The following is a 130,238-nucleotide window of genomic DNA, read 5'->3' on the forward strand; positions in this document are numbered from 1 at the left end:
GGAAACAAGATATTGTCTGACTGTAGGGGCTTTAGCTTTTAAAAAGAACTTACTAGAGGAGTGAAATATAGCCATGGAAGATGAAAATAATAGAGTCAAGTTCCCTGCCCTGAGTAGATTCAACCCAAACAAGAATTCCTGGACTTGATGCTGAACTCAGAGTAAGCTATCTGATCATGTTTGCAAGATGTTCAGATGATCACAGTGATTTCTATGCTCAAAGCTATGGGATGATACAATATAAACCAAGGTAAACATTTCTTTGAATGTTCTTGGCCTATTTCTGTTTTCTTTCTACTTGCTTGTTCCCTTTATCACTGCTGTATTTTTTCTTTGAATGAAATGTTCTCCAGCTCATGAAAGAAATACCTCTACTGCAAGATTGACTACTAATTTCTAGCAGAACTCCTTGGTGGATTATGATTATTAATCAAATTTGACATTGATTTTCAGTTTTGATACTTGTAGCAACCTGATCTCAGCAGAAACAGGCACCTTTACATTGTCTTCCGATATGGAGTGTGGTTACAATCAGTCTTAAGACACTGTAAACCAAGATCCTTATCCCACAAGAGGGGCTTACACAGAGCTTTGACTGCAAGTTTGAATTAGTTATATTAAAAGTGAACATTTTTCAAGCAGTCAGACAAGTTCAAATTCCACTGGAGCCAAAACATTTTCAGCTATATAACAAAGAGCTTTTAGCACTAATAAATGTCATTTTCCTCCTGTCTACAGTATGTCACTAGATTCCCCCAGTCTGAAATGAAACTGCTCCTAAAGAATGCTAACAGAGTCCTACAGTGCATTTTACCTCCTTGGACTTCTGAAGATATTTAGCGAGGGTAATTCAGGAGTACATTCCATTCTCTAGTGCTTATAGGGTCATTTTTCTTTGTCCTCAAGACCACATTTGCCTCCTTAATGAGGTGAAAGAGATGGCTGAGATGGAGGGGATCCTGAGCACATATCTCATTTCTACCACAGATGAGGCTAGTAAATTAGGCTCACCAGGCTTCACAGGGCCAAAATCAAAGAAGGAGGCTACAATGTGGTAACTTCTATTTTCAGTGGCTCCTTTCACCTCCTTCTGTCATTCCAAACACAGTTCCTCTACCTTAGGCTTGCTGCTACCACATAAACATGCAACTCACCTTTACAGAACCAATGTGGTTAAACCAGGCAGGCACAGATTCAGCTGCCTTGAGCCATCTGCTTGTAGGCCTCCCTCTGCACATGTATAGTGTCACACATACCAATAGCTTCCACCAACCACTGTGCAGAAACAAAGTATGGAAAGCTGTAAATCACAACTGCGTTGGGTTGGGATACACACATCTAAGAAAATGAACTGATCAGAATCTAAATCAAAAAGTGCACAACCCATCTTAATGTAGCAAAATATAATTCCCAATCTACCATCATCTACAGCCTGAACTAGTAAGAGCGTATTACCTCACAGAGAATTAATTAACTTGTCTGAGTTTAAGCCCATGCCTCACAGAGCCTTTTGGTGAGCTGTCAGGAGCGTTGCCCCAGGCATATTATTCAGTGTAACCCTGTTAGCGGAGAGTAAAATATAACATACCAGAAAGCAGCTCTAAATGAAGATGAAAAATCTGCTTGTATCCACAAAATGCATGCAAGTGAATTCTTGTGATAAGACTGTTTAAGCATGCTGGTATAAATATCTGGTATGAAGATATTACTGTTTCTGAAACATTCATTTTAATGATTGAAATCTTCCAGGCTCAGCCACTTTCTCAAAATTGCTTGAAAGTTTGACCAAAGTATTCAGCAGCTTCCAGAGTACAGGAGAAACAAAAGCCTTCTCCAAACTTACTTTAATAATAAAAATCTCCTTCCTCTTTTATTTTAGTATCATTAAATGCAAATATGGTACAAGCTTGAACCAAAATAACAAAAAGAAGAGATTTAAAATTATTATTCTCTTCTATTGAAATTGGGTCATAGATGGGTTGTAAGATGTTTTCTTCTACACTAGAAAAGACAAGCAAGAGCAAGTTCAGAGAATACAATTTAAGGAAAAGAAATGCCTTCCTAGAAATATGGATTACAGATTCTACGTTCTCTGTCTTATCCCCCAGCCACAACCATGAGACGAAAACAAACCCAAAGCAGTCACGACGTCAGTCAAAAAAGTCACGACGAAGAATTATTTATGGGCACAAATTCGGCGTCAACCTGCCATCTACTGGAACTGCACAGTGCTCCCAGATAGGAACCTGAACTGTAATCAGACACAACAGAGACCACAGGCAACTTTGGAATAAAGGGCATCCAGCATTTTTGCACCTGTTTCTAACTTCAAATAAAAGAGGATAGCTCCAAGTTAGGGTGGTGGCTCTTTGAACTGGTGGCTTAAATGTTGGTCAAGGTCGCTATGGAATTCAAGATCATCTGAAGGTAATATGCAGCATGAAAAATGCTGGGACTCCAGCTGGATACAAATATTGACTTATCTTTTGGCAATGGCTGCAGCAGGGAAGCAGAGGAAGAAATACATGGAGGATTATGAAATGCTCAAATACTCTACAGAGCTAGCCTGAGGATGTGAATTATATTGATCCTGTGTTATTATGTTCTGATGAGACCTTTCACGTGTCACAGGGAGAATAGTGAATTCAGGCAGACACATACAGCAATATTTTATTACACATTTTATGATTTTTTCCCCGAGGGGAAGGGGAGTTTAGTTCTATTTCAGATCATGCTGCGCACATAAAAGGCATGAAGTTGCCTTTGTGTCATCTCCTGATACAGCTGTATCACCTTCCTACTGAGAGGGGGAAGTTCCTTTGAGGAATCACAGCAGTCACACAAATGTGAGTTGAAACGACTATGTGCTGGGGCCAATTGCACAGCACATCCAAGAATGGCTCTTATAAATAGTTAATGGGCCATTTTAGCCCATAATGAAGTATTTCTTAGCACGAGGAAATCTCAGACCTACCATTTTCTACTGAATTTATCCATGAGATTCTTCCAAGTGCTTTACTCATCCTGTTCCTGGTAGGACTGAACAAGAGAGAGGCTGAATTCCAATCTATATTTAGATATACCAAGTGTGACTTTTGCAGCGTTGGATGTAGAAAGATCTTTAGTTCAAGATTTGTGTCCCAGTCCACCAAGCCAGTCTCACTTTCTTTCTAACATTTCTTGCAGAAACAAGCTGCAAATGAGTATAGCAGCACAACTGCTTTTGTGGAAAATGTGTCATCTTTTACTATTTACTCTTCAAAAGCTTGCAATTTAACTTTAAATTTTAAATTTAAAATGTTCAACAGTACTTATTGCATGGAAAGGCTGGTAGAGGCAGATGTGAATAAGGCAGGTAGTAATTGGTAGTATCTGGTGATGAGAAGCTATTTTCTGTTTAAAAAAAAAAAAAAGTTCACCTTTCCGGAAAAAGTAAAATTATGTTTTCAGAATTTGAAGCAGATTCCTGAAAACAAATCAAACTAATGGTGGGAAAAGACCGTTTTTTTCACTAGTTCTACATGATTCATCAGGAATTGTTTGACCAGAATGCCCACTAATCACTGCTGAGTCAACTGCATATTAGGATTTCAATGAGAAATGCATTGCAGTTGGGTCTGCAGTAGAACTTGAACTGAGTAAGAAAAGTTAGGATTGGAACCTGAACTAGATCCTCTGAGATCCTATGAGAAAATTTCTGTTCTCAAGAATAAAGAATTTCTAATCAAGCTTCATTTTAGCTTTTCTGCATTGAGAAATAATGGCTTTCCTGCAGGAAAATTGGAAAATTGGGCAGGGGGAAGGTTGAGAAAACAAAGACTTACTTTGTTCCCCATCCTCTAGCTGTCTTTCTGCCTTTGTCAGTCAAAAACCAGTAATTTATTATTTTTTTTATATTCTAACCTTTGCCAGCTGGAAAAGAGCAGTGGAACTATGCAGTTGCATTACTTTCTGAGTAGAAATAACACTTCCACATGGAAATAAAATGATTTCAAAAGAAGCTGTTCAAGAGAAACAAAATCTGCAGTTGCCTACTATTTCAGTTTTGGTGAAAATCTTCACTTTTCACAAAAAGCTTTTCCTTTTCTCTATAAGGTATTATAACCAGCTGTACTTGTAGGAGAGGAGTGTTAAAATCCTATTTGACAAGTCAGCACTGGCCTTTGTAGGGCCCATCACTACAGCAAGCATTACTTTTTCCAAAGCTGTTACTCCAACCAAAGCTTTCTGCCTCAGATCTTCAGCTGATCAGCTACTAACTGCCTTGTTTCATACTTGACTGCCTCATTTACACCGCTGAAAACATCTGAGAGCCATTTGTGTTGGCTCAGAGTGTACTCTGCTCAGCACAAAAAAACTGAGGGCAATTGCATTTTAGGCAGAGCATGTTAACAGTGCAGCAGTGGCCATTGTGACTGCTAAACCTATTGCAGCTCTAGTGTCAGCCCCACACGCAGCAGCAGCTCTGGCTAGAAAGCTCAGGCTTCCTGTGGGCTGCTTTGCTCACTGTGTTTGGTCTTTCCAGCAGGACACCAGATCCAGATCAAATACGCAGGACCCTCCTGCTGAACAGAGAGAGAGCCAGGAATCACCAGCAAGTCACTCTTCTGTTATGATTTGGGTGGGAAACAGACTTAGGGTATTTTCTCTGCAGTTATAAAAAGTTGGAGGCACAAAATGTAAAGATATAAATGGAGCTGTTCACGTGACAGCTGTTGGAGTTGGGGTTAAGTGCTAAGTTCTCAGTACAGCAAAAATGCCACTTTATGAGGAATATCTGCCGTAACCTAGGAGCAGATGTTACCCAGTGCAAACCATGGCAGTGCTCTACCAATGTAACACTGGCTGTGAACATGAAGGGAAATTCCTTCATGGAATAGGCTGCCCAGAGAGGTGCTGGAGTTTCTCTCTGGAGATATTCAAGACCCAGCTGGATGCCTGCTTGTGCAACCTGCTGTAGAGATCCTGCTTTAGCAGGGGAGTTGGACTCTGTGATCTTCAAGGGTTACTTCCAAACCCTGAAATTCTATGAGTCTTTCTGAAGAGTCACAATAGGGCTTGGAGATTCTACCTTGGAACCCTGAATCAATCCAGGCATACCTACAGGCTTAGCTTTAAAGAGTTAATTTCCATTTGTGTTGGAGATGAGGCTCAAAGTAGAGGTTAAGAATCTCAAATTAAGTAGAGCCTTCTAAAAGATCTGCTCCCTGTGCCTATGGTTGGATGGACAGATCTGTGTCCTTTTTGTTCAGTGGTGAAAACTGTCATTCCTCAATCAAGACAGGGATTGTAAACTTTGCCTAATTTGTCTCCTGTGTAAGGTCATGCTACCATTCCTACATTCCTCCCCCCTCTGCTTCTAAGTTTGCAAGCCCTCAAGCCTTCCTGTATGACAGGAATGGAGAGGGATACACTGCACTGCATCCGGGTACAGATTCACATGTCAGCCTTTGTCCTGCTTGGGCTGCCCTTTGGCACAAGAAGCCACACTACAATCACCTCCGAGCTGGGAGAAATCTGCAGGAAACACTTAAGACAAAATATCTTGTTCTTCTTTTTCTACTTCTTTCCCACCCACCCTGCACAGTACATGGAAGAGGAAGGCTGTTAAATTACCCAATAGCAGACAATACTTTCTAAAATGTCCAATTTAAAATTCCTCTCCTTTCTTGGTTGATTTGTCAGGTAACTCTCTCAGGAATATAAATTCCTGTACTCCAGAATCTGCCACATCGGTCTGTGCTTGTTGCCTATGCTAAGACTTATTTATGAGGGAAGTTAAAAGATAGGAAGGTCCTGGATGAATGTGCCAGTGATCTGATTTCATTTCTTCATGGTGGAGTAATTCTCATTACCAAACATATCATTATCCTTTGGAATTCATTTCCACAGTATCCCTAAGAGTGAGAGTCAGAAGATAACTACACATGCACACAAAAAAATGGGAACAACCATATTCAGACTAGCTGGGAATCACTATAAAAAGCAGAAGATTTATAGGTCCATCTCTACTTCAGGGCATTAGGAAAGGATCATCTAACGGAAAATTAATATTTCCAGCTTACCTCTGGTAATGTTCTTCCACTATTCACCAATAATTTTCGATGATTTCTTAGTACTTTTTTAAAAGCATTACATACTGATCGCTAGTGGAAAGAAGAGATGGGACAAAACACAACTTATGAGCAATTGCTATTTCCTATCTGTTTGAATAAAAGCCAGCAGCCCCTAAAAAACACATGGACACCTAGATGATATTAGTGGGAATTCAGTTCTGTATGTCACCAAAGAAACAAAGTTTAAATGGCTTTAGCCTCAATTCAAGCATGAGAAAGACCTCCATGTCTCTGTTTCCCAGTTTAACAACAATTGTAGACTTACCACTTTGCAGAAACAAGGAGAAATACATTAGTTCCCACGGGGTGAGAGAGACCTCTCCAGCTGCACCTTTACATCCTTACAAGGAAGCACATTCATCCCACTACATTTCAATGTAAATTTTGGAGAACACGTGCCCCAAGATCCATGCACTGTGACAATCCGTTTGAAAGATGACCTGAAAATTGTGCCTGAGTTTCCCATGTTATAGGGTGGCCTGAGAGAAATACCAGACTAATTCTGAGCTTGATCCTCTTTTGTAGATTAGATCCCTTAGGGAAAACCAGGGGTTCAGCCTAGCTGTTTATCCCAACATCTGTACTTTGCACAGTGAACCAGAAACCGCAGCAAGCCTGGCTCCCCCCTGGCACTGCAAGATTTCTGCTACAGTTAACACTGGAAAGCAACCAGAAGTAGCCACAAATCAAAACCACAAAGGGCCTGCTGCAAGTCTCACAAACCTTGGTTTTATACCAAGCTAATAGCAGCAACATCACCAGAGTTATGCATGATTTGTAGTCTGAAAGTGAGAACAGAAGCTGGCCGTCTGTGTAGAGAAGCTAAATCCCTTTAATTATTAAAACATATCCTATTGCTGTTGAAAATCCCATTGCCATTGGAAAAAAATACACTTGTAATAAATGTGTGCTATACATCAAAGACCTCTTTTGTAAATAAAGCATTCCTTTTTTTCACTTTTAATAGAAAAAAATTGGCCCAGGGACTAAATTGATGTTTTATCTGTTATCTTTGAAACATTTTAGAGTGGCAGATTTATCTGCTGTTTATATTTTTCCTCCCAATACAGCAATTAATTATTTTTGTTGATGAGGGGAAATGATTTAATATAAATGGTTGGAGGGTCCTCTTCTGAAGCCAGTGGGAGATTTGGCTGGGCAGAAAAGGCAGCACTGGTGAAGGAGTGGCAAAACTCAGGGAAGCATTCCAACAATCCTAAAGGCATTTCACAGAAAAAGCAAACCTGCTCCTGGCCCCTAGAACTGAGCAAACCTCAGTTTCACACCATGTTTTGGTTGTGAAATGGAAACTGTGCAGTTACCTCTTACTATTTATGTGCTACCAATTCCTGGCTTGTTTCCAAAGGAGCCAATATCCCATACTAGCATAAATACCAGAGCTGAGAATTCACTCTTACTATGGTAAAAAATTGCCCTGGCTTTGAAATGCACCAGAAGCAGACTTAGCCCAAGGAGCTGGGTGCCCTGGAACCCTCCTAGCCAGCAATGTAGAATTACTGACATGTGGATCACAGTTAGCTGCTGGCCCCAGCATCAGGCTTTGCCTTCCATCTCCTGACTGGGCACAGTCTGGCCTCAGGGGTGAGCTATGGAGTGCTCAGCCTGCAGAAATCAGAATGGAAACCAAGGTCTTTGCCATCCAAACTGCACCAATGATCTGGATTTCACAGGGAAATCCAATGTGAAAAGTGCCAATTGTGCTGCATCTATGCCCTTACCTTCTCTGTGCCTGTGACCCACTCTGGGTTCATGCATTCCCTGCCATCACTTCCTGAGTCAAGCAAATGCTTTCCATCCTGCAGCACACCACAGAGACCCGAGCAGCACTGCATTTATGAAATGCTTCATGAGCACAGCTATCTAAACAAGCACTGCATGAGCAACATCTGTTACCCAGCCCTACCCACTGTTTTTATGGTGAGCTTCAATCAGCAGTCCCCCCACCAAAAGTCAGATTAAGGATATTGACTGCACATTCCTGCTTGGATTATGTTTTACACTGCAGCGTTTCAAAGTTGAAATCGTAGGCCCTCAGAGAGTGCTAGGAGAAATATGTTCCTGGAAGTCCTATGGGCCATAAGATCTGGGTCTCTTTGCCAATCCAGCTCCTCTGATCACAGAGGAAAGAGCCTACCATGGTCCTGTTCCATGTCTAAGGGGCAGGAACCTGCCCCATCCTCTCCACCCCAGTGATGAAGTCTGCAGGGCATCATCAGCTACCTGTGTACCATGGTCTGAATTTTGATCAGATATATGCTGCTTCCTAAACCGTCCCTGTACAAGTTCCTGAAACACCCTTTCAGCAAGGGCTGCTGGGGTGATCTCTAGCCATTATAAAATGCTTGGTTCTGTCCTTATAGTCTGCTCCATCCCTTTGTAGTACTGGACTGGCACAAAGGAAGCAGATCCAAGCTGAGTATTCACCTTCCTGTGCTGCTGTATGGGAACTGCTGAGTCACAGCCTGAACCTCTGATTGATCACCTGAGGCGAGCCATGAGTCAGCCAGAGGAGCACAGGTGAAGGCAATTCTAGACCTATTTAAGAGCTGGCTACCAGTGGGGAAGGTTCTCTTCTGGAGATCACCTCTCTTGGTGTTTTGTGGTGAGCTCAGCCAATGGGTAAGCTCTTCCACTTATTCTCTTTTTGTTTTGGTTATCTACTTTGCCTAATTCTCTTGGTTCTATTGTGATTATAATATCTTGATATCTATTGATTATACAATTATATTGTGATTATAACATCTTGATATCTATTGATTATACAGCTGCCTAACCTAAGCTGGAGGAACTTAAAAGATATAGGCTATTAATGACAAGAGAAAGTTGATAAATTAGCTACCTAAGCAGTGTCTCTCCCATCTAGTTATACCAGGCACTGCTGGGAATTTAAGCCATGTAGGATAGAAATTCTTCTGAAGTAGAACACTTAAAATCAAAGTCCAATCTGGAACTAGTATCGTGGGTCTCCAGACAGTCAGAGGAGGATATCTCCAGAATGTATTCAGATTACTGATCACTGGGTGGCTCCAACAGGAACTTTCTAGAAATGCCAGTCTCTCCCTTGACCTATGCCTCAAAGATTGTACTAGACTTGATGCTATTTTATAGGGCTGAATCTGGCAAAAAAAAATAAATCAAAAAACATTGCAGTGTGAGACCGGCTAGCTAAGGAGCCCAGCTTTGGAAGAGGGAAGCCTGGAAAGAAACCCTATTGCAACTTTCAAGCGCTGTGAATACATCCCCTCAAAGCAACCCCAGACAGAAATGTTCCCTATGTAGGCCTTCCCTCTCCACACTAATTCTTGGAATTGTTATTTATAAAACACTGTCACTCAGTGCCTGATCTTACGGGAAGATGAGGAGACCCTCCTGTGAGCTTTGCCAAGTGTTCATAAAGTTCATGTCCTTGAAGTTTCAAGTCATTCAAACAATTCTTAATTTGATCTATAATAAATCTGGCTTTGGTTGGCAGGACACAGCAAGTATTCCCCGAGCTTTCCTGTTACCCATCGGTCTGAATTGAAAGAAAATCTACCATCTGAGGAGTAGAAAAAATACAAAGCTTGGTTTTGGGCAGTTGAGAGAGCAGGATCTATTTTGGGAGTAACTCAATGTGAAATTTGTTTACAGGACTCAGGGGAGAAACAAAAGTTATATGCTATAAACCAAAATAAGTCCTTTACTCCCTTCCTGAGTAGTAAGTACTTGAAAGCTCCCTTAGTGTGGAAACATACTTGGAGACAAACCTAGAAGATAAACCATAATAATGAGGATAAAAAGAAAAATAACAGCTCTCCCACCCACTCCCTTAGTGGTCTCCCTCTATGAGAATCCCAGTGCCCCAGGGTAGTGGTCAGGAAATTGACCAGATGGATATTAGTCAAGGGAAGAACCTTGGCAATTTAAACCCCTGCTGTAGGTTGAAATCCAGACCTACAGGGTTGAGTTTGATCAAGAGGCAGATGGTGTCTTGCAATCCTGGTTTCCATGATTACTGGGATGGCGAGGGTCAGCTCCCATTCTACCAGAGTTTGCATATTCTCTCTTCTGAAGATCTGGCTATCAGCTATTTTGACCAGCAGATTGTGTTCTGACATATGTTGTCAAATAATGACTACAGAGAATAGAGTGAGATCTTCCTGAGGGAACTGGAGACTGAGAGTTTCATGGAGGTTTTTATAAAAACTGGGCTTTTAGCTTCCTTATTGCATTTGTATCTCCCTGAAACCTCATAAAGTAAAAAGCTGGCAAGTATACATCCACAGCAAGTCTACACACATCAACATGTCCTTCCCTATATTATTTAGGATATAGAGGCCCCAGTGCTAAGCTATATATATAATGTCCTTCTTATACTGTAGACTGGATCATATCCTCAAAGGAACTCACCATTATTAGCAAGAATAGGCTAAAAACCTGACTCCCTCCTCACCCAATAAGTAAATAAATAAATAGCTTCTAATGACTTTTTTTTTTTTAATGAAGGATCTCATTCTGAAAATACTGAAATATTTCATGTTGACTTTTTAAAAGTTGTGTTTAGATAAGATCTTGTTTTCAAAATAGAATTTTTCATTTAAAATAATCTGGACTTTAAAAAAAAAAAGTGAAAAAGTTTTAGCATGAGCAAACTAATTTAAGAGTGACTTTGTCACAGTTAGACCTGAAGATTGATTGAAATTAGGTTTCCTTTACATTTCCCACTGTATCTGTTTATGACTCTCACAATGTCTTAGTTCAGTCCCTGCATCAAGAAAGCCACCTGCTGCTCCAACCCTAAGTGATGTTCATCTTCCAGCTATCAGTGAGATTGGTTCTGAAATGAGACCACAGAATTTCAGGGAGTGAGGTCACAGCTAACCCACGTGAAGATTTAAGGATGCCATAGCTCAGTGATCTCATGATATGCCATACCCAATCCTCTTTCACCACAATGTGCCATGGGTGGGAAATATTAGAAAGATCTTGATGAGTTTCATTTTTCATTGGGTGGTCTCTAATGAAAGCCAATCCCAGAGTCACTGTTGACTCCTTTGTCTGATTCTTGAAGTGTTGCAGAAGGAGCCACATCACTTGCTTCCTGCCCAAATTATATTCAAGAGACCATAGAAAAACAACTCTTTAGCAGGAAGCTGAACAGCATTATCATAAAAAAAACCTGTGTTGGCCTTTTTATACTCCTTACCCAGTACAATCCAGAGAGCCTGCGCACACGGCTTTAAATAAAGTTCCCTTCCCTTGCTCTTGTTATAGCCTGTCATTGGCAATGGCTCAGGAAAAGCAGGAGCTGGACACCCTCCAACTCTGCTCAACAGAGCACCAAAACATTGATTACAAGAGAGATGACTCCTCATAGCCTTTCCTTAGAAAGGACAGAGGAATCTGTGTGAAGAATCACACGGAAGAGTCTTAGAGTCCCCAAACTGGAAGAGCTTGCACTCTGAGGTCCCTTTTCCACCCCATAAATTACCCTTCATTTACAGTGGCGATGATTCCCTACAAAATCTGATCTGCCTCTTGTGGAACCAGAGCTGTAGCAGTTCACTCCAGAAGAAATTTCCTCTTTATGAAGTTTCACTTAGCCCTGCAGAACCAAACACATAATGGTAATCATGCTGGTGTGTGAGCTAGACCCAGAGCTTATGCACTGGCATAAGAACATATCCATCAAGTTTCAGTCAGGAAGAATGAGGAAAAACTACCTCAGGAAACTGGCACAGGGGAGTATAACTTGCCTGTGCTCCTTTTTGCACTTTGTGCAAGGCACCAAACAGTCTGACATTCAGAGTCCAGCTGGATGTGCAGGGAGGTGGCTGTAGAGGACTGTATTTGCTCCTGATAGAGGGGATGCAGGTGATATGGGCCTTCTGTGCCACAGTAACCAAAGCACTGTCGAGACTTTTGTAGGCAGAACCTCATTCAACCAGTAGATACAACAGCTAAGGACTAGGAAACTGGAAGCAGCCTTGATATCATAACCTCTCCAAAATGGAAAAGCTATAGAACGCCCTGCAGGAAAAGCAGCTGCCCCACACAGAGGGAGCTCATCCTTAAGGGCTAGCAAGCCCCAGGACCTGCCATTCCTACTGTCACTCCCTGGTTGTATTAAAGCAGGCAGTGTCTGTCTGCTCCTCCACATGCACTCAGCACTTGGCTGCTGGCAAGTTACCAGTTGAAGCTGTGGTGGGAAAGCCTGAAATTCTTCCTTTCCATCTCCATTTCCCCTTCAGTTTCTCATGCTCTCCAGACAGTCACTCCTACGGCTTTCCTTCCCTTTTGCCCCGACCCGCTCAGCGCCCTGCGAGGTGGTGACGGCACTCAGCCAGATGCACCCAACCTGGGAGCTCCCCCCTCCTGCCCAGCAATCACACGGGGAGGGAGGCTGTATTTATCACCATTCCATCGGCCTCTGCCAGACACTCTTGCCATTAAGATGTCAAAACAGGTTTCTCTCTGGAAAACCAACAGCCCTGCAGACTTACCCTTGCAGGCAGCAGCCCCAGTTGGACATCTGTTCCCTTTCAACCTCACGTGTGCACTTAAAATGCCGGTACTGTCCACTTCTTCAGGGCTTAGGCTCCTATTAAAGCTGCCTTCAGCATGATTCATTGTTATCTCCCGGTGTTGATCTGATTTATGGATTGGTCTGTGTTAATTAAGGTCATAAAATTGGGAGCAGGAAAAGGCTTCCAGCACTGCAATGCTACTTAACATTGGGTTATTTTCCAGCCCCTGTGTTATTTTGTTAGGGATGAGGTGATTGGTAGTCAGCAATGAGACCTCACTGCAATAAGCTGTCCTGCCATTTCAACATGTATCTACCTACCTATGTATGTATCTACCTTCACACTAAACTCCCAGGTTTGGGTTTGGGATTGGGTTTGGGGGTTTAGGGATTTTTTGGCAAAAAGTCTTCAAAGTCTAGAGACTATTGTCAAGATAAAAATCACCCATGGGACTCATCTCTGACACAGATATGGCTAATTCACATTTGGCCTCCCTCTACCTATAAAAAGGTAGTGCAACATATTTCTGTAATTTTCCCTAATTTGTTACAATTTGTGCTTATTACAGTTTCATGAAAGTTTCTTAAATTTTTTTAAGCATACTTAAGTCATTGATAGTGCTGGTTTATCCTTGGCATGTGAGCCTGACTTACCCAGAAAGGGTGATGTATCTGTTTTACCTTCCTCTTCCAGCCAATTTCATCATAGGATTCCCATGAAGTGGCTGAGAAATTGGTATTGTGGCTCTGTTACCCAATACAGAGTTCCCAAGTATATTCTTCATACACTTTTACTTTGAGATCAAACTTTGAGACTACTGTAAATCTGCTATGACTCCAGGATGTATCCAGATGATACAGTCATATATATTTCTAGCACTAGATCCCAAAACGTCCCAAAATGTCACTAAATATTTCTATTTGTAATTTGTGAAATTGATTTTGCTTTTTAAATCAAGAGTAGCGTATAAATAAAATTAATTCTTCTGATAAGAATTTCCTGACTTACTCAGAGGAATAACCAAGCAGGAAAGCTAAACATGATAAATTCTTCTTCACATGAAGTCTTTATTTAAAGAGTGCATATCTTAAAAAATATCCAATTTATAGATTAGTTGAAGGAATTTGTGGTTGAGTTACTGTGACCTTTGTTATGCACGAGGTCAGATCAATTATCATAATGGTCCCTTCTGGCCATGAGTTGTGAATATGTTAATTTTAGCTCAATGTCCTCTTTCTCTGAGGGCGAAGCTGGCTGAAATGATATCACATTTTCCACTTTAGGAATAAAGGCACAGACACAGTCACTACCACTGAACTGGTGTGCAGTGCAGTATTATCACAAACTTACTGCTGTGTATATCCAAACCTTTAATCAACCAGTTGGTAAGTCAGTTTCCCATAGGGTCATGAATTATTACTGATATCCCAGATGATCCCAGCCTTGAAAAACTTCAACATCTAGAAACAATTGAAAATGCACCTTCCTTTTGGTACAAATGTTTAAATGCCTGTTCAGGAGTTCCTCTTGCATTCTACTCTTGCTTATTTTTGTATTTTAGGAGGACTTGAAATACTCTCACTCACCCCATTCCCATAGGTGGAGCTTTAAAGAAGAGTAAGCAGATACCCTGACACTTAGCAGTGCTGCAAAAGGCATTACAATTGTAGATTATCAGAAAACAGACAGAACTGTTTTGCAATTAAGTACTGAAATGCATTTCATGGCAGCAAAGCTTCTCTGTGGTTCAAGTAAAAGCCACAAATTTCATTTCCAGATCCAGCTGTTCATATGATACAATGTTAAAGAAAGTTTCTTTTTCAGCACAGATAATCCACCAGCAGTTAGCTGAGAGCCTACTATTCCATTTCAGGTTTGTTCAGCTGACATCAAAACATTTTATCTTGACCGGCTGAACAGAAGCATTCTGCAACAAGTCAGCTTAATATTCCTTTCCTTTTGCTCCTGGTGTTTTCCCAGTTGGTTTACTGGTTGTCCCAGTTGCACAAAGTTGGGTGCAGCAAACTGCAGTGCTTTGCAGACCGCCCCTATCATACACTTGGGGATTCTTGACTCAATATGTTCCCTACCAGTACTTTCTGTGGTAAACAAATTAATTTTGAGGTCTCTTTCTCCCAACCTGGAATGAAAACTAATGCTGATATATAAGGATTTCCCTTAAGAGAAAGCATCCAATTCTTGCACAGCAAACCTAGATATGAAAAAGCTTTGGTGAAAGCAGAGAGGAGGTTTTTAACCCAGGAAAGAATTACCTAATATTTAATTCCGATCAGTTCCCCAGTTTAGTTTTCTGCAGGGACAACTGTAGAGCTGTGCTGGTACAGGGGAAGGAAGAAGGAGGACACGTAGGGGGCACAAAATAGTGGCTGGATGCTGGTGTGACTTAATTAGTACTCATGATACTACAGCAGCAGAGAGGGAAGGTCAAAATGGGGTTTACCACAGAAATGCAGACACAACATGATGACGGGGAGACAATCTGTTCTCCATAATATTCCTATTATCCTAAGCAAACAGTGGACAAGAATGAAATGTACCATGGGGCTGTTCTGTTGTGTTTGTGTAAGAATGCCATTTTTATTCACTTTCACTGGTTGCTTTAAGTCAATACTTTTTAATAGATAAATTCTCATGTGAAATCTATATCCTGGCAATTTGAATCAAGATTGCCCCAGGTCAGACACCTGTAAAGCTGAACAGCAACAGAAAAGAATGGCACTTTTGTATTAACAGGCAAGAGACATTTCAAAGTCATTGTTTTTCCTGTTGCACCTTCAGAAGGCATAAAGAAGTACTTGTCGTGCCCATATAATGCAGTTTCTCATGGAATATCCCTCTTTACTCATGTCCATTCCCACTCACAGAGACATCTCGAGGAGACAGATTCTAGGGCAATTAGGCATAAAACAGACTCATGGTAAATCTGTCTACAAACAAACACTTCTGAAGATTTAATCAGTTTTTAAAGACTTAGGCTCCAGGTTCTTTGCCTTTCCCAGACTTTGGTCTGGTGAGATTCCTGTGGCTTAGTCACTGAAAGCTACAGTCAGGCAGGGGTTTGAGGGAGGGAGGGGTCTGGTCATCTGAAGTTTATGCCAACATAAAACTATTGCGGATGTCCACAACACTTAGCAAAATCTGTCTTTATCTTTAAAAATCCCTGTGCTTTGGTTTAATGGTGCACAATGTAAAACATGTGCTGTGGGTTCCTAACCACCTTCACCCCAAGCAGTGAAAGGAGGGAGAGAACCTCCTGAGCATCAGCAGAAGCAGATGGGGTGGCTGTTGGTTATCCTTTCCCACCTTTCCACCCCCTTACTGTCTCAAAGCTTGCTGCCGGTGCTGCAGGAGTGGCTTAACAGCTCATTAAATTCTTCCTGATCTACTATAGTTGATTGTCAGGTGCCAGGGAGACCCTCCTGCATCACTCAGTGAACATCTAATTCTAGCACTCTGAAGAAGGCAGTTCCAGGAGAGAGAGATGTTGTTGTATGTCTCTGCTGCAGCTGTGAGGATGCCTTCCTTTGCAACCAGCTGCTATGATTCCCTGAGCAATTCCACTATTTGCAGTAGAGCTACCAATTGTCTGGAAACACTAAAGAATTATAGATCCCAGGGCATAAAATATCTATCAACCTTAAATAAAATTGCTGTATATTATTACATAAGCTGAAGCCCTATTATTTTCCCCATGTTAATTGGCTCTTAATTGAAATCCCTGATTGTTTTTTCCAGGCTTCTCTCCAGCTCACCACCCAAAGATTAGCAATGCATGTAGTTACATGTTGTTGCATGCAGCAGTGTGAGGCAGGGATTTATTGTGACTATTTCACCAACCCCCTCTGCGGTTGGGTCTTCTTATTGAGGCAGAGGATCTTGCCAGACGTAATTAAAATTAAATGAGAAGAAATTTTTCCAGGGGCCTCCTTCCACAAATTACAAGTCTTATATACAGAACTCCATTTTGCAGCCCATAATCGCATTAGTAACGCCACTGAAGAGAACAGAGATCCTTGGGTGAGTAGGAGATACTCACACAAAAAAGCATTTCAGATTTGGTTACAGCCTAGGTTGGACACAGTCCAAATGGAACATTTCATACACCCTGGTCCTATTCATAATTTTGGGCAAAGTTCAAAAGGCAAAGTTTATCCTTTTAAGAAGTGATACCAACTACATATCTGATGAGCAAATTGTTTTCTATTTAAATATACACGGAGTGTTTCTAGCAACTTTATTCCACTAATGCCTTATGATTACAATCCTAAAATGAGCACTGTTTTTGCAGCTGACTGGTTAGAAATGAAATAAAGCCAAAGTATCTCTGTAAGGATGAGCCTTTTGAGTTGCACTGGTTGGTATGCATGCACATCCCCACAAGAAACAGAGACATATCTGCTGAACAGAACAGGATAGAGTCAGTTCTGGCACCAAGTCCTATTAAATGTAGTTCAAGTCCATGGAAATCTGGGATGTTCAAAATGAAAGCAGTACTGAGTACCTTGTTTCCAGTGCAACTTTCAGACAGGAGTGTCCTGAAACTATGGGTACAATGTTTGAAGCAAAGCTGTAACATCTGTAGGCAGTATGCCTGTGACATGTTTGGGGCTGACACAGAGGGATCATTCATACTACCAGAAGACATTACACAGAATTTCAGTAGAAAATGGGGCTCTCATCTGAATGTGATGACACACTGAAGCCCCTTCTTTGGCTCTGGCAGGAATCCCAGTAGTTCTATACCATACACTGCATACAGAGATTCATAAAAAATGCAGATGAGGTAGACTGGGGTACTGTGATATAAGTGCAAACCCCAGAGAGAAGCTTTCTTTCTCCTGAAGACCTCAATTCCCATCCCAGTTATCTGGCCCTGTTGCCCTCTGGCAGGGCTGACTAGAAGGCACAATTGTCAACAGCTGCTGAAATAGGCCAGAAAGAACACTTGACTGTGTTTTAAGACGTTTTGTAGGAAGGGACTGGAGTCATACAGACAAGATAGTTCAAAGTGGTATTAAAAGCTGAAGGTAGTACAAAATTCTACAATAAATCCTCTGAAGTGAGATTTTCAAGAGAGCATAAAGAAGTTAAGTACCAAAGTCACAAGTGGTTCTTGGGGAGCTAATATCTAGTTCCCTTGGGATCCTTTTGTTCACAGACAATACTGAAACAGCTGCAACCATTGTGGCCAAAATAGAGACTGTATAGCTCTCCAGAAAGAAAACCACAAGGTTTCAAACTGACTTGAGCCACAGAGTTATTCAGTACCATAAATGTATCTGCCTATATCAGTGTATGGAAACCACTATGTCACAGCCTGAATCAGTGATTTAGCACCTGGTGAAAGGGCATGGCCAGCCCTGGGAGCACAGGCGTGAGCAATTCCCTTGTGTGACCAGAAGGGGTGGACCCAGAGTCCTTCTTAACCAGATTTAAGGGCTGGCAATGAAAAGGAACAGATTTGTTAGGGGGGGATGGGGGGGATTGCCTTCTTTTGGAGTTTCCAGTAAGCCTTGATCCTCAGAAAGGGTAAGCTTTTCCTTTGTTACTAAATTGTGACCACTATCTTTCTTAGGTGATCTGAAGCTGGTTAAAGGTAATTGTATCAATGGTTTCTCTTCTTACAGCCACACACACCCATGAATGGTTGGAGCTGAAGGGCCCTGAAGAGTCATGATGCACTCTTCTGCTCAAATGGTTGACTTTTGGTCTTAACTTCTCTTGGGCAAGAAACCCATCCTTGGCTTGCTCTGAAGGGAACCAGGTCTCTGCAGCATGCTCTTCCTTTCAGAATGAATTACACCTAATTCTACAGTTCTGGCATTTTTTAGTGGTTTGTCATACTGACATCTTATGAGTGGTACCCAAAGTTTCATAAGAGAAGGGCTTTCCCCATCAAAAAGACAGCTGGAATGGCCAGATACAGCTTCTAGAAAATCTACCAGCCAAGTCCTTCCCAAACCCCCAAAATTATGTGATATTGCTACTTCCAGCAGAGCAAATTGACCAGAAAACCATAAGTAAAAGTTTACTTCCTATGAAGCCCTCTGGGACTACAGTACCGATCAGGACAACGTAAGTTCTTAGGACTGCAAGTGCAGAAAACAATGGAACAATGTTCAATCTTTAGTATTATTTTATTACAATGAATTCCCTATTGTATTGCAATATTTCCATGAGACTACTCTTCAGCCACTCATAGCCCTTAGCACACCCTCTTCACCTTCCCTTGGGACACCTGACATTTTTAACATCAGCAAATTTGAACGCGATTTATTCAGTTTCTTAAATATAGCACTTAAGTAGTTATAAAATACTGCCCCAATTCTTTTATATACAATAACCATTGTGCTTACGATGACTTAAGCCATGCATATTATTTTTTAAAAGAATTATATTTACATGGAATCTTTAAGAAAAGAATTTCCCAGATTCCGGAAGTAGACCTTCCTTTAGAACAGGAAGGAAATCGTTAATTTTTACCTTAAAACACAACAGGCGTAATGGCTTATTACCCACTGGGAAAACAGTGAAAGAGTTTGTTTGAAACTTGATGAGGTAGGTGTTTATATTAAGAGATTGTTCTGAAACTCTGTGCCACCAGAGAGTAGCTACACTAAGATCTTACCTCAAGCCCAAAGCATTTTAGTGATGAAGTCAGTAGTATCTAGGGTAGGAGGAACACCTGAGACACAGTGAACAACAACAATTTACTCAAAGACAGCAAGTTCACCTCAGAAGTCAGCAGCGATGCTGAGCACTGAAGTTGAGGCTCCTGATCCTCCTACTGGTCTAGCCATTATTCTTTCCTCACTTTTAAAGCAATAGGCACAAAGCCTTTTCTTGTAGTGATTAATCTCTCTTTAATGAACTGGGCTGTAGGGGTTCACTCCCTTACATTGTGAGGTTCTAGTATACATTATCATTGGACATTGAACTCAAGGAGATTTGAGAAGATTGCCTGTATCTCAGAACTTGATTACATTTTGGAAAGTCGATTTAGAAATCAGGAGAAGATAATTAAAAACATGTATAGCATTGCTGCCATGAGACCACTGTGTTCACATCTATTCATGTCTCTGAAGTGACTCTATTTCTGGAAATGCCAACAAAGATATGCAGGAATCTGAGGGAATAGGGAGTGTGTTTTCTAAAATTGTGTCTGGATTAGTTACTGAGGAGGTGAACCAACCAAACTCCAACATAAATGGCAAAGAAAAGCCGTTCGTCTTTAGCCCTGAAGGATTCAGCCCACTGTCAGAAGACTTGTGCCACTGCAAATGCTATTTTGTCCAGTGAAGTCTTAGGTGATCTTTGTTATCAGTGATCATTTGACTCACGTGACGAGGATGAAACCTACACTAATATCCTGGCCACGTAATGATTAGGGAAGTGCTGTCTAGTCCCTTTTACATTCCTGCTGGTGATTCAGTTCCCTTTGTGCCCTACTTTGCTGTGCAACCTTACTGATAAATAGGCAGCCTGCTGTGTTGCAGAGGTGGGTCTGTATTTCTACAATGGCGAAAGTAACTCTTGAATGTTATTGGTTTCTTTCATATGCAAGCTTCAAAGCAATTTGATCTCCCTCAGAAGCTGGGGAGAGATTAGTTCTATAAAATATTACTTCTGCTGTAGATGTACATCTATCTCCAGTGCCCAAAGGCAAACATGAGGGGAACTTCAGTCCTAGAACTGAACTCCAGCTATGTTCAGCTATGTTCCAGTGTGGAGTTTTGCACTTGGGCTGGAGGAATCCCAGGCATCCATACAGACTGGAAGGAGAAGTCCTTGAGAGCAGCCTTCGGAGGAGGACCTGGGAGTCTTGATAGATGAAAAACTTAACATGAGCCAGCAGTGTGCCCTTGCAGCTCAGAAGGCAAATGGGAGGGGAGATTTAGGTTGGATGTCAGGGGGAAATTTTTTTCAGAGAGAGTGGAGAGGTGTTGGAACAGGCTGCCCAGAGGGGTTGTGGATGTCCTGTCCCTGGAGATGTTCAAAGCCAGATTGTACGGGGCCCTGCGCAGCCTGGTCTAGTATTGAATGTGGAGGTTGGTGGCCCTGCATGTGGCAGGGGGGTTGGAGACTCATGATCCTTGAAGTCCCTTCCTACTCTGGTGATTCTGTGATTCTATGTTCATCACCTCATCTGTCATTTGATGGACTCTTGCCAATGGGCATTGACAACACACGCGCAAAGAGGAAGACAAAAACAAAAAAAAAACAACTTTCCAGCTAGTATTTTAAGGCTGTGAATAACGTGCCATTCCCAAGAAAGGACAAATATGGAAATTCTGAGCATGTGTTTTGTCTTTAGATTGATGTGGGGAAGGTGTGCCCCTGTGTGAATGGTCTGCCAGTATGAACGTTGCATTCCTCAGTCAGGAGGGTGGGAAAGAGGGAGCTACAGCTGGTGAATCACATCCTCTCCCTTGGTAGATCTGGCCACTTTGAGAGAACGCAGCAAAATGATTAGCAGTGGGGAAGAAAATTTGATGTTATGGTCTTCTCTGCATTGAGATATCTCAATGACTTTAAAGGATCTCTAGCTATATGTATGAAAACAAGCTCTGTGCTGGCAGTGATGACTCTGTGAGGTTTCGTATACCTCCATGAAGATCCACTGGGTAGGGAAATGGGCTGCACAGCACCTGATCTCTACACTTAGATTCTCACTTCTAGAGAAGTATCCACCTGTCTTAAGGATGAACCTGGACAGAAAGGCCAAATGGTAGTCAGGAAGCTGGTGTTCACTGAAAGCAGCACCTTCACACTTTTCATCGTGAACATGCTTCAATGCTTGTCACTTCAGAGCAATGAGTGAGCTGTCTTGAATTTGGTATTGAATATGTGAGTATGGAATAAAAGAGAAGTGCCTGCACCCTGAGCTAGATGAGTTCAGAACTGCTGGACCTCTGTGTTTCCTGGTTCTTCTGTCTTGCAAAGGACAAACAATTTGCCTAGCATGTGTAAGGCTCTCAGACCTGAGATTCTGGAGCAATGGATTTTTTTTCCTGATTTCTCTGGTATAAGATGTAGCTACTGCTACATTTTATGCTACTGCCCAGAAGTTGTGGATGCCCCATCCCTGGAGGCATTCAAGACCAGACTGGGTGTGGCTCTGGGCAGCCTGGTCTAGTGGTTAGTGACCTGCACATAGCAAGGGGTTGAAACTGGGTGATCTTTGAGGTTCTTTCCAACCCAAGCCATTCCATGATACTGGTTGCGTAGCCTCATCAGATCTTGGTTGGCACACACTTATTATAATCTCCTCTCTGGGATTTGTAGTTCTGAGAACTGGATACCATACCACAGGTCAGCAGCTTGGAGGGGTCAACACATCTGCACCCTTTGCATTTTTAACATCTGTGATTCAACACTTGTAAGAGTCATGTTTCATAAGAAACAGACAAAAATCACAAATTTGCTGCTGTTTGGTGTTGAGCTTCAAGAGGCAGAGCACCTATGGCATCTGCTTTGCTAGGGTTGGAGCTGCAGATCCTCTTACAGTGACTCACTGCAATCTCAGTTGTATCAGGCTAAAGTTTTGCAGAACATTAGAGTTAGACATACCAGTGTATGACTGGACACTGATTCAGAGTTTGTCTGACCTTGTTGTCAGGACTTGGAAAGCAAGTGGTTTAGGGAAAAGGGAGAATTGGATTGAAGTCAAAGTCATTAATATCCTTCTACTTGAAGAAAGAGCCCTGAGAGCAGGGGAGCAAGTAAGTTCAAGCATACATTAATGTACTGAGATATAATAGCCACCAGGCAGAGCTAAAGTCACAGAGCAATATCTGCCTTCTTTTTTTCCGCAGTCCCAACTGAGGAATTCTCATATAAGCAGAACTCTGTTTCTGGGCAAAGACTAATCCATATTTATGACCCTCTGAGGCAGAGTGAAGCAAGCTGCCAGATGCTGGGTGGAGGCAGCTGAAAATGAACTACTCTGGGCCTCAGGGGTATCAGGTATCCCCACCACTGTGCCACAGAGGTGTGTGCTACACCAGAGCTACGTAAGGGGTGGCTGTGAGCATGAGTACTGCTGGGCTTCTGGGGGTTCACAGTGCCGATGGAGTACCCTCCTCTCCGAGCTGCAGGGTTTTGGGGCTCTGAACCATTCTGTTGTACTTTTTCCCTGTGGGGGAGCAGGGGCACTTGGTAAATGGAGAAGGTTTCAAATGGGTAGTCCTTTTAAATGTCACTCCCATACTCTGTTATCAAACCAAGAAACCTCTTCCCTTGCCACTGTGCAATGCTAACTCCTTTTGAAACCATTGGTGAGAATGTCAGTGCTTTTACTGGCAGATCCTTGAGAAACCACAGGGAAATATATTTTCTTAAATACATGAGTTTTTTCACAAATCTGATAGGAACGTCTCCATCTAGTGGTCTGGCCAGGGCAGTCTGTCTTCGCACTGAAGCTTGCCATTCTACCCAGCATGAGTCCATTCTCTCTCATGCGCTTTGTCTTTTCCAGCTGTACATCGATATTACAACATTTCCCAAACTTCCAGGGGGTCCTGTTAATGTCAGGGAAAGGCCTGGAGATTCTTGGCTGGACATTCAGCCATGAGCTGCAGCCCAGATTTCCACCCACTTGGCTTAGCCAGAGCAGAAGGGGATCAAATTGTCATCTCAACATCTGGTTTGAATCCACCAAGAAGGATGCGTAGTGTGACACACAAATACATGCATACACAAGCACAGACATTGTGCTTAAAATATTGGGCTGTTGTTTCAGAAGGCAGAGGCGTCAGTGACGGGAAAATTTGGCTGTCCATGAATTTCTAACTACTACCTATTTGGCAGCCCAGTTAGCCCAGCAGAAGGGAGGCAGAATGAGGAGGTAAATGCAGGTCCTCTGTGCCCCAGCCCGGCCTGTTCACTGAACTCATGTTTACTGACTCTCCCTGGAGCCTGGCAGTGGGTCCAGAGCAAAGCTGCAGCTCGCTATAAACAGAATAATGTAGCTTAATTTCCCAGAGTTTGTGTGAAGTAGCATCTCAGCCAGAGGACACAATCGGATACCTCAACAGTTGTCACCAAGTGTAATGATGAATTGCCTGCTAGAAGGTAGATTTTATCCCATGTGGCAGATAGGGAACAAGTCATAAAGATAGCTCACAGGAGTGCAGAGGGGAGAGGGGTCAGGTCCTCTTGGTAACCAGGCAAAGTGCATCTCCTGCTGCAACATCTTTGCCACAAATGGAGCAATTTGAGGGGCAGCCAAAAGGGGAGAGCGGAAATAGACAGGAACGTACAGAAAATGGCAGGAGCTTTGTACAATGTAAGCAGAGACTTTAAAGACGGAAAAAGCAGCTCCAGTCAAACAGAGCTCTGAATTTCCCTCTAGACATAGGGTATTAAAAATAATCCCAGCTGAACTTTGCCCACCTCTCTCACAGCATCTCCCAGCAGCTACAAAAATAAACGGCTCTGTCTGGGTGGAGCTGCAGCCACACACGATTGGGAGTGCTGGACTAACCCAACTGATTGCAGAGACAGCGAGCAGTGCTCCCCCAAACCAGCTGTCTGGAGTCTGCCACGTGCATCTTGTGGCTGTGGAATCAGCTGTCCCAAGGATAAGACATGGTAAAATGTAGCATGGGACCTGCTGCTTCTTGCAGTCTGCAGCCTGGGCTCACTCCTGCCCCAACCCCAGTGCAATATACAGCCACAGCTATTCCCCTCTACCTGCATTCTCCTTCTCATTATGTCACTTTGCCCTGAAGCCACAGACAGCCCCACTTGCACACAGCTATTTCATAGACATAGAATCATTAAGGTTGGAAAAGACCACTAAGTCCAACTATCAATTCATCCCCACCATGCTCACTTACCAATTCACTCAGTGCCATACCTATGCGTTTCTTGGGATGGTGACTGTGCCACCTCACTGGGCAGACTATTTCAATATATTACCACTCCTTCTGAGAAGTTATTTTTCCTTATATCCAACCTGAACCTTTCCTTATCTCTCCTCTCACTAGATGTGGGCATCTTGTGAGGACATTCTTTAAGGTAATCCTGTGTTCTTTCAACAGTGGTGCTTTCCCTCATCTCACCTAGAACCCACATGGAGCAGCACCTTTCCAGGTGCCCCAAAATACAACCTCCACACCACAAGTTGCCAGAAAGCACAGACAGAATCGTATAATTGTTAGAGTTGGAAGGGTTCTCTAAAGGTCATCTAAGTCCAACTCCTCTGCAATGGACAAGAATACCTAGAGCTAGATGAGGTTGCTCAGAACCCCACCCAGCCTGACCTTGAATGTTTCCAAGGATGGGACATCCACTGCATCTCTTGAAATCACATTTTAAGAGGTTTTAGCAGGAGTTACCGAAGTCCCAGTGGCCCTGGCACTGCTTTACTCACAGGCTTGCCAAGCCTGGGATGAACATCTCACCAGGAGGGCTGTGGTGCAGTGACATCAGGAGGACAGGGGTGCCTGTTGCAATCAGGTCCAGGATGGGGTGTAGGCTCACTGGAAGACCCAGGGCCTCACGTTTAACCACATACAGTTGTCACAGGCTTTGCATCTCTCCTCTGGAGTTGGCCCAGTGGCATGTACTGGTTGCCTGTCTGGATGGGAGATGTGAACGCAAAATGGTGGCTGTATCAGTGCCAGGGAAAAGGACATCATTTGGGGTGTGAAACAGTTTATGCCTGGCTCTTGAGTGCTTAGTGGTTCATGCCTCAATCTCTACTCTTTAAGTTATCTGAGGCTACTCAGGTATATGCTATTTCCTGCATCAGGCTCCACTGGTCTTTACACACCAGAAAGCTTTTCACTTCTGAACAAATTCTCTCCCAGGGATTGCGAGATCTAATAATACCTGGTAGATGACAAATTAGCCCATCCCAGGCTAGCGTGCTGCTCTCCATCAGCTGTCTTTCTGTTCCCCTCACTGCCTAAAGACTAGCATCCCTGACATCTCCAAGCCCTGCCAACTCCTAACACTGCACAGAGAAAGGCTGGAGGAGGTGGGAAGTGCTATCTCCAGCAGACTCCCAGTCTCTAGCAAGTTCCGAATTTTTGGAGGTGTTAACCGTTTTTGAAAAGGGAAGCAAGTAACAGGGCTAGGTCACAGCAGAAAGAATCAAACTGGGTGGGAATTGCAGCTCCTTTTGGCTGGGCCACACAATCCACTCAGCAACAAAACCTTTGTTAATCTCCACATATTTCCTGCAGTAACACTAATTGTTGGGTATTATCCAGAGGAGGCAGCAGGCATTTGGTAGGAATTCTATTCTGATCTAGCCATGGCCAACACTCACTCATTGTGCACAAACAATGCCTTTTTTGAAAGCTCCTTTCAAAGGGATGTGGCCAGAAGATTGTTCTCTGAACAGCTCTCCAGGCCAATTTTGACCACTCTAATTCAGGCAAAACTGGGACATTCATGTACTCAACAAGATTTCATCTTATACTTCTTACAGATTCTGTTCAGGAGTCACCATCCCTGGAGGCATTCGAGAAAAAGGGTAGATGTGGCACTGAGGGACATGGTTAGTGGGCATGGTGGTGTTGGGCTGATCACTGGACTAGAGATCTTAGTGGTCTTTTTCAACCTCAGTGATTCTATGATTCTGTCCTCTGTTACATCCTTACCACTTCTCAGAAAGGAAATTCAAGCTTGCTGATGCTCTCAGCTGTGTCAAAGCAGCCTACGCCTTCTTGAACACAAGCTGCCCAGCAGCAATCTTCAAGGAAGCATCAGGCAGACGTGAGGCAACATGCACCCACTCAGCACTGCCCTGGCTTTGCAGAAGGAGGTTCTTTGCTGGAGAATCCCCCCTATGAAGCTGCAGCCACTGCTCCTTCCATGCTGCCCAAGTGCTCAGGGAAAGGAACAAGTCCAGGCACCTTTCTCTTCCCAGACAGGTTTCTTCATCTGGGCATGGTGAGAACTCAACCATGCTAGCAAAACTGACCCAGCATGAGCACACGTGAGTGTGCCAGAACTGGCAGTGTTTTCCCTTGGTATTTTTAGAAATGTCTTTCTATGAGTGAGGAGCTTTTGGGTGGGGGAAGGAGGGAAGGGAGGGCATGGGAAAAAGCAGGGTAGTAAATAAGAGAGCCCTCAGGCAGAATCTGGCGTGTGGATGGAGAATGTGACAGAGCATGGAAATCTAACACTGGTGAGTTCATGAAGCGACAGAACCACCACTCACTAATGATCCATTTCTTCAAGTCCAAGGCCTTGCAGATGTTCCTGAGCCTGTCAGCCCTGCCAGCTGTATTTTATGTGACACATCCAAATTTTTAACATACCAGTGTGCTTTCCCCACCTTTCCTTTATGGATTGCTCATTGTTATTTCGTTCCTTGTGGCAGGCAATTGCTCCTTGCCAGGCAATGTTGGCTGCAAGTTAAAGAGTCACAGGTTTCCTGAAACTGTAGCACAGACCATGAAGCTAAACAACACGTGCTGCACAATAAGTCATAAAGCATGTGTGAAAAATAGTTGACAGAGAAGCTGTCATGGAAACCAGTGCTACCAGGGAACACACACTCACAGAGCTCTCATTAAAGGCTGCAACACCGAACTCAGACTCCAACACTAAGGCAGAATATATTAAATTTACACTCATGCCCCATTCAGTCTTCGCAGCAGGTTAGCTGAAAAGTGTAACCGTTTCGGCTAGCAACACTGGATGCTAGTTTGCAGTGATTGTATTACCAGAAATCTTCCCATAGAAAAGCTCTTCTCATTTTGTGTACCCTGGAAACTGCTTTTTACTGATAGGCAACAACTCTTCTCCCAGAAATAAGTCTGCTTAGAACAGATTACATGCATTTCCCAGGTTTGGGTCATATTCTACTTGATTGACTCCCAGCTGCTCCCTGCAACAATAACCTGTAAGTGAGAAGAGCACAAGGTAGAATAAAAACCATGGTGAAACAAGATGAAGTTGGTCAGGCACACACACCACTGAAAGTTTTACGGGCATATCTCATGCCATAATCAAACCTGTGGTCAGTAGACATTAGTAGACGGAAGCAGATGACCTAAAAATGTTTGCATCTAGTCATAACCCTTAACATCCAGCAGGCAGAGAAAAGTGTGGGAAGCTTTTGGCTGACACAGTTCTCCGTAGCGGAGAAAAAGCCATATAGACTTTCCTCATTCCTGAGCCTGGAAGACTTCTCAGCTGGCCTCTCTGGCTGGGCTTTGGATATGACTGCTGCATATTCTGAAGTGCTGGGGATACACCAGAATTTATCACCTAGGGCAGCAATTACAGATGAGAACAATGCTGAGCTATTTGGTGTGGTCTGGATCTAGACACAGGATTCTATTTATTCCCTCTGCCATTTGCTTCAAAAGATTCTGATGTAACCAAGGGCCAGAGCTGTATATTTAGTGTGTTTTTGTGCGCTCTCTCAGGGCCTGGTCTTTATCTCAGTGACTTCAGAGAGCTTCAGGGCTGCACTGGTTCAGACTATGAGGAAAGCCAGCTATTTTTGCTGACTCTACAAACATACCGCAAGGCTTTTACTGACCCATAAAGGAATCATCTGGGCTGGAGCTGTCAAAAATAGGGCACCAGCAAACTTATTTCACTTTATTTTTAATCCACCTTAATACCATAGGTTGGAAAGTTCGTCTTTTACTCAGATGTTTATAGGGATCTTATTTTGCTCAGAAGGTTATAGAAATACAAATTGTGGAGGGGAAAATAAAATCCCTATGAACAAAAGTTAGGATTGACTAAAAACCCCTGATGAAGAAAAATGAAGGCTAGATGAAGAATCTGTCAAAATTATTTTTCTGGATGGAAGTAACAAAATGAAATTTTCTGAGTATGTGAAAAAATTGTGTTTTCTGTAGAAAAAAAGTGTTTGTCATAACCTTTTGACTGAGAAGAAAGTTGGTCTGCCAGATGATTCTAGCTAGCTCTGATTTATAGGTGAAAAGCACATTTGTTCCAGAGGGAGAAGCAAAAGAAAGAGGCAGGATCACATGGAGAGGAGACCTATGACAGCTCTACAAGAAAAGATTTTAGAATAGCCTACAGAATGCCCCACTACAATATGAGAAAACATGAAGTATCCTGAAAATGGGGTGAAATAAGAAAACGTAAAGTTAAAGCAAAGGTTCAGATTCAATGAGGGTCTTAAGAACGACAAAGTCAGAGCTCTTTTAAGGTAGGAGTCAGAACAAGGAGAATGGTCAAGGTTAAGGCCTTTTCAGCACAGTCATATTACAATCTGTTTCTCCTACAGTGCTGTTTATGGTACATACCTTGTTATAATGCTTCAGCATATCAAGCTACAATATGTACAGTTTGCAATGACATGTAGAAGGTGAAAGCCTATCTAACACTGACAGTTGCATGACAGTTGTAGTGGCAAAAGAGCAGTATTCTCCATTAAACAAGAAGCCCTTTATACATAAATATTGAAGTGTGACTTGACTGCAGCTCATCAGTTTGGGTAGAATCATTCATATAGCTTTCTCTTAGAACCTGAAATCCAAAGTACCCTGCTGACTAATTTGTTTCTTCAAACGAGAAGAATGAGAAGATGGGGAAGTAGCTCTGTTTCTGACACCTCCCATTTCATGTTAAAATGACAGAACCCAAATAGAGCAAAATATGTCAGGTCTACCAGTGTTAAAGAGGTAGAGTAACTTCATTCATATGGAACTTGTGACCCAAGCTGACTCAGATTTCAGCATTTTTTCTTACAAGATGAACCTCAGAAATGCTAGTTTCATCTTCCAAACTTGACAAAAGCAGCTTAAAGGCTTTTCCATTACACTCAAAGTGAGAGCTGATAAGGCTCAAAATCCAGAAATTGCTTACTTTACAACTCTAAGTCCCTTTCAAGCTGACCTTCTGCCCTGAAAGCCTAAAACTCCTCACCAACCGCTATATTCAGGCAACTAAGGAATTGTAACATCTGGTAATAATAACAGCAGTCTCACTTGAAAATTACATTTATATACTATTGTCTAGGAAGCATCACCATGCCACAAAAACTTTGAAAAATCCTCCTTGTAGATTTTCAGGCTGGAAAATTACCTGCTAGACAACTTGTGAGTCACCAGAGGTGCAAAGTGACAATTACACGCAGGAATAATCCAGATATTAAATATGTATATATATTAAAACAAGGCTCAGCAATGTGATCTGGTAAAAATAATAATAAAAAAAAAATCTTAAAAAAAAAAAAAAAAAAAAAAAGGATTTTAAAAAAAGCATCCAAAACTTTTTGTTTTAACAATAATGTATCTCATGGTCTTTTAAAATATATTTCAGCATTACTGAAAACACAAAACATCAATAATTATCCAGTGCCTGAGAAAGAGAAAATAAAACTGATGGGTATTTCACCTCCCAAGCTCAGCAGCTTGAAAAAACAAACAAGCATCCCTTAGGAACTTAAGGTACTTTCTTCTGATTGCTTCCCTTTAAAGGGGTTGCAAAGCTAAATGAATCGCTGGGTCAATACTAGCAGCATTTATTGTTTGTCTTGCCTGCTCTTCAACACAGATTGCCTAGGGCTATGCAAGTTCAATACAAAGTAAGCAAACTAACTGATCTCAGCTATACGTTTAGTGTAGATATCCAGAATTCTGTTGGTCTGTGCTTTGATTCTTTGAGAATCTTCACAGTGTTTTGGTAATGTTGAAAGATAATAATTTAAAAGTCTACTTTGTACAGCCATGAGAGCAGAAGAAAAGGTAAGATCTAGCTTAACATAACACCAGATGCTCAAGTATATAAGCTACTTGCAGGCATTAGCTGCTGAAGTCTAGTCTTCCTTGATAAAGACATTTTTGCTAGCTGTCCTGTATCAGCAGTAGGTGATGATTTGCTGCTGCTCTGCAGAGGACATCGTATCAGTTGATAATGACATCCTTCTTCAGGTGTAGAATAATGGCTCTATTGGAGATATTCACCTTTACATCTCTTGGCTCAGCTTGTGTTACCCCATGTGGTAGTTAAATGCCTCTTACACTAGTGCACTAGTACTCATGTAGTGGAAATGATACGTCACAGGTTGAAGCAGTGATTGAGCACTTGGCAGGAAGGCAGAGCCAACCCAGGGAAACTCAGGTGCATGCAATAATCCTGAGTGACTAGAAGGGGTGGAGCCAGGATCCACTTCTTCCCAGACTTCATTTAAGGGTTGGCAGTGGAGGTTAGAGCATCTTATAGGGAGATCCCTATCTACCTGGGGATCTTCTAGGTCTTTTGAAGGTAAGTAGTTTCTTTTTCTTATAGCTGAGCAGATCCTCTATTGCTGTAGCCTGAGAGCTTGCTGTTCTGCCGTCTTGTTATGCTTTCTGTTGCGTTTCAGCTCCTTGCCATGTAGGTAGGAATATCTTAACTTCAGCAGTGTAGGTAGCAAAGAGAGTAGGACTGCAGGACTAGCTAACCTCTGCCGAAGCCGGTACAAAGGCACTTATATGCACCAGCACCTCCCACATCTGAAAATAAAAATGGGGCTCTTAGGTCCTACAGCATAGCCATAGTAGTAATTGAGATCAACCACATAGTTACTATTAAACTATAAGCCTGTGACCAGTTGAGTTAGGAGCTGCTATCCTTAGTATTTGTCGCTGCTTTCCAGTGCAGTTACGGGAATCTCGCTGAACTCCCATGTGTGAAGTCAGTACCCTCCCCAGTCTTGGCTTTCTTTTCTGTATGTTTAGAACTTAGTGAGAATTGTTAGATGTCGGCCAAAGAAGATTCCTTGTAACTCCAGTGTTCCTGGCTCTTAATCCAGTTCCCCCTGCATCCCCACAAGTAGCCGCAAGTCTTAGGGGGTAAGTTGTTTTTTTTTTTTTTAAAAAAAAAAAAAAAATTGCTTCCTAGAGAGAACTCTGAAAGGAATCAGAAATGCACATTTCTTGCATGAAGCTTGAAAAACTAGGAAAAAGCATCAGTGTATGCGCAGCTCTGGTATGCTCTGCAGGGCACAAAGCGTGCAGGGGAACAGCAGCTCGCACGCTATGTTGTTGGTGAATTCTGATTCATTTAGGAACCTCTGCTCCATGCTTCATCTTGTGCTCACCTTGGCAACTGTGCAGTGTCTATGTGCCTGTTATGTGTCTGGCAAGTGCTGAGGTCACACTCAGTTCCCACTGACTCTCTGATTTCAGCTTTCAGCTCACTTAAAGCCCCAAAGCTGTATCATGTAGCATGTGTTCTTTAATTTGAAAATTAACTTCTGGGGGACAGAAGGTGAAATGAAGTAGGGAAGCAGGACAGGGAAAGGCAAAGGAAATTGCTTTGTTTGACCACATTTTATTAATTTTGGTACAGTCTCTCTTTGGACTGGCCAAATAATTGTCAAGGCTGTTTCAAATCCTGCAGAGGGGCTTGGGGAGACTGGAATGATATGCACTTGTCACAATTCAACCAGTCATCTCAAGGTTCCCAAGCACTGGACTCTGAGCCAGCAAGCGCTTCATGACTTCACTAACAAAGCCCATAATTAGAATTACAGAGTGACAGCTATGAAAAAATAAACAGCAACAAAGATTAAAGACTCCAAAGCAGCCCAACCAATAGGAGGTAAAGCTCATTTGTACTCAGGCCTCTTAGAGCTCCCCTGTGGTCTTTTGGCAATTTGATTTAATTCAGTCTGTCCCTCCAACAAATAATTTTCAAATTAAAGGAAAAAAAAAAACCTGTTGAAACAACCGAAACACTGCATTGTATTTGTCCAGTATTCAGGTTTAAATGATTACAACTCTCCAGTTTCCAGGAAATCTTGGAAAGCTTGAAAAGCTGAGCAACTGTTATAGGATCCATGCATTCCTTTCTCTTTTGTGGCAGAGTTTTCCTTCATTTATAACACAATAGGGCTTGCTTTCACCAGCTAGGAAGGTGGGAGTCCCCTCTCCCTTAGGAAATAAACATACGCATATGCATGGTCAGTGCGTAAACCTAATGGGGTTTCACATGTGTAAGGGAGGGCAGCTCTTCCTGGTCCTTATTCTTTCACTACTGAAGAAGTCAGAGGAGGATGTAAACAGACAATTTCATCCCAAACAGAAGAAATCAGTGTTTTTATTAACTGCTATGCACAGGTCAGCTGACAACACAGTTCTGTTCTGGCACTCTTTTTTTAGGCAATTAGGGCTCACCATTCTTTTTCTATACACACTCAAATTAGACAAACCACTTGGCTATTCAACAGATTCCTCTTTTGCCATTTTTTGTAGCCTCTCTTTGGCCTGCCATTTGTCACTTCGCTCCTGCAGATGTGTCCCCTCCCAAGTGGAAACTTATATCCATCTGTCTTGATCATGCCACTGAGAATTCAGAAAGCTAGGCATGGAAGCATCAGCTTCCCTCTGCTGCTCTTCATGGTTAGAGCCCTAACTCACTTTTCTCCATGCCAAGTCTGCAACAATTTTAGCATGGAGGTAGGCAGTGTGTAAGCGCTCTGTGCCTGCCAGAGCACTGACCTCCACAGCACCAACAGTACTGGCACACTGTTACTCACAGATAAGAGCCTCAACTGAAAGCAGTCTTTAAGTCAGTGCTACATAATGCTTTTGAATTACCAAATTTCCTTTTCAGATGTGTTCTCCTGTACTCTCTGAAGTCACATGAAGGTTAGCAGGTGCAGATCCAGACACCAGTGCTGCAGCACTTGCTTTACGTTTTCATGGAGCAAAGTGCCTGCAGACTTTTACCTTTCCAGACACATTTTACAGAAAAACACCAGAAAAACATCATTCAAAGTTGGACTGAAAAGTTTCTTCTATCTGCACTGCCTCAGATCCTCCTACTTTAGGTTTTGAAACATCTGTCAGTGTGCCATCCTCCATTGATATCAGAAATTCCTGGCCTATTTTGAGAACAGTGTCAGAGGCTACTTTTTTTTTTTTTTTTTTTTTTTATTAGTAGTTTGAGGAAAGAGACTTCCCATGCAGTGAAGGTGAAGAAGGAACTACAGGAAACGAAAAGCCTGAATGATTTATTTTCTGTGTTACTTTCTAGCAAAATGGTAGCATTTAAATATTTGTCAGTTTTATTCTAGAAATTGCATTGACCTGGCTTGGTGATATACTAAAAGAATCCCAGTCTCTTGGATAATGGGTCATTGTACTACATACAAAGGGCAGAAATCAAGAAGAAAACTTCTGAGGAAAAATTATAAAATCTTGCTTTGTGATGGCATCCAAGCAAACAAGGCTATGCTTTAAAAAGTGTGGTTTTCTTTTTTTTTACCAGAAAAATAGGAGTTAGGTGTTTATAGATCTACCAAAGCAATTCCAGTAGCACAGTGACTGTAGTGGTATGCTGGGACATAAATTTAATATATAAAGTAACTCAATAAACCAACTCCATTTCCTGAAACACCTGCTATTGGCTGCTTCCCATCCAAGTCTTGGCAGGATTAACTCTTGCCTAGAATTGAGATCTAGTGAGATAATAGCCCAAAGCAGTATGCTGAGAATTAAAGGGAAAAATCAACCAACGTCATATTAAAAGTGCACATTTCATTCAAGTCAACACCGGTGGGCTGCATGCCCTTTGGAAATAATTACTGTATAGTTATTGGCAAGGCAGTAAAGAAAACACCTGATGTCCTTCAATTCATTTTTATCAGGAAAACCTCGAAGAGGAATGAGTTTCAGTTGTTTCAAGTCAAGTTTCTTCTTTTAGATTAAAATGCAACAAAAGTGAGACAAGTCATTTCTTTCAGCTCTCTGAAAGCTGCTCTGTGCAGCAGGAAACAGCACCGATGTTTTGAGGCAACATTGCAACCAACAAGTCCCTCACTGTAGTAACAAGTTGCATGCAAGTATCATTTTACATTCCTCTTTTTATATTATCTCCCTAACACCTAATAAATTCCATTGTCATCTCAATGTGATTTGTAGAATCTCCTACTATTTACTGGTGGGTGGGAGGTCCATAATCTTTTGGAATGGCTTCATAGGCCAGTAGAGCACACATCAATTGGTAGCATTTAGAGACTACTGCAATCGTTCTTTATAAATTCCATGCTAATTGCTGGGCTGTCATAGACCACGCTACATGCCAACAATTCCCTGTAATAGGCTTCTTCACATGAGAAGTGAAAGAAATCTGGCATTAAGTGGTAGTAGTGTCAGTGGCTTTCCTGAGTAATTTCCTGAGTTCCTACAGAAAATGAACCTGTAAGATGGCTGCTTTAAAGTTCAAGAGATGTAATCAGGCACAGATGTGAAACAAGGGCAGCTCTTTGTGCTCAGTGAAATGAATATATGATTTTGAGGACACTCCTCCAATGACAGCTAATTAGTTCAAATAAAGTGGGAAATTGGATGCGTGCTGTTTGTCAGGGCTCTGAAGTCATTGATTCCCTAGAACACAGATAAGAAAGCCCTCTGCTTGACCCACCGTGCTATTACAGAGGCGAAACTGCATAATTTGAAATTATTATTTTAAAGATATTCTATCAAAAATATTTATTTAATTACAAGCTTTATGTGGAGCAGCTGAAGGAGCAGGGCTTGTTTCCTCTGGAGAAGAGATGGCTAGGGGGAACGTTATCACTCTCTACAACTACCTGGAGGAAGGTTGTGGTGAGGGCCTTTTCTCCCATGTAACTGTCAATAGAACTAGAGCATATGGCCTCAAGCTGTGCATGGGAGTTTCAGATTGGATGTTAGGAAATACTTCTCAGAAAGCGTAGTCAAAGCATAGTCAAGCATTCGAACAGGCAGCCCAGGGAGGTGGTGGAGTCACCATCCCTGGAGGTATTCAAGAAATGTTTAGGTGTTGTACTGAGAAATAGTTTAATGGGAAATATTGGTGATAGGTGGACAGTTGGACTGGATGATCTTAGACATCTTTTCTAACCTTGGTGGTTCTATGAATATTTGCTGAAACTATTTCCACCACCCTTTTCTGGCCATCATATGCAGCCCAGTCCTGCTGATACTTCCTGTATGGTTTTTCTAAGGTCAACATAACTGAGAGAAAGTTCAGTGCAGAGTTTACTGAAAAGCCACCTCCATCTCTCCCGGAGTAAAAATAAATAAATAAAATCCTCCAATGGTTGAGTGCCAGGTTCAGCAATACCACTCTAACATGGTCAAGCAGGCTGCTGCAAGGTGTTCCACAAGGGTCAGCTGAGAACTGCTGCTTCCCTTAAGAAAATCTTCTATCTAGCATTCAATCCAGAAAATCAAGGGTTTGGAGTAGAAAAGTGAAAGCATAAGCTAAGACTCCTTGGTGTTTTATAGTGGAATTATTCTGTAGAGAAGACCAACAACATTCTCCCTCCAGTTACGTATGTAGAGTTTCTATTCATCTTTTCAACCAACCTGAAAATGATACTGTAAAGCAAAATGAGAGCTAAGACACACAGAACAGGGAGTTGAACAGCTATGAGAAGACTTTCACATCACACATTTGAACGTGCATTCCACGAGCATGCACTAAGAAAGGCCAGGAATTAATAATCTTCATTCAAGCTGGCTGTTCTCCAATGAAAGCCACCTGGAAGAATAGTAAAGGAGCAGCCCAGAAAGAATATGCAGCATCATACTTGGGAGACCCCTGCTGTCACAAAATGCTGCTTATGGCCTCAGAGTATCTGCAAGAAATTCAAGTATTGAATACAAACAGAATTTGATTTCTGATTCACTATATGTGGTTTTGTATGCCATGCTAATACATACTGGAAAAACTTCTTCCCAGAAAGAGTGGTAGTGCATTGGAAAGGGCTACCCATGGCTAGTGGAGTCACCATCCCTGGACGTGTTTAAAGAAAAGGATGCACTGAGGGACACATTTTAGATCAGTGCCAGACATGGGTTGATGGTTGGACAGCACGATCTTAGTGGTCTTTTTAACCTTAATGAATATATAATTCTGTAAATGTAGCAGTAAGACTCATGATGGTTGTGGCTTTGAGCTCCTCTATCTGGGGACTTGAGAAAAGCATTGCTTTTGAAGAGTAGGTGGGCAAGAGGATGCCCAGAAGAATGGGGTCTCTTAAGCTGTTCTGATACTGCATCAGTATAGAAGGGAGATTTTTTTCCCCACCAATTTGATCTGAGTAGAAATCCAGTAATCTGAAAGGAAATCACTGAAGATACATGGTTACTGAATGACAGTGGCTGGTAACAGATACAGAGCATCCTTCTGCATCCAAGTAACTACAGTTAAAGGTAATAAGATTCAATAAAAGGTTCTTGTAAAAAAAAAGGCTATTGATTGTTCTGCATAACCACCATGTGTAGAACAGAAAGAAAAAATAAAAAAAACTGCAACAGAAAGGCTTTGAGGAAATGTCTGGGAAAAGCATATAGAAATACATATTTTAAAAAATGAATTTGTACTTGGAGAATAAACTTACATGTTTTGCTCTTGTTCAGCAAGTTATTTTTCTGCAGCATTCCCTCCCCTGCTCTTCACACGAGCCTGTAATTGCAGGGTAGGAATTTTTTTTGCTGGGTTTTCTATTCACCAAGGCAAGATACTGTTCAAGCACAGCACCCTGACAGACAAATCTTTTCACTGAAGAGATGAGGAAGAGCAGAAACTGCTGGTCTTTCCTTTACTCAGTGCTGCACTTTCTGGGGAGGCCAGGAGCAAGCCAGGATCAGAAGAGAGGAGGTGCGGTCATTGCAGGTCACGGGCGTGCTTGGTTTCTGGCTTCCTCCCAAAGTAATACCTTTTCTTGGACGAGAGTTTATTTTGCATTCTGAAAATATCCTCAACAACACCATTTCCTTTTTAGAGTTATTTTTTGCACAGCCCTTTGGGAAATACTGTAGCATGCTGGCCAGCATGTGTGCGTGAGCGCGTGCATGGCTGGTTCTCACTCCACTGCCAGGACAGCCGCAGAGCTTTCCCAACAGCTTCTGATCTCTGCAACCACTGTTAAGTCTTGAATGGTTGCCCAGTGTCTAGGCAGCTGCAGGCATTACAAGTGGTAACAGAGATAACTCCTGGCTTAGCAGGCCTAGGGCTAAACTCTCTTGCCCTCTCACTCAAAACCGTGTTGTTTGTTGGTTTGTTTTTTTTCAAACGCTGCATGCAGTTCATTACACTGTAAATTTAAATCAAGCATAATGATGGAAAGAAGAGGAGCCACACTGCCAGTACCCTGCTGAAGGCCTGCCTTGCTTCTCTGCTTTGCTGTGTGATCATGGAGACCACATACATGAAGAGAAACAGTCCTACTGCAGGAGGCCACAAATATCATGCAGGGAGAGGTGCAGAGCTATGTTCCCATCTGACATCTTTGATAGAGAAGCTGCAGCTCTAATGTCATAACTCCACTCATGCTTAAGCAGATTCAGTTTGCACCAGATGTGATAATTGGATCCAATATCTTTCCATTCCAGTTCAGACACCAGACTTATTAAATAGTTTCAAATCTTCCAGATGACAATAATGTTAGGTCACAAGTGACCACTCCTCCAATTTAGGAAACAGTAGATTGGATAGATGAAGTGGGAAAAATACAATTTCAGAAAACCAGCCTTCAAGGACCACTGCAGAATCCATGATCCAGTGAGCTTTCTGAACTGAAACCATTCCACAACACGATGCATGTTTTACAGAAAAAGATTCCACCACCCAGCAGCCTGTAAATGCTGTGATTCATTCAGTTCCTATCCTACCTATTTGCATCCACACTGCTGCACAAGGAGCCAGGGAATGGCCATTACATGAAAGTAAGGGTCACGCTTCTACTCATGGACCCTCCTGAAATGGCTGGTGTTTCTAAATATCTGAGGAACAGTGAATTCTTCCTTCTTGATACCTATTTCTTTAGCAATTACTTTACTCATATGCTCAAGTGTACAGTAGAAGGTGGCTTTCATTTAATACTTTCTCACAGCACTCTCAAAGTTTTTCTGTCCAGATTTATGTTTCTTCTATTAAATAAGTGCAACCCACACCTCTAGCCATTGCTTTGTGTTTCAGTAAAGGTTTAGTTCTCCACAAATGTAGATAATCAGACTATTACATATCTGGTATGATCCAGAGAGCAATGCAATGCTAAATGGCTTAATGATCTGGCAGAAAGCAAGCTTTGCTTAACCATTGTTTTTGCAGGTCTGCTAAAACTATAATTCACCCAAATAACTGGCAGATAAAGTATAGCAGCCAAGTAATTCTGCCCAATCCCACCAGAGTAGTAAAAAAAGCCAAAAATCTGTATGTATTTGTAGATAGCAATGAATTTATCTTCTGTGTTGATACAGGATCTGAATCATGGAGATCAAGGACACTCTACACTGGGTAGATCTCACTCGGGCAATCTGTGGTTGGGCTGGCAGGTGAAGTAGTTACAACCCAACCCTCAGGAAAGAGTAGGTGGCAGAAAATAAAACAGCCTTAAAGAGATTGTCTCACACCCTTGCTTTTACACAGTTGTAATCAAGGTAGGGTTGTGTAGGTTCCTCATACTGACTGTGTACACTATCATGTGAAGTTCTGTCAAAATTGAACTTTATGGAAAGAAGGACATGCCCCACAGCCAGCTTTCAGTGTCAGAAGCTTTTACACTCCTTTGAATAATGTATGAGAAAGAAATATGCCAGAGAAAAATAAAACCGCCCTCAGTTTAGTGAAGCTTTTTTCTTACAACTACCACCCACTCAGCTTCAAAGAAATAAACACTGCAAAGTGGACACACAGCCTCCAGTGCCCAGAGACTGATGGGGTGCTCTGGGATGCATAAAACTTCCTGACAAAGAACAGCAGCACTAGCAAACGAGCAAGGTAACAGCAAAAATACACAGAGCTAAGCACTTGTTGTATGTGCTGTTAAGAGAACCAGGGCTGGGGGTTCCCTTGCTGGCACTGATCCAATACTTAAAAAAATGCTGTTGTTAGATGCAACCCCAAGACAGCTGTTAACACCGTCCAGCTTCTGGACTTACACGCTGTTGCTAACATCTGCCTCTGAACAGATGACTCTGGTGAATCTACATACTGACCAACTTTCTGTCTCAGACCAATCTGCAGTTACAGTTAACAGAAGCATTAATGTGTCTACTGTGCTAAGAGCAAAGTTTGCCATAACCAAGGCTCCATACTTCAGATTCTTTCAGGACAGATGATTGATGTTTCCTACCGTGGAAATCACAACAGGAACAAGGCATAACACTGAAGAGAACTTCTCCTCAATTATCTTGTACTCTTGATCTTTGAATAATTCCAATTACCTCTAGGATATCACTAGGGAACTTGGAGTAAGTGAACCTTTTGGGCAGGTAAACAGGTAAACCAACATCCTGGAGAAATGGGAGAAGAGAAATGAAGAAGAGAATCAATTTTATTTCAGTGTGATCTATTACATCTACAAGCAAATGGAAACTGGACTATTCATCTGTGTTCTTCTTCTGAGCTTTTCAGTTCACATAGATTATAAGAAGAAGAAACAAAACCTTGTACAGCTCAAGATATCCTTGATAAGCATTTTTCTTATCAGCCATTGAGAAAAAAAAAAAAGAAGAAAAAAAAAAAGTGCAACCTTATAACACTCTCTAGAGAAGCCTATTCCAGAGAAATAATGGTGCAACTCAGCCATCTTTATTTGCTCCCACGCTTGTTAATCAAAGCAATGCTGCTCCCTGTTCTCAGCAGCTTTCACACTGGAAGGACAAAGCATCAAGGATTTGATGCACACTCTCACAGAATCATAGAACGGCCAGGGTTGGAAGGGACCTCAAGGATCATGAATCTCCAACCCCCCCTGCCAGGTGCAGGGCCACCAACCTCCACATTCAGTACTAGACCAGGCTGCGCAGGGCCCCGTACAATCTGGCCTTGAACATCTCCAGGGAAGGGGCATCCACAACCTCTCTGGGCAGCCTGTTCCAACACCTCACCACTCTCTCTGAAAAGAATTTTCCTCTGACATCCAACCTAAATCTCCCCTCTCTCAAATTAAAACCATTTTCCCTTGTCTTGCAGTTATCAACCCTTTTCAAAAAGTTGATTCCCCTCCTGTTTGTAGGCTCCCTTTAGGTACTGAAATGCTGCAATGAGGTCACCCCACAGCCTTCTTTTCTCCAGGCTGAACAAGCCCAGCTCCCTCAGCCTGTCTTCATAGGGGAGGTGCTCCAGTCCTGTGATCATCAACTTATTATTACTTGTTTTGAAGGAAAATTTCCAAATGAAACTTCAGACACTTCCTAAATAAGTTGCAATTCTTTTCTCTCGCATCTGGTTTACACCTGCTTTCATTCCAATAGATTTCAAGCTAAGCCTCCTGGTTATTAACTGAAACAAATTGCTCTCATTACTTTCAGTTTGGTAATCAGAGGAAGATTTCATACCTATAAAAATGCATTAGATTGTGGTGATAATAGTTTGGGGGGTGGGGAGGGAAGTGAAGTTAACAAGAAATTCCTGCTAGCTTTAACATGGACACTTTCTCTTGAGCTAATGTGGGAGGATGTGCTCCTCACCTCCATTAGAGTGACTCAAGCCAGCGCTGTCCACGTAAACCACTGATACAGCCCGAGAAAACCTCCTGTCATACTTCCTAGCTTTGCATTAAACAGGTCCTTCTGACAAGGAAAAGTAAAGGAAGGAAGTTTCAGCTCACATACCCTTGATCATAAGTAAATCAAGAGGCAGCTGGGAAGTTATTCTCAGCTGTAGCATTTGCAAAGTATTGTCTTTGATGCAGCACATCCCTCTCTGTGATATACTGCCTTCCTGTAAGCAGCTGTGAGTCCTGCCTTCCTAAGGGTGAAGTACACAGACAACAGGTAGCTATTCGAAGCACATATTTCTATGTTTAACTCTGAGGAGGCAACAAAACTTGTGCCTGTGTTGTATTACATAACCACATGTACAAGTGGAGACCAGAGATTGCTCCTGTGGCAGTCAGGTAGAACTTTGCTGTCAAATTCAGGATGAGCACAATAGGGTTCCTGGAGGCTCCAGCTGCTGTTCCCTGAGCAGCTTAATTGAGCTCCAGGCTCACTGATGCTAAAGGAGTTAAAGGGTCTTGCTGGCCCTCTCTCAGGTAATTTTCACATACTTCAGTGAACTGAATGTTGATGCTAATGGACCCAGTAAACATCCGTGTTAGTAGTACAAGGAGGACAGGATGATGCAACCGGGCACAGAGACAGGAGATGCACAATAGCTCTCAGCAAAAAGATGTTAACCAAAATACTTCCATAGAGCACTTCACAAAATCTGTCAAAGTGAGGAACAGTTGCATAGCAGCCAGTATAATCTCAGACTGCTGAATCAAAATTAAAAAAAAATTAAAAAAAGAAAAAAAGGCACATACTGTAAAAAGTACTCTTTGTATTCATCCTTAGGCCAGACAGCTGGGTGGCTGTGGGACAGAACAGATCAGCTTGCTGATCTAGCAAGTCTGCATCTAGCTGACCCACCTCAGCCACAGCTCCCTTAAGGAGGGGAAACCTCTATCTCAGATGCAAGGACCAAAGTGCAAGGAAGGGACTATTTCTGTTTTGATTTACCTACCACCTGTTGTGTGAGTGAGTCACAATCTGATAATCTAAAGCCTTCAGTAAGTTTAAGAGCATGCTTTGTTCTTTGGCACTATATTTAAGAATGTGCTCTGTTCCTGTTTGGTAGTGTTATGCCATTGGGTTATCATTTAAGCTTTACATGTTGTCAGGCTGCCAGCAGTATGCTGTATGTGGGGGATGGTGTTTTCTGCTTAACTGCCATTTGAATAAAATCTTAATTGCAATTGGAAAAAGGTCTGCCTAATTTATCAGGCCAGGTCTGCCCTAAATAACTTCTGAAGCCTGTTTGGAGTTCTGTAATTGGGTAGTTCAACCCAGTTCAGAAACAAAATTACCGCAGTCAAATACATGAAAGCATTTATTTCCAACCGTTCCCAAACTTCTAATTCAAGCCAGAAAATCAGGTGGAGAGCACCATCTATTGGCCTGAAAAGTTGCTGTAATGCCATTTTCCTTTGCAAAACTCAGAGCTAAAGGTACCTCCGCCATCTGAAGCCCTGGTCTGCCTCATGCAGTTCCCCAGTTTGGCACTGCTATGTGATGCAGCCCTGCAGGCAGCAAGCAGGCAGAAGTGTCATCACACCTATAGGCTTGCACAGAGTAGCTCATTTGCAGTCAGGGAAGAGATTTTGGCTTCCATGTATTTGACCCCAAAGGCCTGTGAGGAGAACAGTTCAAATGGTGTGGTCCTAGTGGTTCATTTCTATGTTACTTTTAGGTTCTGCTGATGATATAAGCTTTAATTGGCTTTGTGGCACAACCAATCCGCTGTTTTCTGGCATTAGACAGCTGCTGAGCACTCACCAAGGGGCCTATCCCAGCAAGCATCACAGACCAGTATAGCAATGACAAACTGCCACCTGGACACCATCTCCATATGGCACTGAGCCAGTTCATCAGCCCTCTGTGTCCTTCTCCACCATGCACACAACAGCATTTTCCTACTAATCTCAGTACAGAACAGGGAAGTGCAAGCTGTTACATATCAGTATCCATATTTTTGTGACACTCTATGAAAGCTCCATAGGACAGGTTGCTTTTCCAGAAAGTTTATTTTTGATCCCAGACTTCTGTTTCTAAGAATTCCTACTCCAAACTGTTCATGTCTTAAGACTACCTCTATTTAGATGCCTAATTTTAGATTGCAAGCGTTGGCCTACGAATCTTACTTTTAACTGTGAAACACAATACCCTCCGGAACACTTTTATTAACGCAGGCTAACACTGTTAGCCATGAAAACAGGAAATAAATATGAATTAGTCTTTCACTACATTTTGTCTAATTGCAAATTGAGTTTATTAGATGTGCCATAAAGGCACTAAAATGAAACTAATACTGTCTTGCACCCAGGGAGGCTGTCCCAGGCAAACTGGTGCCATACTCAGCAGCACTGGCACTTTCCCTGCAATAGCTCCATAGAAGTCAAATAGGACAAAAGGACTCCTTCAGCCTCCAGCTCCAGCAAGATTAGAAGGACCTGGCTGAGGTACAAACACAACAGGGGTGCCGAGCCCTGCAGCAAAAAGGCATGGCAGGCAGCTTGAGTTCAATGCAACAGCCCAGGTTCAGATGCAGAACACTTCCAGCAGGGCTCGTAACTCCCAAGGCAGTGAGTCAGAGGGATGCTCCATACCACATGCATGTCTCTTTGGAGCACATCCAGCTCCAGTAGTTTTCCAGAGACTTTTTGCAGAAGTTGTACGGAATAAAGTAGGATAAATAAAACGTAAGAGTTATTTTAAAAGCCAATCCATGCTTTGTTTCGGTCAAAACTAAATGTTTCATACATACATTTTAGAGAAAGAAAATCTATTAGGGCTTTTATTTTTATTTATTTTATTTTTTTTAAGTGGGGAGATAAATCATGGCTTAATTCTGAGTGGATACAAACATTTAACTTCAGAGCAACAAAAATCTGAAGTAAAACGCTTCAGCTCAAACCACACAGCAGCTCAGAAAGTCAACTGAACAGTGGCAATGGCAACAGCTACAGCCTCATCTCAGGAAAGATCTGCCCAGTAGAGCAAATTTCCTGATCTAAAAATGTAGGGTGGAACAGTACAAAACTAACTGGATTCCAGGATTGGGCTCCTCTTCTCTCACAGCTTATCTTCATGGTCAAAGAATGTATAGTATTCATTCAAAGAGTGTATAGAAAGAGGTGCAGCAGTGCAGACATGGAGAGAAGGTTGGCAGTAAACTGAAACAAGTGCTTAAATAAGTTCCAGCTTATAAGCTCAACTCTACTACTACACATTTCTGTAGTAGGAGATGAATCAGAAACAAAATTTATGGCTGACAAATAGCTTGATCCAATTAAAAGAAACATAAATCAACCTGTCTGTTAATCCCGAAGAGGCAGTTGAGGGGATGTTGGGCAGAAAGCACCCTGTTTCAGCTGCTTAAGTGGAGTTCTCCTGAGAGAAGACAGGCAGATCTGAGGTCTTAGATTCCAGTGCACAGATTGGAAAATAATGAAGCTGGAACACTGCGATTGCTTGGGAGGTGACAGCACTGAAAAACAAAGAGATCTTAGAGCCTGAATTAGGGCAGTGGGAAAGATCAGCTTGCACATACGGCAAGGGGTTGGGTTACATGTAATTGCTCCTGTGAAGAGTGGGTGGTTTGCAAGTGTTATGACAGCTGCAGAGCAGAGGATGTCTCAAATATGAGACAACACAAAGCTGGACCAGAAAGCAGGGAGGCACAAGTCACTGAACTTGCTAATGCAGGGCAAGTACTTGGTCCCAAGGCACTTGTGCTGTGCTGGGACTCCAGAAGCAGTTATTTTTATCAGCACTTAGGCTCGTCCATTCATTCCCTCCTCACAGGGAGGGAATACGTCCATTCACTGCATTGATCTGTGCATTAGCCATATCAGTGGGACCTTCTCACATCTAGCAGCTCTAGACTAGAGGATGGTGGTTTCTGAATATCTATATTTATTGTTTTAACAGTTTTCATCCTCATCACCTGAAGGCAGAAAAGCTTTGATTGCATGTTCTTAACATGACAGGCTGTTTCGACAATATAATCAGTGTTCAAAGTTTCCTGCAAGTGCACAGTTCATTACAGTATGATTTTAACCTTTAAGTGACTGATACACAACCTCACCTTTAATTTCATCTTTACATTGTTTATCTAGCAATGTATTTGTCAACCAGTTCTGTCCTTAACTTGTCCACATTTTGTATCCCCTCTCAGTTTAGCTCAGGCTGGACAGGCATAATTGCTTTCAGTACAGGAGGCCTCTCATTTTAGTCCTGGGGGAACCTGATTCTAAGCAGATGTATGGTAACTGTTGAGTTGTAGCCTGAATCACTGATTGAGCACCTGAGGAAAGAACTGAGTCAGCCTGTGAGCACAGGTGGAGGCAGTTCTGTTGTGTGATCAGAAGCCTGGCTGCACTCCCTCCTAGACCCCATTTAAGGGCTTACTACCACTGGGGTGACTTTTTCTGGAGATCTCTTTCTTGTGGAGTTTCCCTTACTAGCCTGGATTTTCAGAGTTTGGTAAGCAGTCCTTTTTTTCTTCCCTTATAATATCTCTCTATTGCCCCTTTGTCATTGCACCTCCTGTATCACTATTTCATCATGTTTATGTTTCTGATTGTTACAGCAGGATTCTAGAACCATTACCACAAAATGAAAAGAGCTAGATTGTGCCTTTAAGATTTGGAACCATTTGGAGCATCAGTATGCTACCTGTCCTGAGCAGAAGTTCAAAATGTGATTCTCCAAAGTGAGAGAAGATACTGCCCTTCCATCAACTAAGAGGTAAAGGTTCTGTGTATCTGCCCTGCTCTAACACATGTTTCCTTACAAAACTAAGGTTAGATATCTCTGCCCCCACATCCTGAAACAACAGCTTCTGGTTCTGCTGATGTTCCTTCTCCTGGACTCTGCAGAGAGCCATCTTTGATGCAAAGCAAAGCTGTGCCCAATGCATCATAAACTTCCAACTATATCGAGAGATCTAGAGCTGATGTCACAAAAACCCAGCATCTCTCACTCCATGCCTCTCTGCCTTTGTGGAATGGGCAAGCAGCTGGCACAGTGATTTTCTGCAAAGGGAGGCAAAGAAGTGTACAGTAAGCCATCACTGCTCACTGCTTTGACAGATCTAGCACTTTCAGCACAGACATTCAGGCTATTTGTCCACCTTACCTTTCCATTTAGTTCTCTAAGAGTTTACCTGACTGGAGACTGAGAAATTAAGTCCTTCCACTGTAACTTCATGAGTACAAACCTGACTCCACTAAGAGCCATGGGAGCATTGTTACTGATTTTTCTCAGGCCATCATTCCACACTTTTCTACTGACAGAATAAAGCCCTCACTTTGTACCCTGCCTCCATTCTTACTAGCGCTCACACATTCTCCAAATCTACAGCACAATTTGCACGAGAAATTCTTTGGTTTTTTTCTCCTTTCCCATAGTAGCACAAAATTGGCATTTGACAATCTTGGTGTTTTTGATGTCAGATATAACTCATGAGATAGACACTGGCTTTACTGATTAATCTTACTTATGCACATGTCTTATTTCTCCCTTATGACTTGCCAAGAGCATTTATTTCTGCTGCAAGAAGAACAAAATCTCATCTATGTCTCTGGAGCATTACATATTGCAGACTCTGTCTCTTTGGCCCTCTGCATTAATTTTCTTCAAATGACACCAAGGGGCCAATATGTTAAGTTTGCACTATTGGTCTGACAAAATTTTGGCTTCTATTTATAATCATTTGTGTAACATGCATCAGTTTGGGTTAGCTTAGACCTATTGTGGAGGGAATTGCTCTAGCACAGATCATTCCAAAACTGCTTTCACTTTCTGTACTTGCTGAGGCTTGTATTTTTGATAGAGTGTAAATTGTATCAGGGATACTGACAACTCTGTAATGTAAAATTAGAGGTGTATGCTGGAAGGCTCTATTTTAACACAAGCTTTTTTCTCTTATTCTTCTTAAGAAGATTTCTTTGTAGAATTAGGTATTGATCCCACCCTATTTGTTGGACTTCATTCACATTTGCATGATACCGTGGCCTACTGGCATAAGCAGTCTAAAATCATATGAATATTATGAGCAACAGTACAAAAGATGCAACAGGGGCAATTCTAATTACATAGCAGGAGAAAAAAATTATGTTCAGTAGAGTCAAACACTGTGGCAGGGCTCTTCAAGATGTTCAGGAGTCTCTGTCCCTGGGGATATTCAGTGTTTGACTGGACACAGCCCTGATATAATCATCTGCTTTAAGTGCAGATAACTTTCAGAAGTCCCTTCCAGCCTTGACTATTCTATGCTATGAGAAAGGTCCCTTAGTTGAATACAGACATGAGTGCATTAGATGCTGTGTAACATCTCTGTTTCTCAAGCATGCTCACTCATCTCACAGGAAGGTCCATCAGATGTCCAATCTTTATAAACATGTCCTGTAATACAGAACAGGGAAGATCCAGCCTCCTATATCTGCAAGTTGCATGCCAATATATACAGCAATTCCCATTCCTGAGAGCCACAGGACATGCACTACACAGAGGTGAGAGAAGAGCATTAGCTCATCTGCAGCGAAAGGCAACATCCAATCAAGTATACTTCTCCATCAGTGCTAGATAATGCTGGGCTGAGTGACCAGTGAATACAAAAGCACCCTTCTGCATTATGAGTCCCTACTGCTTCCCTTCCTTCAGCAGACAAAGTCTTTAGGTACCAGAACAGCCCTGTATCTAGTCACCCAACACTAACCCCAGCACAGGAGCCAGGCTTGGAGTACTGGCACACTGCACAGGGTCTGGTATTCCCCACCACACAATTGTTCTGGAGTAAAAAAAAGTATCAGGATTTATTCAAATTGTACAAAACATGGGATAAAAAAACAGATTTGGCAAATATATTGTATTTAAAGATAATTTTTTTTTTTTTTTTTTTTTTTTTGCTTTATCATCTGGACACAAAAGTCTAACATTGCTCCTTATGCAGTATGCTCCAGGATTTAGGAATATTATAGTTGTATGCGACCCATGCAACAGGGCTTCTGATGTTTCTTTAGGCTGACTAAACTAATGAATTTATCTGTCATAAAGTTCTTTGATATTTAGTCTAAAATTTGATGGGTTTTGTTTAATTTTATCATAACATTTCTGGTTATAAATGAATGCTGTCCCAAGATACTCTACAGGGAAAAGGACTGTAAAACAATGTATCTTTATTCAAAACATTTGAAAAACACCAAGCTTCCATAGCAGAGAACCAAGGTCACTCCTATTCAATAAAAGTAAAAATTCCCTTCTCCCTACATGGTTGACTGTGGATATGCTGAAATAACACAAGATTCCTCTAGCTGCAGGAGCTGGGAGGATGTGCAATCTAACAGATCAGGCTGCTCATCTTGGGGGCTCTTCCAGGAGAATTTACTTGAACATTCCTGGGAGTAACTTGGAAGCAACAAGATGCAGGAATGTGAAAGAGTTGTGCCACAGTCCTGAATGGACTGAATATAGACTTATATTTTATTACAGGGCTTAATAGTTCAGTTCAATATGCACAGAAGGAACAGTAATACCTTTTGTATATACCTAATCAAAGGTGTTGCTCTACTTTGCTATACCTAAGCAAATGTCAAAATACAAATCAAAGTTCCTACCTCCTAGATATATAATATTGTATCAGGAATTAAAGTACATCTAAGTTGAAAACACAGGACTCTTCAGTAAGGAATCTAGATCTACAGTTCCAGGAGTTGATTACAAGCAACTAAGAAAATAAACTGAAGAGGTAACTGATTAATCCATGCTTGAAAAAGCCCAATAAATTTTTGTAATCTTAACTGCCATAATGAAAAACTCCTCAGCAGAGGCTCTATAGAACCTGGATCTGCTCCAGTGAAATCTATGGAAGGTTGCTTATGGATTTTAACCAACCAGGATCGAATCTAAAAAGATTCATTCACACAAAGAGCCTCACTGAAGCCAAATAACTGGGCTTAATCTAGGCTGCCTGAGATATTTCATTACAGATGTAACTGATGCCCTTTGAAGATAAGGGGATACTTAAGTCATTGGACTCTTTTTTGCTTTTGACTGTATCTGCATAAATCTGGAGTAATGGCATTGACTTCATAACAATCTCAACCCAGATTTACAGTGATGTCAGCAGGAGTAGCACACAGGACCTGCTTGATTGCAAATGAGTACTGAACCATTTAATTGAAATGGAATCGTAAAGTAACAAATGGGAAGATATTTTCTCAATTGCACTTGAGATTATTTTTAATTTGTGGTTACTTATTAATGTAGCCACTACAGTTTAGGAATTCATATAAATCAGCATAACTTATGTGAGGAACTGACCATGCGTAATTAAATCCAATTGTTGCTTTGTTGTTTTTTTGTTTTTTTCTTTCTGGGAAACCAAGGCCCCTAATTCTATAGGGTGAGCCAGAAAGTCCAGTCTGCTTTGAGAATGTATAGATATCCAGGATTTATAGCACACTGAAATTTTCTTCATCATAAATCCTTCCAACTCAAACAGATCAAAAAATGAAGTGTAAGGAAAATTATGTTTTTTCTTAGGTAGATTCTCAATGCTTTATTTCAAAAATATTAGAATTTATGAACAACAACAAAAAAAGCCAAAATATATATGGGAAGAGAAAATCCTAGGTGTAAAACCTCAATGTACTTGATAAGTCCTTTCTTCTGAAAAGGAGCATTTTTGAGATACCTTTTTTCCATCAGATTCGTAATACCAAAGCATAAGCTAACAGCAAATATGTTAGGGTTATGCCATACTTTTAAAAGTTATTTAATATAACATTAAGAAATCACTTGAGTTCCTGGCAAACTCTACTCATTTCTTTATAAATGTTTAAGGCCTTGAGGGCCCATTATCATCATCTAGTCTGATCTTCCACTAAACAGCCAGCCAAGAATTGACTCTCATTAGCAGTGAGTCTCTGTATACCCAGGCTGGACACTGAAGGGGGGGGGGTTGTGCTGTTCTTCTATTCCAACTCTACCAAACTAAATTGGTGGAAATTCTTAAAATAAATTTATTTGCTCAGTCATCTTAGGGAATTACACAATATAGAGCTAGGATTATACAACAGAATAGCCACTTACCTCATAGACAATCTTCACCTTTTTCACCCCACTCCAACTTGCATCTAATACTGTCTACCATTATAACTCTGCCTCCAGGGGCACGTGATGGAGGTATGGTACCTTTTAAACCTCCCAACACATGCAGTTAAATCTCTAGACTAAGGTCCCTCACTGAGGCTCACGTTGGGTCATTATATCACAGAAGACAGAATGCAGGGGCATTATTTCATCAGTGATGTCAGTAGCAAGGACAACTAGCCAGATCCTATTTCATCCTCCAACAGACTCTTTGCCTCAGATGTTATGGTGTTAGGAGATCCAGGGAAAAATCCAGAATGCCAGCCTTAGATCAGATCACATAGAGGTAGTATCAAATATGTTCTACCACAAGCAAAAACATTAACAAGCCACTGTAATGCAGCAAGATGGAAAATGCTTCCCTATTCTTCCTACAACTGATACTCTGGGCCTAAACTGCAGTCTTGAGCTTCACAATAGTTTGATGAGCCTTTTGGCCTCAAGTTTCTAATTCCAAATTCAGGACCTCGAATCAATATAAAACAGTCCAGCTGAAATTATTTTCTTGGCCTGTTATTTGACCATGTCACATACATTAAATCTGAGCCAAAGACAAATCAAGTTCAAGCTGTGGTTCAGGTTTAGTTTTAGGTCCAAAGGATGCCTGTGCTTTGATTAGATAGAACATTAACAAGTAATAACAATATAATAATTTGTAATAACTTTGTAAAAAATACAGTCACAGATGAGTCAAAAGAAGAAATGAATCCTCTTGCTGATATTGACTTAGAATAAAAATGGTATGAAAACTTTTGGATCTTCAGAGACATGGAAAGTGATCCAAAATGCAGCAGGATTTGTTTGGCATCAAGCTTCCAACTCTGACTTCTTCCTAATGAAAATCAGCATTGTATATACTTCAGCATCTTTCCCTAACTTACATAAACTGATTTCAACCAATTTAAAAAACAAAACCCTCCCAAACTACCCAAGTTGAGGGGCCTCTGTTTTTGCAGTTCCAATATTTTTGCTAAGACATCTACTTCGTGACATTTTAATTATTCACAGCGCCAGGGCTTTGCAAGTGGAACACGCAGTGTATTCTCCATTCACTCATTCATTAGTTTTAATTAAAGCTTTAATTTTATTTATGCTGTCATGGACTGATTAACAATTTGCAGCACAAACCAGGAAGTCTTAAACAGCACCTTGAGAAATCTTCCTTGGTCTAAACAGAGATCTGCTATAATAAATACAGATCTGCAGTATTATGTTTGCAAGGCAAAAGGAACCACATCAGCAGCTTTCCCAATGCAATTTTCTTGTAGCTCTCTAACAAAACATATCTTAAGGCCTTAGGTGAGAATCACAAATGATGAGGTGCCCAAGGGATACAGCAGAATGAAACTGCAGGCAGACACTGTGCAAGTTCCTTTCTTAGAAGCAGCATATGGCTGAGCTGGCACAGCATGATGCATTAGGAACAGGGGATAAAGTCTCACTTCAGCAGAGACTCAGGACATTTTAAGTGCTGCCAAAAGGACAAAAAGCACTGCCTGGAACTTGTTAAAGAATAAATTCAGACAACAGCACAAATGACTCTAAACAGGCCATGATAGCCGTAACTTACACATTTTATTATTCTTTTAAATTCTTGCCATCCATTTGAAGTGTCTGTAACTTGCACCTTCTGACAGCAGACCTTCTGTCTCTTAAAACCTTAATCATAGTGATCTGAGAGCACCTGGGGCCATCAGCCTGTATGTTATCGCACACTAAAATTCAAAGATTTGAATCTAATGAAAAGAGCCACCTCTGTACCCCTGCATCACCTTGCTCAGCAAAAAATTCTGCTCCCCAGATCTTGCAATAGCCCTTCTCCCAGTCTTCTAATCTGTTCTTTCTTCTCTGCCTCCTGCCCTACTTTTCCTTCATACATCTATTTCTATTCTCAGCTGCTCCCCTCATCTCTGCCTCTCTTGATTCCTCAGCAGTGTTTCACCTCTGCTACATGCATGAAAAAGATAATTTTGCAGCACTTCCTTTCTCCTTTCTCTGCAATGTGTGGCTGTGTTCTTCAGCTGAGGCAAAGGGCATGTGAGTGCAGGAGAAGTAAAAGCATCTCCACTGAACAGCACGGTATGGACAGATTAGCTCCTGGGATCTTCTTATGACACTGCTTCCCTTCTCCATGTGCTACCTTTACTCCTGAGAATAAGGAGCAGGGGCAAAAATATACAATCACAACCATAATCCCTCCCCACTTTAGTGTAATTAACTTGCAGGATTCTTAGCTAGCTGGTCTGTTACTTTAGAAATGTATCTTTCAACTCTATGCTCAAAAAAATACATGCATTATAGCCACCTACGTTAAATTCCACTGCTATGGAGTTCTCAGAAAAGTATTCAAATTTTTGCAGTCCTTTCATGGAACTTGCAAAATGCAGTTTGCAGGTATAGAAACAGTCCCACTATGAGTCAGGGAGCTGTGCATTAACTACTCTTTGTACAGCACAGGATCCATGCTGTAACTAGTGAAGGTAAAGGGATAGGAGGTTAGAAGGAAACCCCCTGAGGGACCACAATGTTTCCCACCTACCCACCTTCATTAAGTCAGTCACTGTGATTTTGCTTATAGGTTTGCAATTATGCAGAAGTAAATACAGAGTGAGGCACTGACATTTTATCCTCATGGTCTCTGCTTTGAATGCAAACCAAAGGCAGCCAGGTAAACCTGTATGAGTGTGTCAGTGTCAAGTGAAGTGAAACAACACAAACCCTCTATCCTTTGGAGCAGCCTTTACGCAGGAATTCAGCAAGGATCTATTTATAGAGGCACAGCTACTTCCAGGCTGTCTGCATGCAGCTCTCTCAGGAGAGCCCTGCTAAGACAAAGCAGAGCAGTGCAAGCCGAATCTGCCCGCCTCATCATGAAGGTTGAATTTCACTCCGGTCAAGAGCATTCTGGGCAACAAATGAGGCCTCCCATAATGTATTCCAATAAAAACAGAGGCTTTAAAAAGAAATCAGTGTTTTGTTCCCTTCCAAGACACATAAATCGTTGTAAATTGTGCTATTTCAGGAGTCTTGCTGATTTCTTTTAGGCCATGACTCCCTCTAGTGTCAAAGCAGGCACGGTCTCTTTTGGGTCTATTGAAGAGGTGAAAGACTACAGAGCAGTTTACATCTACATGCTTCTCTTCCTGACACCATCTGACAGCTTAAACATGGACTCAGCACGTACTTAAAACTAATATATATGGGTTTGCTTTTTCAAAAAGTGCTGAGAGCTATAAAAGATAGATAGTAAAGATAAAATGTGAACCGGTGATCCAGCCGCAAGCTCAGGAACATTCTTCTACAGAGCTTGTTATGGTAGGATGTCACTTGTCATCTTCCTTTGGACAAACATGCTGCCCAGATAAGAAAAAACATGGAGTGTTCCTAAAAATTGGGTATTCTTAAGAACTTTCATTATACATGAGCCTTAGACCAGTGATGTTTGTTGGTAACATACACACGAAGAAATATATGTAAAAGATGAACAATCTACCTTAGAGTAGTGGGAGAAACCTTGACTTCTGGAATTTGTTCCCATTTGACTTTTCCAACCTAACAATCAACTAGGAGTAGATTTCTGCATTTAATTTCTTAAATGTACCATATCAGGGAGAGCAGGGAGGGGAGAATAAAAATATTTTATTTCTTTGTAATATAAGAAGTACTGCTGCTTGCCAACTACACAATTATTTTCAAAGGGCATAAGTTGATATATTGGCTTTATTACACTGGCATGGCTCTGAGAGAGATACTTGCCACTCAACTTTCTGGTACAAAGACACACAGATGCTTTATGACTGTGGATGGAATTCCCATTTCTGCCAGTGCTGCCAGCAATTCTGTACCCTCCTGAGAAGTAATGTAGGCCTTAAATCACTTATTATCCATTTTCACCACAACTCTACAGTGTTAACGTTCTGTTTTAAAAACGTGCTTGTGCCTCTGTATAGCATTTTCACCATTAGTGCAGAAACCTCGTAGGATGTTGGCTCAGACCCACAGCTGATAGTTTATCAAGAAAGGAAAGCAAACTGAAGATAAACATATATACACTAAAATCTGCTGCTGCCGTATGTTTGTTCTCTTTTTCAGAATAGTGCTGCCTTTTGGCAGTAGGAAATTCTATACCTGCCTAACTAATCCCTATAGCATTGTGTTGGGATTTTTATCTTCTAAAAGCAGCCTTGGGCAGAATGAGCATACCCAGCTGATCAGCTTGGTCACAGTGGCAGCATTTCTAGGAACACCCATGGCACAATTAACAGCTCAGCAATGTTTCAGCTGGAAAATGCAGATGTCTGAAGAGGTACAGGAAAATTAGTTCCCCAGAAATTCAGTCAGGATTTTACAAATATGCATTTTAGGCTTATTTTAAAATCCCATTAGAGTTTTTCCTTCGCTGTTTTTAAAGGCCAGGCCCTTATTTAAGTACATGTATATGGTTGGGTTTTTTTTTTTCAAAGTATCTTTCAGGCTATTTGAAATGTGGTTTTCATTGCAAAGGGAATTACCCTTTAGACACCTTACCAAGTCAAGTTGTGGATTTTCTATTGTACATTGTATTTAAATCAAAATGTGATGTCTTGCTAAGCCATCTGTGCTACCTTCTCTCCAAGACACCGGCTTGATATTGGAATTACTGAGTGAGAATGTTCGCTGTGTGTCACACAAGAGGTCAGAAAAAGTGATCTAATGATCCCGTCTGGCCTTAAGCTCTATGAATGTATGAATAAATGAAAATATCAGATCTAAGCACTTTGTGACAAGGGATGTCTTTAAATATTTAGCAAAGCTCCACATCCATAGGGATTCCTCTATAAATAAGAGTAGCAGTCGCATGCCTGTGGCTCAGAAATCTCAGATCACCTTAATGCTTGTGATGACAGCTCAAAGATGTTCAAATGCTAGGGTCACATAATTCTGAATATGTAGTGGTTCAAATTACCCTTTTCTTGGCTGGTCAGTCAAGCCTTTCTGCATGATAGCTGTTTTGTAATCAGTTGCACTCCATGTACAGGATTTTCTGAGAACAAAATCCATAAATGTGTCCTACCACTGTGTCCTTCTTTAATCTTCAATTTGGCAAAATACTTACTGAAATCTGTGAAGGAAAGGTTTAATTAAAAAATCAAGAATGGTGATTTGGCCAAGTATGAGCAGATCACACCCTTAGCAGCACAACCAGGTCACTAAGGAGCCTGAGAAAATCATCTCCTAAGAGCCAAGGGCTTACACATGGTAGGTTATTACTGGGTGCGTTGGGTATACAGGCTGGGTGATGAAGGGATGGAGAGCAGTCCTGTGGAGAAGGACTTGGGATACTGGTGGATGGAAAGTTCAACATAAGCTGGCAACATGCACTTGCAGCCCAGAAAGCCAACAGAATCCTGGAGTACAACAAGAGAAGCAGAACAAGAAGGCCAAGGAAGGTGATTCTGCTCTTCCGGTCCACTCTCATGAGACCCCACCTGCAGTATTGTGTTCATCTCCGGGACTCCCAGCACGGGAATAACATGGAACTGTGTGGATCCAAAAGAGGCTATAGGTTGATCAGAGAATTGGAGTACCTCTCTGTGTTGAGAGGCTGAGAGGGTTGGGGTTGTTCAGCCTGGGTCCAAGGAGACCCAGCAGACTTACAGTACTGAAAGGGAAAAGCTCAGGAGAGATTCTTTATCAGAGTGTGTAGCGATAGGATAAGGGGTAATGGTTTAAAAATAAAAAGTGTAGATTTAAGTTAGATACAAGGAAGAAACTCTTCACAATGAGGATGGTGAGGGCCTAGCACAGGCTGCCCGCAGGAGCTGTGGATGCACTATTCTTGGAGGTTCTGGTTCAAGTCCAGGCTGACTGGGGCCCTGGGCAGCCTGATCTAGGGGGCGGTGTCCCTGCCCATTGCAGAGAAGTTGGAACTGGATAGTCCTTAATGTTCTCTCCAACCAAAATTGTTCTTTCATACTGTAATTCCATGTTTCACGTAGAATTCCTATGCCATGACTCTCCAGGTAAGATTTTACAATAGGAAAATGAAAAAAAATGACAATAAAAATGAAAGCACTGCCTCTTTCCATCTTTTCACTGACAGTATGTCACAGATTTTTTTTTCATTACCCAGTTCAGAATCACATAAACAAATTGCTTCCTTTCGAAGTTGTTATTCTACCCAAGCTTCCTTGGAAGCATACTTGTACTTCCTCACAGACCACCAGAACAGACAGCTGAGCTCTGAGCTATTACTTTACACACTTGGCCAGGATCCTTTCCAGCATTCCTACAAGGCTGATAGAAAGCAAAGAAGTCCACCCAGTTTTAATCTGCCAGCCTTGCTAATTCATGTAAAAGAGTATAATTACTGAGTATCAAAAGCTGCCAGAACCAGCTCCAGCAAGGATTAAATGTCATCATTAATGCATGCATGCTAAAGAGGGGAAGGTTAGGACTATGTTAACATTTTTTTAAAAACTAACCAAACAAGCAGAACATGTCCTGCCCAGAAAACCACACTGACAATGATTTGGCAGAGTAGCTGCACTGGAGCAGCAGTCATCTACATGTAGCAAAAAGAAAAAAGAAAGAAAATGAAGGTAAATTACACAGAATGCTTGAATATAATACTGAGAAGCATGGATGCGTGAGACTCTATTAGTGACTGTGTAAAAGGATCAGAAGTCATATGTATATGTATCTGAGAAGATACTTCTGATTCATCAGAGGCTAATTTTCTGTGTGAAAAATGACTACATGGGAGATATCATTTCAAAGACATGCTGTTATATAATATGGATTTTGTATTTTTACAGACTTTTTAGTGAATAGTTCCAGAAAACAGCTCAGGTTGGAAAGAGATTAAAACCATAGATCTTACCCATTTAGGCAGAACTATGCATTAAGGTAAAAGAGAAGAAGAAAGAAATTTAAGTGCATCAAGGATGGGTCACCACAGAATAGTTTTAAAGGCCAATGGAATCTATCCCCATTATGACTTTAATGGAGCCAGGTTGATTTTCAGCCGCTGGAAGATTTGGTTCCATCAGTCTTCAGTCAAATAGCCTACATCTACACCACCTGGGAGATTAACAGTTTGCAACAGATCTGTTGCACTACATACTTAATATTTAAACATCGCTCCCAGTGTACGTGGCATTTCAGATAGACGACATTGAACAGTCTCTGCCTGAAAAGCCTGCCACATTTTAAAGTTATGGTTTCAGAGCCATCAGAATCACCATCAGAAATGCTTTGTTCTGCAAGTACCTGTCTCAAACCAATAGTATTGTTCAATTATAGCCTCTCACTTTTAGACCTAGTATGACCACATTAGAAATCTGTAAATATATAACAAAATATTCACTCATTTTCCTCTCAAGCTTGGGAAAGAAGAAGCTTTTCATTGGAAAACTCCTCTCCTGGCAAATAAAACAGCTCTCTTTTTTTTTCTTGTTGCAGGACAGTTTATCTTACCTCCTCATTAATCAGTTTCTGGAAAACTGTGCCTACACCTCTGTACAGCAGTTCAGTTCTGACAACAGCTTGATGTTGCTCTGTCCTTAAATGTCCCCCAGTTGCTGCTTTTCTCAATCTGCTGAAAGACTTCACACTCCACATTTTCAGTCATTTCAGCAATTACAAAGCACTATTCTTCGCATTTAGAACATAGCAACAAATGTTAAAAATAAACCTCCTTATTCTAGTCTTTAAGTAGAAAATAAAGGACATTTGGGCATTTGCAGTAGTAGTACAGGAGCTAAGGAAACAAACAAGAGCATATTGACTGACCAGTTTGTTGCTTTTGACCTTCCAGATCTTGACATTACAGAACATAGATGACAAGTTCTGTGCAAGCTCTTCCAGAGCTTGGGAAGAGGAAGGAATAAGGCATGGAAAGATGGGGAAAGAACATATTCAGTCAATGGCTTGTAATATTTGTTATGAACAAAGCCAGGCCACTAGCAATTTTCAGTTATTCATTCAAGCTTGGCACCAGTGGGTATTAAAGGAAGAGGTCGAATTTCTCACAGAGCTGGCACATGGAGCACTCAGTAGGGTATAATATTTTATGTAGCTGTCAGTGCTAGTGATTTATGTATAAAAGAAACAAAATTCCTACTCTTGGATCAAGTGCATACGGACCATTTAGGTGTGTTAAATATGTCATAAATTTGTCAAAAATGTTTGTTATGTTTGAAATGCTTGAATCAATGAGTACTTGATTTATCAACAGTGTTTTACCACAGCAACCTGGGTTCCATCAGTGCACTGTAGAAACATGGGTTGGGAAAATGTCAGACAACCACTGTCTAGAGGGGCTAGAACTTTCCTAGTACCAGAAACTCCATGGAGCCATCATTGCCAAGACTGCATCCAGTGAAGGGCAGTGAAGATGGCCACAGGGCTGGAGCGTCTCTCCTATGAGGAAAAGCTGAGAGCAGGATTGTCCAGCCTAGAAAAGAAAAGGCTTCATGGGTGATCTTATCCATGTGTACGAAAGCTAAATGAAGTACATAAAGGGTATAAAGAAGACAAAGTCCAAATAAAAAGTCTATTAAATGGTATCTTCTCAGCTGTACATCCTAATCTACATCCTTACACTTTCATGTTTGAAACAACATTATGTCTTCATGCACAAATATGAACTTTGCTGCTCCTCTACTGAACAGCTGTGACATTTCTGCATTGTTACAATCCCAACTTTCACAAGCTTCTATATGAAGGTGACTAGGATAAGTGCTAACGGCCTTATGTTGGTTCTGATTGGATATTAGGAATAAATTATTCTCAGGAGTGGTGATGCACTGGCACGGGCTGTACAGGGAGGTGGTGGATTCACTGTCCCTGGAGGTGTTCAAGAAACATGGAGATGTGGCACTGATGAACATGGTTAGTGGGCATGGGTGGGGATGGGCTGATGGTTGGACATGATGATCTTAGAGATCTTTTCAAACCTTAGTGATTTCATTATTCTAACCTGTAAGAATAATGATTCCTTTGGATCCAGTATAAATGTATCATCATCACTGGACAAGCTCTCTTTCTACCTTTGGTCTGTAGCAGGTTATCCAAGTTAGATGTGGGAAGAATACGGCATCATGACTCCATCACTTTCACACACTCACTCCATCCCTCAAAAATCCCCAAAATATATATTTTTTGTTTTGTTGTTGTTGCTGTTGTTAATCTGCATTGTTTCAAGACAGTCACTCAATAAAAGATGACCACAGGAATACATGCAGGGGCAACTCAAAGGCAGCTGAAGAAAGCAGTTCTGTGGTTTAACTGAACCACAAATCACCTCCTGGAGTCACAAGTTCAAATCTAACTGCTCAGTACTCACTCAGCACAGAAATTCCAAACGTACTGCATGCTTATCCTATCACAGTTGGCTGTCGGTTACAACAGTCTAGCAGCAGTTCTGCAGCTGAAAGAGGAGCAGGGCCCAGAACCGTCATGGAGAGAGAGAAGGAAGAGGGAAGAAGGGACAGAAGGCCTAACGACTTCTGGAGAAAGTTTAATTTTGCTTCTGTCACTAGCACGCAATCAGGGACACTGAAAGCACTGAGACTGAAAGCACAGCCGCACACCTCCCAACACAACGCCGCGCATGCGCACTCGCGGCAGTGCCGGAGGCGGAAGTGACGCCGCAAAGGAGCGGCGGATGTGATGGCGGATGTGAGGGTGGCGGGTGAGGTGGGTGCTGAGCGCTGCAGTACAGCGGGACTTCGCGCTTAGGGGCAGTGAGGAGACGAGCAGTCGGAGCTTATTGCCTTCCCATCTCACCAAGGGCTCGTTCGCCAGCCGTGAGGGACTGCTGCGTGCCGCGTTGCTGTCGCAGCCACACCGGCCCGGGCTGTTCGCGGGAAGGTGGGGTGGTATAACGCTGTGCTAACAGTGTTGGTGCTCAGGGCCTGGCCTGCTGTGTGCTTCGGGGCTGATGGAAGAAGAGGGTGAGCAGGAATCCGGCCCCGCGGGCTGCCGTGCTGGGAGGGGATGCTGAGCCCCCCAGCCCAGTCAGCGTCCTCATTGACTGCGCCCTCATTCACAAAGGTTGTTCCTCCCTGAAGTTGAACTAAGCCCCTTCCTTCACAGAGACACTCCTTCTAAAGGCTCTGAACAATACCAGCACCGAGGTTGCCGTGGTGAGTCTTTCCCTGTTAGTTGTTAGGGCACTGTGTCCTGCTTCAAAGCTGAACTGTCAAACTGAAGCCTGCAGTGGTTCGCAGCAGTGCTTTTGGTGGCAAGTTTCCTGGTCTGATTCTCAAACACCTGGTCTGTTTTTTCTTGTCTGTTAAGAAGCTTTGTATTGTGATTTTTCTCCAGTAACTGTCCTTTGACTTCTCCCTCTTATTTTCTTATCTTATGAAAAGGTAAAAAGTTGTATGTCAAGCAGGCACGCTTTTCTAGCTGTACTCTTACCAACAGCAAATACGGAAACAAAACCAATTTCCTGATTAGGTTTAACGCATCTTTTTGTCTGTGTTCAGCTTGACTGTTTTTTTCCATGCTGTCCACAGAAAACTTATGTTAGGCTGTTTAAAATACTCACTAAATACTAATGGTTTGCTTTTTATGCTTGAACTCTTTTACTATTTTGAATGCTTGTACTTTTGGTTTAGGGTATTTTATGTCATGTACGATTTTGTTATTTTGTCCTCAGGAGCATGACCGTTCATGCAAGGCTCAGTTCACTCTGATGAGGAGAGTAATAGTTACAAACTTTTTTTTTCTTGATATCATCATTTTCTAGGAGTGCATCATGCTGTAGACTTTAAGATGTTTTTGCTACTCTTCCTTTTGATTGTAGAAATAGTGTGGAGAGAGAAACCTTTGGATGGAGGATGCCTCACAGAAAAGTGAACTACCAGATGTTTTGAAATCACAATTTCACATGAAGATATGTGCTTGTTTTGCTTCTATTTGGGCACCATCTTCATGAGGAACTTTGCGCATGAATATTGTTATGGTGATGTGGTTCTTACTATTCTTTGTTGCTTTTGAACAGATAATGCCAACAGAAAGCAGCCACCTACCAGACAGTATTCAAGAACAAGACTCCATTACTAGTGTAAGCAATATTTGCCCCCATAATGCTGAAGAATCAGGAACTGAACAAGAAAATGGCATTTATGACAGTGACCTGGGTAATTGTTTTGGAGTTCACAACTCTGACAGCAAGCCATCCACTTCTGTGGCAGTTCCCATGGAGGTGCCCAGAAGAGGACAACCCCTTCTGCATATCAACAGGCAGCAAATTCAGTCCGTTTCATATAGTGCACAGGCTGCTGAGCTCAAAGGTTTAGGAGTTGATGTGTATGACCAGGATGTATTGGAGCAAGGAGTTCTCCAGCAAGTAGATAATGCAATTAATGAAGCTAACAAAGCAACAAAAATAGCTGATGCTGAAAAAGAATATCAGTCAGTGCTGGATGACTTAAGGTAAGTCTTCTGTCCTTGATGTTGTTTTCTGTTACTGGTAATCAAATTATGCTTAATGTCTCATGTTTTTAAAAGCTGAAAGATTAAAGCGTTTCACTATCGGAACAATGAAGCATTGCTCTTATTTGACCTGTTCAGTCATGCATCATGGCTTTAGAGACCTGAGATACAGAGCGCATCTCCTTTTTTCTCCTTTGTTGCCCACTGTACTGCAGTGCTAGTTTGTTTCCTGGGCCGCAGGTAACTGCGTTGTGCTTTGTTGTTCACAGTTACCACAAAAGTATCACTTCTTCAATCCTGCATGCTTCATGTGGTTACCTACTTCTACCTTGTTTCAGGAGCTTGTTACAGTTATTTTCTGTAACTTGGGTGACTCCATGTCGTCAGGGTACTACAACCAGAAAAACCTTTGTTCTGGTTTGTATAAAGTCCTCAAGAATGCTTTTGAATAATAAAATGCTTAATGTGATATATTGATAGTAGAAGACCCTGAGAGGTAGGGGCCACATGTCATTGTGTTTTGATCTTAGAATTTTCTGTTTCTAATCTCATTATAAAATTATTGTGTGATATTGTAGAATTACTGTGTGATAAGAGTTATTTATGTGTGCATTTTTCACTGAGCTGTGTTAGTGTTCTCTTCTAGTTTCTCTTCTAGTCTTCAAGAGTACTGTATGCCTCCATTGTTTGCTTGAACTCTTATGGAGTGCATAGAACTAAGCATATGTATTAGTTCTCCAGTTTGGATGTGGAGAAGTAAAACAACTAAGTATGTGTGTAAAACTGGAGCTTGATTTCAGATGTTATGTAGCAGAAGGAAATAATGATTAGATGGTCATTGAGAAGCTGAGCATAGCCAATGCAATTTGATTTATCCAGATATTGAAAGAGTGATGCACAGCCCTATCAGTTGATTGATATTTTCTGTAAGAGGTATCCCAGTGTTTTTCTTAACCCTGTATTTTCATCTTCCTGCTTACAGTTTTAAAATTAGATTTACATGCAGGGATACAAATTGTGTAGATGTGCAGAAACCTTTATAGAAGGGTCTGTCTAAGTCTGAAAGTTGACTTTGAGAAAATAAGCAGAGATACACATGAGTTGTTGAATGGAGGGACCAGCAAAAGTGCAAATGTGAGTAGTGTGTGATAGTTGATGGTTCTTTAACACTGAATAACTGTAGGTAAGCCTAGGTGAGAAATGTTTTTGAGAAGTTTGTATACAGTTCATAGCAGAAGCTGCATGATGGGATAACATCTGCACAAGTTTAAACAGGAAAAGTAGAAGAAAAAATTATTGAAGTTAATTCTTTCAGTCCTGTTAAATAAAGCGTTGTGGAAGAAGACAGTAGCAGTGTATAAGAGACCCTAGGTCCAAGGAAGCAAGGACCAATAGATCAAAGACCTGCAAGAGTATAGTACAGTTTAAAGCAAGAAAAAAGACTGAGAAAGAGGTTGGGATGGTTCAGAAAGGTTTAAGGGGAGTGAAGGATTGAATGTGTGAAGATAGCATTGATAGCTGGCAGATCACATCTAGGGAAACAGTGATAGAGTCCAGACTGGAGCTGAGGAGTTCTAAGTGATCAACAATTTCCTCCCTAAGAATTAAATGAACAATGTAATGCACTTCTTTGCATATAAGGGGAATAATAGTTGCTTTGTAGGCACGAAGAATTTTCTGGGACATTTTCATGAAGCTTTGATATGCTAATTTGTATATCCTTGTGAAATATTCTGCTATTTAAATGAAGAAACAGATAAATTGCTTTTGATAGTGGGGTAGTGCCTCCCTGCAAACAAATGCAATAGTGAAAACAAAGGAAATCAGTTTATAGCTATTTTATGTAGAAATGAGAAAAATAGTAGGACATAAGTAAGGAAATTTTAATGTACATATGCTGTTAATTCTTTCAGATAGTTTGATTTCTTGAAACTATATTTATACCTCTTGATCTAAATAAGCATCTGTATATAATGACATCAAACAGTGAACAGTTTTACAAAGTGGAAGCAAACAGTTTCTCATTTAGATTATTGTATGGTATCATAGAATCATGTAAATTGGAAGACACCTGCAAGATCATCAAGTATGAGGTTTAACAAAAGCAAGCGTAGAGTCTTGCATCTGGGGAGGAATAATTGCATGCACCAGTACAGGCTGGGGGATGAGCTGCTGGAGAGGAGCTCTGCAGAGAGGGACCTGGGCGTCCTGGTGGACAACAGGTTGGCCATGAGCCAGCAGTGTGCCCTCATGGCCAAAAAGGCCAATGGCATTCTGGGGTGCATTAAAAAGAGCGTGTCCAGCAGGTCGAAGGAGGTGATCCTCCCCCTCTACTCTGCCCTGGTAAGGCCTCATTAGGAGTACTGTGTTCAGTTCTGGGCTCCCCAGTACAAAGAAGACAGGGATCTCTTGGAAAGAGTCCAGCGGAGGGCCACAAAGATGGTGAAGGGCCTGGAGCATCTCCCCTATGAAGAAAGGCTGAGGGAACTGGGTCTGTTTAGCCTTGAGAAAAGACGACTGAGAGGGGACCTTATCCAGATTTATAAATGTCTAAGGTGTGGGGGGCAGAGTGGTGAGGCTGAACTCTTTTCAGTGGTGAGTGGAGACAGGATAAGGGGAAACAGCCGGAAACTGTAGCATAGGAAGTTCTGCACAAATGTGTGAAGGAACTTCATTACAGTGAGGGTGATGGAGCACTGGAACAGGCTGCCCAGGGAGGTGGTGGAGTCTCCTTCTCTGGAGATGTTCAAGACCTGCCTGGATGCCTACCTGTGCAACCTGCTGTAGGAAGCCTGCTTTGGCAGGGGGGTTGGACTCGATGATCTCTGGAGGTCCCTTCCAACCCCTACAATTCTGTGATTCTGTGGAGTTCTGCCTTCAACCTGACCTATAAAGCCCCATCACAAAACTGTGTCCCTCAATGCCACCTTCACGATGTCAGAACAGTGCACGGAGTGAAAAGAGTGAGCTCCAGATCCAAGTCCTGAGTCCCAAAATTTGTTTAATAGAAAGTCTTCCCTTTGAAGACATATTGAACTGATAAGAATAGTTACAATGCTTGACTACTGCTTGTTCCATGCTGCTTCCATCTTTGATGCTTGTCACTGTAGCCTGTTTTGTGTTGTTTTGTTGTTGTTTTTTTTTAATTGTATTCTGTTTATCTTTAGTAGCAAAATCAGCCACTTCATTCCATTATTATAATCATCAGGCTTGTGGCTTCTGAATACTAAATAACTGTGGTTTGTTTAGTGTCATTTCCTTTGACATTTTAATATTAGTAGAACTTTGTTTACAAATATTTATTAGTGTTTACATTTTTAAAGTCTACAATGTTTCTAGTGATGTTTAGTCATAAAGTGCTTATTTAACTCTAGTCCTTTTTAAATCTTACTTTAAACACTGTGGAATTTTTAAATTGTCTGAATTGAGAATGTTCTAATTTTCTTTACTGCAACTGAATAGTACATTGCAATCTTCTTGTTTTTCAGATCATGTACAACATCTCTGAAACAAATAGATAAAATTATTGAGCAACTTTCACCTCAGGCTGCCAACAACAAAGATATAAACAGAAAATTAGATTCTGTAAAACGGCAAAAATACAACAAGGTGATTAGATTACTTTAATTTCCTGCTGACGATATTTAGCTTATGCTTTGGCTTAAGGTCTGGATTATGTGATATAATTGTTGTGATTAATTGTATAGAGCAGAGTCAGTCTAAAATTGCTGTTCTTTCCCTTTTAAAATGGTTTAATTTTCTACAAAAACAAAAAAAGCAACAAATTGAACTAAAGATGTAAAGGGAGTGGGGGAGGAGGCTGATGTTGGCTTTTTGTTTGCATGTTTATTTGGGGGTGGAGTGACTCTTAAATTTTAGACAAAGCTGTAAAACTTGCTTGGAAGACTGATTTGCATGAAGTTAACTAAACCCTTCCTGGTAGTATTTCACGAAATGATAAAGCATTGTTAGAGCATGATTTGAGAGTTGGTCTAAATCTCAGCTCTCATGGCCTTCATTTCCCGTATTCCTTTTCCTGATGCTCTTTCACTGCATCTTTCTTGGAGTAATATGCATCATTGTCTTTTGTGAGCTGTTGTAACTTGCTGGTATGACATAAGCTGCTCTAGTTTTTTTCCTGCTGTAGTAGTTAGCTAAAGGAGCTGTAGAGCAATCAGGCATCAGTGTAATGTAAGCAGTACACCTGTACATCTGTGAATGGGAAGGAGAAGGGAGAAAAGCGAAACTTCTGATTAGGAATGTAGTTCTTAGATCTTCTCACTGTCTCATGGAAATGCACCTAATAATTTCTGTAATGATTGCCCAGCTCAAAAACTTCCTGTCCACACTTCTGTCCAGTCTCGGGCTTTTTGCCACTGACCCCATTCAGTTGTTTCTTTTTAGTTATTCTTCTGATCATTTCAGCAAGTGGGATAATGTTGTATTTACAGTTTGGCCAACTGAGGGGGAGCAGGAGCAAGCAGTACTGAATAGTGGCCCTAGTCTAGCAACTTACTATTAGGAATAAGTAGTTGGAAATATGGGAAGATATATGATATCATACTTAAACGTGAAGTGTCATCAAGGAATTACATGCTATGTTTTCCTGATATCCCATTACTTGAAATCATGCACGTTAGTAGCAGATAAAGTTCATAACTCGTTGGAAATCTGTTGTTAGCCATCTATAATGGCTTTTGAAGTGTAAAAATCAATCTCTATATGAAAATCTAATCTGGAAAAGTGATCTCAATATGCTCAAGATTCTGGTTAAGTCATAGTGTATTTGGAGGCAGGTGCTCTATGTGAAGCTCATCTTGAACTGAATATGGAGAATTGCCTTGAAGTACTTTCCTTTTTGTCGTAGTTAAAAAGAAAAAATGAAAAAGTTGGAATTGCTCCATTATTCAGATAAATTGGAAATTAATAACTGTTAGAGCTGTTTCCTTAGAGCTGTCCAGGGAGTGTTTTGTAATGTAAATTCTTCAGTAGCAAGGATAATGGTTGGGTAGGAGGTAATACATTGTAATATACACGAATACACTATGCTTTGTGATGTGAAAGGTGCTATGTAAGGACTTGGGCAGGCAAGAGCACCTTCCTTCACGCACAAAAAAAGCTGATTGCATCATAAACTTCATTTTTATTATTTACTAAACTATGTGCCTCTGTATGTGGGAAAATACTTTGAAAAAGTAAAGTTACACATGAGGAAAGTTGCACTGCCTGTGTGTTAGTGTTGATGTCTGTAATGTTGACTAATGTCTGTAGTGTTGAATTTTTTCACTTATTTTTCAAAAGCATTTTACTTTGTAGTTTTTGCTGTTAAAGTAGCTGCACCCATTCCTGAATTAGTTATGTACAAACATACATTAAGATGTCTGACTTGTGTTTTTTTCTTCCTTTCTAAGCAAACATTCCAAAACTTCTGGGTGATAAATAAATCCTAATGAATATTATAATTGGTTTAAATAGATTATTCGCCAGTAATTCAGTCTTGCAAATCATGGACTTTTTTTTTTTTTTTTAATATTCCTCACATATCTCACTAATCCAAGGGCTGCTTTTGGTTGTATCAGCATACTTATAAAATGACCTTGAAAAATGGGCATGAAAATGCATAATGACCATGTGAAATGTGTGTATAAATAGTAATGTCTTACTGTGTATTTTTAAGATGATTGTACACATAAATTTATGCATATTTTGTGAGTTATCAATCACAGACACTTTGTGACAATTTTGTGCTTTTTAATTAAATGGGATACTTTGAACATTTGAGTATGACTTTCTGGTAGAAAATACTGTAAATGTTATAGCTTAAGTATTGTTTAAAAGGATAGCAGGATCCTGAAATAGCTTGAAGTTTTAATAATGTACCTAATTGTCATTCAAGGAGCAACAGCTAAAGAAGATCAAAGCAAAGCAGAAACGTCTCCAAGCAGTTCTGGGTGGAACTGAGATTCTTGATAAAGTAAATGAAATTGAATTTGAGGATGATGAAGGTATGTATGGAAGAAGGCTGAAACTTCTGCTCTACTTTGGCATACTGCCTTTTGTTGTTTGAAGGTAATTTGCAAGATCTTTGCCAATAAAGAAATACATTTCAGTGGCTTGTTTTCAAAGAGAGTGTTAGGAACACTCATTTTCTGCACCTGCAGAATTGCAAATCTTGGCATATTCATGTGGGAAGTTTTAAGAAACGGATGTTAATCCTTGTTCAGCTCAGTAGGGATGACTGATGCACATTAGAGTATTGGGCTTAATAAATTGGAAATCTTAACATTTTTTCACAGCTAATTTGATAATGATGACTAGCATCGTGATTGAATTACATTTTATATGCTGGATGCTATCAGTCAGCATTAACAAAATTGTTTTTTTCTTATTGTTGAAAATTATAGTTAGAAATGTAAGAGGGGAATACTTTATCAGGCTATACTACGTTAAAACAAAACAAAAAAAAGAATAGAAAAAAAAACAGCTTCCAGAGCAATATGTTTGTTCTCTGAGTTTCTTATGCAAATGTTCCACTGTTTTCTTTTTCACTGCCCTCTACAAACTGAGATTGCATTTTGTAACTCCAGGTTAACTGTATTTCACTCTCCATCATTATGTGTGGTATCCAGAAGGGCAGGTTTGAACCTGTACAATGTTGTCCTCTGCACTGATTCCTCTTCCCTTCCCCCTCATTGTGCTATATCCTTATGCCCTGTGTCCATTGCAGATGTGGATTCTGAATCTCAGAAGGCTTGTATTCCTCTCCTGATTCAAGAAACTTTAGTGAGAATGAAAACTTCAGTAAACTTTTCTTAGCAGGAAATCATCTTAAGCTTTTTTTCTTCTAATGAGTTTACGCAGTAAAACTCTGGCACCTAGTGTGATGAAATGTGGCTAGAAAGTGTATGGAGCCGAAAATGAACAGACAAAATGAAGTTAAACAGTTCCTATTGTTTGAGAAACTGATGAGCTGAAAAGGGAGGAGTTTCAAGCCAGATGCATCATCTTTATGCATTAAACATGCTTTAGTGATAAATACGATGCTTTAAATAGCATATAGAGTAGCATACCATGCTGGCAGTTCTTTTGTAGCTACTGTGAAATTTTGGACCTTAGTAATAGATTCTAGGTTGGCATTTCCCTTCAGCTTCTTGAATGCAAGAAATATCCCCCCTCCTTGCTTTCAGATAACAACACAGTTAACACAAATATAATAAGTGTGGTAGCTGTGTATGCAGTTAAACTGTAGTGCTTATCAATGACAATATGCTGTTCGGTCAATCTGACTTTTAAAATCATAATCCTAATGCTATTGTAGTATTGGAGGGTTTAGGGTTTGTTTTGTTTTTTTTTTTAGCTTATGGGAAGAATCTTTTGTCTCTCCTGGTATGCTTAATGGAGACTTCAGATTTCAAGCTTATAAGAAAATCTAAGCAATCAGTAATAGAAATAGAAGTGGACATTGTTACTGCTTCTGGGAATTCTGTGCTTTGTTGTAGTGAATATGATGACATATTGAGCTGAAAGTATAGGGAACACATTAGAGTTCATGTGGTGTTAAGGATTATTCTTCTATGTTAGTTTTTGCTGCTGTGTGTTATTCCAGAAGTATTAGCATTCTGAGAGCGTGCATAATGTTTCCTATATGAAATTTTAGAAGTAACTTGAATTTTAAAAAAGACAAGTCTGTTTTGACCTTTTTTGTTAGTTTCTGCCTTTTTTGACCTTTTCATATTATGTATGTAATACATAATGTATATGTTAGTTTGCAGTTGTTTTTAAACTTTAAATCTATTTGGTTTTTATGCACAATTTTGTTTCTGGATTGGAATTATTCAGAACATGTGGAAGGCATTGTGGTTATTCTTTTGGGTTTTTTTTTTGTTGCAGTGCCTGGTCCATCATCTCTTGGCAGTATGCTTATGCCTGTTCAGGAAACAGAGTGGGAAGAGCTTATTCGTACAGGCCAGATGACCCCGTTTGGAACTAAAATACCTCAGAAGCCAGAGAAGAAAACACGACGACTAATGCTAAATGAAGCATCTGATTTTGAAAAGTATTTAGCAGACCAGGCTAAGCTGTCATCTGAGAGAAAGAAGTTATCCCTTCACAAAAGAGCAAAGAAGAAAGCACAAGCCAAAAATGTTCAGTGTGTAGCTCCCACATCTGCTACAAAGGAAAAAAGAGGTAAAGTTCTGTCAAAAACAGACAAACGTTTAAAAAAACACTTGAAGAAACTTCAGAAGCATGCCCTTCAGGTTCATTCAAAAGCAGGTATTCCAAAAGAAAAAAAAAATCTTGAGACTACAAATCTGAAGCCTGGACAAGAAGATGATAGTGGAGAATCTGAGTATGTACCTGACGAGGAACAACTTGAGCCAGCAGCAGTTGAAGAGGAAGAAGAACAGGCATCTTCACATGCTGAAAATGATTCTGATTATGAACTCAGGAATTTGTCAGGGAAGGGAAAATACTCGGTGAGGCGGGATTCTAAAGATGCTGAAAACGACGTTGACTACTTTCCAAGCTCTGAGGAGGAGGAACATACAGTAGGGAAGCGCAAAGTAAAAAGATGGAGAGATGATGGAGATGAAGACTATTATAAGCAGAGACTAAGGTTAGTCCCAGACTTTTTAGTAGCAACATTACCAAATGATATTGCATGTGTAAAAGACAAAATCTGTAATACACGACTAGGAATTGGAATAAGGGGGAGGACACAGTCAGAATGATCATAGCCTTTCTAAGGGAATCAGGCATACTTAATTATTAGGATTCTGTTATTTAATTTTTCTGATCATTTCAAGATCATTCAAAAGTAAGTTATTTCAGTTTTGCATTTGTTTGTTATTTACAGTACTGTGAATATGCCAACAGTAGAGTATATACAAAAATGTATTATGTATTACTTGGCAGCATTGCTGTTTACTTAAGCTGTTTACTTTTGTCTACAGATCCTCATACCTGCCTTTCAAATATATATGACATGTTCTATTTGATAGGCAAAATTACAGAATAGACAGACTCCCTCATCAGAGGAAAGGCATTTTCTCACAGTGAGAGATGTCTTTGGTTTGGCTTGGGATGAGATGCTTGGGTTTTGGCTTCAGTGACTAATCAGGAAAAAATTACTTGAACAAATGTTTATGTACTGTTTTTGTATAAACCATTAGTTAGATGAAATCTCAGGCAAATATATTAATTTGAACATCAATATAAATTGGATTTTGATTTTAAACTCGTAAAATTCATACTGGAAAGGAATCATCTGTTCTTTTTTATTATCAAGTAATAACTCTTGCATAACTTAGATAAGTAGTAAAGACTGGACATCATGTTGCTATTAGTGAAATCTAAAAAGAGCTGCCTTCTGTGACAGTGGTTTTCCTTTCTGTTCTTATTGACAGTGATGTTCTTATTTAACAAAGATGTGGCAGTGGTAGTAGTTTTCTTGAGCTGTGATGACCTAAGGTTGTAAACTGCATAAGATTTATAAAAAGAATCAGCATCTTCTATTAAATAAACTAGTATAATTAAGTAGAGCAGTACAGCTAAGATGTCAAGAACACGTTACTTCTAAAAATGGCACCTGAAGCACCTAGTGCTAATCTGTAATTTATGAAATCTGTATAGCCTGGGCGTTAATGATTTCTCTGTAGATACAGTGTGATGTTGAGGTGCTTTATTTTGTTGGGTTTTTTTTTTCTCCTACTGGTATCATTACTGTTGAGCTCCTAACAATAAGACTGTGCAATGTTAGTATTGTTATAGCTGTTTGGAAAACATTTTTAAGGGCCATTGAAGTGACATGTAATTTAAGGTCCTTCGAGTGGTTTTTAGCCCTTAGAAAAGCATGGATTCCAAGTTGAAAATAGCTTTCCTGGAGTGAAAGGGGCAATGGTTATTAAAGCTATAGAGAAGAGTGACTAATATAGGTAAAAGTCCTAGCATAACACCTGGTTAATGGTGGGGAGACTTAAATTTTGTGTTTTACAGAAATGGAACATTTACAAAATTAAATTACGCTATATCAAAAAGAGGGGTTAAGAAGTTATATGAATACCCATCTTCAACCTGTGATAAGAACTGCTGTGGAGAAAGAGGCATGCTCTGATAGAGATGCTTGTGCTCTAGTTGCAGCATTATTACAGGTAACAAAACATTAAGTAGGAAGAGGTCAACTTGTCTTTCACGTCTTATGCTACTGAGGCAGATCAGGAGCTGGCATTAGGCTTGCAATCCCAGGATGCTGCTTTTCAAGGTTAAGGACTAGTTTATTGCTTCTTGAATAGAAGATTTCAATGAGAGGCTAATCTGAACAATGTCCATAGGATCAAAAAAAAGTGTGTTTTTTATTGGGGTACATTAACAGAAATTAATTGTATTTAACCACTCAGATATTTACTGTTTTATTGAATAAAATCATACTTTTCACATGTAAATTAGACCAATATTAAATCATTTTTAATTCAGTGTTTTCATCAAGAGTAATTTATTTTGATTGAAAGTTTTAATATGACTCTCAGTTTAAATTCATTCAAACACGTTTTTTAATAACGTTAAGATTGTGACAATTTATCCTTAGCAAAGTCATATCATAGACTACATTTCTTTTGGTTACTAAAGTTACAATAAAAGCCTAAATGAATTTTAGAAATATCAATAACTGTAATTGCCACCAAAACACTACATCTCTTAAAAATTTCATAGCTACAGTTATTGTGGCTGTTAAGCTGCAGCTGTCCACATTGACGTTTTTATGCTGACACCCTCAGGTAATCTTCATTATGGGAAATGCCATGAGAGAATAAAGTGTAGTGAATTAAGAAACATATTAAGAATGCTGAAGAAATGCTGTCATTTGCTTACATTTATGTCTTGTTTCACATCAGTTATACTTTTGAATGCAAATAAATGAGTGAGATTATGGTATATTTTACCCCTGAGATAGGCAAGGGAAAGTCCTTTAGGATTACTTTAGTATTCTGAACATCTAGTCTTGTGCTTGGTGCTGTATAAAGTCCTACACTCTTGAAGGCTGAAAATGAGTTTCTTTAACATTAAAACTTTTCAGGGATGGAACTTGAAGAGATTGGTCTGTGTCAAGGGGGAAATACGATGATGATGTTAAAGCATGGTAATTAGCTAATTATGGGACTGCTAGAGGAACTGACTATTTCCAAAGAGGAGCTGATGCATCTGTGGTAAACAGGGCAAGCAGGAGAACAGCTGCTCTGCTTTTCTTCTGAAGGCAACTTGTGTCAGTCGGCCTGGTCGCTCACAGCCAGGCGTGGTCAGCGGAAAGTGGAAAGGCCAGAATTCAGCACACCCTTTTAGTAATATCTCTGCTCTTGCATCGCTCTTGCCTTTCTCTTGTTACCATTACTGGAGCAGTGTTGCTGTGCAGACATGTGGGGAAAAAATCTTCTGGCTAATGTAGCAAGGAACACCAGGGTTGTGGGGAGGTAAAGTAAATCAGTGACAGACTGTCAGGTGCTAAATGCTAAGTTGAGGATTCAGTGCAAGGTGGTGTTATCATTATCTCCCACTGTCCTTCATAGTGACTATTCCCAGCTGAACCCGGAGGGCTGGATTAGGTCATCAGTCTCTGGGGTAGTGCTGAAGGTCTCAGAGACTTGATCCCCCTCAACAGCTGTGGTTTCAGTGTATTTTTTGTCATACTCAGCAGTAACTGCCCTGGTCAAGAGCTGTTCCACACTGATCTAGTAGGAGTCTAGAGCGGTCACCCTCCTGGTGGAGCAGCCAGGTCACGGCAGAGCTGCTTTCTTTGAAGGCTGTTCAGTGAAACTGCACCTATTTTTAGTTTTTCATACCTAGAATCAGAAAATAGAAGTAAGCTTCACTTCAATGCAGATTAAAGGCATAGGAAATAAGCCTTTTCTGGCTTCTCAGCAAGAAAGTAACTGCATGATTTTCTTGTTCTACTCTGTCAGGGTTTTGGAGCTGTGGAAGCTGCAGCCCATCCAGTCTTTTTGCATGCTAACAAAAATTCTCCTTTACATGTATTAAAATAGGAAGTGTAAATATAATCAAATAATTTTTTCTCATTATCTGTAGTTAATGCGTTACACTTTTGACATCACTAATACATTATCTGCATGAAGTAATAGCTTGGAAACAAAAAGAAATTTTCTTAATAGCTTTCTTAGGGTCACTATTCCCATAGTAGCTGCCAGTATGTGTATGCCTGCTGCTTCAGGGAAAGAATTAAATCTCAGGTTGTGGGAGGTAAGTGCTATATCTGTATTTTCTTGGCTTTTTTGTATAGTTTGTGGAGTATAGTTTTTTGAATAGCACTTCCTTTAATTGCTGTGAAGGGCTGGGAGGCAAGGCTAGTAAAGCTGCTTTTCACCATGTCTCCCAACCATCAGCCAAGCAGCTGAGTTGCTGATGTTGTGGCTATCAGCACACAAAACATGATTAAAAAAAAAGTCAAACCAAAAAGAAAGTTAACTAAAAAATAAGTGGCGTTTTTTCTCAAGTTGAATCAGTTTTCATACATGAGCTGTCTTTGAAGCATCTGAATCAGTCAGTCTCTCATTGTATCAGTTATAAATTTAAAAAGGATTAAATATTACCTTTCCTGGAAAACGTTTTCTTAGAGCATCCTAACTGCTCTTTAAAATGACAAATCTGAGACACAAATGAAGATATATTTTGGCTCGCTCACTGAGTACACCTTTCATTCTAAGCTCAAGTGGGTAATCATCTACATCAGTCTTAATTTACTTGCAGAGACTTGTGGTACTAACTGCATTTATCTCATCTGTTAGGATATGCCAATTAAATCCATGCATACAGACCATAAAAAGTTAGATCCAAAAAGTAGTGCTGAATGCTTCAGTTTAGCAAATTAGAATAATCTGTAAGGGTTTCTTAGCTGTCTAAAACAGAAAACATATTGTGCTTCAAAAAGGCAAACTATATTAAACACTCAGCTTGGTTCCTGACTGTATTTTAAAAAGAAAAAAAAAATTGTGCTCATTACTGTTTTGGATTCAGAATTTCTTTCTTGGGTATTGCAATAAGTGGGAAATGGGCTCAGTATCTGAATACAATCTCATATTAAGAAAGATTTAATTGTATGATATATGGCTTTCATTCTGCATTTGTAGGATAAAAATGTACTTTTATCAGTGACCATGGACAGCAGGAAAGTAGATTTCTCAGAAGGTCAGAAACAGATGCTTCTGTTTTGGTGATACAGTGAAGCCTGTGCTTGCCAATTGTTTAGGCACAGTAGTGAAATTTGACTCAGACTTGTACGGATTTTTTTATTCTTTGTTTAATATGGTACCCTGTTATTAAGTCAAACTATGAGTTAGTGCTGTTTCTCTCTTGAAAGTTTGACTTACAGAGGAGGGGTCAACTGATTGCCTGGCCAGTCTGATCTAGCAGTGTTTGTATTCCCTTTGCTTCAGCTATTGGGAATGTTTTCACTTTTCTATCGAAAATAATGAAGTCTTAATACAGCATCTTGCATCAAGTTCACAGCTTTTCAAAAACCGAATGGCTTCTTCAAGCTTTGCATACTGTTACAGTGGTAACAACAACAACTGCTTTTTATTTCAATTGAATGGGGAAAAATCAAAGACCAAAGAGCCTGCAGACCTTGGGGAGATACAGTAGCAGAACTTCAATTCTAACGCTGATGCAATTATGCATATAGAATAACAAATACAAAGTATGTCAGAATTTTTCCTTATGGTAACTGGGTTCTGGAATATTAGTTCAAATTCTAGATGCATTGATTTTCTAGGTATGTCATGATTTCAAGAGTGATCTAACATCGGTCAAACTAATTGCAGAAACTGTTGGTTAAATTCCTTAAGAATTATGAGTTTGTGTTAATCTGTAGGAAGTTTTCCTCTTGGTTGTTTCTGAATCACTTTTTCCAACGTACACTAGAGGGCAATCTGCTTCTTCCCAGGGGAGGCTGAAGCTCCAATACTCGCTGCAACGTTCACGTTGGGAGATTGGATTAGGGGCTTTTGTGCAAAATACTGCCTTACATGTCAATTGTGTTTGATTTGAATTTGATTCCTAAAGTGATCTACCTGTCACTTTAGAAGTTTTATAAGTTGAAATTGTCTTGATTTTAATGTGATAAGTAGATGTTTTCTATTGGTTTTCTTTCATGTTTCAAGTCTTCTCTTAACTTGGTCGGATAACATAACCAAGTTCTGATGTGTGTTAGTTCCAGTAGTGACACAGTCTGAAGCAGCGACTGTCAGCATTTGTAAATTTGAATCATTCATCTTTCCCTGGAGCTCAGAATAATAACTGACAATTCATACCTGATAGCGCAACATTGTGGTACTGAACAAAAATAAATGCATTTTTATGCTGTGCCTCTGGTACCATCTGCCTTTTTGGTCTTTATTTTTTTTTAGTCTGAGAGCATTATTGTTATTTTACTAATTCAACCATTTAGTAGATTGCTATTCTAAGGTAGAGATTTTCTTACCTGTGTCAGGTTATGTAAAAGTATCTGTGGGAATTATTTTTGTATCCACATTTTGTATTATTTTGTTTGGTTGGGTGTTTTTGCTGCTTAACAGGGTATGTGATTTCATGTAAGGAATTAAGAACAATCTGAGAGATGACAAACAAATAGTAGCAATTCATCTGTTTTTCATCAGAGAACTAAAGAAAAAACTTGAGGTCAAAATACATTGCTGTGGTCTCTATGAACCTGTCTGGTATTCTGCTTTCTTGTTAGTTTTTCAGGGCTTTTTTTGGTTTTGCAGTTATTGTAACTTGCATGTGTTTGGAAATGATGGTCTTTATTAAACAGTACCACAGTTCCATGTTTGTGACTGCTTCCATGAAAGCAAGCTGTAAGTATTTTTTCACTATACTGGTAGAAAGCTGATCTAGAAAGCTACTGCAGCTAGCTTTGTTGCACAAGAAAGAGTATATGATTGTGTATCGAGTGTTGAGAAGCCCTTAAATGAAGTACCTGAAAATATCAGGCTGGGGGGCGTCACTGTGCCACCAGTGTCTGCTATAAACATCGCTGAGCAAAGATGTGTGGGTCAAGTCTTAAAGACTTAGAGCAGTGCATGGGTTGTTCTTTAGTGTTTTCTGGATTGTTTTGCCAGGTTTGAAGGTCAATATGTTGTGAGACAGCACCAGTTTTGTGAGCTGTTGTTTGAGAAATTTTAGCAGTGACTTCTGTCTCCATTATTTTGCCTAGTTAGGTGAGGATATAAATCAGGGTCATGAAAGTATTTAAATTTTGTTTCTACATCTAATGATATTTGTAAATTTTTGACTAACTTTGTTTCTTTTTCCTGACATGGATAAAATTAGACCCACAGCTTTAAAAGCACTCACTTATCCCACAAGCATAAAACGCATCATGCTTAGCAGGACAGGAAATAAAATGCATTTTGCCTGTCAGCTTCTCAGTGCAGTTTGTCTTCTTTCAAATATTGAAATATAAAAATTATATATGTATTTTCTCTCCCTAAATGTATATCTTTCATGCATATATTTTATGGAAAAAATTGAGCTAAATAACTTTAAACAGAGAGTGAATTTATCACATTTTTTAAAACAGATCATAAATCCATTTTCCCAGAAGATTTTTCTTTTACTCTGCCATGTTTCTGCTGCTACAGCTGTCCAGCCAACAGTAAGAGCCCAAGCCATCAGGATGCCGTTTGTGTAATAGGTGAATGGGAGAGGTAAACTGTCATTACCAGGGAGGAAGTGCAACTGTTCACTCAGCTGCAGTTTGTTCAGAAACTGCAAGTGTACTGGAAAACTGGTGCATCCCAGTAAGCCTCCTTCGTCTAGTTACTGCAGAACTTCTGGAGTATGGTTTCTCATTAAGCAAATACTGGATAGATGAGTTTTCCAGCATCTCACTAAAGAGGCTCCTTGTAGCTTAATACTGTAGATTTCAGTGCTAGGAGGCTTATATTTGTGGGTTTTTTGTTGTTTTTTTTTCTTTTACCTCAGTCTTCCACTTGCTTTTTTTCATACTATCACTGCTATTTATAGTTCTTTGGAACCTGAACAATTTCAATTTCTGTGTTTTATGTCTCAGATGCTTTTAGACTGCCAGGGCTCATTCTTCAGCCTCATTCAGGCCAGCACCTTTAATTATGAGTATGGAAAAAATATTCAAATAATGATGTATACAGTGGCTTAAATTGCAGTACATGCTTCATTTGAAAGTGTTCTGTCTGGCTTGGGGAGGACAGGACTGATCACTGGGGAGCGAATAGAGTTTTGGTAGGTAGAGACTTCGATGATAGATATATCTAAGTTATCCGCAAGGAGGCATGCAGTCATTTCATCCTTACAGATGCAGCAATCCCCTTATTAGATGAAATATGTCTGCTTTTGTGTTGTGTGAAGAGCAATTGCATGAGAGCGCTCTTAATCTGTTCTGCAACTTTACCACTGTCTGTAGGGATTTTATCAGGCTCTACACTGTGTTTGGTGTGGCTGCAATGAATGTGGTTTCAGCAGTGAATAACTGCTGAAACCCAAGCTGTCTGTAAAGTGCTTTTGGTAGTTCAGTACTTATTTGTTCAAGTTCTGCAATTGTTTGCTTTGAGGCAGTAACTGTATGGTTTGCTGTTACAAGCAAATGGTTTTGTTTGGGTCACTAAAGCAAACACAAGTCCATAATTGTTTTGGATGTTGAAGATCCTCTGGTGCCCTTTCTGAGAGGGGCACAGGACAAGAACATTATTCTGGATGTAGTCTGTGCAGAGTCCAAATACAGCACTTGGGCTGCATGCCGTGAGTCACCACGATTTCAAAATGTCAAATGTTAACTCTCCTAACGATGACAGCTTAGGGTCTGTAGAGCACATCAGTTCAAAGACAGTGATGTTTCCAACCGAGTCTTCTGTATGCTTGTATGCTACTGAACATTTCTCTAGGTGAAAGGCATTTAGATATTTGTTTAAATTAAGAAAAGTATCTTTATAATACTTAATCTTTATTTCTTTGTTGTTTTGTTTTTGTTTTGTCCTTTTTAAATGAATGTTTGGGAATTTAACGTTGCCGGTTTCTTTTAATAGTGTTAATTGTTAATTACGTTGCATTAGCATTGCTGTCTATAAATAATCATAATTAGCTGTACAATTACAAAAGCTTATGACTGTTCAGAAGCGCGTGCACGTTATGTCAAATATTTTGAGCATTTAGATGAATAATTTTCTCCTCCAGTGGATTACCGCTTAAATTCATCACATCTAAGAAAATTTATTTATTCTTTACTTCTTGATGAATAATTCAATGTAGTATTCATATAGAATCTTTTCCATGCAATAATTGAATGCTGACTCCTTGTGTCACTTACAGGAAGTGGCAAAAAGAACGTTTGAAGGACAAAGAACATCCTGTGGCTGAGGAACTTTCTGATGAAAGCGACACTGAATTTGAAGAGGGTTTCAAAGTTCCAGGATTTCTCTTCAAAAAGCTTTTTAAGTATGTATTCTATACTTCATTTTAACATTAGGTTGTTGTGTGTTGTTAATAATGGTATTAGTAGTGACAGTGGTGGTGATTTCTAGATGCCTTGTCCTACAGCTTTGGGTACAGTTATTTCTGTTATTAAAAAAAAGAAAAACAAACAACAAAAAACAACTTTAAAAATCCTACTTGACCAAACCTCAAACAAAGTTGGTTATTGTAAGCACAAAATGCTGTTTTACGAAAATACAATTAGTAAGTATTGTAAATGCATATTAGTTAAACTAAAGGTTGAGAAGCTCTCCTGGTCTCCTTTTGTAAATGTTTTCTCTTATTGCTGTGTGCTTTCTTTTAGTTCAGGTGCAGAGTGATATAAAAATGACTTGAGTTTGAAGATATGGTGTTGGCACTTGGTAATAAATGAAAACAAGGAATCGAAGTGTTTCTGTGATTGAGCTGAGAGTGACTGAAGTTTTCTTCCAGCAAAAAATACAGCCAACTTTTTCTTTGAGCAGCTTTATAAAGTCATATTATAAGATCTTTAAAACATTGCTGGGAAAAACGTTCAGATATGGAGAGTGCATTATTCCTTTAGTATTAATGATGGATTGCAGATTCGGGCAAGACTGCTTTCCATTCCTTTTTTTTTTGAGAGTTTTGCTGTGTCCAGTGATACTTCCAAGTAACTCATCTTAATCTCAAAAAGCTGTTTATAAAAGGCATTTTAAACAAGTTAGCTGCTATTTCATCCATAAGTTTTCTCTAACTTCCATGCTTGAACTCATTTTTGTTGGCAACATTTCACTCAAGGAAAACCATCTCCTCGTTCAAAAGCTAACTCTAAAATCTTGTAATTAATCTAGCAGAAAGCTATGGTTTCTTACAGGCTTACATCGTAACCCTTCCAACAGGGCCACTTAGTCTTAACCTCAAAGAAATTATTATTGTTGTCCTGCAGTTCTTCAGAAGGAAAGCACTAGCTCTGAAATGGAAATGAATTACTGACTTAGTTGCCAGGACCATACACAGCCAATATGAGGTCTCCAGTTGTTTATGCGACGGTACTGCAGGAATAATCATCCTGAGAACGGATGTGTGGTCTGAGCAACCCAAAGGGAATCGAAAGAAGGCAGACAATTAGAAATTAATCTTAGAGATATCAGCCTCACTAATGAAGGGTATCCCTGCAAGCATGAGTCAGTTGGCAAGACTTCTTAAGTGGTTAGAAAGATCAATTGAGTTGAATGATTTGTCTGACTTGTAACTTAAATGCTGAAACCTCCAGTGTAGGAAGGCCCATAGTCAATAGTCATTAAACTTTGAGTTCTGAACAAGTTCAGTAGAAAACATGGAAGTATATTGATCCAAGGAGGAGGTGTATTGCACTATTTTGTAAGTGATCTTTCGCATATGCGAATTGAATTCCACAGAGAAGTTAGCTCACAGTAGAAATATTAGATCCTTAAGCTGGTTGTCTGTTTTTAGTTTTGTTTGGGGATTTTCTTTTTTTTGGTGGGTTAGTTGCTTTTCATTTTTTATTTCTTTGGTTTTGTTTTTTTCTTGTAAATCTGTTCAAGTGGAAAAATCTGCTTTCTTTATATACTTCTGTCTGCTTTGAGGAATACTCAGCAACATTTGCTTAGTTAGTACTACTGGTGCTGCCTTGGACTATAAAACTGTGGTAAACAAGACTGACTTAAAAGCATCTGCACTTAACCTGAGAAAATTCTGTGTAAGGAGGAAACCATGTCTTCATTTACTTAGAGCTACTCCTGGAAACTATTTTGTAGTTGTTTAATTTGGATTCCTGTGTTTTTGAGGTCAATTCATTGCTAACAAAAAGGCTTTTTACAGACTTCTTGGTATACTGCATTTGAGATACCAGCAGAGAGTATGATGTCTGAACCATTAGATGTGTTCTTTGATCCCTTTTCTATAACTACTCAGGCTGTTTGATTGTTTCCTTTCAGTGTTAATCTAAATCCATACAGATCACAACAAAAATTGATTTTTGATAGGACTTGGCAGACACAAGTATCGTTGGTTGTCAGTAGTCCTAAACATTCTTCTCTATGAGAAATACAATCTTGAAGTGTGCATTTGAGAATACCCCTGAATGAACAATCCCAATTTAAAAAAAAAAAAAAGCCTGTTTTGTTCTTTGCTGTGCTTGGCACGCCAGCAATGTGTGCCACCAAGAGAATAGTACCAGTAGCCTTGATCTTCTATGTCACAAGACACAGAAATGCTGAAAAATGTATTTTTTCTGAATTATTGAAATATGTTGGTGTTTCACTTTTTTTTTGTTTTCAATTTAAACTCTCTTTTCCAAAATGTGTTATTCCTGATGCTGTTGTTATTTCATAGCATTGTAAAAAAAAAAAAAAAAAAAAAAAAAAAAAAAAAACATGTTTTAAAATGGTCCAGCAGCCCATACCCACCTTTTTAGCTTGCTGTTGTAGATGTTGTTTTCTGATCAACTTCTTTTAATTGGGATATATTTTACGTTGTTGCTTATGCAATTTCCAGTGAGTGACTGGGAATAGAAGCTAAACTGATGTTCTCACATAACAACGCTCTGCTGCATCTCATCCACTGGAATCATTTCTATTGTTTTGCCTTCCAACGCGGTTTCCCTTGTTGTCTTTTTTCTTCATTGAAAGAGATTAAATTTTACTAAATGAATTTGTGTGAAAAGGAAGCATATTGTGACAGATGTGATCAGTTTTCAGAGTGGAATGTAAAGTCTGCACCACTTAAAAGTCAAACTTTTCCTTCACCTTAAGGTATATCTTCCAATAATGTAATCGATTAGACCCTGCATGTCTTCTGACAATATATGGCTTTGTTAGAGTAGCTTTCCAAGTTATTTTTAACACTTGAAATATACATGAAATAAAATACCCTCTAATTACCATGACTATCAGTTTAATTAGAAATGTTTTAGTATTGCATAAAAAATGAAAGTCGCATGTAATGTTTGAGTGTATCAAAAATGTATGACCTAGTAAATAGAGCACTCATGTAAAACACACATCCAGCATGTTACTGTAACTGGTGTAAGAACCCTGCCAAATGATTAATTCATGAGTACTTTCTGTTACGATCTTTATTATCAAACGTTTGCCATCTTCTTTTTCCTTGTTTTTAGGTACCAGCAGACAGGTGTTAGGTGGCTCTGGGAATTGCACTGCCAGCAGGCAGGAGGGATTCTGGGAGATGAGATGGGATTGGGCAAGACCATCCAGATAATTGCCTTCTTGGCAGGTCTGAGCTACAGCAAGATCAGGACTCGTGGTTCAAATTACAGGCAAGTGCTCCTCTGCAGACTGTCAGTCTGTGGAGCTCAATTAATATTTCATCAGATGTATTGCTGGTGGAGGAGGGTCCTGTGAATTATTAATGACATTTCAATTACAATATTCCTTTAATTCTTTTAGTGGGGGACATCAAAGGAAAAATTTTACGAGACAATGGAGCTGTAGGGCAGGAAAAATTAAACATGTAACACTTTTAATGAATTCCAGGCATTGATGCTTCATTTTGCAGATGAGCCACACTAGATATTTTGGGTCAATACAGTGTCTAAGGTTAGCTTCCACAAATGGATTGTTTACAAACTCAATTACATTAATATCAATAGTTTACACAATATGGAATTTTAAATTAGATGTAATACCTTTAGTTCCATTTATTAAATTTTACATTAAAATATTTGTTCTGGCAAGACACCAGGTGAATGCTTTACAGGAAGTCACAAGTTGATTTGTGATGGAAGTTAAAGTTCCTGATCAGCAGGGAATTACCTATGCCAAAAAAAAGTAGTACTAATAAAAACTGTAACTTACACAAAGGAATTTCCATCTTTGTTACTGTTTAAAATTGTATTAGAGTAACTGGCTGTTCTTGCAAGAGCTTTCATGCTCTTTCTTCATTACTGAGCAATACTTTGAAATTCTGTCGTTATAGGTGAAATTACTGGAAAGGTACTTGTTGGTGTTCTTGGGTTTACAAATGCATGCATGAATGATACTTGAGTTTTCTAGTTCTGGTGGCCTATTTATCTGATGTAAATTATGATATGCAATTAAGCAAACATTGCAACAGTATACTGAACAAAAGAAAAAACTTTATAGTGATCCATCTAAATTATGTACAGCATGTACATGACTTGTAAAATAGTGCATTAAAAAGAAAACATGGAAGACTTATATTCTTCAGTTGATTCCTGATGTAGCCTTTATATAAAAAACTGCTATGCTGTACTGCATCACTCAAGCCAATTGATTTACTTGGTATGACTGCTTCTTCTGCGGCTGCTTCGCTACAGATTACTTTGAGCTGGTATATTTGCTGGTATGTGTTTGCCCTTGTTGGAGGACGACTGAGTTCATAGAAATGTTTCAGGATATTCAGGACAGTTCTCTTAGCATTGCTACTTAGTTTCAGCTTAAGATCTAAGATGCGTCTGTGAAACTACAAGGAAACTTTGAAGATGCCAAAATATAAACTCAAGTTGCAACATTCTTTCTGTATATACCATCATGTATTCTGGTTTTTGGTTTTGGTTTGAGTTTTGTTGTTGTTGTTTGGTTGGATGTTTTTTGTTTTTGTTTTTGCTTTGGTTTCTGGTGCTTTTTTTTTTTTTTTTTTTTAATAAATCCTCCACAATAGTTATTGCATGGGAAAAAATAAGCTTTATTTTTTTGGTGAAATTTCTTACTTGTCTGTGTGTTTTAAGGCAGAGAGTCAAAGCATCTTGATCTGTGCACAGTCAAGTATTTTCTGCAGGAAAAATGAGGAATGCACTAACTCTGGCTGGCTAGCTTCTACTTGGAAGCCATGTTGTTTAGTAAGCAGAAGACCTCATGGTCGGTCTGGTTGAGAAGCAGGCATTGTTAAGAGTGGGCATAGTTGTGTTGTCACCCTGAGTGACTTTCAGCTCACCTCTTACTGCCTTGATGTATAGAGGGAGCTCGTGTACTGCAGTGCCAGATTCATACAGCAGCCTTTCCCATAGTGTTTATCAGCTCTCTTTCTGTTAAATGGATATAACTGTATGTTCCTTACTGTGCAGAAGTGTGAAGGTTGTTGTGTTTGGAAGTGCTTGAGAATGAAAACAATAAGGCTATTCTTGAACATTCAAAATATGCAGCTTTATTTTTTGCGACATTTTCTGAAGAAATATTTTTCAAAATAAGTTAGTAGAAATTTCATTTTGTAAACTGATCTGATTCTGGAATTTACAGAGGGGAAAGATCTGTTGTTATATATGTTGTGATAGAAGAAGCAAATGAGCTTTCACGCCAATGGTCTGTTTGTAAATCTGTGTGCTTTGAGTAACCCATCTCTAGCCTGTATTTGCATTGAAACTTGATGAAGAGCTTGTGGGTTCATGAGTCTGTTGCCTTTTCTTCTAAGTACGTTATTTTTGTAGCTTTTCTGTGTACCAGGTTATTTTAATAAGACACACAATATAATTATTTTATGTTAAAGATTTTGGTTTGGTTTTGTTTCTTGGTTAGGTACCAGGGACTGGGTCCAACAGTGATTGTTTGTCCGGCTACTGTGATGCATCAGTGGGTAAAAGAATTCCACACATGGTGGCCTCCATTTAGGGTTGCCATTCTCCATGAAACTGGTTCTTACACCAACAAAAAGGTAAAATTTGATATTCATTTTGTAATTCCAGAAACCTGTCTCTTTTCTGCGTTAGCCAAAAAAAGAAGTGTCCTGTGTTCCATGTCCCTGAATGTTTCTATGTAAGCTTGTACTCTTTGATTCTTTAAAAAGGTCACTAAGTTCACTGTCTTGTATAGATTTGTTAGGTAACCAGACAAAAAGAATAACTGGAAGTACACTTATATTATGGAATAGAACTGCCTAAGCAAAGTAAACATTATAACAGGCTTCTCCTTCAGAATGCTTTGCTTGTACTGAAGTCAATAGTAACCTGGCTAAACTGCTTTCAAACCAGACTGCATGTACTTTGGGCTTGCTATGGAGCCCCTGCAATGTTAGACATGACGCAGCTTATTATGGAATTAAAGTGCGTCTTGGTTTTAATGTTAGCGTGTCATTTTTTCTTCAAGTCTAACCATTTAGAGTAGCCAACACAGTGTAATATCTAACCTACTTTTACAGTGGTGCTCATGTAATTGTAACTAACTTATGTGATTTGTTCTGAGAAGATTTGAAGCCTTTCTGCTGAAGTTGGGCATATCTGAGGTTTAATCGCTAGGAGTGCTTCTCTGTAAGAATGGAAAAGACATTAATTTCTCTTCATTTGGCCAATATGTCAGTTCATATCACCTGGTTTCTCTTAATGATGATGATACTTTATTGGTTTTCTTCAAGTAGTGTCTTTTCTGTCTTTTGATTTTATTGGCCAATGTTTTAATATGCGTGTTTTTATTCCATTTCTTCAGGTGAAATCTCAGACAAACCAGACTTGTCCATCCCTGATATCTTGCTTGAACAAAAAAGGGAAAAGTTTTATTTTTGTTTTCTCCTGACTGATTTTGGGTACTAAAAGGATTTGCAGGATTCAGCAAAGCATTTTTAAATTTCTCTTTAAATATTTATTGAATTTCTTGTAATAACATTAAAATGATATGGTGCTTAATTGCACTTGATTAAACGTATTGTGAGGTAATCGATGCCATTTTACAGTACATGGCAAAAAAGAAACAGTACACTCTAATGTGCTAATAGCTTCCTGTTGTTCAATTAACTTGGTATGTCTTCAATCCCTAAAAATCTGTTGCTCTCAGTAACATGTTTGTATGTCTTCCTAAATTAAATCGTGTGTATTTATTTGGGGGTATTTGTTAATTAATGAACTTGACAAATTGGATCAAATTTTTTCCATCTGCGAGCATAGTCAGGATTTCAGGATTTTACTTCCCCTTGTTGTCTCACAAATGTTTTGTCAAGAACTTACAGAATCTTGATGCACCTTAGGCAGGTTCAGTACTCTAATTTTGTCCTTCATCTTTTGATAGCTGCAACAGAATGCCTTAAAAAGTGTCACTGCTAATGTCATCATTATCTCATGCACATTTATTCCTTGTTACCTCCTTAAAAAGACCAAGCTTCTTGTGACTTGAATAAATTTAAAAAAAAAAAAAAAGAGAATCCTAGAATCATCTAGGTTGGAAAAGACCTTCAGGATCTTCGAGTCCAACCATCACCCTGACCTACTGAGTCCCATCAGTAAATCATTCCCTTAGTACCACATTTCTTAAATACTTCTGAAGTTGTACTTCTCTACGCAGCCTGTAGCAACGCTTAACTACCCTCTCCATGAAGAAGTTCTTCCTAATATTCAATCTAAACCTCTCCTGGTGCAACTTGGGACTCATTCCTCATGTTCTGTCACTTGCCACCTTAGAGATGAAATTGACATCCTCATCATTGCGAATACTTTCCCATCCTAGTTGTCTTTATACCTGGAAAAAGAGAGTTTGCTGCTAATGTTTCATCAGAAATCTCACTTGCACACTGAAAATTAGATCACACACAGTGCAGGTCAGATGATTTACTCCCACCTGCAATTTCTTTTCGGTGTGCACTCTTTCCATGAATACGTTGGTGCTGATCTAATCTTGTGATAATTCTGTCTTCTGATTACCTGTGGCTTTACAGGAGACTGCTTTGCACATGTCAACTTCTTAGTACTCAGGGACCGTTCAGCCCTTATGCTCTTCCGAACAAATGAAAATTGTGATTAGACTGTGTAGGATCACTAATGTTATAGTTAATATTAATTTTTGTGGCCAAATGCGAAGACAGTGCACATGTGTGGTCTCAATAATGCACAGACATGCTTGGAATTAAACTGACAGTTCTAGGATTGGCCTATTGTTCTGATAGTGAACTGTGATTGATTATCAAGTGTATGAAATTTGTGCTGGACAGTTAGGTGACAATTAGATTGCAAGCAGACAAGATCATGGAACTGAAAGTTGCTCTCTATTTTTGGAGTAAGAAGGGTTACTACAGCCTCTGGGCTAACAAAAGGACGGTGGAAGAAGGCTGTTGTCCTCTGAATTAAGTGGACATCAGACAGTGAATATCTTCATGGATTTTGTGAAGTGCTTTACCTTGTAGCAATAGGGCATTGGGTTGCTTATGATTAAATATAGTATTGCAACTTATTCTGTGCAGGTCTGTGGAAGAGGAACAAATGATTTCAGAAAAATGAAGATATATTGATCTTAAAGTTAATGAATGAGAATTACGGAGAAAAAGAGTTTAGTAATGACAGGTGTACCATAAGGCAGTGCAGTATTTTGTGGCTGAAAGAGCTAACAGCTGTCATCAGCTTTCGGCTATCCTCAAGGGAAAGCAAACTGGTAACTGGTACTTTAGATTACGGAAGGTAGATGCAACAAGAAGTTGGATAGGTTTCCAAGACTTCAGATCTAGTCTGAGGCCATCTGGACGAAATGTAACACTTGATTTTATTCCCTCTCCATTTGTGATAACAGAAGATCGTTTGGTTCTTCTGTGATGATTAATGTGAATAAATTGGGTGTCGTGGGAAGAATCAGGTTGAAATAGTAGTCCTTCTCCATAAAGTCAGTTTTCAGTTTGAGTGTGGTACAGCAATTGTAGCTGTGTCCTTTGGTGCTGTTTTATGCTATTAACCTCCTGCAGTAGTTTACACTCAAACCTGTTATGGCATAAACTGACTTGAAAATACCAAGAGCTCTGACACCCCTAATAATGAGAGAAAATAAAATAGTATATCCAGTATAGCATATCAAAAATATTTATTTATAGTTAAGAAAAGGGGACATGGGGGAAAAAAAGCCTTCTGTACAGAGAACTTGTGGGGTTTTTGTTGTTTGTTTTTGTTTTTTTTTTGTTTGTTTGTTTGTTTTTCCAAAACCTGATGATACATGAGCACTTGTATAAGGGCATACAGTCTGACAGAAAGGATGTACTTCAGTTATCTTGATTTAATATCGCAAATGTGAGAGGAGGCTGTTCTTGAGATTAAGGCTGAATTTTTAATTTGTCAGTGTTTAGCACAAATATCACTGATGTTATTTCTTGCTAATGTGATCCAGTCTGTTAAGCCTTACCTACATATTCATTTATTCTAGTCAGATGTTTGGGAAGATGTAGCCCTCAAAAGCAATCATCCCTTCATGTTGCTTGCACCTGTGGAACCATGTACTTGAAGATGACTTTGCATACTGTTGATTTTTGTCTTCTACCTTCACGCTAGATTACAAAGATTAAAGTTCTTGGCATAACTGATTATAAAGCCTTAATTTTTGCTGTAGACTCTGTTTCTGTGCTAGGGATTCAACTCAGATAAACTTTATATCATGCCACAACAAATAACATTCCTCTTAAATATGTAGTAAGTGCTCTAGCTCATTTTATTGCAACATTTACATTATTAAACATTGTAATGTGTTCTGTTGAAGCCTCTTCATGGTGCCATTTAGATTGTTTGGTTGGGGGTAGGGAAATATTAGAGGTTTTATAGGCTGAATTTATGGATCTCTGGGCTTAATGGTTGGTTATGAGATAGTGAAAAGACTGCTGAACAGTGCACTTTTGATTGATAAGTGATATAGTTGTCCAAGTGACTAGGTATTGTCTTGGTGAGTTCATGTGTGCCTTAAAGGTATGACAAAGTTTAGAGAATTTCATATCTATCGCTGGTCTAATTCTTTGAGTCTGGTGCTACATACATATTTCTATTTAAAAATATTAACATTATAATACATAATAATATGGAAGAGTTTATGTTCTCTTAAGTATTTTTTAAAAAAAACTACTTTAACAGCTAAAAAGATAAATCTGATTTCTGTATCTGCATCATTCAAAACAATTGTGGTTTTGTAGCTTCAGAAACCAACTTGTAGCTACTGAAAGGTCATCAGCAGGGTGAAAAAGCTTTCTTCAAAGGTCATCAGCAGGGTGAAAAAGCTTTCTTCAAAGTCCATAGAATACATCACTGAAACATTTTAGCCTTAAGCAATGGTATTTGCTGAAAATCTTCTAGTCTTTGTACAGTACATGCATCCCAGAGAAGATGAGTCAATGATCAACACAATCAGTGGCATCACCATCTTAGGTGGAAATACTGTCCTTGAATTGTAAAAGCCTGAAATGCTATGCTGAACAAAACTATAATACCAGCCTGATTCCATGTATTTCATTGTTTTTGTATCCATTAGCATGTTTTTAAGTACCAGACTTCAGAATTTCAAAGCTAGTGCACAACTGTCTTATCTTTTGGCATTAGCAGGATTTCTCTCTGAGCTGAATTCAGTCTTGTAAATTCTTTTTTTCAGTTTAACAGATTATGAGCTGAAGTATTTCACTGAAATGCATTCCCAAGAAAATAAATATAAAAATAATGCCAACATGTCTGAGTCTAACCAAACAGGAACTGTGAATTAAAGAATACATGATAAAATAGCATAAATTCTGAAGTGCCACAGCTTAAAAATGGCATGTTCACTGTTAAATCCATTACCATGTTTTAAAAGGTTCTAAATTATTCCAAGGCAACCTCCTAGAAAGTCCTCAGCACAGGAATACAACAGTTAATAGGTGTTGTAGTATAAGCTGTTAAAATTGTGGTGTTGTATTTCTTCGTTGTCAGCAGAAATCCTTGTTTATTAAAAATTTAGCTTGAAGGAAACTTTAATTAATTACAGGTTCAGTAAATCCTGACTAGGATTCTGCTGTGGTGTGTTTACAGTCAATGGCCTTCATGTGCCTGTGTTTCACTTCTGTTCTCCGTGCTACCTGACAGCGTGATTTATGGCTGTTGCTTTCTGCTAGTCCACTGCTTGCCCTCTAGGAGGGATTGGTCTCTTGAGCCTCCATAATAACAGCAGCACTTTCACAAAACATCTTTTAATGACAACAGCGTAGCATTCCGTAAGTCAGGCTAATTGCAGACATACCCTATTAATTGCAAAAACTAGGAGAGGTTACATATTTTACAAGCTTTTAATTTGAAATCGCCCGAGATGATTTGTCTTAAGTGTTTGGATAGAGATGTGTGCGATATTCTGTGATAGGCCACTGCTGAGGCTGTAGGACACCGCTGCAGACTGTGGGCAGTGCACCAGGTAGAATTTAGCTTTGGATTTCCCACCTGCCTAGAATTCGCACTATATATGAAATATATGTTGTTATAAAGATTGCGTATTTTCTTGACAGTAGTGATGTCAACAGTATTTAATGCTGCAGTTGTCTAAGGAGGTGATAATCAGAAAGTAGGAATTCTTGAACAGTTAATTGCAGAAGAGGTATTTTTTAATCTGAGCAAGTTATATCTCTGAGCAAGAAGTTATTGTAGGAAATTTTACAAGACCGTGGAAACACCAGAATCCATGAAGACTTTTTCCTTATTAAGGCACTTCAAAAAACGTTCTTGATGTTTTGGAATGTGTAGATATTTTAGGAATCATATTATTTTACTCTTTTGTCTTCATTTTAACTAAATTCTGTGGTGGTTCTACCTTAAATATATATATATATATTTAAATTACATTCACTGTTTGTTTAATACAGAATTGCCTAAAGTTCTTCATGTTCTGTTTTTACTCATCTGCTAATATGGCATACATGAAATCGATGGTGAAATTTCCTTTCACTTTCCCACTGCAGGTTCAACATCAGGGATGAATATGTGCGGCTCTTGGAAAAGTACCAAGTAGCTGCTTAGTGTGCCCTAATACTGAATTCCTATGTAAAAAGGCATGAAGGTCATGAAGCTCTTAATACAGAATGAGCTTCAGTTGCCACAGAATTTGAGTTAACTTGGACATCCTCTACCTGAAGACAGGGATTACTTCTGCATGGAACTTGACTATGGAGAGTAATTTAATACAAAAGTTTAGAATTGATGGTTACCATGTATATGTCTTTCACATGGGCTGGATTGATGGCTTTTTTCAGTATTTGTGGCAGCAACTAAAGACCAAGTCCTACTTTCCTACTTGTTGTATAAGCACAATATGGCAGAGAAAAGATAATAGTCAGGAGACTCCCCTGAGGGGTTGGAAGAAAAAAAAAAATTGGTTTTGTTTTCCCTTTCCTATGTGAGCTTCAAGAAACTAATTTATGTCCTGATACACAAAGATATTTAAGCACCTAACTCCAGTTGGTTTCTGTAGCAGCTAAGCACCTTGATGGATTTATCTAAATCCATGCAAATAAATAAATAACATTCCGTGTTCTTTTCCTTCCTGTATAGTGAAATCACTTTTCAACTAGATTTATACATGAAGGATAAATGCAGGAAAAATTAGATTCTTGAGTACTATGGTTTCTGTGAACATATTCAATGAAGGTGATAAAGACAGGTCCTGCCCTAGATAATTTACAGCTAAAAAGGCTAGTAAAAAACAGGGGAAAGAGTATAGCTTACTAGAAAAGTATGCAATTTGCTGGCTAATAAAAAAAAATAAATGAAAAATACCTGAAAAGCCTATTAATGAGAAAGTTATGACAAAATTAAGGATTTAGCAAATATTTTGATGTTGTTCTCACTTTTCACTTTTTTATTTTCTTCTAAAGTTCTGTTATATCTTGGATGCAGTACACAGAGGTAGGTTTGTAAAGTGCATACAGAAGAATTCAAAGAATCTAATTACTTGGGTGAAATTTCATGTTTGAGTTACAGGTATTGCCTTTGGAAAAAAAAAAAAAAAGCCTGGATCCTTCTTATCAGGCTTCAAGTCCAGTTCTGTTCTATCACAGTTCCCATGTACTTCAATTTTTTTATAGTTAAGTCACGTCATCAAAGACTTTTCTACGCTGATTTTGTTTGCAAAGAAAATTGTTCTGCTCTTTCAGAACTTTCTGCATGTGCCTTTTGCATGTACCTCAGCAAGTCTGAATTTTCAGTCTCATTGTGTTACTGACGCCTTCCCCTTTTGGTTTTTAGGTGAAACTGATTCGAGAAATTGCTTCATGCCATGGAATTTTAATTACGTCTTATTCATACATTCGACTGATGCAAGATAACATCCACAGCTATGACTGGCATTATGTGATTTTGGATGAGGGTCACAAAATCCGAAATCCAAATGCTGCAGTCACACTTGCATGCAAGCAGGTATTTTATCAAAAACAAATGGAAGATTATTTTTTGAGGGGTGGGAGTTGTCTTCCAAAATCTAATAGCCTGTATTGTACCGACAACCATTAATAAGGAGTAAAAGCATAAATAGCAGCAGTGTGTATTTGACTGTTTAATTTAGTTAATATTTTAAAAGAGTCTGCATCAGTATTTATAGGGGTAAGACAGAGAAAATCATCAAACATTGAATTGTGGAGGAATTTACTGTTAGGCACAACTGTCAGTTTTTGGTGTTTATTTTCTGCTAAGAGTTTACAGGTGATATCTCACAGAATGTTGGCTCTTTCAGGAGTGTGAGGCCATATGTTATTTTAAAATGAGAGTTCATCGGTGGTGAAATTGCAAATCCTCTGAGACAGGGATTGTGTTACTCTATGAGCAATGACAATGGCTTAATTTTGTTTCTCTTTTTATTAATAGTTCCGCACACCCCATCGCATCATCTTGTCTGGTTCCCCTATGCAAAATAACTTGAAGGAGCTCTGGTCCCTCTTTGACTTTGTATTCCCAGGGAAACTGGGAACACTACCTGTGTTCATGGAGCAATTTTCCGTTCCGATAACCATGGGAGGATACTCCAATGCCTCTCCTGTGCAGGTAAATGCATTGAAAATTTCACTAGAAATTGTTCTGTTGTTTCAAGACTTGATATATTTTTTTTTAAGTGTAATTCTTGCTGTGCATTCTAGGCACAAACAATAGTCACACATCTATGTTTTACTTCTCTGTATGTGGAAAAAAATTCGGTTCAACAAAATGAGACCATTTTTTCTATATAGGGATAAAAAATAAATACAAATGTTTCTTGTCAAGAAAGTTGGAATCATTATAAGTATTGTCTGAAATGAAGTAGAGATGTGCAAGTGTGGGGAAAAAACAAATCTTAGATTTTAATGTATTTAAATAGAACTTTCCCATTTGATTTCAAGCCTCAGCAAATTATTTCAGATGCTTTGGAGGAATGCTTCAGTCAAAACTGAAAGCTGTTTTCATTTTACAAAACTGAAATAGGTTTCAGAAATCCTGAGAGTATATAAACTATTTAATTTGAAAGCAGAAATTTGGAATGTTATTTTCTGGGTAAGTCTCTTATTAATACTTATAGTTGTGATTCTCTGACATTTTAAGCACATTTCAAATTAGCTAATAGTTAAACTGTTCAGTAATCTGTAAACTAGAAGTTTCAAATTTAAATATTTGCTTTTAAATATTATTCAAAATATTTTGCACATACACACTTCTAAAGTTTTATTTTCTTTTCAAGCTAAGTACTTCTCTTGCCCAAAGCTTAGTAATTTACTTAATTGGATAGCCAATTTGGATTTTTTACACATCAATAATTTATTCTTCATTTTTCTTAAAGCAAAATAAAGGTATTTTTAGCCATTATGTACAGTTAATACCCATCTCACACATCCATTACCCATTATGGAACCATATGTTCCATTTGAGGCTGGAGTGACCTTTAGTTTCTGTGATCATGGGGATTTTCTTGTACCGATTTTTTTTTTTTTTTTTTAATAGTCTCAAGTGGACACTAATCTTCACTTATTGTCTAGTAACCGCTGTTGCTTCAGGCCTCTTTTTCTTTTTTCTTGATCTTCAGTATGTGTGTTAGCAGTTATTCATGCAGATTTTGGTTCTATGCAAGTTTAACTTCAGATTGTTTTTTTGAAAGAAATCTCACTTCTGATCTCTGAAATTCTACTGAGTTAGTCAAGATAAATCAGTGGTATCTCAGGAAAGTTATTTATGTGGTGTTTATTGCAGCTAATGTGAATTTTATTGCAGTTCATGTTGTGTTAAGTTGGTAACTGTAGCATCACATCAATCATGAACCATCTCACAAACAAGGAGTTTCCTGTTACTAGTTTTTCTTTTTGTGTGTTGCTAGAGTATTAAGAATCAAAATGCAATTTTTTGCTTTTCTTCCTTTTTCAGGTAAAAACTGCATACAAATGTGCATGTGTGCTACGGGACACCATAAACCCTTACCTGCTGCGAAGAATGAAGGCTGATGTTAAAATGAGCCTTTCACTTCCTGATAAAAATGAACAGGTTTGCTTGTTACTATTGAATCTGTGCCCTCTTCCTTTCCAAAGTTCAGCCTTTTTGTACTGATAGCAGTTGAAAGGCTATTTTAACTATGGATGAGACAGAGAGCTTTTAGGTTGCTTATTCTTGTCCTCTGTTTTCTGGTCTTAATCTTACAGAGTCTGAACATGTACACTCTTATCTAAAAACAAAGGCTGTTTGAAGTGTAATCAGGCTTGTTCACTACAGTCCTCATAGGTCACAGGTGCACCACAAGTGTTTTAGAATAGTGCATCTCTTGGACATTCAGCACTGTTTCCTGCTGTAAAAGGGTTAACTTGCTCTGCAAGCATTAGAGAAATGTATAACCATGGTTCCTCATGTTGCAAGTTAGCTGGACCTGTAAATTGTAATAAGTTGCCAAAGCTCTAGCCTTTTGCTCTAGAACTTACTGTTTACGCTACAAAGAGACGGGATGTTTTTTAGGAAATGTTTTGACTCAAAGCTGAGGAGGTTGTAAGGATTATTTAAATAAATGAAATTCCTGCAAATGCTTATTACAATTAGACTCTCCTGCCTGTTGGGTTTCAGAGCACTGGGCTTTCTTTTCCTAACTCTGTCCCTTTCTGTCTCCTCTCTCTAAAAGGGAAGCAGTCATGCCAGTAATTCTTTGTAAGACATAAGAAATTAATAGAGCAGATTCAGTTTCTGCTGTGCAGTCCGATGGCCTTTTTAAATCAAATTTTAATTTCTATTTACTTAAGAACCTGGAGTGCTTACTCTAAATAATGAAATCATAAGTAGGTTAAACAAGTTTTATTTTTATTATTATCAGTTGGGGCACTATGTAAGTTTGATTTCCATCATAATGTTGAGAGCCTTTCAGGTTGTGAGGAAATGATTTTATTCCATTTTAGCTCATGAAATCATCTGAAGAATCATTAGCCTTATAGTGTGAGCATATACTGACAGTACAAGTTGCGTGCTCCAACATGTTGTTTTCCCATGAGGTATTGACAATTTACAACTTGTAAGAAACAAAGCAAACAAATGGTGGAAAGCGTTCCTTATAAAGTACTTTTGAGAAAATGCTAATACAGCATGGTTAGCTCAGTAAAGCTACAAAAATGGCTGCACTTCCAAAACTAAAGCAATATGAGAAGAAAAGATAAAAACTGTGTAAGGGCACAGAAAAATGATGAAACTCATCTCAACGTTCATGTTCATTCTCTAAAAATTTTCACAAAGTTTAATTTGAAAGGTGCTGTACAGAAATTGTTATAATTGAGTATGTCAGACATGTCTGTGAAGCATCGTTGTAGCAAATTCCGTATTGGAAAACTTAAAAACTGCAAAGTCTGGTGTTTACAAGTTGAGCTGTTTGCTTATTTTGTTTTGCTAGGTCCTCTTCTGTCGTTTGACAGATGAGCAGCGTCGAGTCTATCAAAATTTCATCGACTCTAAGGAAGTCTACCAGATTCTCAATGGAGACATGCAGGTTGGCATTAATTAAAGTTGACAGGAAGAGCTTGATGGATAAAGTCACCGATTGATGTTCACTTTCTTCTCACTGGATTCTAAGCAAAAGGGGAAATGCATTCAATCTCAGTTCTGCTTTTGTGGATGTCTGCTTTTCTTTTCTTTTTTTTCCCCTCCTGTGGAGTGTAGAATTTGGGTCCCTATGTAATGGCATGACGGGACTAAAATATGGAAAACTAGACCATAAATAATGTGTTGGCTCATCTGATTTTCAGTTATGGAAGATGGAGGGATTACTTTCTTCCAAACCAGTTTTTTGTGTGCCAGTTATATCAAATGAATTCGTGTCAGTTGTATTAAATGAATAACTGAACAGGACTTTTCTAGCATGATATCAAAAGTGGTCACTTTCAGCACTGTATGTTTACTTAAGTATGTTGACTCTGTTCTTTGTTGCCATGTAGTCCAAAGGGTTTGCCTGCTATCCTCGAAGTCTATTTGAAACTGCTTGCTAACACAGGGAAACAGAGGGGAGATAGGATGGATGCAATAATTTAATTGAACAAACTTGATGGATTTTTTTGTCTTTTGAATAACAAAAGCTTGACCGTGAACAACAGCTAGGGGCTGCTTCTTCTAATGTGGAAATTTTCACAGAATTCACTTAACTTTGTCATCAGAAAAGACACAGTAATATATTTTCATTGACCTCCTATACTGATTTTTCCCAAAATGTTACATGAAACGAAAGTATTGGCATCCACTAGTTCTTCTAAAGAGCAAATCACTATTAAAAGCACTCGCTTATGATTGGGTTAATCCATTGTTATTTCTCATTCACAACACATGTAGATGTAAGTAGTTGTCAAGCAATAAAAAAGATATTTTCTGTTGTTTAGGTTTTCTCAGGACTAGTAGCTTTGAGGAAGATTTGCAACCACCCTGACCTCTTCTCTGGTGGTCCCAAGATTTTGAAGTGCTTACCAGATGCTGACATGGAGGAAGCAGATCAGTTTGGATATTGGAAACGTTCTGGAAAAATGATAGTGGTAGAGTCCTTGCTGAAAATATGGCACAAGCAAGGTCACAGAGTGTTGTTTTTCACTCAGTCAAGGCAGGTAAGATGAGCTCTTTGCTTTTTGTTTTCTTATTAGTAAAACTAAAAAGTGTGATTGTCCTAACAAGACTTGTAATTTAAAACAGTTATTTTTGGTGGCCTTCTTATAAAATTAACATGTTACTGGAGGAAAAAAAAACAAAGTCTAATGTCGTCGTAATAATTGAAGACCAGTTTCATAGCTCACAAGCCTTATTGGAAGGACAGTGTTGTGGCAACTGTTGCTCAAGTTGAATATACTGAGTCGAAGCTTGTATTAGTTGTAACCGTGCAGTACTGGCCTGAAATAGCGTTGATGTATCTATTGCCCCTTCTGCATAATTTCAGGATCAAACTGGTGGTCAGTTAACACCTAATCCTAAGAATTGTGTGCTTTGGGCTGGTAGCAAAGTCAGTGACCTTCATTCATTTTCTCTATATATTCATTATTTTGTCTTTATGTAGATTCCCTGGAATGCTGAACCTCTTGGTTAAATTGGCTTGAGATCACAGGACATGGTTTCCTGTGCCAAGCACAAACATTCCAGTCTTCCATTCAGCAATGAAATAACTACTCTTTAGTTTACTCCAATTACCATAAGTTGATGAATTTTCTGCTAACTTAAGATTCACAAATTGTTTGTTTGACTGGCATTACATTTAGTACCAGAAATTCTCACAACTCCATATGATGCCTGTTTAGTCTTCACATCTGGGTTTCACTGTTTTTTTTTCCATCACAACAGATGTTGCAGATCCTTGAAGTCTTTGTTCGAGACAGAAACTATTCCTACCTCAGGATGGATGGCACTACAACCATAGCATCCAGACAACCCCTTATAACAAGATACAATGAGGTGAGATGTTTGATCCCATATGCTAATGCCTATCATAAAGTATGGTGCCCGAGCTTAGCTTGAATTACTGGTTTTCATTTTTTATCTGTTTTTAAATACTTTGCATTTCGGAAGTTCAGTCAAATCAAACCACTTTCTTAGTGTGAGAGGGAATATGTCATCATTGTTTAAATAAAAATTTTCTGCTAAGAAAAAAAAAAGTTGAAAAGGAAAAGTAAGTTTATTGGGCAACAATAAAGGAAATTTAGATCAAACTACTTGTATTTGTCAAAAGCGATATTAGCTAAACAAGGAAATTTAGCTCTCTTTGGATCTTTGCAAATAATAATAACAAAAGAATGCAGGACATAACAAAATTATCTTGTACTTGGGTAAATCTTCTTTTAGTAAGTTCTGTTCTGTGTTACAGGACAAATCCATATTTATTTTTCTTCTGACAACTCGTGTTGGTGGTATTGGAGTTAACTTGACTGGTGCTGACAGGGTTATTATTTATGATCCCGATTGGAATCCCAGTACAGACACACAGGTGAGTTTGTTCATTGCATTCTGTTCAACAGCTACAGTGAAGTAAAACTGAAGATAGAATGAGATCTGTTTCCTCAGTCTTAAAGCACTGTGTTATTCTTTCTAAGTTGTTGTTGTCAGCAGTGGTCAATTAGGGGACAGTTCCATATTATGATTGCTCTTTTGGAAAAGCTATTGTCAGTGGTTCCCACCACATCCCCTTTATATTGTTGTATCTTACCACTCTTCAATAGTGTGGACTCATATAATCAATGCAGCAAAACAAACAGTTGAAATGGCTTGTTTGTTGGGTTTTTTTCCTAATAAATAAACATAATAGATGTTTTGCAAGGAAGAATGCAGCTGTTCAGCCACTGAATTGACATGACTGTTCATGGTGGCAATGCAGAGTAAGAAAAGGAGAAAAATTTTGCTTACGTTGACTTTCACTGGTCATATGTATCTGTGTCTTTAGAGAAGCTGCTTTTAATGATGAGACTCTGGGTTACCAGATGCCTTAACAGTACTTGGGGTGTACGTGTTTGAGAGGAATATGTTATTTCTGATGGAAAGAAATCCTGAGATCTGCAAGTATGAGGACCTAGAAAGATCTGCTTTAGTGGTTGCTTTGAAAGTTTTCAGTTCAGAGAAAAGGAGGAAAACTTTATATTAAAGATGACTTCTGAAATAACTCTTTCAGAATAAGTCTGTTTAAAGTATTTACCTTAGGAATGAGTTCTGATTTTAAGATGTTAGTTTTTTCTTTAGATTTTGCATAGGTTTCTTATTACAATTGGTTTCTTGTTTTCCTACATACATATACTTTCTAAATTGTTTTCCTCTCCTCCTGACTTAATTGTTCTAATGCTGCAGAAATACTACAACAATATAGCTAGTTGAACTTGTTAAATGTCTAAACTAGGTTTGATATGCTGGTATTGATAGCTCCCTGTCAAACATATCTAGAAGGCTAATGTCTGGTGACCAAACCTTTTGTGTTCCAGGCTCGTGAACGTGCTTGGAGAATAGGTCAAAAGAAACAAGTGACTGTGTACAGACTTCTCACTGCAGGTACTATTGAAGAGAAGATATACCACAGGTCAGTCAAAACTATTCAAATGATCAAAATGATATAGTCCTGTGCTCAAGAGAATTTTTGCAGCAAACCTGAGACTGTCTAACAATAACATACCTGAGTGTGTGCTCACATAGAATGCAACCCCCTGCCTTCACCATGACAGGCATGCGTAGTTCTAGCTCTAAAACCCACATGCAAAATGTACTTCACTTTGTTTTAGCAGCTGTGTCCAGTACACAAAGATTTCACAGTAAGGGAGAGTATAAGCCTTAGCACAGAAAATGGGCTGCTTATTCAGAAGATGAAACTTGATAAGTCTGAGGTGCAAAGTGAAATCAACAAGCTTTTTTATCCTTAGAATATGTAAAGATAAATGCTACATGAACATATATTTGCTGTGCTTCAAGCCTAGTTTTATTTAATTCCCAAATTGTTCCAAAATTTAAGAATTAAATCCCAAGAACTGCCTTCATATTTATGCTACTTATCCAAAAATGTAGCTGGCGCCTTAAAGTGCTTGCATTTCTGAATAATGAAATCTTTTTGTTTGCTTTCCCATTCAGCTTTTTCAGTAGTTAGCTTCACTCACGTGAATTCCAAGTGAACAACATGCGTGGGAATCCTCCTGCTAGGTAGCTATTTGGAACAGGAATATCCTCTTTGAAAATGCAGATGAATGAATGGAAAGTTCTAAATAATGAAATACCAGCACTTACTGAGTAGGTTTTTTTTCTCTGCTTTACCACACTGATGCAAAGCATCCGCTGTTGGTTGGCTTGCATCCCTCTGGCATGTATATGTTTGAACAACAGTGACCACATCAAGGAAGTAGGCTCTAAGGGTCAGGACCTGCCATCAGAAATCTATTTTATTTCACAAACAGTGCAATAGACTTCATGCTTTAAGCAAGTCGCCTTTTCTTCTTGCCTTATGTTTTCCTCTCTGCAAATAGTGCAGAAAGCTATGAAGCTGTTAATTCCTTAGAACTCCAGAAGTCTTCTGATGGGTGCACTGCAGTACCTGATGCTGATGTTTGAATGTAGTTTTGACATTTACACATTTTAAAAATACTATTTTTGTTTAATGCCAGCTGAGCCAAAATGATAATGATAATACTTCTTTAGAACTGATTCCCGTTTCTATTTGGAATGTATTTTTAATAATACATTTAATATTTAATAATAATGCTTATGACAATCAAAAATTATGTTGTATGGTAGTGGCATAAATGTAGATATACAAATACTAGCAGGCTTTCTTCCTCTCAAATCCTGTTTTCTCTTTTCTCTGATTGCCATCCAGTCCTCACCATTACACTATGAGATACCACGCTGCCTTTGATTCCTTCAAATATTAAAAATGACATTTTAATATGATCTTGTTTTTCATTTAAACAGCTTTCTGATTGCTACATATGTGAGCTTTTCAATTTTAATGGATAAGAAAAAAAATGCCCTAGCTGTGAAGTTATTTATTGCTTAGTTAACAGATGCCTCACAGGACATTTCAGGATGGTGGTTACCTGTTGTGTAATGGGATTGTTGCAAAACAGTAAATCCCCATGCTTAACAATTTAGTTGGTTGTTTGAAAGTTACCAACTCAAGATTGTCTTTTAGAAAGTAGCATCATCTTCCCACTGTTTAATCATTCTGCAGGGTAACATTTGTGCTTATACAGTTTTCTGTGTAAGTACCGTAGTCAGTACTTACACATAACTAGATGTTGTTTCCTGCATAAATTACTTTTGGTTTGTTTGGTTTTAGACAAATCTTCAAGCAGTTTTTAACAAACAGAGTGCTGAAAGACCCTAAGCAAAGGCGCTTTTTCAAATCCAATGATCTTTATGAGCTATTCACTCTGAGCAGCCCAGATGTGTCTCAAGGGACAGAAACAAGTGCAATTTTTGCAGGTATGCTTTTTTCCTAATATTTTAATAGGGAAAAAAAAATGTTTGAAGTGTTTGATAAATTGATACTAACCTTATTCATCCCTCAGGTACTGGTTCAGATGTTCAAGTCCCCAAACACCAGTTGAAACGGAAACTTGAGAGGCCAGCTGATGATGATGACACTTTGAAAGATGGTCTGCAACTTAAAAAAAGCAACTCACCGAAGTACAGCAAGTCATCTGGTTCCCACTTAACCAGCCACGTGGCAAATTCTTCTAAAGCAATAGAGACCAGCGAGGAAGCTAAAGGAAATTTGGAAACTTTTGATCAAAAGAGCTATGCAAAAGATATTGCACAAACTGCTACAGACATAAATTCAGTGAATAAAAGCAAGCAAGAAAGCTTGGAAAGAGCTGGTATATCTCTGTCCCAATCATTGCCAGGTGATGTAGAGTCTTCAGAGAATGCCACGGTGACTGAAGAAGAACATGAAGTGGCTAATGAAAATGTTGAAAGAGATTTTAGCCTTCTGTGTGGTGCAGCTGGCTCTCAGGAAAAGCAGGTTGATAAAACAGACGATGGGCAATTGGATAATAATCATTATAAACGTACCTCAAAAACAAAGCACAGAGTGGATGTGCTATCACATGACAGCCATAAAGAGAAGTCTAGGAAGAAACATCACAAAGATGCCAAGTTTGAAGGGGAGCGTATTCCTCACCTGGTGAAACAAAAGCGCTACCGGAAGGAGGGCGGTGAAGAGAAGGAGTTGGACCCAAAGAAAAATGACGATTATGTCTTGGAGAAGCTCTTCAAGAAAACAGGTAATTTTTGTTTATTTGATTTGTGCGACAGTGACAGACTATTTAAATAGATGTGTGCAAAGCTTACAAATGAGAAAGAGCAGTTTATCTAGTCTGTTACTGTCATGACGTGTTAAAATGTTCATTGTTGAAATAATTCAGGTAGGAGTGTGGTGATTGCCTTCCAGAAACTCCTTTGGATATGAAAGTAGTACAGTGTTTATTTTGGAAATAAATACGTAACCAACCTTCATTTAGGCAAGAGTTCCACTTCTGTTTGTCCTGTCCATAACAATAGAAATGATCAATTTAACCACATAATTGCTAAGTCTTTTGTAAATAATGACCTCATCTGCACACCAAATGTGGTTTACTGTCAAATTGATTGCTCAGCTGACAGAAGGGGGATCTCTTACTAGAAATGACTGTACTGAAGTGCTGAATGTAATCGATCTGAAAGTGAAAAGAAAAAAAAAAAAAGATTGTGGCATTCATTTAAGATTACCATTTCAATTAACAGGTGTCCTCCTTCAACTTTTCTTGTGTGCTCTGTTCACTAGGGGTACACAGTGTAATGAAGCATGATGCCATTATGGAAGCTTCCAGTGCAGATTATGTGCTGGTAGAAGCAGAAGCAAACAGAGTGGCACAAGATGCACTAAGAGCCTTAAAAGTCTCTCGACAGCGATGCTTAGGAGCTGCTTCTGGTGTGCCAACATGGACAGGTGTGAGTGGTCTTTCAGGTGCACCATCAGGAGTAAAGTAAGTTCATTTCTCACACTGCTTATTCAAAAATAGAAGAGTTCCTTAGAATGGTGTGGATTATTTCTTTTTGCACCCAGTATGTTTAGTAACATGTATCACTTTTCATTTGTTTTTTTTAATATGTAATAAGACAAAATGATATGTTTTGAAGCCAGAAAGTAGTCCATTCTGAAGTATAAAAAAGCATTAGAGTTTCACAATACAGGAGAGAGAGGTTGTGTAGAGCACTCTTGAGAATCCTAGAACACAAACCCAGTCATTGGCTTTGGCAAAAGTATCCTAATATTGAGAGAAATTTCTCATGGAATTAATTCTTCTGCATGTTTAGGAGTCGGTTTGGTCAAAAAAGAAACTCTATGCTGCTTTCTTCACATTCCACTTGTGCATCACCTGTGAAAAAGCGCAAGGTAAGAAAGACAAGCTAGTATCTCTCTTTGAATAGCTTATATCTATACACACACAGACACCAAAATATACATATATATATATATATATAATGAAATGTTCTGACTTATGCAACAGAAACCTGATTTATACTCATTTATACTCTCTTACCTGTTCTTCATATGATTATGTAGACTTCTGGAATTTTCAGTCACCCAAGAATTCTTCTTTTTTTGATACAGCATCTCTTCTAGTCAAATACAGCAAACTGCAGCATGCACCACTTGTCTGTCTCAAAATCAGCAATGCTTTTCTTTCACTTCCTAAGTTCTACAGTATATATTCAAGTTGAGACTAAAAAATACTCCCTCTTTGCTGTGTATTACAAATGTGCTCACATATGTTATTTAAGTCTAAACAACAAGCAGATTTTGTTAAACAGATTCTGTGGATCTCAAAATACATGGTCTGTATGTTCATTTGTAGGATGCAGATACAATGAAGAAGGAAAATGTGAAGAATAGTACCAATGGGCACTTTGATGGAAAATCAGAAACTGGAGAATCATCTAGTGTATTAGATTCTTCATCATTATTAGCTAAGATGAGGGCGAGAAACCACCTTATTTTACCACAAAGGACAGGGAACGAGGGAGATGAGAATCTTCACCAAGCACCAGCTCCAGCCCCAGGTTCAACAGAATACGATGAATTGCTGGTGGATGTGCGGAACTTCATTGCATTCCAGGCCCGTGTGGATGGTGAGGCAAGTACTCAGGAAATACTGCAGGAGTTTGAGTCCAAACTGCCTGCAGCACAGTCATGTGTCTTTAGAGAACTCCTGCGCAATCTCTGCACCTTTCATAGGAGCCCAAATGGTGAAGGTGTCTGGAGGCTGAAGCCAGAATTCCGCTGACCTCTGTCAGGAGAAGGTGCCAGTTTGCACTTGACCAACGCTCTGATGTCAAAGACTTACTATTTATCTTTTGAAATGAGGAATTTGTGTTTGTGATTTAATAAATGACTTGAGCAGACTGTGATGCAGCACTCACTGCAAGCTTAGTGCTGGCTTCATTTCCAATTTAAGCTATCTGTATGGAAGTGCAACCTACCTCATAGGTGAAGCAATACAAAATATCACCTTTTCTTTAAAAGAAATGATGGGATGAAGAGTATGTGCTGACTTTTTACTGCTGTAAGAGCCATGGATGTTGCCGTGGGCGTTTATTTGATTTCTGTGAAATCCCAAGAACTTTTCTGTTTTCTCTGTGTTACTTAAGAGGTTATTGGGCACACAGTGTAGCATCAAAAAAAAAAAAAGATTGTGATCAACATGAGAGATTCACTTGTACTGACAAGAGTATTGAAATCATTAAGAAGCTTTCATTAGTAGTGAAAATTTGCTTTTAATGTTTCTGCTTCCATTGTTGCTAGCATCTAACAAATACAGTGTGACTTACATTGCTACTTAACTTGGAAAATAATCTATTCCCACAGAGGTTTAATCACAAAAATAAGAAGCCTGACAGTTGATGCAAAACTGATAGAACTAAGGAAAAATAATTTACCCTTTAACCATTGATTCAGTCATAGTACTATACATTATGGCCAGTTGCACAGTGCAGTACTTCTTACCAATGAGATAACAGTAACTGTTGTGTTTGTCACAGGCTGTGGACTGATGATTGAGATCCCATTGGAAATTTTGTAAGTCTCACTCTTACTGATTTCTATATAGAAAATTTTCCAGTTCCATGTTAGCACATGGTCTTTTACAAGGATCAAGATTGTCAGAGGAGGAATGATTTTACTGTATTTTGCTGAATATAATCATGTGTTTACACAGTCCTAGTGTGACCTGTAACTTTTGTATATGCTCCTGTCTATTCTGTAGATAGGTAGATGGAGAAAATCTCAGTCTTCCTGCCAGTCAGATAAATTCTAGTAACTGTTTTCTTCCAAGAAGGGAGAATCTGATTATTTGTAGCAAACCCAAGTGCTATGTTAGAGCTTTGGTGTGCTAAATAAAGAAATATTGGGGGGAAAAATGGATGGGTTATGAGAGAAAAATGAGAGTTAAATGAGAGTAACATTAAGTTACTCTATAACTTGAAGTAGGAACAGTTAGGTGTGCCTAATATCCTCACTGTCTCTAAGCTATTGAAAAAAGGGAAATCTGAGTTCTGTTTTTTTTTTTATTTGAAGTACAAACACTGGAAGGTGAATGGTGATGCAAGAATACAAACTGGGTTACAAACTGCTAAAGAAGAGTGATCTTTAAGTACTTCCAATGGCTTTTTCTTCTGTTCTTATTCTGTATTAAAGGATCTGCGGAGATTTGCAAAAAGTGGTGCTTCACTGTTTAAATAACTAATTAGTTAGCTTTTCACAGGCTGGCATTGGAGACAACAGACTGTTGAAGAATCTGCTTTGCTTCCTCATGATATTTGAAGGTGGGCCTGATGCACCTTTTCTTGGTAATTTTTTCTAATACCATTGTGTTTACTTGTGTGCTCTCTTTCTGGAGAAACACGAAACCAGGCATCCATGTTGCAATTGCAGAAATGCTTAGAAAATTGTAGGTCTGTTGCTTAACAGGACTTAAAACGGATCAGTAGAAAAGTTAATACAATCCTACTGTTCTCTCCAAAGCTATAGAGGATTTCAGTTGGGTTTTGGTGTCATCCACAATGTGCATCTCTATCCATGCCCCAGGAGCAATCGAGGAATTCGCGTCAGCAAAGCTGCTGTTATCACCTTAGCTATGAGTTCTGGTGTCCTGTTTTATGTACTACTTTCAGTCTTAAAGACATTTTTCCTATACCAAGGAATGTTTGGAGCTTCTTACTGATGATCTATTGATGTAAATGGACCTGCATGTGCTTTTATAAATCCTTGGATTTTATGGACTTATTAAAAAAAAGTAGAAATAAAAATCTGTTCTGGAAGTCTTCCTGAGCTGGGGGGGCAGGGGGAGGATGGAGTGGAGAAGCCATCTTTACCTTTGTAGTGTAACTGTGACTAAATGATTCTAATGATCTTTAAGTGCAAGTCTGCTTTTCGTGCAACTTCAAATAATGTGCCCTTGCAGCTAGGTTTCCCAGCACTAGTGGATGTTTAAAAGGGTGAATGAATATTAGTATAATATTCAATGCGAGTATATTTTAAAGTATTTTGTCTCAAAAAAAAATGTGAGAGATTAAAGGTCTACAGACTGACTTATAGGTGAAAGTTGTTCTGGGATGGCCAAGACATTTGACAGTGAAAGAGTTATTTAAGAATAATCCTATTATTATTCTGGAATAGATGCTGTATCTGACTTTGTTTCTTTACCTGTGTAAAATCAATTCACTTCATATCTTTAAAAAAGATATGAAGCAGTTCCTGACTAATGATTTTGCAGTCAGATACATTTACCTTCAGATGGCTTATAGGCATGTAATATTTTCAAAAGCTTTTATTTCACCCTTTCCATTTCCTAAGCATCCAGTGCTGCAGTGAGTGGTTGTTACTTTGTGTGAGATTACAAAAATAACTTCATGTGGAAGGCTTCTATCTTTTAATTTTTCTTACCTCATCAGGAAGGAGAAAAGGAAAGATCAAAATACAGATGTTAATTTTGTAATCAAGTTAAATCTTATTAAAAAGAGCCATTTCAGCATAAAACAATAAGTGCTTAAATAGAAGGAAAAAAAATGTTGTTTCACACTGTAAATATTTGGGAGGCAGCTCTAGCATTGGTTATTAAGGTGCTTTACACCCCTTCCCATCCTTTTCCTGCCTTATATTCTTCCAAGCATTTATTCTCCTTAGTTCATCCTTTTGCTGAACTCTTGAGCATGCTGACTGTACAAAACTTTTCTAGTATAAAAACTAAATTCTGATCTACAGGCTCTGCTGCAGGTGATAGGTGGTTGATCTTCTGAACCATAATGCCCCACCACAAAAGAAATGTTAGCAATACACTGAATGAACAGGATAGAAACAGGGATTTACAATAAGGGAAAGTATTTTAAAATCCGTAAATAAGTGCTCTGGCTCAACCTCTTCTCAGTGGGATACACTGGGAGAACTGAGTCTGCTACAGCTGATAAACATTATCCTGGCAAGTCAAGTGGTACAGAATAGGACTGTTAAATTTGGAAGTCCTGGATTCAGATTATATTCACCCATACCTGTTTATACACAAGTGACATGGTCTGCTTTTGATTCCAAGGTTTCTTAAACTTGACTAACTTTTGCTGTCTTGCTAGTAGTGCAATCTCTTCTCATGAAGCTACAGCAGGAGGGCCACGATTTCCCAAAGGGCTTCACAGAATTTTTGTTGTTCATAAAACCCTTCAGTTCTTCCTTTCTCTAAGCTACTCAGTCTTCAGGACTGAATTTTCCAGCTCTGCTGACACTGATGGGCTGATTGCCATTCCTCGTGGACCTCAGCTTTTGACATTGGCCTTCATCAGAACTAAAATGCATGTCGTGTGGAATCCTGTGTGTGCATGATTGAAATAGTCACTGAATGTTAATCTTTCTCCAATTTCTGTGTGCTTATTGATATTGCTGTTTGGAAAGGACAAATACAGGTGAGTAGTGTTCCTGAAAAGAGCCTATTACTGTGTAAGATTAATCTTGTAGGCTCTATTTTTGGCCTGAACTCGAAATGCGGTTTGGGACATGTTTTTCAAAAACCATGGAGACAGGTGAAGGCAGCGATTTTTAGTAGTTGTTAAAAGGTAAGTCGTATTTCATCAGGGAAAAAGATGTCCAGCAAGGCATCACGTAAGTAGAAAAATCAGTGTGATAGTTGTTGTTACAGGATGTGTCCTTCAGGGAAAGCTGTCACATGGAAGCAGCATTGAAGTAATTCATTTGAAATTCACTTGACAAACCAGTCTTAAAGACTGGTACCTTTTTTTTCCCCAAAATAGTAACAATTTGCTCCAGCATCAAATAATGCTATTTTTAAGGTAAGGACTGGGTAGATGAATAATAAAATTGGTGGACTAATACCCTGTTTGCATCTCCTTTGCATAGTGCTGGTTTTCTGATGTCAAATACTAGCAATACCAGTCTAAGCAATTTTCTCTCCTGGATAGAGAAGGTGTTGAGGAACAGATATACAAAGGCTCCTCTGAAAGTAACGCCTCCTATTTTATTATGTTGGCCCACTACATCAGAGGCAGATGTTGATGTATGACAGTAGAGGTTGAACCTTCCCATAAATATTCCATCACAGTTTTTTGTTCTGTGACAGATGGCAGCAGAGAGATAGTCTGACACAATGGTGTCTGACATGGAGGTGTGTATGAAGCAAAAATTTGTCACTGAATTCCTCCATGCAGAAAAAATTGCACTCACTGACACTCACTGATGCTTGTTGAATGCTTATGGACACCACAGAGGGGATGTGAGCACAGTGAGGTGGTGCGTGGAGCATTTCAGTAATGAAAGACAAATTGTGTTTCAGAAAGCCATGCATAGCTGTCACATTGTGAAATGAAGAGTATGTTGATCAGCTCATCTGTGCAAATCAGGGGATTACAACCAGAAAACTGTGTAAGGAGCTGAACATCAGCTTCAATATGTTGGAAATGATGGTGGCAACACTGGAATATTGCAGTTTACTCCAGGTGGCTCCCACAAATGCTCATGCAGGAACAGAAAGAACACCATGTGCAAGTTTTTCAGAATCTATTGAACAGTGTGTGAATTCCTCATCTAAGAAAATGTTCAAGACAAAGGCCTGAAAAGGTAAAGTGCACTCCCTTTTGGGATAGGAAAGGGGTGATCCTTCTGGAATCTGGACAGTCAACTCTGACCACTACATTGCAATGCTAGCTAAACTAAAGGCTCAAACTTACTGAGTCTAGCTAGAGAAGAAGAGAACCTTTCTCTTGCAACACAGTAACACCAGGTTCCCACACCAGTTTGAAGTCTGTGGAACACACTGCCCATCTTGTCTAGGCTGTCCCACCACACCAACTGTATAGTACAGATTTGGCCCCTTCTGACCTCCATCTGTTCAGGCCAATGAAAGGTGGATTACATAGGCTACATTTTCCTAGTGACAATGTTGTCATAGCAGCATAGCATAGCAGGGGTCACCTCCCCTGGTGCAGATTTTTATGAGCATGGCATGGAAGCTTTTGTTCAGCACTGGTGAAAACATATAGTTAATGGTGAGTGACTATATTGAAAAACAGGGTTTTGTAGCTGAAAATCACTATCAAATAATGGTGTTGTACTCATTGTATCTGTTGTAGTTTCCATGGAAATAAATAGCAGACATTAGTTTTGGAGTCACCTATTTACATCAGTGGTTCAATGAGAAGAATGATCTAGAATGATGCAGTTCCTCTTGTGCTGGTTGTGGCTGTGCTTTCTTAGATGATATATTAAGTTGGAGAAGAGATGTTAAGAGACCCTGTAGAAACGTTACCATACTTGTCCAATCCATTAATTAAACCACGAGGAAAAACTGGGAAGGAATAAAGTTAGGCAGTGTAGGCACGGAGACGATTTAAAATGTGGTATAATCTGTTTGCTTGGTTTTGTAAGAGCAGGGAGATCTGAATTCTGCTATAAATTGCTCAGAGACTTTGGTTGAGATATTTTATCGCTTTCTTTTTCTGCCATCTGACTGGTTCAGTCTTCAGGGGGAAAGGCAAGAAATCTGTCACAATTTTTTTTGGAAATGCTTCAGGAAATGCTAGCAGAGTACAAAGAATCCTAGTTGGAAAAACAAAGGTAATATGGCATCTTCTTGTCTAGATCATGAGTTCAGCAACTGTAGTTTGCAGAAAACTGTCACACAAAACACTGACAGTCCAGTTTTTGAAGGACTTCAATGAGGCACATGCCTTGGAGTCAGGATGTGATGGCTAGTCTGCACTTGGGAGTTTTCCCTCCCCTGGGAAAGATATTTATATATTAGATAAACAGTAAAACCTCTCTGCTACTTAAGGCCATTTATAACTTCCCGTTCCAACATTCAAGCTAAATGCTGAATGTACGCTTACTAACTCAGTGGCTCTCTCCATCTACCCTCCCTCATGGGATTGCTATTCTAGGCTCTGGGGTGATGTCAAGATTCCTACTTCACATGGTATTGCTGATATGGTACAGTCCTGTTCCTTTAGCTAAGATTGGGAAGGTAAAGTTTGCCTTAATTCTTAGATTTCATCGGTAACTCTGTTTTTGCTGCCTCTAACGTTAGAAGCAGAAAGAAATCTGACCCCTCTCATGCAAGGTTCATCCTCTTTTCTTTATAAAATGGTTCTAAGGCAGCTGCTATGAAGCAAGGGAAACAATTTTGGGTTTTTTTTTTTTTTTTTTTTGCTCCCAACCAGCAAAAGCCATCCTGAAGACTGCAGTGCATCACACTGTGCTCAGAAAATCAAAAACAACTCCTTTATCCAGAAAGAAGAAATTACTGAGCAATTAAGCTAGAAAATACGGAACCTGGACAGAAAGTCCAGAGAAGAGTTAGGCCACTCCTCTGAGAAAGAAGCAAATTCCAGCCTGCTCTGTTCACTAGTTTCAAGAAGTTTGTGTTAAAATGAAACAAACACTGACAGATTAAAGGAAAAGGGAGGTATAATCAGAGCTGAGCTCTTCATTTCAGACAGCAGGGATGACCATGCATTTAAAACCAAAATTGTTAGGGCTTTAAAATATGCAACAAAGGCTCACGAATAGACTTTGCTCTGCCAATGCTACCATGCTGTTTCAGTGTTGCTATCCCATATTAATTGCTACGTGATCAAAGACAAGGTGGTGATAGGCCACAAAATAAATCCCACTGTTCTTACCCATAATCTGTTCCTGAAAGCCTGTCAGTTTTGAACTCTACAGACGCTCCAAGCTGTTTATCCATTTAAGAGAGGGAGAAGGAAAAGCAATGCCAGTACTGAATTCTTTGGAGAATCCACCTATAATTTTATGTTGTTAGCTGTGTATCATAGTTCCCTATAGGTTATCTGCTTTTCCTAGACTCCCAAAGCCACACTGCTAGTAACATGTAAGTGGAGAGAACACACTATTTTTATGGTACAGAACAGGGATGTTGAAGCCTTGCACTAATTGCAATCTAGAATGTAGTATCATCAGTGGAGCTATGACCAGCTCCTGTATAAGGCTTACATAAGTGGTGAGTCATACATTCTTACGAAAGAATAAGGAGTGAGGCTTTCATTATGTTGTTTGCCTAATCAGAAATATGAAAATAAAAGAACACTGCACTCAGTGGGTTACGTTTGGCTAACAGTAGGCTAGAATTTCTGCAGTTGCACTACTGTGATTGAGGCATTTCATTGTTTGTGGTCCCAGCTTATATTAAACAGAGAGGATTTTTTCATAAATCTTTGCCTCTAGGGCAGAGTTAAGGTTGTTTGGGAACCCTAGCTATGCATTTCCAGGCATTAATGTCTGAAAGCAGCACCAGGGGAGCAGAAATGGAGGTATATGCCTAGGGAGGATACTAGGAGTAAATGAAGAGACCCAAGGGCAGAGTAGGGTTTGTGAGGATGAGCATGTAAAGAAGCGGAAGAGTGGAAACTGAGCTTTTAGGATGACTGAAAAACAGTCCTGTGACAATTTCTCATGTCTTACTAGTCTTTTTCCATGCTCTCAAGCAGGTAGTTGCGTTGAGTATTCATTCTACCACCAACCATGCTGTTAGCCATGAGCCAAGATATCTACAGCTCTTTGAAGACAACTACAGAATTTTGAGGTTTGAAGTTGGCTGCAGCTTTAAGTGCACCCACAGTGCTCTTTAAACTGCTCTGATTAACCCATCACTGCTTCTCCTTTTCCTACACCAGTTCTCTGCACCTCATATGGTGGCCTGGATCAACAAAATAGCAGTAACAGCTGTTGGTTGTTTTGTTTATTTTGTTTTTTCCTCCAAACATTTGGCTACAGCAACAGCTGAAGGCTGGAGGGAGTGATAGTAGGAGGGAGTCTGAAACTGAAGAGCCACACGAAGAGATTTAGGGCCCTGGAATGTGTCCAGAGAAGGGCAACAAAGCTGTGAAGTTCTGGAGCACAGGTCTTACAGGATGTGGCTGAGGAAACTGGGATTCTTCAGTTCAAAGAAGCAGCAGCTCAGGGGAGACCTTCTTGCTCTCCAGAACTGCCTGAAAAGAGGTTGTAGTGATATAGGAGTCAGCCTCTTCTCCCAGGTTGCAGCAATAGGATGAAAGGTAATTGTCTCAAGATGTGCCAGGAGAGGTGCAGGTTGGATACTGGGAAAAACTTCTCTGAAAGAGTGGTTGGGCACTGGAATGTGCTGCTCAGGGAGGTGGTGGAGTCACCATCCCTGGAGGCATTCAAGAAAAATGTAGATGTGGTACTGAGGGACAGGTTTAATGGGCAATATTGGTTGTAGGTGGACAGTTGGAGAAGATCATCTTAGAGGTCTTTTCCAACCTTAATGATTCTATGATCCTGTATTTCAGCTGAGATCAGCAAAAGGTGAGTGTAGCAGAGCTGCTTGAATGATCCCTGTTCTATTTTTTTCCTTTAAAAGGCTAATTTAGGAGTGGCTGAAGAGTGTAATTAACACAGCTACAGCCTCTCTATCACCACCTCTTTCTCCTACAGCTCAGGTGCCAGTACTCTTATCCTAGATAGTGTGGCTTAGCAGATGGGACATGTCTATCTACCCCATAACCCGCTTTCCTTCTTTGCCTGGGAGGCAGCATAAACCCTTGGCAATATAAAATTGCTCCTTTTAATTTGACAGACTGCCTTGAAAAGGGCTAGTGGGTACGATGCCTCAAGATTTCATGGTTGGCTGGCTTATGTTGGGGGGTGTATAAAAAATTATTGAAAGCTGAGTTTAGCTTGGGTATTATTATGCATGTAACCTTCTATGCCTAATTGCACTGAAGCTTGACTGCTTTGAGAATCACAGAATATCCCGAGTTGGAAGGGACTGATAAGGATCATTAAGTGCAACTCCTCCCGCTGCACTGCGAGAGCAGAAGTCTGGTCCCCAACCAGCATAGTGCTCAGGCCAGCGGACTTGTTTCTGCAGCTCTACTGCTCCCTCCGTCGTACCGAGGGCTGTGGGTGGAGAACTGCAAGTTACAGAGGCTCACCCTCATTTTTAAGCGCGGGTGGCGGCAGCCCGGTCCGAGCGGAGAGGGGGAGAGGCCGCGCTCCTCGCAGAGCGCTTAGAAGTTCGCGAGCCCCATTAAGCATTGACGGGGCTTTAATGGCACGGGTGAGGCGTGGTGACACAGCCCCAGGGCACGGCGGCCATCGGAGCTGAGCGCCTCACAGAGCCGCGAGGCCGGACGCCGTGTGAGGGCTGGGCGCCGGCGCTCCGGCCATGGCAAGCGGGTGGCTGTGGCCCTGGATGGGGCTGGCCTGGCTGCTGGGGCTGGCGCGGCTCGGAGCCTTGCCCCTGACCGCCGGACCACGGGACGAAGTGCAGGCGGCGGCGCTACAGCGGCTGAGGGAGGTGTTCGACATCGAGGAGCTGCCCCCCGACGTGCTGCCACGCAAAAAGCCGCCGCAGTTTATGGTGGATCTCTTCAACAAGGTGGCCGACGCCAACGGCATCACCCGCGCGCCCGGGCTGCTGGAAGGAGACGTGGTGCGCAGCTTCGAGGACCGAGGTGAGCCGGGGGCGGCGGGGGAAGCGCTGCGCCGGGGCGGCGTGGGCAGCGGCGGCTAAAGGCCGCTCTCCCGCAGCTCCCGTGGAGCAGGACCGCTTCTTCTTCGACGTCAGCGCCATGGAGAGGGGTGAGCAGGTGCTGAAGGCCGAGCTGAGGGTGTTCAAGCTGAGGAGGAGGCGCGTGGCCAGGAGAGCCGATCCGCAGCACTTCTGCAAGGTAAGTGGGAAATGAACCGTCAATTACGTGCATTCTTGTGGAACTGCTAATAATCCGGAAGGGAAATGAGGGAGGAATAGAGAGTGCAACAGCTTAGTATGTAAACTTGCTTTATTTTTATTTCATTATTGTCCTCGGTGCAGAGTGGCACTGCGCCTCCAGCATGCCGAGAAGGGATGCAGGGCTTTGGCTGCTGGGATGCTATCTCTGGAGGTACCCTTCCCTTCGGGCCCACACTGGACTTCTCTGCTTTTTGAGGTGTTTTGAAATTGAGATGCAAATTTGACTGATTCGGTTTTGAAGTGATGATGTCAGTATGGGAATTGCTCCCTGGCACCGACTGCATCTTGTAGCAAAGGAGAGTCGGACATTTTGCAAACTCGAGGGCAAAGATACAGCGTGCTGGAGAACTCTAACTATACTGAAGTACAATACAGGATAATAGCGTAGTCCTGCCTTTGAACTCATAGGATCACAGAAACGTTTCAGTTGGAAGGGATCCTTAAAGGTAATCTAGTCCAGCTCGAACTTTGCAAACACATCTGCTGATACTCATTTTGCTGTTGAACAAGCTGTAAACAGCTTTTAGCGTCAGTTGGAGCAGCTTTCCATTTAAGATGTGGAAAAACTCGATCCTCCCCATTTTGCTGGAAGAACAGTGGCTGTCATTTCTCACTGTTCTGTTGTGTTACTCTCCTCAAGGTGGAAGTGTATGAGCTCCTGGACGGTAGAAGTAATCCACAAAAAAAAAATCTCATTGCATCAAGATTGTTGTCTCTGTACTCAGAAGGCTGGGAAGTATTCAACGTCACGCAGACGGTAAGCAGGGAACTCTTGGTCATTTTTAGATCTAAAATATCTGTTATGGCAGTGCTCAGCTGATAATTTGCTCTTATTGCTGGGTTCTGTGGTCAATTCAAACTGAAGGACAGAGCAGGGGAGGATCCTACTCATTACACTCAAAAGTACAGGTTCTTAGTTCTCTGATGAGAACTAAGTAACCCAAACCTAGACAGCAGGAGGGGTGTCAGTCCAAATGTGGCAGTGTGATTGAAGCACGCTTGTCCTGAGACTGTCAAAAAAGAAATCTTTGATAATGGGATATGAGTAGGTTTTAATTCCTCTTCTATTTTACCCTAGTCCGTTTTTCTTTCTTTTTTTTTTTTTTTTTTTTTTTTTTGTAGATGAGATCTGCAGTGTAATTCAATACTGTATTTCTGGGATTTGTAATGGTTAGAATGTTTTTCATCTTAACTTTGTGTATAGTATTCTCTATTTGCCAGTTGGAAGATTTGTTTTGTAGATATCCTTCAATTATATCAGTATCAGAATGCCTTTCCTTAGCAAAAATACAAATGAGGTTTCAAACGCTTTCTGAGGCTTAAATCTGCTCTGACAGTGTTTTTAGTTGCCTGAGCTTTATGATCAGATTGAACAACATGCTTGGATGATTGGTTGAGTTGCATCGTGTGCCATAATAGCCTTCCTTGAGAATGGCCTGACCTTATTTAGTAGACTGTAATTAGAACAATTAGAGAAAGTAAATTTGCCTGATTTCTTCAAATAAGCTAATTTCTTCAAATGCCACATTTGCGTTAGATTTAAATGAGTTTTAATGGTATGGAAAGTCTGGAGAGTTTTTATTATTCTGTTATTAAGATTACTAGGAAAAATACGGTTCTGTCTAAAGTCAAGGGTGATTTATTTTATTGCTAATGTTAACTTTTAGGCTCATTATTCACTAGTAAATTCTCCAAAAATTAATTATCTTTGTGTAAGTGTAACTTTGGGGAATGTATATGATATTTTAAAATGTTGAATTATTGGTTTAAATATTTAACTCATTCAGCCTTTACAGTTACCTCACTTCTGTGATTGTATATGTATTTATAGTCCTATATTGGTTGCCTGTTCCGTTTTCCTCGTGTAAATTATTCTTAATCACAATGCAGTGGAAAGATTATTGAAACAATATTTTCTTGTTTCATTTTCATTACCAGGTTTCCAAGTGGGTCGGAAGCAGTAACTCCAACCACGGCTTTTTGATAACTGCAACACACTTAGTCAGCAATAGGATTGAACACAACCTGGTTGCATTTGCAAAGGGACAGGGCAATTTGCAGGAGAGCAGAAATGCTCTCCTTGTCCTCTTCACCAACAGTAATAAACGGAGGTCTTCCAGCTTTGTACCCTCTTCTACAAGTAAGTTCACACAACAGTAACTCTATTTTAGAACATGAAAAATTCTAAGGGAAGCTTCAATTATTTTCGTTGTATAGAGAGATGGGAATTTTCTTTCTTTTTTAAAAATATCATTATTTACTTTGTGGTGGAAATTATAATTTTCACCTTAGGCTCAAAAAACTCAGTGACCTGAAAAACTGTGAAAGTGCTGGTAAAGCAAATGGGAGTAGTTATGAAGTGCAATTTTCAAGAGTGGAAGAAGTTGTTAGATAAGCAATTTTAACTTCTCTGTCCTTTGCTTGTTTTTTAAACACCTATTTAACTTCAGTGACTAATTAGCATTGTTACTAATGGCTTTTTTTTTTTTTTTTTTTTTTTTCTTCTTTTCATCAAAGGCAACGCCTTTATCCCTTAAATTACAAAACAATACTGCCTTACCTCTCCCACGGGTCCTCCAGTAAAATCAACTAAGGTTGGATTTTAGAGGCTGAGATAAATGCAAAGAGCAAAATCTGGAATGAGGAGGAGAAGTAATGGTTTGGGCTTGGAGGGTCTTTTTGGTAAATCATTGCATTTGTACGTCAGAATAATTAAGAACCAGGTGATAAAACTGATACAAATCAAAACCAAATAGTTTTACAAAAAAAAAAAACAACCAGAAACCAGCCTGTTCATTTTTTTGTTGTTGTTTTGTTTTTGTTTTTTTTTTTTTGTTATAAATAGAGAATTACTGTAGTGAAATCCTACATCCCAATTTAATCAATATAAACCTTTGTATGTGATGCTGTGCCAGAATTGGGGAACTGATTCCTGTTTCTAAGATTGACCTGTTGCTTGTGGGTGGAAGAACAATTCTGCAGAAATTCTTCTTCTAGCAGCCTGCACACCAGTGGCTTTCAGCCTGTGTTCATGGATCTCGAGGTCATCACTAATATTTATCACAAGATCTTAGACTGTACATTGAGAAAGTAAAGGGATTGTCAGTGAGCTTCATTCCCTAGCTGACTTTCCTTAAACCTAGGCATAATATTTTCATGTCCAAAACATCATCTTTTTTTTTTCCAAAACGACTACTTTTCAGGAAAGCACTCTATTTTCAAGCATATGGGTAGAGTTGCTGAGAGGAGAATACTGGAGAGAAGAAAAGAATGTGGTCTCCACCCTTTGTTAGCACTTCACAGCAGGTCTGATGTAGGAGTAGCCATACAAAGGTCATTAAAACCATTCTGACCATAGGTATCCCTGAAAAGGGCCCCTGGAGTTTGCAGAATGTAAAGCTTTTATGTTTCTGCTAAACTGAGACCTTTTAGTCCACATAGGGAAACACAGACCTGGCAGATTTTGAAAAGTAGCTGAAATGACAATTGAGTACACACCTCTCCCGGTGCTTTCCTGTCATTTTAAAATGTTCTTTGAAATCTTTGATGTACATTTTCGAAACAGGTTTTCTTGCAGCTTATTGTACTTAAGGAAAAATGACTTTGAGAAAGATTAACACACAGCTTCCTTCCTAAACCAGAGCTGAACCCTGCCAAAAATGATGCTTTGTTACGTGTGCCTCGTGAAACTTTGATAATCAAAAACAGCAAAGAAAGGAAGAGCAGGAGGCCTCGCGCTGCTGCAGCACCTTCTTCCAAAAGCCAGGTAACAGCATGTCATCGAAGAGAACTCTATGTTGACTTCCATGCCATTGGCTGGTCAGGATGGATTATTTACCCAAGTGGATACAATGCATTTTACTGCAGAGGCTCCTGTCTTTTCCCCTTGGGGGAAAGTCAAAATGCAACAAACCATGCCACGGTTCAGTCCATAGTCCATACACTTAAACTGTCTCAGGATATCAGCACGCCCTGCTGTGTTCCAGATGAACTGATGTCCCTCAATCTCCTCTACTTTGATGATAAAGAGAATGTGGTTCTTAAAAATTACAAAGACATGGTGGCAACAAGGTGCGGTTGTCATTAACAGGATATTTTTTTTTTGTACACATTTGGCATGCACTTGGATTCAGTTTCCTATTTGCCACTGAAAATACCAAAGGTAAATGGTATTTTGGATTATGGGACAGGTGAACCAGAAGCTCACCTGCGTTTGAAATCCTCTCACTGTGGGTGTGTGGAAAGGAGCTTTAGGCAGGTGTTCAAAGAGCCATGGGTTTGTAATGGCTCTGCTTACCTCTGTGGAAAGCTCTGTGCCTGTAAACCAGAGGAAACCATCAGGAACAGGAATTTTGTTATGTAAAAGATCCCAAACACATTAAGTGTGCATTCAAACAAAGGTACTGTTTCGTATGTTAAAGCTCTGAATATCCAAAGGAGTAACAGGCATGCTATCCCATAGGATATTTGAGGGACCCATTATGAACATTGAGTCCAACCTGTGGCTCTACACAGGACCACACAAAAATCAGACCTTACATCTGAGAACATTTTCTGGACATTTTGTGAACCCCAGCAGCTCAGTGCCATAACCACTTTCCTGAGGATCCTGTTTCAATGCCTGACCACCCTCTTGGAAAAGAGCCTTGATATCTAGCCTGACCATCACCTGTCACAGCTTTATGCCATTCCATTGGGTCTTGTCACTGAGAGGAGAGCTCAATACTGCCCCTAAGCAACACCCTCATGAGGAAGCTGTAGGCCGCAATAAGGTCTCCTCTCATTGTCCTCTTCTCTTGGCTGAACAAACCAAGGGATTTAATCTGTTCTTCAAATGTCTTTCCCTCTAGACCCTTCGTCATCTTTGTGGTCCTCCTTTGGACACTCTTCAATAGTTCTGTGGCCTTTTTGTACTGTGATGGTCAAAACTGCGTGCAGTACTCAAGATGAAGCTGCATCAGTGCAGTGTAGACAAAGCAGTCACTCCCCTCAACCAGCTAGCAATGCCATGCTTGTTGTACCTTAGGATCCTGCCTTAATCCAGCATTGGGGTGCTGGTCTCAGTAATGCTACCTCTTTCAGCTTTGAATGCACGTGATTCAATGGGAATATAAATTCCTAAGCAGAGATTTGAGGCTAAGTGCCCAGAGCTGACCTCAGGGATCTCTTCTGAGTAATACATAAACTGCAGATGGTAATGCACTTCTTCCCCTGTCCTGTCTGCAGTTTTAGCAAATACAGAGACCACCTTATAAGTCCCTCTGGGACTTACTAGGCAATCTGATGGACACAGGACAATATACATCTGGGCATCAGCAAACTTGGCTTCTGGCTCAGTGCTTGCACCTCTGTGATGAAGGGTCAGCCGACTGTACAGTGACTGTACAATAAGCTTGGGTTGCAGCTCCCATAATTTAGACAGAAAGGAAAAAAAGTAGTCCAAACTTTGAAGGTCTGTTAGAACATGCTGGCTGCTGCCCTGGTCCTGTAGTTAAGGCTGGTTGGATGGAAGGTACTTGATTTTTCCCTTTCATTCTTTCTCAATCCATAAGAGGGGATCCCCACTAGGAGGGGAACCCATGAGGTCTTCAAGTCTTGCTACAGCTTAATGTGGGCAGCCATCCCATTGCAGTTTCTTGATCAACTTACTGAGCTGTAACTTCAGCCTATTTAGGTTTCTAGTCTTCATTAATCCTTGAAGGAGGCTGGCACATCACAAAACTTGACATCTCCCAGCAGTAGAAACATCATGAAGAATTTTGAATTTTTACTCCAATGAGATTTATTAAAAAAAAATAATAATAATAATATTTATGTACATTTTCTTTCTGTAAATACCAATGTCTGTAATTAAGAAATGTATTTTATTTAAAACTCAAATGCTTCAAGTATATTAACTTAATCTGTAATAAAAACACGACTTTTGAAATAAATGTATGTAATGTAACATTACAGTTTTCTTTCTGTGATGTATTTGAGCTACCTTCCCAAAGTCATGATTCAAATACTTTGCCAAAAGAGGGGACATTCACAGTAGTTTCAATGGACAATGAATCAAAGCCTCTGACTCCATGAATGAATATGACAGACAAACAGAGTAGATGCTGAGGTTCTATTCCTTCAAGCTGGGGGAAACGTTGTGATGAGATCCCTGTATTTCCATCCAGCAGACCACAGGAAGAACTGTGTGTGTATGAACACAGTTCAGTACAGGTACAAGTTTCAGAACTGCAGTATGTGCCCAGTGTGACAGAACAAATGTGTTTATCCTTTCTGCAGAATAACCCCTGGTTGCTACGCTAGTCATCAAGAGAGAGTCCAGAGAGGTGACTTCAGCTGATGTTGTCTATGAGTGTTTCAGTAGGGATGCTAAGAACTGAAGCCAGCAGTTTTCATTGCCAGCTAACACTGGGAGAAGGACTGCCTTTGGAACAGACTGATGTAGGCAGCTTCTGTGTGCAACATACTCCAGTCTTCTGTCCATAGCACGATGAATGGTTCTAGAACCACCATCTGTGTATCAGCTGCAACTTTCACTGTGCAACTCAGAGAATTATCCTTTTATTTATTTTTTTAGCTGCCCTATTTTTTTTAGATTCCAGGAAAAAAAAGAATATTTTTCCTTTGAAAACCGGATAAACTCAGTAAGTAATAATGAATATTAGTAAACACAATGCTGCACCAAAATTGGTGAAATATGCACAGTCAAGCTAGGAGCACTCAGTAGTTTTGCACACATTAAATTATTACTTTTTTCTGCGCCACTCAACATAGTCTCATTATGCCCCATTAAACCCTGATAATTAAAACAAAATATATTGGAATTGTTTATCCTGGACTTTGTAAGAAAATGAGCTTCATAATAATGCCAAGGGAAAAAATTTATGCTGCACCAGAACTTGTAATTAGAATAACAATTAAGCATAAGTATGCTCCTGTTTTATTTATATATATACATATTTATATATATATTTAATAAAGGCACAATTTGTTAATTGAAATAAATAAGAATTCCAGAATAAGGAAGGCTACAATTTGGAACTTCAGTTTTAGCTGAACACAGCACATTTAGGTGGGATGCCAAAAAGCAATAGCTATGGTTTTGAAGAGAATATAGGCAGTCTTCAGAATGGGTAGTCTAGAAAAGAACTGGTGGCACAAGATGGAGTTGTTATTTTGTATTGCACTGCAACAATGCTAAGAGAGAGCAAGAATGGCAGCAAAACACTGAGGATTCCACAGAAGATGTTCTAGACTTGGAACTAAAGAGGTTCAGGTAAGTGAGGTGCATGCAGTCACATCGTGTTGGCTACTGTGCGATGGGAGAGCCATCCAACCAAGCCTGGCCCAGTTACCTCTGCAGCAGGATGTTAGTGGGCTCTGGATATGCCGTAGGGAGAACACAGACCCACGAGAGATCAGGTTCTGTGGTCTTCCATTTGTAGAACCATTTGTTCTTATAAAGAGTTACTGAGGTGCTTCTGTTATGAGATGTAGAGAAAGTTGCTTCTTGGCACTGAAATATGGGAAATGTGCTGGGATTGTTTGGTGACTGGTGAGGCAGAAGGGATTGGTGGGGAGGAACAGGTTGGGGATAATTCCCTTCCAGAGAAGAGGTTATAGCAAGGTGGGGACCAGATAGAAAGATAAGTAATGGTCTTACGATACACCAAGGGAGGTTCAGGATGGATATTAGGAAAAAATTCTTCTCAGAAAGATTGGTGATGTACTAGACAAGCTGCCCAGGGAGGTGGTGGTGGTGTCACTGTTCCTGGAATTGCTCAAGAACCATATAGATGTGGCACCGAAGTGCATGGTTAGTGGGCATGGTGGGTATGTGTTGATGATTGGACTACATGATCTTAGTGGTCTTTTCCAATGTAATGGTCTGTAATTCTATGATAACTGAAATGTTCCTGGCCCAAAGAAGCTGGAGCACAGCGGTGTGGTAACCAGTTGGAAGGCCTCTGCTCTGCACCCTGTCAGGAATGCTCTGATTTGTCTCCACTTCGCCTGGAGTGTGCACAATGGGGCCATTCTCCTGTAAGAAGAATGGCATTTATGTGCTTTACTGAAAAGATTTGCGGAAGATAGCATTTGGTTCATAGCCGGGGAGCTATGTAAGGAGTGGAGCTGAGTTCCTGGGCTTTGACCTTTCCGATTGCCTCCCATCCTTTAAGATGGCATCTACTTCCATTTGTAAAAATACACGAGTGTTTTACATGTGGACTCTTACACACAACCACGGACATATGCACTCTTGTTTGCCTTCCTTCTGCTTCGTCCCAGACTGCTTCTCAAAGGACTACTTATCTGTAACAGAGGTGGGTGTTCCACACTAAGCTGTGAACATTGCCACATCCAGGGGGTGCTTTCAATGGCCTCATACACAAATATGTCACACCCCGGCCACTTTTTCTCTTCTGGTGCTTGGTATAGCTCACCTTCAAGGAGAGCAGTTAGTAGGTGTGAACTGGCCTGTGGTGAACGAGACAATTGTGTCTTACAACAGCTAATTGCATGTTTTCTTCCTTCCTACTGGGTTCATTGCTAGAAGCCATTCAGAGAATAAGAGAGACTGCTAACTTTTTGTTGTCGTGTGGATATGTGCAGTTATAGATTCAGGCAGATACTAACTGCCCTAATTCAGAGCTAGATTACAGCCTGTTTTCATTCTGGTAAACAAAAACTGAGTTTTGCTTCTAAGTGGGAAAACGACCTGTTTCTGAGAAACAATTGACCTTTAACTGAAACTGATTTGGTGATGCTGTAAATCCAGACCACATGACAAAAAGCAGTGCTGTGGTGGAAGTCCTAGCATAGTAGTTCAGATCTGCTCTCAAAAACCTTGCTTAGTTAAAGTTGGGCTATCAGGTTAAACAGAATTATCGGGCAGCATAAAGCCAGTACCAGTGGTTGCAGATCATCATAGGTTCTGCATCATCCAGTTGGCTTGAAAGGAATCAGCTGTTCTCTCTCAAGACAAAGACTTTGCATTTGTTGAACTCCACATGGTACTTGTATTTTACCATGTAAATAACTTCACATTTCCAAGATGTGTTATTTAGTATTAGCACTGGGTTTTGACAGAGCTTTTCTTCTTCTGCTGCTTCTTCTTCTTCATTTTTTTTAATATTGTTTTTTTTAATACTTAAAAAAAATATATATGCCAAACTTCACATTTATTTTAAGGCTGTGGCAAAGCAGAATCTTTCCTAAATTCTCTAGACTCTGTAGAAACCCACTGTTCCTGAGTGAACCTATTTACATTTATGTATTACAGTGGGGATTTCACACAGGTTGGCTTGATAATTGCCTGGATCATGAAATCAAAGTGGTTGGTTTATTTTCATAAAGTATGGTTCAATTACGCAACATATTGTTATCTAGTTTTCTGACGGAAAATACATCAGCAAATAACTAACACATACGTATTGCTTCGGAGATGTCTTGAAGACTCCTAGGGTCCTTTCACCCAGAAAACAATAATATCTTGTTTCCAAATATTTAACAGTTATTGCAGTCTTTCTAATTCACAGGGATACATTTTGAGAGGTGCTGCATTTTCAGCCCTAATTTTGCAATCTGATAGTCTTAGAGCCGAACCACAAGTCTGACTCTCAGCCGATACCACCCCTGCAGTCACCAAGTGAAGTTTCCAAATTGTCCTGAGAGCTTCGGGAGCCCCACATTGCTGTGTGGATGGGAGTCATATGCAGCACGTAGTTGCCATTTTCAATTGCCCACCAGCTCCCTCCCCTGGAGGATGCTGCAGCCACTGATTCTTTGCGCATAGTCTGCAGCCATCGAAGTTCTCCTCTGGTTGTTCTTAGTGGAAATTTTCAAAAGTTTTATTATTTTTTTAACAAAATGTCCAAAGGGTGTGGTTTTCTTCCTTTTTTCCTTTTTTTCTTTCCTCTGCGAACAGCTTCATTGTTCACAGCTCAACATTTAACCTTTATAGAGAGAAACAAGTAAAATGTTCTGACCAGGCTTCTTGATCTGGTTTGAAAGAAATTTGCATTCTGGGATTTGAGACTGAAACTGAAATGCAGTGTAAAATTGAAGCTTAAAAATATAAATATTTGTCCAAGGACAGCTGAGAAAACAAACTTAAATTAAAATAAATAAATAAGTGATGTATTTGGACGTTGCAAACCCTAGATAAATTCTAGAGTATGCCAAAAGGTTCTCAGCTCCTACTCAGCCAAGTATAAGCAAACTAATTAACAGCAGAACTATGGCCATTCCATTTCTTCTGCTGTTTCTCAGATGACAGCTCATGCAATTATCTCTTGTTTCTTGAGCAAGACCAACTTTAGGTTCAAGAAGTCCATCAGTGTTTCAGAACTCCATGCTCCTCAAGGCTATCCAACCTTTCCCTTTTCACCACTCAGTGCCATGAGATTGGCAAGTTTTGAGCTATCTCACCATAAATAAGCCTAGAAATTAGCTTATGCATTTTCTGCTGTTAAGTAAGCGACTGTGCAAGTACCAAAATCTGTGATAACATGTTCCTGTTCAAAGCCCGGTCTGAGGCCTTTCAAACTTAATTCTTCTGAAGACCAAGTGCTATGAAGTGCCTGAAACAGTGATAGGACCTGAATTTTAAGGTAAGAAATTGGAACAGGAATTTGTAAAGAGAGGATTCGGTGGTCGTGGTTTATGAGAAAGATAAGATTAATGAAAGTACAGTTGAAAGGTGGCATGGATGAAAGTTGAATTTCTTTTAGAAAGCTCTGCAAATCTGGCTTCTAAATTTTGCATGGCCCTGCACTGCCTTATTCTTTAGCTCAAAGAATGAATTATGATATCCTCCTTTCCTTCATTCATGTAATATTCAGCTTGTTTAAATGGTTCTATCTCATTCTCTAAATCAACAAATCTCCGAACATCAGTGAACACCATTATCAGTGTTGTTTCAGCAATGCCTTTCATTAGAAATACTCTAGTGCAGAGCATCCAGATCTTGGAAATATCTCCAGAGGGATTTGAATAGAGAAAAGCATAGTCCCAGTTTCCCATCAAATCAAATACTAAAAGAGAGAGCAGGAATGAAATTGGCTTGAACTTAAGAATGCTTAGAAGTATAGGCAAAAACACTGAGGGGATGCTACATATAAACTGTTACACATGGCAACAAGAAGAAAAAGGAGGAAAAGAAAATTTGATGCTGCCCTTGTGCTCTTTCTGAATAAGCAAAAGGGTTTATCTTGTTGGCAATGAGAAAAAGCTTTGGCATTATCCCATCTGATGAAAAGCAAGTCCACAACAGCATCAAAATACCTATCTAAGCACCATTAACATAGTGTTGGACCATCTCCATACTCAAGTGGAGATCTAGGGCCAGGTTATTTTGCCAGAAATCAAATTACCTTGCCTTGTTCACACAAGATGTGATGTAGAAGTAGAGACCCCACATCTCTGCAAACAGTGAGCCATTTTCAGGGTTTCTGAAATCACATATAATTTCTTGGCAATAGTCAGCATCTTTGAAAATCATATCATTCTTTTATAGGCTCAATGTGGAGCCTAAACTTGGACAGATGTACCTGAGAATATTGTATTCTTGTTTCTAAATATGCTCCTTTAAAACAAAGCAGGTTGAACAATTGTACTAGAGATGTATATTTCAAGGGCCAGTTCCTTCCAAGCTTCTGGAAAACTCCAAATAAACTATCAAGTCTACAGTAAAATAAGGGCCACACAAAGAAAGTGAAAACTTAAATCTGAGTTATAATGTGTCTTTCAGTTTTTAACTTTCTACAGCTTTCACAGCTTTATATTTTCTATGCATTCTGTGTGCTTTATGGACAGTAGGAAATCATTTTTCTGCCTTTGACCAAGGTATGTAGTATCAATAATTGTGTCACTCATATTTATGTAAAACCTGTAATATTTTCAAAAACTGTCCTGTGCTTCTAGGGGTGCCATAGGATATTTTATTCTCCATGGAATGGGAAGGCAAAGTATGGTTTATGGGCTGTCATCTGTATGCTCGTACAGTGCTGGTTATGGGTTACAGTTCTGTGCATCTTTAAAAGGCAGTACAAAGTTCTCTCAGACATGGTGACAGTATGGAAGAGGCAAAGTTGAGAGGTGTGTTAAGGGTGATCTGTGTTGAATGAGTGTGGTACCTGTGGAGACAACAGATGCTGTGGAATCTGGCCTGGCACACTTAAATAAGTACGGTAAGTTCTCAGTTCTCAGTGGTAAGGAATTTCAACCAGTATCCTTCCCCTCCCATTCACTTCCTCTGCTACTTCCTGACATTTCTGTCCAAGTCCATCGATTTCTTAGTCATTGCAACAGGCTTTGATTAGAGAATTTCCTCTTCTATATTACATGTTCTTATATATAAGGATCACGTAATTTTATTTCAGGCACCAGCTTCCAAATAACAAAAAATAAATACATCATAAGCACTTCTCATTAGAAAAAAGATGAAGAAAAGCTTACTTTCATTGTAAGTGGGACAAGGAACATAAAAGTTGAATTACAAAAATGCATTTGCCTTGTGTTTTAAACATGCTGTAGCTAGTATAACCAGCACACACACTTTGGTGTAATTGCTGCTTTCCAGCTTGGCCTAATTGATGCTCTGATTTGCAGTCACCTACCTCTGTGAGCCCATGTTTCATTACATTTTACCCTTGCTTCCGAAATCCTAAAATCCCCATGGGGAGAAATAGATTACAGCAATGCAGAGCTTTTGTGTGTGAACAGACAATTCTTTCTCCCCTATACTTTTCTTCATCCACATAGGAACAGTGAAAACACAGTAGGTTGATGAAGGGAAATATTTGTTATATACAAATGCTCCTTATTTAGGCAAACATAACTCCTTTTGAACTCAGTAGGAGTTTAAGTAAAACTCTGAATTAAAACTGCAGTGGTATAAAATCATCTCAGAGATATTTTAATAACCTAATTGGGTTGTTTATACTGCAAAATTGTGTTACTCAGTCTGTACTCATAATTAGAAAGAAAAAGTTCTTTGCCGAAGAATGAGTCAGTATTTTCCATGGAAAATGATTTAAACAACACCATTTTAAACATGAAAATATCATGGTTTTAACTTTAAATAGGCATTCCAGTCATAATTTTTTAAAAAATAACAACAACAAAAAAACCCTCTAATGTCTCCTGCAGCTTTGATTTCGAACACGTCACATTCTTCATTAAAGCAATCATTGTTAAAACAGAGGGACATAAAGCAACATAGGATTTATTCCTTCATTAAACTGATGATCCGTATATGAAGCCAATTAACATTATGAGTCTGGTGAACATCAAGTGTAAAGAGGTTACAGAAAATTAAAAGCAGTCACCTTGGTCTTTAGATAAAGAAAGAACATTTTTATATTATAAATTATAAGAGTGTCCAAGCGGGACAAATCGGCAAATTTGGTTAATTGGAAAATACATTTTACTGCACGTGAATTAGGGTAAAATAACCTTTTAGCTGCTAGTCCTTTTTTGTGGTCAGGTATTGAGAATCATGGGAAAGGAGCTGCTTGGACATGAAAAGACAAGAGAGCCACTTCATCAAATCTGATCCAGTCAGACTTTCTTGAGTTTTACAAATGATCCCCTCAGAGCTGAGGTCTCTCAAGGTAGATGTCAATTCAGTTATGTTGCTTGTCAGTTCAGTCCAGGGTTTTACTGTCGCAGTAGAAAAATTAGAAGAGATGTGTTTGTCTGTGCAGCATGGGAACAGTCTTGCTTTAAGACAGATGGAATCAGCAAAAAGTCTGTTCTGAATTGTATTAAATTTATTTTTATTACTTGAACTTTTATTTGCACGCTTGTTAACTGATACTGTCCTTAAGGATGACGATGATAGTAAGTGTGAATGTCTGTAACAGACTTTAACAACTTCTCACAGAAAGGGATTTTTTGCTGAAATAACTCAACTCTGTATATTATTTCGTGCTTCAGATTGTTTTTAATGTTGGACTTTTGTACGAGAGGAGGTACAGGAAAAATGCCGTCCCATGACCCGCCGCAGTTTCCTCATCATTTTCCGTGAGTCCCAACTTCGCAGGCAAGCATCTATAAAAGGAAGGCAAGGAGAGCTTAGGAACAGCGCTGACAGCAGTCTTGCTTACGGGGAAAGGAGCGACCCCGCGCTTCTCCCCGCAGGACGCGCCGGGCAGCGCGCAGCCGGGCAAGGCGGAAAGGGATGCGGAGCTCTCCGTGGTGCTGAAACGCGCCCCTGGGTTCGGTTCGCCGGAGGACGGCACCCAAGACTCCCAAGCTTTAACTTTTAGTTATGTCAACCCCACGTCTCGCGCATTAAAATTAAACAGGCACCAAACTGGCTAGGGGTGGAGGATTATATATTACTTAGTTATCTGCTTGTTTTGCAGCTGCTACTCCTTGGGAGAAAGTTGAGCCAACCAGCTCTCGGTCATACCGCTTCTATTCAAAAAGCAGCGATTTGGAGCACTTCCCCCTGCTCCATTTCACCCTCTATGCCCCCCGCAATACGCTGAACTTGAAGCTTCAAACTGCTGGAGAAAGTGAGTCTTGGAGCCAAAAGAGCGATGCAGATCCCTGACTAGAGTGAGGCCTTAGAGTGCCATAATGAAGTTATTATTATTTTATTAAGGGTTCTTAAGATAAAACACTTTCACTCTCTCTCCAACGCCAGAGAGAAGAAAGGATAAGGCACATCTGTCTCCATGCAAAGAGATCCCACAGTACCGGCCCTGCGTGGATTTTAAAATTCAGGATGCAGAGGCTGATAGGGAAGATACAGACAGTACCTCTAGGTTATGTTTTTCTTTTTAAGGTTAATTGACCTAAAGTGTGTGTGGCTATTTTAAGGAGTGCATTCGGATTCAGAACATTGTTCTTGCATGGTGCTGTAAAAGCCAGCTCGATTCATGCTATACGTTGCTGTTCGGAGACTTGCCTGGATGGTAAGTCAATAATGTTTGCTGTCAAACAGCAATTTCCTTAAAAGCCTCTATGTATGTGTATACATATAAAGATATTTATATATAAACATGCATGTCTGTAACTTTCTAAATATTTCACCAGTATGAGAAAATTCTAGGTGAATGGATAAGATGATGTTTGGATCTCTGATTTTGCCTTATTTTGCTAAAATAATACAATTCTAAAACATTATTACAGCTTGAATATACATTAGGGGAATTTCTGCAGCTATGTCTAGTGTGAAAGGCAGATAGTGCAGGTGATATTTCTAAAGCTTATTAGTATTTATTTAATGAGATCACATATTCTGAATAACTTTCCAAAGACATTATCTCTTTAAAATCTCTTTCTATTTCTGCACCTGTATCATCTGTATCTTCTTTGCTCTGGTATGAACGTGCTACATCTTTAAACTCCCATCAGATCTAAAAGAGCCTGTGTAGATTTGCTCGCCCTTCCTGTACAGAACATTACAATGTTTATGAAATATTAAATTTGTGTAGTCTGCCGGAGAAGCAATTGTTCCAAAATAAAATCAGCAGTCTAGACGAAACATAGACACCAGAACTTATCAACAGTTGTCTGACTTACATCTTCTGATGCATCTTGAGTGGGTCATAATACCAACTTTATTTTCAGTGGTGCATAAATTAATTACACGCATTTAATAACCAAAATATCATTATATTCCCCCTTTAATATCATAAAGGCTTTACGCCAGGGAAGCACTTAATGTGCAGGGGGCCATAACAGGCTATTATCCTTGTGTAATGCTATTACAGAACCAATTATGTGCCATTATACTTGCTTTTTTTGCAGTTTATGTGATTTGATCCAATCCCGCGTCCCTGACTTGAAAATTTCATCTGGGTACTTTAAAGTCTAATTTTCACCCGGGCTGAGGCAAGGGCCATCTCTCTCCGCTGAGCCTATGTCTCGGATGCATTTTAAAAGTAATTGCAAAGGGTCCCGACGCATATCATTTGCAGACGGGAAGCGAGCATAAATCCAGAGACCCCTCGCTGTGAACAAAATCAAACTTTGCTGCGGTACGATCGCTTGGAAAGGCGAGGCGTGTGCAGCGCGGCCCCCCAAAACCCAGCCGACGGCAATTAGCAGCCGCTTTGTCAGCGGGTCCGGGCGGCGGGAACGGCTCGGCACGGCTCGGCTCGGCTCCACACGGTTCGTCACGG

The 130,238-nt window shown here is 39.8% G+C and overlaps 2 protein-coding genes and 3 long non-coding RNA genes across 6 annotated transcripts in view; all 5 read left to right on the forward strand.

Moving 5' to 3' along the window:
- Nucleotides 1–2,596, forward strand: part of LOC128077730 (uncharacterized) — a 9,286-nt gene extending 6,690 nt beyond the window's left edge. Inside the window, exon 2 of the long non-coding RNA XR_008205148.1 lies at nucleotides 2,109–2,596. This is a non-coding gene — a long non-coding RNA (uncharacterized LOC128077730). The remainder of the gene's footprint in view (nucleotides 1–2,108) is intronic.
- A 15,546-nt stretch (nucleotides 2,597–18,142) lies between these two features.
- On the forward strand, nucleotides 18,143–19,985 carry LOC128077775 (uncharacterized). The gene is made up of 2 exons (XR_008205179.1): nucleotides 18,143–18,193; nucleotides 18,292–19,985. It is a non-coding gene; the product is annotated as an uncharacterized LOC128077775 (long non-coding RNA).
- A 25,595-nt stretch (nucleotides 19,986–45,580) lies between these two features.
- On the forward strand, nucleotides 45,581–46,311 carry LOC128078194 (uncharacterized). The gene is made up of 3 exons (XR_008205366.1): nucleotides 45,581–45,624; nucleotides 45,731–45,888; nucleotides 46,291–46,311. It is a non-coding gene; the product is annotated as an uncharacterized LOC128078194 (long non-coding RNA).
- Nucleotides 46,312–59,885: 13,574 nt separating this feature from the next.
- Nucleotides 59,886–106,140, forward strand: ERCC6 (ERCC excision repair 6, chromatin remodeling factor). 2 transcript variants are annotated; one of them, XM_052677241.1, is made up of 23 exons: nucleotides 59,886–59,976; nucleotides 60,192–60,425; nucleotides 61,091–61,139; nucleotides 61,289–61,722; nucleotides 65,211–65,331; nucleotides 67,619–67,727; nucleotides 69,613–70,339; nucleotides 79,072–79,197; nucleotides 82,334–82,492; nucleotides 84,708–84,843; nucleotides 92,114–92,284; nucleotides 92,729–92,905; nucleotides 94,250–94,366; nucleotides 95,745–95,840; nucleotides 96,721–96,939; nucleotides 97,664–97,774; nucleotides 98,184–98,303; nucleotides 99,286–99,380; nucleotides 101,124–101,269; nucleotides 101,356–102,072; nucleotides 102,612–102,813; nucleotides 103,145–103,223; nucleotides 103,687–106,140. In XM_052677241.1, exons 3-23 carry the CDS (start codon nucleotides 61,125–61,127, stop codon nucleotides 104,113–104,115), a joined length of 4,506 nt encoding a protein of 1,501 aa, XP_052533201.1. In that variant the 5' UTR covers nucleotides 59,886–59,976; nucleotides 60,192–60,425; nucleotides 61,091–61,124; the 3' UTR covers nucleotides 104,116–106,140. The 2 variants fall into 2 exon arrangements, with proteins under 2 accessions (XP_052533201.1, XP_052533202.1); XM_052677242.1 differs by lacking the exon at nucleotides 61,091–61,139.
- Nucleotides 106,141–113,347: 7,207 nt separating this feature from the next.
- Nucleotides 113,348–119,828, forward strand: LOC128077695 (bone morphogenetic protein 7-like). The gene is made up of 5 exons (XM_052677195.1): nucleotides 113,348–113,821; nucleotides 113,898–114,037; nucleotides 114,740–114,856; nucleotides 116,038–116,239; nucleotides 117,741–119,828. The coding sequence occupies exons 1-5, from the start codon at nucleotides 113,533–113,535 to the stop codon at nucleotides 118,184–118,186; spliced, it is 1,194 nt and encodes a 397-aa protein (XP_052533155.1). The 5' UTR covers nucleotides 113,348–113,532; the 3' UTR covers nucleotides 118,187–119,828.
- Nucleotides 119,829–130,238: the final 10,410 nt, after the last annotated feature.

The sequence above is a fragment of the Tympanuchus pallidicinctus genome, unplaced genomic scaffold (genome assembly GCF_026119805.1).
Source record: "Tympanuchus pallidicinctus isolate F22 unplaced genomic scaffold, pur_lepc_1.0 scaffold16, whole genome shotgun sequence".
Taxonomy (NCBI): domain Eukaryota; kingdom Metazoa; phylum Chordata; class Aves; order Galliformes; family Phasianidae; genus Tympanuchus; species Tympanuchus pallidicinctus.

Coding starts and splice junctions, on each gene's coding strand:
- ERCC6 (XM_052677241.1), top strand. Junction 95,841..96,720: donor TTCTCAATGGAGACATGCAG/GTTGGCATTAAT, acceptor TCTGTTGTTTAG/GTTTTCTCAGGACTAGTAGC. Junction 101,270..101,355: donor AACAAGTGCAATTTTTGCAG/GTATGCTTTTTT, acceptor TTCATCCCTCAG/GTACTGGTTCAGATGTTCAA.
- LOC128077695 (XM_052677195.1), top strand. CDS start 113,533: ATGGCAAGCGGGTGGCTGTGGCCCTGGATGGGGCTGGCCTGGCTGCTG. Junction 114,038..114,739: donor ATCCGCAGCACTTCTGCAAG/GTAAGTGGGAAA, acceptor ACTCTCCTCAAG/GTGGAAGTGTATGAGCTCCT. Junction 114,857..116,037: donor TATTCAACGTCACGCAGACG/GTAAGCAGGGAA, acceptor TTTCATTACCAG/GTTTCCAAGTGGGTCGGAAG.